We start from the raw sequence: 144,179 nt of genomic DNA on the forward strand, positions 1-144,179 counted from the left end.
ACAGAGAAACCCTGTCTCAAAAACAAACAAACAAAATATATCAGTAAGACATGTACTTAAAGCAATACAGAATGTGCTAGACAGCGACATAGACTGTTGAGATGACATGCTGGAGGTATCTCCATGGCGTGATGGACAGCACTGGACTCATGCTCAGAGAATCTTCTCGAAGGAGGCTTTTAGCTGAGACCTGAATGGGAAGGAAGCAGCCATGTACACAGCCATGCACATGCCGAGAGAAATGCGTGCTAGGCAGAGGAACAGTATGTGCACGAGTCCAGAGGCAGGAACAGAGATGGCAAACACTCCTGCAGCTGGCATGCAGGGCAGAAAAGCTTGATCCAAAATAGCAGGAGAGCCCTACAGCCTGTAGCAGAGTTCCTGTGAGACTCTGAGGACAGTCGTGGCTGCTGGAGTGTTGGCAAGGAGGTGGCCTGATCTCATTGGTGTATGCAAGAGATTGGCCAGCCTTGGGTGGCCGATGAGTTTTACTGGGAAGGAAGGCAACAGTGGAGTGCTCCCAGCATCCCAGGCCGATCAGAGCTGGTCAGGGCATGCCACTACCCGAGGCCGCATGGGCAATGCTGTCAGGTTCCAGCTGTGCTCTCCGTCCTCCGGTCACCTTTCCAGTTCTGCTCTGTGGCTGTGCCTGCCCTGCAGAGCTGGCAGGCCACCCTCAGGGGCAGTTCTCTTCTTGGTTCAGGTGAGGACCAGAGACGATGGTGCCCGGGCAGGGGGAATGTGCCCTTCCACTGCGTGCCAAGGGGCTCCAGTACACTTTTCAAGCCTGCGCATGCTTTTACCCTGGCTCCTCCATAAGAGACACACTTTTGGGTGTGCTTTGAAAAATATTCCATATGCTAATGGAATGTCACCATCTGCCAAAGAAGGCAGAGCTGTTTTTAAAGGAAAAACTATTACAGAAATGAGGTATTCACAGAGGGGCACTAAAGAGCCGACTGTCGCTGACCTGAGGCTGACCTGGGCCACCTGTGTTACCAACATGAAAAGGAGCAAGGAAGTCTGGGACCAATCCCCCCTTCCACCCTCTCTCTCCATTTTTCCTCCACCCCGCCTCCATCCCCCCCTTCTTAGAGACATGATGAAATTTCCTGAAACAAAACCTCACAGCCCATTCTACAAACTGCTTTTGCCTTTGGTGGAAAAGTCCCCACGGCCCCTTTTATCTCCTGTTCCTGAGGTGCAGACCTGGCCCTGGGCTGTTTGTGCAGATGGGCCTCAGGAACGTTCCCAAGGAGGGAGCCAGCAAGCAGGAGCCAGGGAGAGGCTGGAGGCTGCCACGGGATCCCAGAGTTCTGGAAGGAGTGTGAGGTGAGATTAGGTGTCCAGTGTGTGAGCAGCAGACAGCCACTGCTCCCAGGGAGACGCCTGCATTCTGGTTCTGTCTGTACTGAGGCTTACCTTCCTTTCTCCTAACCCCACGTTCCTCCAGACTCAGCAGCAAGCACAAACCCATTTTCTAGGCATCTCTCAGGTCAGCCCCTCTCTGAACACCTCCATTGTTCAAACTCAAAAGCATTACCTGTCCCCACACACCCTCCCCCAAATCTTCCTTTCTCCTTCCTAGGGGACTGGATGTCCGCTCCAGGGGTACCTACCTCAGGGCCTTTGCATCCCCACAGCCTCATCAGGAACATCCTTTCTTGACTTAGCTTGTATCTGACTCCTTACCATTGAGGTCTTGGTCAGGTGCTCCAAACCTCCTCCAACCCCAGCCCACGTGATGGGTTCACAGCTCTCGTTCATCCTAATCAGCCTGCCAGTCTATGTGTTTTGTTTGACACGCTGGAGCAGGCACAGGGGACTGACTACTTCTTCTGTAGTACAACCTTCACGAGAGTGGGACCGTGTCCCCTTTCTGTTACAGCGCCACTGAATGGTACATGAGAGACGTGAAGCCAATATGGGAGGGAGCCTTGACCCCCCCCTCCCCCCCGCTCTCCCTCCCGCCCCAGGCAAGCCCTCACGACCTTCTTACCTCACCCCTGCCACCTCCCGGGTCTTTCCTTATTCTCGACCTCAGCACTCTTCTCCTGAACTGGGGCAGGAGACACCCAGCTCACTAGCCCAGGACGGAGCCTGATGCCCGAGCACCCTGCCACTTGCTCTCAATCACACCCTGAGTGTTGGCCCAGGCACATCACACACATTATTGACCAAGAATGTATGCCAGAAGCCAGGTGCGGTGGTGCATGCCTTTAATTTCAGCACTCGGGGGGCAGAGGCACATGGATCTCTGTGGGTTCAAGGCCAGCCAGGGCTACACAGGGAGACCCTGTCTCAACACAAACAAAAACAACAACAAAACAAAACCAAACTGCATGCCAAGGATGTGGAAGGGAGGGAGAAGAGATGAGCGGACGGTCTGCCAGCATGAAGGGTCCACACAGCCTGAGGCCTGGTTCCTCTGCACGGGGTGGGGGTGGGGCTCTGCTGGCATCATGGCACCTGGAGAGCATGGAAAGAGAGAGAAGCAAGGGCCACTTACAGAGACATCAGCTGTGCCTACCAATATGACCAGAAGAAAATCTAGACAATGCACTCTCCCCTCTTTTCCAGAGGACATAATGGCCCTGCTTGCAAACTCAGGGCTCCATTGTGTGTGTGTGTGTGGGGGCAGTCCTCACCTGGGACCGTCAGCTCATGTTCTAGGCTGGCCTGAGTACCTGTGTCCTCTCCCATGCCATCCCAGACACCACTATGGCCTGACTGGGCACTCTTAGCTATTTAAATACCACTGATGGAGCAAGCTACCAGGCATCATTTTTAGGTTATACCACTTATCCCTACAGCACTCTTGAAATACTCTGCTTCCTAGTTATGAAAGCTCACGTTCCAGGCAATCAATGTCCTTGCTCACTGGCCTGCCTGTACAGATGACAGTTCCAGTCCAGGGGGAGGGGGGGGCAAAGCTGCCCTTTCCTCGCCAGCGGCTAGCTGAGTAGCCCTTGCGGGACACAGCCTGCGGGACGTCAACTGGCACCAAGGGTATTGAGGATGGGCAGGGTAGGGGGGCTCCCCAGAACACTAGGCTGGGCTGTTCCTAAAACCCTAATCTGGGTCTTCTGATTCTCCCTGGCCTGCACAGAAAGAAGTCTCAGAGCCAGTGACAGAAGCAAACTGCTCTTGGAAAGGACTGCAGGTGAGTGGAGAGTAGGAAGCCAGGGAGCGGGGATTCTGCTTACTCAACTCTCACAGCTGAGAATCCACCAGGGGGAAGTTCTGCCTGCCTGCCTGCCTGCCATGTTCACACAGCTATGCCTAAGCAGTCCTGCTCTTAGATCTGTGAACTAGATCATCAGAGGCCCAAGGCAGGCACTGTGGGGCATGCCTATGATCCTGGGATTTGGGAGCAGAGGAAGGACTGCTCTGAGTTCAAAGGGCAGGTTAGGCTACAGGGGCCATTTCAAAAACAAAAAAATTCAAGGACCACTGCCCTTTCCTCAGGCAGATGCTGGTACCCCAAGACAGGCAGCCATATGTTCCATGATAGCTGGGTACCCACTGAGTACTAGACATCTTAGTGCAAGAAGCCTACAGGAGTCTGGAGACTTTGGAGCAGAGTAAAGCTAGTCTCTTGATAGAGACCAAGCCAACCCACACCTAAACACTGAGGATCCCAAGTCCATCTGAAGCAGGCTCAGCAACTGGAAACTGTGGAATCCAGGCCTTGGCTCTTTCCTCCTCTTCACCAACATGCTGAGTGACTACTGTATACTACACATATCAGGAGGCCTATAATCTTTCTTGTCCCTTTCCTCCATGAGCCCCAAATCCTTCACTGATACAGTGTAGCCCCCAAGTCCTTCACTGATACAGTGTATCAGCAATCACTAAAAATGCTTCCCATCCACTAGTTCAGACGCAAGCTGGTGGAGAGGTTAGCTTAAAAAAAAGCTGCCAAAGGCTGGTGAGATGGCTTAGCAGAGGGCCCAGGTTCAGTTCTCAGCACCCACATGGTTCCCAACTGTCTGTAACTCTAGTTCAAGGGGTCCCTCTTACGGCCTCTGTAGGCACTGCACAGCTCGGTGCCCAGACGTACACAGAGGCAGAAAGTGCTGGCTAGTGTTATCAACTTGATACAAGCTGGAGTCATCTGAGAGGAGGGGACCTCATTTGGGAAAATGCCTCCACTCCGTACAATCTGGCTGTAGGCAAGCCTGTGGGGCATTTTCTTGATTAAAGATGGATGTGGGCGTGCCCAGCCCATTGTGAAAATGGCCCCACTGTGGGCAGATGGTCCTGGTGGAAGAAAAACTGAACGAGCCAGGAAGAGCAAGGCAGCAGTCCCCCATGGTTTCTGTCTCAGTTCCTGCCCCAGGCTCCTGCTCCTACAGACTCCCTTCAGGAATGGAGTGTGACCCGAGAGCAGCCCTTTCCTCCAGTTGCTTTCGATCATGGTGTTTTATTACAGTGATAGAAACCCCAAGACGGGGGCTGGGCGGTGGTGGTGCACCCCTTTAATCCCAGCACTTGGGAGGCAGAGCCAGGCGGATCTCTGTGAGTTCGAGGCCAGCCTAGTCTACAAAGTGAGATCCAGGACAGGCACCAAAACAACACAGAGAAACCCTGTCTCGAAAAACAAAAAAAAAACCAAAAAAAAAAAAAAAAACAAAAAAAACACACAAAAAAAAAAAAAAGAAAAAGAAAAGAAAAGAAAGAAACCCCCAGACAGACAAAACACTCATATACAAACTAAAAATACATCTTAAAGGAAAGGTGCTTCTACAAGTTGGGGGAGTACATAATCTAGACTTTTGGGATACCTTGAAATCAGCTCTGGCATCACTGGATCTGCATTTTTGCAGAGTCTTTTGAGCTTGCCATGTGCCTCCCTGAGTAGCAAGTCAGCCAGGAAGCAAAGACCCCCAACCAAGAATGCCAGGGAGCTACCAAGGAGGAGGATCATGAGGCAAATGTCCCATTGGACTCTTTATTATTTAGAAGACAAGCAGGCTGGAATGGCAGGGCAGCTCATCTCTGATGGTAGAGGAGTACAACAGAACCCTCAAGTCCCCAGCTCGAGCGGATGGATGCAGCTGTAGCATTCAGGAAAATGGCCGGAGGGGCCGGAGGAAGGGAGTCCTCACCAGCTATGGAAGAAAAGGTCAGGTTCTGTCTTTTGAGAGTTTCTACTGCTGTGATAAAACATTATGACCCAAAAGTAAGTTGGGAAAGAAAGGGTTTATTTGGCTTACTCTTCCACAGCACTGTTTATCATCGAAGTCAGTCAGTCAAGAATTCAAACAGCCGGGCGGTGGTGGTACACACCTTTAATCCCAACACTCGGGAGGCAGAGGCAGGCGGATCTCTGTGAGTTCCAGGCCAACCTGGGTTACAGAGTGAGTTCCAGGAAAGGGGCAAAGCTACACAGAGAAACCCTGTCTAGGAAAAGAAACAACAAACAAACAAAAAAAAAAACCAAACACAACAACAACAAAAACAAACAGAACCCAAACAGGGCAGGAGCCTGGAGGCAGGAGCTGACAGAGGCCATGGAGTGGTGCTGCTTATGGCTTGCTTCCCCTGACTTCCTCAGCCTTTCTTTTTTTTTTTGGTTTTTCGAGACAGGGTTTCTTTGTGTAGCTTTGAGCCTTTCCTGGATCTCACTCTGTAGCCCAGGCTGGCCTCCAACTCAGAGATCCGCCTGGCTCTGCCTCCCGAGTGCTGGGATTAAAGGCGTGCGCCACCAACGCCCGGCCTCCTCAGCCTTTCTTATAGAACCCAGGACCACCAACCAGGGATGGCACCACCCACAGTGGGCTGGGCCTTCTCCCATCAATCAATAATTAAGAAAATACCTTACAGGCCTGCCTACAACCTGATCTTATGGAGGCATTTTCTTAATTGAGGTTCCCTCCTCTCAGATGACTTTAACTTGTGTCAAGCTAACATAAAACTACCCAGCACACAATCCAAGCTACTATATACTCGCCCCCCCCAACACACACACACACACACACACACACACACACACACACACACACACACGCACGAGTTCATCCCTTGCTGTTCCTAAGGACTAGCCCAAACCATGGGGAACAGCTTATTACATTTAACAGTTGGGCAAAAAACCAAGCCGATCTCCACTCTCAATTGAACTGGCAAGAAGATACATCCTTATAACCAAATATCAAGGCACTGAACAAGAACGGCATGGAATGATCACCAGAGAGGGAGACAAGTAGCACCCTGTACTTTTTTAGGGGTTGTAAACTAGTTTTCTTATCCAAGCTCATGGGTAAGTCCATCAAAACACTGTTCTATTTCATTCAAAGAGCCTGCTGTCACGGCCAGCTCACTTCCTTCACCTGGACCTCCATCACTCACACCGCTTCAAGAGGAAGGATCCTCTCACCTGGAAGTACTGGGGCCATTGTCCTAGTTCGCAGAACTCATGCACACCCGCCATGCAGATTTGATGGTGAGGAGTCCTCAGCTCTTGGAGCTTTCTGGGAGAGCGGAAGGTGAGGAATTCCACAGCCAGAATCATCGAGTCAGCTTCATCTATAGAGCAGATGACTTTGAAAATCTACCCTCAGGTAAGTATCTTAATTCTTGAGAGTACAAAACTGTTTTTCTGAAAAATGTAACAGAACAGCGGAATACTGCAACACTTTATTGAGAGTATTGGCTTTGAATTAGTAGCTGAAGTAACAATCGCCATGAAGCCAGGTCAGGTGTACTGCATAATACTCATCTTGATTTACTGACATTACTTAGCAATTTATTGGACAAAGGTCAAACTTTTTTATTAAGCACATTCCACAGTACAAAGCCGTCATGATAATATCTGTACAATTTAACAGTTTCAATAGCTGTTCAGACACATATTTATTTCAAACAGATAATTGGCAAACATAATTAATTACCGTTAGAATTAGACTACCCCAGTGCTTTAACATTAATATAGCAGTAATTTACAGTTGCTCGATTACGGTTAGCAAAATAAAGTCCAGAGTACAACTAGGAATTACTGCTGTAATCCCAGAAACTGGAATTCCTTGGGTACCCAAGTCCCCTGCTGTAATTTAGTAGGCACAATTCAAAGGTCGTGTGCATATGTGAAGGCCCTGATCTCCCAAGGATGGACAGGAACTTCTATATTTAACATGCAAAAACAAGAGAAAGTCCGATTGTTCAGAATTCACTTCCCCCCTCCCTGCCTCCCCTGGGCGTTCCTGTCAAAGGGTGATGAGCTGTGAGGTGGTGTGTTCACACCCCTCTTATAGACAGGGCCTACTTTCTATACATTTGAGCCCCCACCTCTCAGAAACAAATGTAGAAGCATGTGAGAACAATGTATCCAAAAGAAGAGGGAAAGAGAGAGAGAGAACAAAGAAAGAAAAGAACCAACAAGGAAAAAGCAACGTCAACCCAGTAAAGCAATCACCGACACACACTGATCCCCACAGCATTCGCAATGCCAGGACGAGCGAGGAGCCCAGAGGAGCCCAGAGGAGCCCAGAGGAGCCCAGAGGCCTCTTCTCTCTCCTACAGTGTGCTTCCATGGGAAGAGGCTCCATTTCCAGGGAGGGGCTGGTTGGTCCTTTAACGGTTACTTACTGACATTCCTTGATCTTTGGAAACAATGGTGAGGGGCAAATCAAAACCTAATCTTGAAAGAGGGAAATGTTGACCAATGTCCTGTCTGTGCCTCTCACACCCGGGAGCTTTGAGAACTGAGGTGATGAGTCACAGCAGAGCTGACGGGGCCTGAGGCTGTGCTCCACACAGGAGGGCCTTGCCCTTCATGTGAGCTCAGAAGAGCTGACCTGCTCCGCAGGTTCTAACTTAGCAGCCTCCAACGCCCTGGCAGAGGGCAGGGGGCCCAGAGGCAGGAGCCCCGTCCACAGGGCTGCCTTCTCCCTGTCTCCCTGCCACAGCAAGACATTGGACAGAGAAGCCAATGATCCCCGTGATGAGGTGATCACTAGCTCTCAGGAGGGGTGCTCATGAGGAGCAGAACAGTGACATGGAGACTGCGAAGATGCCTGTCCACTGCAGAAGCCACAAACAAACAAACAAACAAACAAACATCCTGATAAACTTCTGAAGTTCCATCTGAACACAGCACACACACAGGACAGTGACAAATAAAACGCAAAGGAATACTGCAGGAAGGTTCTAGGAATCACAGCAACCCTGGAGTCAGGCTCTCGGGCCCACTGCGGCTGAGCGACACACTCCACAGCAGTGTCTCCCGTGCGGGGCCCGTCGGCAACCTTGAGCTTCAAGTGTTATGTACATTATATCTACATGCGGGTACAGTATTTTAAATTAGGAGGCAAGCACGTGGATAAAGGTGTTACTCTACCAAATATCAGGAAATGAAGAGGGAACAGAGAACAGTTAATAAAAGAAAATAGCTATATCACCTGTGGAGAGGTAATATAACTCACTTATTCTTTAAATTAAAAGAAACTGGTACAGAAAGGAAGTGTAATCCAAAAATACTAAAATAATCCAGAGCTGTCCATTGTCCGACACATTCCTATGCACATCAGAATGACAGTGACCTGAAGGTCTAAGGAGAAGCTGCTGCTGCTGCTGCTGCTGCTGCTGCTGCTGGAGAGGAGCCCTGAACCCCCAACACTTCACCAAGAATGCAATGCTGTTTTTAGTACCAAACCAAGGTTCAAAGCGATGTAAATGAGAGACAAGTCTTCTCCCAAGGTCGGTCGCTTTGCTTCTGAAGAACAGGCCACGTGTCCTTCCGTGAGCATGGGCATCGGAAGGAAGCGTTGGTTCTTCACTGAAGGGAGGGAGGCGGGAGCTGCTGCTCTGCTTGCAGTCGGGAAGCTAAGCTGTCCTTCTCCAAGTAGAGCCGGGGGTGGCGCTGGGAAATGGTGGGGCTTGAAGAGTGGGGCTGCTTTGTGTCTACCCAGCATCTAGAACCAATTCCAGCCCCAGAACTCAGCTGTGAACGAACTCCCTTAGGCATGTGGTAGCCATGTAGCCAGTAGTTCAAGACCAGGAAACCCTGGAGAAGAAGGGAGAACAGACATTAATTGGACAGGACATGGAGAGGCACAGAGGGCAGGCTCAAGAATGGAAGGGAAAGACTCTGCCAGGTGGATTTTTCAATGGTCTTAGAAAGAATCTTCCAAGAGAAAGCAGTGAGGGAGAATGTGACTGTGTGGGCAGACCCAGTGTTAGCACATAGGAGAGCAGGACCATCTGAGTGGCTCTCAGGTGCCTGTGGGTGGCTTTCCCTGACACACAGCAGGTGTCACCAGCCCACCATGCCTTGCAGTCTGGGGTCCCAGAGCTGTTCCCTCAACCAGCACTACTGGTGCAAGGGAGTTGTCCAAGGCAGCCCAGATCTGCCCCTCTTGATGCAGACCTTTGCTTCTTCAAGGCTGCACGGGAATTGGCTGACATGCCACAGACTGTGTGAGCTCTGTCCGGACCACTCACTCCCGTCACTGAAGCACAGAAGCAGCCCAGTGAATGTAAACAAACAAGTGCAGCAGCTACGCTCCCATTAAACTGATTTAGGGAGGGTGGAATTTTAATATCATCGAATTTCTACATGGTGTCCAATTTTCTTTTTGATATTTTTCAAGTGTTTAAAACTATTTTTGGCCTGCGGGGGGGCAGAAAAACCAAAGCATACAATGGGTCCAATGCGGCGCTTGGCAACAGTGTGTCAGCCTTGAGCAGGGCAAACTTCTTGAGAGTCGTTCATGGAACTCAACCTTGACTGAACAATACCTGAAATCACGGGACTCTGGGTGACTTGGTATTAGGGGTTCCCATTCTTTCCATGAGAAATTCCCCACAATTTCTCAATTTTACACATAGACATTTTGTACTTTTTAATAAAAAAGAAAATACTAGTAAAAAGCTACAAAGAATTAAGTAATACTTTTAAATTAGGAGGATTTAACCACAAGTCTTTATATACATATTCACAGAAGTATGGGTAAGTATTAAGTCTACAAAGTGTGATGCGCACAGAATCCAGTGGCCTCTGGTAAATCTTCAAGTTGGGAATGCTGTTCTCAGTAGTCATGGGTATTTGGGATGTGGGCCAGTCGGCCATCTCTCATCCTTCTAAACTGAGCATATTGGTGAGCAAAACATCCTGTCACCAACAGTGTGATGGCTCTGTAACAGAGCAAAGGACCTGCTTCCCAAAGCACCTGCTGCCCTCCCCACGAAGGATGGGTTTCAAGGCTCCACCGCACACTTCAGCGATCTCTCCTTTCTGAGATGGCAATGGTTGTGGTAGTGGTGGTGGGAAGAGGAGGAATTTGGATTGTCCTCCTGTGTGCATGTGTATATGTGCATCTGTCTGTCTGTAAGCCACAGAACCAAAGGACCAGGAAAAAAGGTTGATTCCTGCACTCCAAAAACAAACCTGAAGAACTATCCTGGTGTGTAATGGCCATGACCATTGAGGAAATCACTTAGGAAGCCAGTTTTTAAGACAGCAACCTCATCCATCACCTGTTAACAATGAGATGAAAGCCCACGGTGTGCAGGGTTCTGTGGTGAGACCATCAGGACCTCACCTGTTAGATCCAGAAGAGGCTTGTTCACATCACCAAGGAATTCAAAGGTAAAGCCCAGAAGCAAGGCCTTGAAGAGCCCACATAGGGCTGGGGTTTGAGCATACTCACCAGATTGGGCCAAAGTGCAGACCGCTATCTGGAGATATAGGTGTAGGTTCTGGAGGGAGAGCGTGTCTCATTCTGGGCACTGGGAGGCACGTTTAAGAAATCCCAAATCAAAATAGTGTCATCGTGGGAACTGCTGATGATCTGAAACTCATCAAACTGTAGCCGAAACACGCGTCCAGAGTGTTCCTGCAAAAGAGCAGCTTGACTAACAGTGCCATCTTTAGAGTCCCCACCTCCAGAGCCAGGATGTAACTCAGGCTGCAGAGTCAGCGTTTATCCGAGCTTCCGGCATGACTTCCCAGCCACTGAGCTGTGCCCTTTCTGAGAACAAATGCTCTGTTTTGCCTTGTAGGGTTTTCTTTTCTTTCCTTTTTTTAAGTTATAAGCATTATGTCCTACATTGTGGACTAGTCATATGTCACAGAAGGAAAGCTATGTGATCACCTCACAGAGGCCATCAGAGTTAATACCCACTTGGAATCTACTGTAAAACCAGAATCAGAAGTGCGAAGTTACTATAATGTTTCTTTTTTCTTTCTTTTTTTAAGACAGGGTTTCTCTGTGTAACAGCCCTGGCCAGCCTGGAACTCCCTTTGTAGGCCAGGCTGGCCTCAAACTCACAGAGATCTGCCTGTCTCTGCCTTTGCCTCCTGAGTGCTGGGATTAAAGGTGTGCACTACCACACCCTGCTCCTATAAAAAAAATTTTTTTAAAACATAAGCAAGAAAATCTACGTTAAACCACAGCAGAAGAGCTGGGCTGTGGTGGCACATGCCCTTGATTCCAGTATTCGGGAGGCAGAGCCAGGAGGATCTCTGTGAGTTCAAGACCAGCCCGGTCCACAGAGCGAGATCCAGGACAGGCACCAAAACTACATGGGAAACCCTGTCTCAAAAAACCAAACAAAAAAAAAAAAAAAAAAAAAAAAAAAAAAAAAAAAAAAAAAAAAAAAAAAAAAAAACCTGCTGAAATTTTTCAAGAAAAGTCCAGCACTGTTTTCAGATGTCTTCTTTTAAAAAATCCAACAGAATCAATATTAGATCTCAACAGCTTTGGTAGTATTACAAAAGATTGACATATCAAAATAAAGTATTTATTTGGTCTTAAAACAACCAAGATACTCTGCCATTTACGTTGACATGTGGATGATCAATCACCTGGGGGTCATTACCTAAGTGGAATAAGCCAGGCACAGAAAGACAATGATCCCACAGACTGAATCTCACAGCAATGAGACAAAAAGGAGGACACCGGAGTGGGAGAAGGGGGAAGGGCTGGATGGAAAGAGAAAGGTGGGTCAAATCCAACGTTCATCAAAGGGTCCAAAGCTTCAGTTAGACTGCAAGAACCCTGTCAATCATCCACTGTACTACAGAGTAACCACAATAAAAAGCAAAGTGCTGTATACTTCAGAATTTATGAAGAGTAGTTTTGCTTTTTTTGTTTTGTTTTTGTTTTTTGCAGGTAGGAGACAGGGTCTTATGTATCCCAGGCTGGCCTCAAACTCACTACGTAGGCAAGGAGGACCTCAGACTCCTGATCCTCCTGCGTCTACCTCCCAAGTGCTGGGATTACAGGTCTGAACCACTACACTTGGTTTAAAAACAGATTTTTAATATATTTCTATCAGAAAGAAATTAAAATTGATATTCTCATTAATTAGTTGGTAATTTTTCTCTAATGTATACTATAAACAAAAATATCACATCATACTCTCTAACAATACACAATTATTTATTAATTCAAAATAAATTTTAAAAATTAAAATGTTCCTATGTGGCAAAGCAATAATCCATAGAATAGTGACTGAGGGGAAATTCTACCTTAACAGCACACAAGTGTGCGGTTATAAAACATAACACAGCCGCACACTAGACTCCGCCACGGCTACAAGAGGTGTGTAGCACAAGCTATGAGGATGCCTGCCACCTACAGAGGTCCCTGCAGTAGTGTAAGGTTGCTATGTTCTGGCGGGCCAAAATTACCCATGGATCTCTAAAAGCATGGTACAAGACACAAGCTTTACTGGGTACCCCATCACCCAACAAATCACATACCACCAAGGTGCGCAGACACAATGTGCTTGCTGGGGCCCGAGGGTCAAGAGCAGCTTGCAAGTCCCAGACTTTAATCTTCCTGCAAAGGAAAAATGAGACTGGGGTTAATGCAAAAGTTACCACTGTCTACACTATGGGCATATCCATGACAAGGCAGAGTGCACCTCCAAGTCTCGGCCAAACCCAGTGGGCAACATGCTGGTGTTTCTGTTTCTGAACTTAGATTTTGAATATCTTATTTTGGAAAAAGAACCTAAGCCTTCCCAGAGTTCCTCAAACTTTGAAGGGATGTTACTGTTAAGGAGATAAACAGACAGAGGACTTTGGGTTACCAAATTCACTTCCTAACTAGATATCTATGTCACCAAATTCATTACTTGGGGGACTGAGTGCAAGATTCCCAGGATGCCTTTCTCCAAAAGAAGAAATGATTACAGCACTAATGCCCAGTGAACCGAGCCTATATAATGCAGGACTGGGGCTTACAGCTTCCATTTGTCATTGAAAAGAAGAGGAGAAAAGAGGAATTTATTACTGAGTTCAAGGGAGGGGGTAGTGGTGTTCCTGTTTATTTAGAATTAAGCAAAGACCAGAATTCCGTTGTGTGATCTGTGTGTGCACACATGTATATTCACATGCACACAGGTCTGGAGTGAGTTCTCTCCTTAGCAGGGCTCCAGGATTGAACCCAGACCGCCAGGCTTGTGCGGCAAGCACCTTCACTACTGAGCCATCTTGCAGGTCCTACTCTTTATGTTTCTGGTAACAGTCAGCATATAAGCTAGAACTCCAGTGCCTGGCTACGGCGTGGTTGAGGCAAGCTTTACTTCATCTTTCTGGGCCTGGGCATCCACATCTGACCCACCGGTATGACGGATTTTCTCACACAGAGTCCAGCATGCACAGAGCTCTTTAAGAGACAGTAGCTGTGTTCCTGACAAGGCTATACCCATGCATGTGCAGACCAAACACATACCCATCATAGGCGCCACTGACAATCCTCTTGTTATCAAAACGGATGCATCGGACCAATTCTTCGTGCCCCTCCAGGACTCTTAGACAGGCACCACACTCAATATCCCATAGCCTTAAACAAGAAGCAGTTGTCTATGAAACAGATTCTCACACGTGACTCATGCCCTCCTCAAGTTCTGTACACCTGTTCCATACAGGTAAGACTTTTCATTCTCTTCAATTCCATATTCCTATCTCACTCCTGGCTCATACCACACATACATACATACATACATACATACATACATACATACATACATACATACATCTCGATTTCTAACATTTGTGCTTTTAGCACTAATTTAGGCGGAAGCCTAACTTTGTTATTTTTTGTTTTATGTAATTTGAAATATTTAAAAGGCACTTTATTTTTTAATCAACAAAAATCAGCAAAAACACTTCAATTATGTTTAGTCCCTGGGAATTCTCTTGGTATCTCAGTGGATAAATCCACAGAGCCAGTGGCCTGTGGAGATATGGACGTGAGGCAGGAAAGGAAAAAAGCATGTAGAGCAAGATCACACACAGCCAGGGACTCTAGTCCCGGTGGTCTCCCAATCCTGATGAAACTCAGTGGTGCCTTGTGTGTACTAGATACCAGGATTGCTTGGTTTCTAAAGGCTGGGTCTTGGACTCACTGGGTGTGCAGTGTCTTAGAAAACCAAACCACCAACCATATTAAGCCTTCTCCTTTGTATGATCCACGGGGTATAAACTCATATGTGTTCTAATGCTGGAGTAAGAGACTCTTTCGGTTTTGTTTTCTACTGATTGATTTTTGTAAAAAATCAACCAATTCCAAGTTCTGCGTACCGGATGGTGTTATCTGATGATCCACTGACAACCAGCCGGTCCCGGTACTGTAGACAGGCGATGCCCCGCTTATGCCCATTCAGAGTGCGAACAAACTCACAAGTGCTCGTGCTCCACACCTGTGGACAGACAGCAGCGCTGTTAGGAAGACACCAAATCCCGCCACGACATACCTTCCAAGAGAGCTGGGCAGGGAGATGTACCCGACCATCCTAGCATTCAGGAGGCTGAGGCAGGTGGATGGCGAGCTTAAAGACCGTGTGGCTACATAGTGGGGAGGCAGGGGCACATTCCAGGAAAGATCCCAAACTGACTGACGACAAACTTTCTTCTTGGTTAACAACGGGCTAGGGTGGAAACTGGACAGCATGAGCTTTGCTGGCCGTGGGTAATAAAACTGGAGTGAAATACAGGGGAGTTTAGAAGTCTAAACTTCGAGGTTTTCACAAAGACAACATCTCCTGGAAGGCTAAGGTACCTCTTCCCATGGAGGAAGAAGTCGGTGCCGTTTTGTCTCCACGCCAGCTCACATGGCACACTTAATGTACGGACACGCAAACTCTCCACCTCCCACAGCCTCCTGTCCTCACCAGGCTCTTGAGTAGCGCCATATATTCTGGTAGATGACTCCTAAGATTCCACACATGATATGAACACTTCTCTCTTGTGAATCTGTCTGTAAGATGCAGATGCTCACAGGCACACTTACTATGTGATGAGCCAAATAAGGAGACACAGTGGCTGGAGTTCCTGGGCTGGTGAACCAGCTGCATGTGCAGCTCAATGGGAAAGCAGCTATTCTATGTCCACCCTCCACATGGAGTTAGATCCCAACCCCATGCCCTACATAAAAACTCCATTCAAAATAGATCAAAGATCTAAATGGAAGCGCCTAGTCGGGCAATCGTTTCTTAGGTATCACAACAAAAGCACACACAACACGCACACAAAATAAAGTGGATGTCATCAAAATTAAAAGTCATTTGTGATTCCAAGGGTGATAAAGAATGAAAGAAAAATCATTTATCTGATTAAGGGGCTCATCTCTATAATATATAAAAAAAAAATCTTTAAAAAAATTACAACTCAACCATAAAAATAAAACTAAGTTTTTAAATGGGCTTAAGACTTAAACACATTTATCCAGAGCGAGTACATAGTGGCCAATAAGCAAGAAAGCACTAGCCACTGAAGAGTGAAAGCCGACTCCAGATACTACTGCAGTGCAGCAAGGCTACGGGTCAAAACAAGACCTGAACAAGTGTGGGCAAGAGTGTGGAGCAACCTCCCCACGGAGGTGTTTTCTAATTAGGCCTGCGTGCTCCTAACTGTCATGGTTACGTTAATGCACACAAAATCTAATTGTCCCACTTCTAGAAACCTAAGTTTTGATGAAACATGGCCCATGGTTTGTGGGGCGAGTTCCCAAAGCACAGAGCACTGCCCAGCACAAAGCCTTACGCTGGCAGGACCATAGCATGGGACAGCCACACTGGAAAACCATTTGGCAGTTCCCTGGGATGTCACTCAATTAAGAGAACTAACTGAATGTGCAAAGATGAACGGACAAGTGTTTACAGCAACATCATTCATAATTGTCAGCCAAGGGAAACAAACAACAGTGCATCAGCACATGAGGGGGAAACAGTGTCATCTGTTCAGAGTAACGACGTGCTTGGCCACCAGAAGCAACAAAGCCCTGGTCTGTGTTAAACCCTGCATTACATGAGAAAGCTAGATACAAAAGCCACAGGATGTACAATTCCATTTACATGAAATGTCTAGAACAGGCAAATTCAGAGATGAGGGTAGACGCTGAATACTAGGAGCAGGTGGCTGACTCTCCTGCACAGTTAATGTTGTAGGTCAAAGTGTATACAAACCAGGCTGGGGGGATGTTATACAAAGCTGTAAATGCACTAGTAATACATTTGGAAAAGCCAAATTTCAGGCATGGAAATTATAGATGACTAGAGCTGTTACTAAGTACGTAAGAGAGCTAGAAGGACCTCACCAGGCCCAACCCCGTACTGATGAACTGTTGGCTAGGGGTAGATTCTGAGAGGGGGCTCACTGTCTGCAGTTGTGCGCCCACCTCTGAGTCCATTAGGTTCCAACAGTCAACTGGTCAAACTCAATGGATCACAGAACAAAATGAACAGAGATGAATGTGGGAAAGGGACTGTGGGGAAATGCAGAACGGGGAAGTGGGAGGCTGGGTGAAAATGGTCAGTGTGGACAATGTGTGGTGGAACTGTCAAAGAATCAATTTAATTATGAGTAAATGTATGTACACACACACAAAGTGAAAGCTAAACTTTAAAAATAAGTTAACACAGATAAAGGAGTCATATACCCTGTTGGTCACCTTAGTCTACAATTGCTGGTCCCATTTTGCCTTTCATCTGATCCAACCTGGCTTCTTGAAGGCAGGAACATGTCTTGTTCATCAGTCTTTCCCCAGCATTTACCCAGGGCCTATACAATAGCAAGCTCTCAGAAGAGAATAAACCAAGTCTGAGCTCCACATGACCAGTTTGAGCCATGTCATGGTAGTGGTGGTAATTGAGTTGACAAATGTAAAGCTCCTATACATACAGCATGCTCAGCTCAGTCTCTGCCCCTCAGAAGGTGACTTAACAACCGGGCAGTGGTGGTGCACGCCTTTACTCCCAGCACTTGGGAGCAGAAGCAGGCAGATCTCCGATCTCTAGGCCAGCCTGGTCTACAAAGTGAGTTCTGGTACTGCCAAAGGCTGTTACACAGAGAAACCAACAATGTCGTCTCTTGAAATTGGCAACTGTTCTCTATTGGGACCAATGACTTTTTCCTTCTTGTCTTGCCTGTAGCTCCACAAGCATGTGAAATGGGAGGGTCTCATGGGAATGCATAAAGAAGAGACCTTGCCACCCAGTGCCAGCCACCGCTGCCTATTCTCTGCCGTTTAGGGATGGGAGGAGCCAGGATAAAGACTGCAGACACACTCACTTTAATGGTCCTGTCTCCAGAGGCAGACACAATGTACTTATCATCAAAGTCTACTACATTGACAGCAGCACGATGGCCAACCAGGACACGGCGTAAGGTGATATCCGTGGCTGAAGCCATGTCCCACACGGCAATGGACCGGTCCTTGGAACAAGTCACCATCAGTCCGTTGCTGAAGCGTAAATGCAGTACAGCTTCATTGTGATGGATCAGCGTGTTGAGCACTTCACCCGTGTTCACGTCCCAGACTCTGGAAGAGAACAGAGTTGTGACAGGGACAGCCAGGGAAAGGGGAGGTCTGGGTTCGGTGTCACTTAGTGTACCAAGTGCATGCTACCAGCAGAACCCCCGTACCCCAAGTATATTCTGCCAGACTGCTGCCAGCAGAACCCTGTACCCAGGCGCATGGTATGCAACAGAACCTGGGCAGCAGCCTCCTTAAAGCTGACAACTGCTAAGATGCCTTTAAGAAGGAAGCTAACCCTGGCTGGGCTCAGGTTTATCTCACACTCAAAGTAATTAACTCAGGGATGTCTTCAGGTTTGTACAGGTGACAGAGACATCCCTCAAGTCAGGAGGCTTTCCGTGAGTCTGAGACAACAGGAGGAGTTGGACGGATGAGGAGCCCAGGGTGATCCCAAGCTTAAGGTTTTCTTTCATTGGCCTCTGGCATGTTGAAGAATCTACTGCTTATATTTGCAAACTTATAAGCTGGAGTGTTTCATCAAATTGCTTTTTATCTGACACTTGAACATGCTTTTTTTTTTTTGCCCCAACATCCTAAAGGATGCACTGACAGAGCAGAAGACGGCCTTGAAGGCTGAGCAGTGACCAGACAGCAGCCTGGAGGCCACACCAGGGCACGGCCAGTAGCTGTGCTGTGGGTGGAGCTAAGTAAGAGTCGGACAGTGGGATACGGGACGAGAAACCCAAAGGGAACATCACAGAACCCGGGGATGGACCGAGAACTACCCAGCTCCTCCAAAGTGCCTATGACTAAGCAATTCTCCCCAAGCATCTGAGATAGCTGAGGTTAGCCCCTCCTTTCCGCTTCTCATTCCCTCCAGTCCCCCCAGCCCCCCTCAGCCTTCGCTGTATGATGCTCTTTGGCTCTGCTGGACTCTGTCACCTCACTGCATGTCAGGTAGAGGGAGGTGTGCTTTCCCAGGACAGGGCAGATCTCGGTAACGTTGCCTTTCTAGTCTTGATACCCAACTATCAGTCACCGCTTCCCTCTGCAATGTCTCTTCCACGCTGCCCCGGGATGGCACCTGAGAACTCAGCTTCCACCATTGCAAAGGCTATAAAGACAGTCAGGAGTGACCCAAACTCAAGGTTCAAAAATGGACTGGTTCTTTGACTCCAAGGAAATCATGTGCCCTCCCAGTTTCCTAATATACCTGCAGAGATGAAGGCAATACCTAAAAGAAACTCAAGCAGACACCATAATCAAATGTGTCGTCTCTGGCTCTCAGAACTCACTTTCCCGAGGGTCTACAAACTGTCTGATTCGTTCAGTTCCTGCACCCCTCACGCTCAAGAACAACTGACTTTTTCCTCTCTGCTCTAGTTGGCAGGCTCCTAAGAACAGGAGGCAAGCTAATATAAAGCAGTGTGATTTTATAGGAGAATATACTGCCAACTCTACAGAACACAGCAAGAACAACAAGACACCTTTATAAAAATTCAGCCTTCTGGACTATTTGCTTAACATGTCTCCATCAAAAAGTCTTGAGATACAGCAAGTAAAAATATGTACAGAGCAGCAGGTGTGAATGTATGTGTACATACACACACATATGAACGTGCATGCATGCAAAAATTCCTGAAAACAGTATGCATCTCTGTCTCCTCAGGAATGGCCGTGAGATCAGAGAACGAAGCCAAACCACTCACCTCACTGTCGAATCTGAAGAACCAGTTACAATGACTCGCTCGTCATACTGGAGGCAGAGGACAGAGCCCGTGTGTCCTGTTAGCACTTTCAAACATTCCAGGCTGGTTTTATCCCAGATCTATTGAGACAAGGTGAACCAGAGCAACAATTTAGTGCCTGCACTTTACACAAAGGTTCTCGTGCACCCTGCACTCTGAATCACAGCAGAGTACATGCAGGGTGCAGGAAGCAAGGTGAGTATCCAACGGGTAGGGAATAACAAGAGGAACCAGAACTAGGACAACACCAATCGGCTCGCGGAGCAGACACACAGCTCTGCTAATGCGAACACTGAGCTACTGCACTCACTTAGCAGCAGCTCGATAAGGGGGGTTAATAAAAGCGGGGAAGAGTCAGCTCACCCTCTGGTAAATAATATGACAGCCTCTACTAGGTCCGTTTCAAAATGCATACCTGACAATTTCAAATTTTTTTTTTTTAAAATGGAGTGTTTGTTCCCTGAAAACCTCACACAAACTATCAAGCGTTCTTAATAAGAAAAGACAATGTTTTATTACAAGTTAAGCACTTAAGAAACAAAGCAAACATTGGTTATGTGGTGACATGATCCTTGTTTCTGAAAATGAAAAGTAAACACTAGTGATAGTTATTTCCACACCCTGAGCTGTCTCCTCCCTTCTTTCACTACCTCTACAGCTTCTCTTTTCCAAACTGCCACCCCGAACCCTGCTGTACCGTGAAAGAAGCCTTTCAACATTGCTTCTTTAACTTAGCAGCATGCGTTTACAGCTCTCCATGGCTTTCTACGGCTTGTATAGCAAATTCCTTTCGATGCTGAAAATACCCCACTCCCTGGATGAACTGCAGTTATCCATCACCACCGTAGACACCTGCTCATTTCCAAGGAGGGGAAGGGAGGAGAGGGGAGGAGGGGGAACTTTCTTATATATATGGATGAAGGTGGATGGGAAGACCACTGGATTCCTGGGCACAGGGGTATGAAAGGGTGATCTCCGGGGGCAGGACAAGGGAGTCTGAGGGGATATCGTAAACAGAGAGCATCAAATGTGAATGTGCTCAGAGCCAGGGAGAAGTAAGATGAGACCAGGAAATGCTGTTTCTGGTGCTTTCAGCAGCATGAGAGCTACTGATGCTGAGACCAGAAACAAACCTATCTATGCAGAGCAGCAGAGACTCCACACACCAGCACTTCAGCCCCGCACAGAACCAGCAGCTCACCTTGATGGAGTTGTCCCGGAGGCCACTGATAATCTTGTCGTCGTCGTACTGCAGACAGTAGACACCTTTACTATTTTCCGAGCGGCATTGGATCCTCTGCAAGTTGTGTCGTCCACACCGCCAATTCGATTCTATGGTCTGGGGGAGGAGGAGGCGAGAGGTGGCTTCTGTGAGGCAACTGCTCTGCTAGGTTTCACATTCTGGTGTTGCTTCCAGAAGCAGAACACCACGGACACCTAATTGTGTTCTTTTCCTAGTGAGACACTAGTCAACAATGCCTCTTTGGAAACCCTCCCTGCCTGCCTGACAGCTGTCACAGCATTTCCAGGGAGATCTGGGCTAGATCTGAAACGGACTAGACAGAATTCAGTATGTTTAAAGAACATCACTGGCCCCTAAGATACAAAGAAATAACTCACCGAGTTACTCCCTAATGCCAATAAAAACCCTTGGCAGGCAGAAGACTGTCCCGTTCCTCAGTCCTATGCTCACGACCCACGCGGCAAGCAAACTCAAGAGTTGTCTGACGCTGTGCAGGGCCCGCCGACGCCGCACAGAGAGACCTGACTGCACTGTCGCCCTCAAGCTCCAGCCAGACTGCAACCATGACATGAGAAGGGAGCTCTGCCGGGCGGTGGTGGTGTACGCCTTTAATCCCAGCACTTGGGAGGCAGAGGCAGGGGGATCTCGGAGTTGGAGGCGAGTTCCAGGATGCCAGGGCTATACAGATAAACCTTGTCTCAAAAAATCAAAGGAAAACAACAATAAAAACGGACAACTTCAGCTCTGGGTTCCAATCCTCTCATCGTCATGCACCATTTAATGAGCATATTCCAGAACTGAGGGTCAAAGGTCAACAGGACGCATGCTGCATTAGAGGCATTGAGCCAGCTGTGCCTGTGTTGAGGAAACACTTGGAATCTCAGAACTGGGGAAGATGAGGCACAAGTCAACAAGTTCAATGCCTGAGCTACACAGCAAGACCCTGCCTGTCTCAACACCAACACCAACACCACACACACACACACACACACACACACACACACGATCCTCACTTTTAATGGTTAAGCTTTTTTTTCCCCCTTGGCCTTGTAATGCAAAGGCAATACATTCAACAGAAACTGTACTTTGAATTTTGACCCTTTCTCTCCCTGACTAACCACTTGGATGCTGGATGTCAGCAGCAAGTCACAGTCTGCCACTAGCTCACAAGAGGAGAACAGCTGGAACCCACGGTGCAATGTGTCACCGAATCAGCTTAAATATGTTAAACTCATTTCAAGCTACACTACTTTCAACTTACCATGGGCTTATCAGCTGAAATCTCATGGTACATTGAGGAACATCTACACTCTGAACTAAATTTATTTGGCTAAAAAAATACCAATAATCTTGGTAGTATTTCTCATTGTTTTCCTTTTATAAATAAGGAAACGGTTTAACCTGCCTAAGGCCACAAAAACGGTAACTGGACTACTTAGACATCAAACCCCGTTCTGATCAGCCTAGGATTCTAAGAGGAACATATTCACTGGTCTAAAGGATAGTCCTTAGGCAGAGAACACAGAATACAAATACATCACTAACAATTCAGGGGAGTGTCCACAACCAACAAGTAATACAAACTCTGGCTGCAGGACCTGAGGGCCACCAAAGGCACCCTGGCCTGAGACCCTGGCCCACTTCAATGAAGAAGTAGAGGGTGTCCACCAGAAGGCCTAGGCTCAAGGAGCAGCTAGGAGGGACTCCCCAGGATGAAAAGACCTAAGCCTCTCCTCAGTCTAGCCAGTCTGGATTCTTAGCCTTTGAAGCCAGCAGACAACAGGAATAATACCCATCCACACTCAACTTCAAGTCCAGCTTGAAAAAAGATTTCTGAGTAGCTAAAGCATAACTGCTTGCTGTGCAGAAAAAGATAAAATCTCACCTTCATTCACAATAAAGGCCCAATTACTGGTTCTCCTGATACCCAATAAGCCCCATTTCCTCTTAATTTGAAGATTGCATTCTTCTGAACTCTTTAAAATGCTAACATTCACTGAATGTTTCAGGGCAGGCACTACCCTTCCTAACACTGTCCTACTTTTATACATCGCTGTCCCTGGGTATCCATCCATAGGGGAGGGGTTCTACAATCCAGCACAGATACCAAAATCTATTTTTGTAAAATAGCATAACTATGTAAAAGAGCATAATTTCTGTTTGTGTATGTTTGCTTTTTTTTTTTGAAAGGTACTCCTCACTATGTAGTCAAGGCCTTAAATTCTCAACCTTCTTGCCTTGCCGTATTTTCACATACCTAGGCACGTTTTCCTGTATACTTCAAATCATTTCTAGATGACCATTAACAATAAATGATATATAAATGTTGGGAGGTTTTGGGGGGTGATTTTTATTGTTTTCAAGACAGGGTTTCTCTGTAACAGCCCTGCTATCCTAGATCTCGCTCTGTAGACCTGGCTAGCCTTGAACTCACAGAGATCCACCTGCCTCTGCCTCCCAAGTGCTGGGATTAAAGGCGTGCGCCACCACCTCCTGGCCACTGGCCACGTTTTTATAGAGAAAGAAATGGAGAACTGGAGCTACTAATACATATATTAATACATGTGTACTTAAAAGGGCAAGTGTCCGTCACAAAGGTCACAGATGTGTGACCCTTGTACTTAGCAAGAAGAACCCTTGTCCTAAAAAGAAGGACAGCACACATTCAATAATCGGAGACAACAGCAGTGTAGAAAAGCTCTTGTGTCCACCTGCTACCATCAGGACTCCCTAGGCCAGGCATTATCTCTAGTGGCTGGCAAAATGTCAAAACCAGGAAAACTAACTCACTCCCCCCGCACCGCCCCCCAGACTGAACAACCACCTCTCAAGACCTCAACCACCTCTCAACTCATCTCTATGAGCAACTTTTTAAAGGAGTCCAAAGTATAAAAGCTTAAACAAACCCAAATGTTTAGAAACTTCTAGAGAAATAAGTGTATTTTTGGATAGTGACTGGCCACCTCAGCATGCTAACTATTGCAGGGAAATGTTGATCTAGGAAGCCAGATATACTAGTAAGGAGTCTACTCCTAGCCTAGCCAATAACTTTGGGTGGTAGTTACTCATGTTCAGGTGACGTCCTTATGGAAGCACAAGAGTGGACAGAAATGTGTGACTCCACTTGAACCCAAAGCACTGAATACATAGCATGTCCTATGTAGACCAGACACTGTTTTAAAACTGCATGGTCTCCACGGGACTAGACTAGGTCCTCTGCATAAGCGAGACAGTTGTGTAGCTTGATCTGCTTAAGGGGACCCCTGGCAGTAAGATCAGGATCCTACCCTAATGCATGAGTGGGCTTTTTGGAGCTCACTACCTATGGTGGGACACCTCGCAGAGTCTTGAGACAAGGGGGGGAGGGGGGAGACACGGGACGGACTTGAACATGCCTCTACTGAATGTACCAGGCTCTGCTGACTCCCCCATGGGAGGCCTTGCCTTCTTGTAGGAGGGAATGGGTGTGTGTGTGTGTGTGTGAAGTGAATAAAAAATTTCTTGATTTAAAAAAAAAACTGCACGGCTACCTTTGGGCTATAAAATAGTGTGACTCTAAAGCAGGCTTTACTTTGTAGTTCAGTGACTAATGAAGCACATTTACATCACATGAGAGTTTAAAGGAAAAAAGTGCCTTTCATGCAAACAGAGGAATGAGAGGACTTCTTACACACTTTCTCACTACTCTTTAAGGTATTTTCTAGAATGGGAAGAGGTGGCTGTGTTTAACTGTATCTGACACACTGAGGACACAGACAGGGATGAGGGAGAGGAGCCAAGATGACACCACATGGTCACCTAGGGCTGAATCCGTTCCTGAAACACCTGGGTGATTCCTTGAAGCTGAACTGTGCCATCTACTCCTGACCCTCACTGGGGAGGACAGGACTTCACACATGCACCACCAGACACCCTATTTTCTGTCTAAGTCAAAAGGAAACTGTGGTATGGAAAGCTTCTCCATGCTCACAATGTTCCTAACTTTCTAGGACACTTTTAAATTTTCAGGCAAAGCTCAGAAGACTCTTGGTGAGTCACTCTGGGAAGACCCCCATTAGGGCAAGTTTTTCAATTTTTAAGTTCCTGAATCCAAGGTAAGTATAGCTTACTGGAACCCGATAGGAAGTCTCTGACGGCCATGTAGCCACCAAGGGCACTCCTGAGACTGCCCCTCCTTAGTTCTCCAGGCCACCCACACATGAAAGCAGCACTTGCTTGTGATTACGCCTACCCAGAACACTGCCGCCATGTCTGACGACCTCAACTTTTTTTTTTTAATTCTTCTCAACCAGGTTTTCACAAAAACTAGACTTTCAAGCCTGGCAGCCCTTGCTGGTAGAAATGACCCAAGTCAAGAGACAGCCTTGACCCGTGGTACTGACTGAGCACTGGCTTCCACCTCTGTGCAGCAGATCAACAGAATCTGTTCCCCAACAACAAAGGGCCACGTAAGATTAAAACATGTGATGTGCTCATCACAGCCTATGGGGAACACCGCCAAAAACAGTCGATTGTAATTAAAAAGGGAGGGTTCTCCCGAAATTGGAGGAAGTATAGTGCTGGTCTAGGCTGCTGTTTGTTGCTGGTAGCCTACATTTCATAGTGGGCCCAGCAAGGTGCTCAGGCCTCAGATGGAACTCAGCTATTATCTGAGTTCAGCAGCAATAAAGCCGGTCACACAGGTGTCCTCTCCAATACCTGCCATGCCATGAGCCATCATGTGGTACAGCTACTGTAGAAGAGAGTTTCATGTGTTAGAGAACTTGTAAAATCCCCTTACCCTGCGCAAAATTTCAAAATACTGGGAAAGTAGCCATGATATACAGAGTATACAGCGGCATTTAAATTGGCAATAGAGTGAAAACAGATGTCTGAGTATGGAGGAATAACATTATTTTTAGAAGCCTAAACATAACTGGGTGGGTGGGCAAGTTTCAGCATTTTCTAGTCAGGACAATGTTAATATCAAGTTTGCAAACCACAAAAAAAAGTTTTCCGCTTTCTCTGAATGAAATGCGGTTTATTAAAAGGCGTGATACAACACACCGTCATTTCCCATGGCCAGCTCCAAGAAGAGTGCTCCAAAGCTACTCACTTACCTGGTAAATATAAAGAGTCACTACTCTGAAATGGTAGAAAAGACAAATCCAAGTTCAGGGCATTAACATGTTGGATTGTAAGAGTGACCGCCATCTGCCTGCAAAAGCGTTTGGAGTGCGGGGTGGAGGGGACTGGGGAGTCAGGATCCCAGTTCTGGGAGCTAAGCTCAACCAACCATTCTTCCCAAGTGCCTTGCAGTGTACCCTGAGCCACCCAGAAAACAGACTGGCATGGACTCTGGAGAAGGACGGAGGGTGTGTGACTGCCTCTTGGCAGGACAAGCCTCAGGTTGACCATGAGTTCCTTCTCAATTTAGAGGCCCCATAAACCCTCTGTGTGGCAAGAACACCCAGGAGAGGGGAACCTTTGCAGAAAGGGAAGAATGTGAACTATTCTCCACAGGCTCTGATTCTCACTTCCCCATTTTCTCAACAGCAGGAGCTAGCCACACAAAGCCAGGTTGTCTATTTTTCCTTAAAATATAGCCAATTTCTGGTGACTAGATGTGGAAGGCAAAGTTCAGAGAGGAACATTTTTCCTCTGTGCTCATCAAGCTGAGAATGGAAGTATTTCGGGGGTCGGCAAGCTGTTAAAATAGAGAAGAGGGGAAACCAGAGTGCTGTCCCAGAAGTGCCTGATCTGTGGAGTGGAAGGGGAAGGACAGACTGTGTGAGGGCGAGGGAGCTGGGACACTTGCCTGACATCTCCTACCTTTGGACAGTGTGCTTAACAACCTTTCAACACTACCTGTTCCCTAACAGAACTGAAGCAAGGCCAATGACTCTCACCTTAATTCCTAACCCAACAGTCAAGGAACTGAGAACTGAGTATCCACACACTCAGAGGAAGATGGAAGTCTGCAGGAATAAAACATGCCCTTCTCCTTCACTTCCTGAAACTTCCACTTTGGAAACAGCAAAAAACTAACTGTAAGCCTAGGGCTAGACAGACTTCAGCTAAAAGCTCACCTCTCCTATGTAACACGTTCTAAAGCTTCTTCCAGTCTGTTCTCCTTTATACAGATAGGGATATGGCTTGGGCATTGTAAAATTATTCCAGTTATCTATGTAAATCCCCTAGCACAGTCCATGGTCGACTACAGAGGTGACAATCATGGTGTCACCTTGCAGGTGATGCTTTCCCAGCAGTCATGTGGACAAGGCCAAGCTCCTCCGTGTGCCTCACACTATGATCTATGGATCCCAAGAGGGAAGACCTTCTATATATGAGTCTGTATGTCCGCCCTGACAGAAAATACATGAAGGGCCAGGGAATACGAGGTTGGCTGTGGACACCCTACTTACCGTGTGTATCAACGTATGTGGATGGCTGTGGACTGAACCACTCACTGTAAGCCAGGGAGAGTTTACCTTGTCAGTCCTTCTTTCTTACATTTTCAATATAGACTTGACCTACTTTTAAGGCTGTCTAGGCTATCTAATGAGAAAATATGCTATAAACTGCTAAACAAAGTAAGTGCCTTATTAGTGGTACACTGCCTCTGTCACTATTACTATTAGTGAGTACACCAAAGTATAAGCGTCATCCTTCATACTAAGAAATTTAGCCACAAAAATCTGGAGGAGACTCTTGTGGCTGGGCAGTGGGTTTTCCTAAACCACACTTTAAGAACCACTGGGAAGACCACCATGATGCAGAGGTTTTGTGTCAAACAGTGTTTCCTCAATGGCTCCATTTCCCATCACATCTGCCTTCTCTGTTAGCTCTAAAGTATGATTTCAGTCTGAGGAAATGGGGTGGTAACTGCTGTCATACTGTCAATTATAACGGTAGTCGTGGCAACTAAATAAAATAATCTCCATCACCAAACTTCAATCTGATAAAGGTTCTCTAGAGTCTTTTTGTTAATAACTGGATTTAAACAGCATCCCCTCACAAGGAATGCCTTCTTGGGACCACTCAAGAAAAGTTGGAGAGTTTCTATCAACAGCCTCCCCCTCCCCGCCACCAAAGAGCAGAAAGGCATTTCCGAGATGTCTGGTACACCTACCTTGAGCAGCCCTTCCCTCCCGAAATGCAAAAACCTATGATGGCAGTCCGCTGAGCACTGCAGGACATTAGTCCACGTTTGGAACAATAGGTCAATTAATTCCCAAACTTTATCTGGCAGTGGCTTTAAATTATTGAGCCCTCCCTAAAAGGTTAGTTTTTTGGTCATTTTAGAGAGCATGCACTTCAGACAAAAGTTTCTCTTTTAAATGATGATATCCCGTCACATGCAGATGCACCATTAATGGGATGGATCCACTGGTTCACATCTGCCTGAGAAGGGGCAGAGGATGAACTCTACAAAGGCACATGCTTCTCCATTAACTAATTTTGGCACAATAATTTTTATGTTCATCACCTGGGGGAGAGGATTACTTCACATTTTGGAGACCAGCCGTAACTTTATGGGAGATACGGCATTGCCCGATGAAAGCTCAAGTTTTCTACCAAAGAGGAAACGGTGAAGTAACCAAGAACAGGGAGAACACATGTGAAAGAGTAATGAGAACTGCCTGTGCATGTCCTTCCTGGTTCAAGGGAAAGGGCTAAGGAATAAAACAGACCTGGAGCACGCCAACAGTATCAGACCCCGCTAATGTCTCTCCTCAGCACGTGCACAGATCTCTGCTGGTCACTGACACACACTCAACTCCACAGCGGCCCCAAAGCAGAGCCTGCTTGACAAGGTCCACTCACACTGCTCAGAAGAGTCTGAGGCGTCTTTATGAAAACCTATGCACGACTCTGAGAGCGACTGCAAGCACGCCATCTACAACGACGGCTCAACGTAACAGTGAGTTCACGCCAGCAGTGGGCCTTGGAGGAGTGCGGACAATTTGTCAAATTAGATACAGTTTATCTCGGATTAAGGTTTTAATTAACTGGCGGCCTCAGAGAAGCATTTCATGTTTTTGAAAAGTTGTATTTCTATAAAAAGGCATGATCAGCTCTGAAGAAGAGCCACAGATTACACACTGTAACATTTATTTCCAAGGCTCAACTTTTAAAAAAAATATGAGTTCTATGAGTTTAGAACAAAAGGACAATATAAAAAGTTGAGAACAAGACCCCAAAGGGTGCAAAACAATTAAGTGAAACAGTTACCTCTATGTCCTGGATAATCTTTGGGTATAGTGATCTATAAAATGAATTGGGAGGGCCATCTGTAGGTCTGTTTTTAAACAGGTACTGATCCCTGGCAATGAAAACAAACAGATGTTACATTTGTGCACATAAAAGAGCAGATTTTATTTAAGCATGCTTACAAGGACAGCCCCATGTTTCATGTCTTCCCTTGCACTGAATGTTAACAGTTCAAAAGCAGGATTTCTGACAAACTACAGTTTCCATGATAGAGACAATTTAGTTCTGGCATGATGCTGATCTTTTGTTTTCTGAGTACCGTCACACAAATAATTAAGATTTCATTCTAGGCTGTCCCCCTCCCCCACTTATAAATTTTATTAGTAAAATCTTGCAAATAAAAAACAGGACACACTGAAATTAACTAGTTGCAAAGTCTATACATACATCTTAATGAGCTTTTAAAAAATTACAGTAGGCATTCTGAAGCTGTGGACCTTCACACTGGATTTTACACTTTCACTATCAAATATATTTTTGTGTTCTTATCCACTATAAAAAAAAACGAAAACTCCATGCCAAAGTTAGATCAAGGACACGGTCAGCCTGCTATCCTTTGGCACTGCTCATGCCCGTTAGCCACATTCAGTCTTTCCTCGGTCCTAAAACTTAGCTCTCTGTGCTCCCTCTTCCCCGTGTGCTACTGCACCCACGTGCACAGTAAGTGCTGATGAAGCTCAGGAGAAGTCCTAGTCCACATTAAACTTCCTTCCATTAAGAAAATGTAACTCCCCACCCCCACTCTTCTCAGTCCTGTGCCTGTCTGCAGCTCCTTCTCTGCGCTGACGGAGCCAAGGCACTGACAATACACAGAAGTATCAAGCTGTATTGAAGCTCACAGGCTTTCTTGGAAACACCTATGGCTATATTTCCATTCTTCCCCAGGAGCAGTGAAGTAATAAATAGTGAAATGACATGACTCAGGCTGGTGGTACAGCTCAGTGGTAGAGCAGCTGCCTACCATGAATGAGCCCCAGATTTAATCCCCAGCAATTACAGCAAATAACATTACTTAACTCTCATATTTTCCTTTAAAAACGGTTTCATGTATGGGGGTTTTGGTGCACATATGTGTGTGCCTGGTGCCCATGGAGGCCAGAAGAGGGCATCAGATCCTCTGGAAATGGAGCACCAGACAGTTGTGAACTGCCAAGTAGGTGCTGGGAGTTGAACCCAGGTCCTCTGCATGGGCAGTGAGTGTTCTCAACCACTGAGCCATCTCTCCGGCTCCAACTCTCACTTTTTTTTTCTTATCTTTTTGTGATGGGATCATTGCCTAAGTTTTGAAAAAGCGTAATTTCACAGCTTTAAAAAGATGAATGACTCACCCATCTGAGGTATTCAAAACTTTATAATAACAAATGCATACATGTCAGAAGGGGGAATTCTAACAGCTTTAACTAGTCTTGACTAATCATCTTTCTCCTTGTTTAAGTAGACTGACACATTCACAAACAGAATTGCCTTGAGTAATCGAGCTGACTGTCCACCAAGGGAATTTTTTCCAACCAAGCACCCATACTTACCACCCTCTTCTCTCTGAGAGGCCCTTCCAGAGAGGGTCAGTGCGCACCATCCTCTCAATCAGCTTCTTCCAAAGCATGCCTTCTGAGATCACTCGCTGCCATTCTTTACACACCAGCTCTGCTGCACACAGAGACCTGGCATCCAGGTAGGAAAGAATGTTTTCTGCTATGTGATCTAAGCCTTGCTCTACAAAACAGAAAAGCAATGAAAAGAATGGGTAGGGCAGAGGACACAGAGCAGCCCTTCCCTTCAAGTAAGAATGAGTAAACCCTGAGGCGGGCAGCAGGTCAAACAGCCAGGAGCAAGCCATGGACAAGCTCGTCAACAGGTGCAGCCCACAGCAGCTGCTGGTGGGGTAGCAGCTGCCCTGGGACAGCTCTGTCTTTCTCGACACGGTGAGACTCTTGCTTCCTTTCCTCATTTTCCTGCCAAAGCCTCACAAGCCAGTGCGTCTCCAAAGTTACAGCTGAGGCACAAGAAGGAAAACTCTCGGGCTGTGCTCTGAAGCCACGACAGGAAGTCAAGACGTCTTGCTTCAAAACCTGTGCTTGTTGCTTATAGTCACTGTCTATTACAATAAACCACACTCCACTGTGAATCCTTGATAGCCAAAGGGTGAGGCTGGCCCATTTGTTCAGGCAGTGGACGAAACAACTGCTCACATCATCTTCTCATCTCCCTCTGATGGACAACTACTTCCTGTTCTGAGCAGATGGGAAAGAACCCTCAAAACAACAGCCATGTGCTTACTCACTTTAGGACTTTGGACTGAGCTAAACAAGACACAGAAGGGTGAGCCACAAGAATCCACTGAGTCTGCTGACCTGAAGAACCCACAATAGGAGAAAACCAAGTCCCAAAAGTTGTCCCCTGACCACCACAGGAGTGCTGTGACAGACAGACAGACACACACACACACACACACACACACACACACACACACACACACACGTGCGCGCGCACACACATGCACGCACGTGCATACACGCGCGCACACACACCAAAAATATAAGTAAGATAAACTCGCACAATACAAGAGTCCTTGCAAAGAGATTCATGCAAGATCCAGGCTTTACCATGGAGATCACCATGCGGAGCACTGTTACCACCTGTTATATTCCTTCTTGTAGTTCAAGGTGTATCCTCTGGAGCTATAGAAAGTACAACTCATCCCTGAGCCTGGAACATTCGAATTCCATGTCCTAAGTTCACTGTGTACTATGTGTACACTGTGCCGACACAAACCAAACCCTGAAACATCCTTGTGCCTTGGTTTCCTATTGAATGCTGGCGGCGGCAGCGTTCGCCCTTTGGCACAATACCTGAAAGCCGGCTGATGAAAAGATTTCCAAGTAAGACAGCATCACTGGGGGTGATGTTCTCTTTTTCAAGCTCAGCAGCACTAAGCTTAGTGTTAACAGCCAGGGGCAGGTGAGCACTGGTCTTCCATTGCCTCAATCCCCAAAGTAACAAACACAAAGTGATACATAAGGAATTCTTTCCAAGCCAGATGTGGCGGTGGCCCATGCCTGATACTTTAGTTGGAGGAAGGAGGAGGGGGAAGCTTGCTTTACAAACTGAGGTTGCTGCATGTCTCAGAGTGACAAGGAATTTTGAAGCCCTTCATATAATAATTCTATTCTGGACTAGATCTAAGACCCACGCTCCACCCTGATAATCAAAGCTACATGGCACCACTGCTATCCTGTTTACTCGAATTCCCTTAGAGTAATGGTGTCAAAGACTGACCTCCTTCCCCAATGGCCATATCACAACAGACTCCTGAGATGGCTGCAGGCTAAAAATCTTTTTTTTTTCTTATATACCACTTCTATTTAGTGGTAGTTTGAGCTGTAACAGTATGCATACTTTGATGTAAATAAGTACACTTGGCAATTTAAATAATTCTTATTAAATTATTCTAGATTTAGTCACATGTAAAAATACATATGAAAATTTAAGGTATCAGAGATATCTGAAAATGTTCCTAGAATATATATGAGTTTAGTTTAGTGAGAGTCTTATAGGCAGGTGCAGAATAAAATTCATGTCCCAGATTTTCTGACATGTAGCACCTCAAAGTACTTAGCTTTGTAATAACCAATTTTCTCTATTGCTGTCACAGATGCTGAAGTAGTCTAGTATTATGATATCTATTAAAACAATAAATCCTATGAGAAAGAAGTAAAACAGCGAGTTAAAATCTTATGCCCTTCTCCCCAGTTGCCATTAAAACAATTCCCCTTAACTCTGCATTTGACCACTGGTGGGAGGGGGCGGCAACGCTTTATGTTGAGCTTCACTATAATTCGGCTCCCAAAGTTCCATAGGGCCCAGCCACTTCAGTCTCTAGAATTTGGGTTTCTAGCATCCAGAAATGGGTCAGAACCAAGGACAGCACCCAAGACAGTAGCTTTTCCCCTGCAGGCTATTACTGATGAATTCGGTACTACTCAAGGGTCCTGACACTCAGCCACCAGCTCTCTCAGTCATCTAAACATGTCTAGTCCAAATGTGTCAATTCAGTCCTCAGGCGACACTGCCATCTTCAGACCATTCTTCTGACCTTCACTCTGGTAAAAGCAGGCAGAAGAGGAACCAGCTGATTAGACTGCTTGCTCACTGTCTGGCTGGTACTTACTAGGTTTGCAGCCTTTCATTTGCAGGTTGGCACCAGTTGCTTTGGGTCCCTCCTTAACATATACAATCCATTCTCAGTGGAGAAAAATGACACACACACACACACACACACACACACACACACACACACACACACACACGAACTGTCAGCTCTAAACCCATATCCAAGAGATCTTTCCCATCCTATATTCACCCTTTGAAGCTTACACACCCTTCCTAATCTTTTCAGATGCCAATGGATTTTTTTGTTTTGTTTTGTTTTTTGTTTTTTGAGACAGGGCTTCTCTGTGTAGTTTTGGAGCCTGTCCTGGAACTCACTCTGTAGACCAGGCTGGCCTCGAACTCACAGAGATCCGCCTGCCTCTGCTTCCCGAGTGTAGGGATTAAAGGCGTGCGCCACCACCACCCAGCGCCAATGAACTTTTTAAAGTAAGATGTGCTAAAGAGTAGCAGCCAATATAACAGTTGACATCCTACAAACACTTGCCCAGCTCTTAAGCCCCAGAGACCTGTTCCACAGTATCTTCTGGGCCCCATCAGGCACGACTCTGGAGCCCAGCTGCACGGAAACACTCAGTCCCTTCTTCTCACCTCCGCAGTTCTGAACATCAGTCCTCAGCTCCATCACCGTCCCACAAACGTGTTTGCAGGATTTCTAAATATATTCATGTTTTGCTTGGTCACAATTGTTCTTTCCTTATTGCTTGAGGGCATTATTCTTAGGGACAGAAAAGAACTTAAGGGAAACAAAAGTGAAAACAGACCTTTTCTAGTTCCGTTATGCCATCGACTTCAAGTAAGCACAGCACCCCCTCATCCACTGTAACTTCCCTCCAGATGGTGGGATACTTTATCTTCAACTCTCTCTCTGGATAACCTGACATGATGTGGTCCTGCTTCCTCTCCTGCATCTTCTCTGTGTAGTCACAGACATACCCTTCTTTCCACACCACAGCTGAGACTATGGTTTTCAATTCCAGAACCTCTCAGCTTATCCCAACTATAATCACATTAAAGTCATGCTTAATCACATTTCTCTAGCCCTAAGGTAACACATGTAGGTCTTCTTTGGATTCCTCTAATTCTGGGGGCTCACTGGACTTCCTCTACTAGCTCCTACACAGGATATCAACAGTCCATTTTACATGCCTCCCATGACTTCCACATCACTAACTAGACACTCCTAAGTGGTTATAAGCATGACCTAACCCATCCCCTTTCAAGCCTCCTATTCTGGAAGAGATGAAATGGACAGCAAGGCGAGCATGCATTAGAAAGAAAGCTGTCTTTCCAGGTCTCAATGGCGCGGTTCCCATCACTTGTGAAGAACCAGGATAACAGCACCAACTTCCAAGTTTCCTAACAAGCCAGAGCATGCAACCACGAGATGCTAAAGCCATGTGTTGCGTTAGAATCAATTAGGGTCACTGACTTTCAAAAGCACAGTAACAAAAACAGATCCTTCAAACTTTCTACTCGATCAACCACTGGAGAAGGCAGCCTAGGGATCCATACTCCTGGAAGTGCCACCTAATTCTGACCATTTGGAGACTATTGGTTTATAGCAAGGGCACGTATGTAGTCTTGGACCTTTCCTCCTCATTGAGTCCTCACAATTAAACCACCAGTAAGTTTTTGCATATGCAAATCGCTTCCATATTTCCTCTTTCAAATGCCATCGGCTCATTTAAACAGCGTCCCGGTGACACCTATGGCTAGGTTCCTTTCCTTTGGTTACTACTTTAAATTCCCATCATTCTCACAGGAGGCGGCATGCTTTAGTCTTACAGAAAATGCAAGAGCTGGTAAACCACATAAGCCGGCTTACATTTTGTTTCAGCCAACTGCTATGTGAATGGCCATAAGCAGATCTATTATCCTTTTTGGATATCATTAGTTGATACCATAGGAACAATCTTAAGTGCTGAAGGGAGTTAGATCACATAATCTGCAAAGTCACTCTCCAAGATAAACGCTCTAAAACCCACAGTTTATAGGGAAGGAATCTCAAAGGTCCATTGGGAGGGCTAATAATGTAAGAGATATAAAGGGTCAGATATATAACAGATACTCAATAAATGTCCTTAGTTGCCTCCCCCCACCCCCACCCCCAAATACAAGATTCTTCACTAGTCATCCTGAAGAGCCGTACAAACCTTGCAACTTTCTGGTTTCAAGTCCACCAAGGAAAAGGAATCACGCAAGGCTTTCTTGTCTTTTAACCAGGCTGAATGAAGCGCCTCGGGGTGTTAAACTAAGTCCTTTCCTAAACCGTGTAACCGGCTCTCATTACTCTATCGTGCTGAGTGAGCCCTCCACCCCCACTTCCTAAGGCAGCATGAGGACAGAGACTGCCTGCCCCAGAACGCAGCCTGACACGCATGCGCGCAGTCCTGGGATGCCGACTACAGGCACCCCACAAGACCGGGAAAATGTCAGCATAAACTCAAACAATTAAAAGGTACTGATTTCAAAGTGCAGTGTGTAAAAACCACCATATCCAAAGGAACTTCAAATGTGTTCTGTCAGTTCAACGCCCTTGACGATGGGCCAGTTTAACAGAGCTGCTTCGATCCTACAGCAACCTCCAGTTCTCCAGAAACTTCTCAAAGAGCAACTGCACCTCCCCTCCCCACCCCTGCTGCTCCTGTTCCCTAGTCACACCTCCCCTCCCCACCCCTGCTGCTCCTGTTCCCTAGTCACACCTCCCCTCCCCTGCTGCTCCTGTTCCCTAGTCACACCTCCCCTCCCCACCCCTGCTGCTCCTGTTCCCTAGTCACACCTCCCCTCCCCACCCCCGCTGCTCCTGTTCCCTAGTCACACCTCACCTCCCCACCTCCCCACCCTGCTGCTCCTGTTCCCTAGTCACACCTCCCCTCCCCACCCCTGCTGCTCCTGTTCCCTAGTCACACCTCCCTCCCCACCCCTGCTGCTCCTGTTCCCTAGTCACACCTCACCTCCCCACCCCTGCTGCTCCTGTTCCCTAGTCACACCTCACCTCCCCACCCCTGCTGCTCCTGTTCCCTAGTCACAGCCCTGGCTATGAATCTGAAGTTAGAAACTCTGAAAACAAGACAGCCACCTACACACAGTGTGTCGAAGTCCAGGAGTGTGTGGCTCTAAGGGCTACAAAGGAAAGAAGCGCGGGTCACAAATCCAAGGGCTTCCCGTGACACTATCCAGAAAACCAAATGACAAACACCTACACAGAGCACCCACCAGGTACCAGACACATCACACACACACACACACACACACACACACACACACACACACACACACACAGTCTGGGTCTGAAGCCTAGAGGCCATCTAACGCCAACACTCACATTCTCCACTGTGATGTTGGGTACTCGGCCCTGCATCCACCCCCGAAGTCTTAGCTCATTCCTGCCCCTCTCCGTGACCTTTGATCTAGTCTGTCACATTTACACTCTATAATGGTTTTCTGTCCTTCCTTGGGGCTAGACAAATGAATAACCACAGTCACGAAGCTAAGTGCTTCAACATTTTTAATTGCACAGATACCTCACCAAACTGATCAGCGAGACTTATCATCCCTTTTGAAGTACAATCTGCCTCTATTTGAAATGGTATAAATTTCCCCTTTAACAACAGTTCTTACAAACCACAAACTTAGCCTGCAGAAATTGACATTGCAGACTAAACATTTACCATGATTTTTAGAAAACCGTATCATAATTATCACTTTTTCCACTGAACCAAAAGGAGCCAAAAACCACAAACATTTTCCATTTTTCCTATACTGACAGGTACAATGTTCACAGTAAGCTTTTTAAAAAGCCAAAACTATAGACAATTTTTTTAGAACTAATGTTTTTCACAATTAAAAGTTTAAAGTGATTGTCAATCTTAACAGTAAAAATTCAAACTCAAGGTAAATGAGTCAAAGTCGCTCTGCACCTCACTGAACCAGCACATGCGCCCACAGACCTGTCTCCCTGTAATGCTCTACAGCCCGGGTCTGGGCTAAGAACTAACGCCAGGTCTAATCCAAGTCTACTAGTCACACACACAAAAACAACTGGGCCAGCTTGTCCCCGGCTATTAGATTCTCATGTATGAAATGCACTGACATGTGTATATATGTTCAGATAAAATCCTGTTAAAACAAATAGCATTTTAACAGAAATATTTCCATGTCCCAGCCAATAGTCCATTCATTTCATATAACATTCAATACCACAAAATTCCACTTTAACAGAGATATGGACAATGCCTTAAAATTCACTGTAATGAAAACTGAATTGTATGCAATTATCCTAACCATATTTATATACATAACACATGTTCATCTGTTCTGCCTCTTCTCCAAGGCTGGGCACTCCCTAGAAGGAGCTGCTTCAAACTACCAGGGGAACTTCAACAGTGCCACCTTGTGGCTACTCTGTAAACATAAGAGGCAATCACCCACATCTAAACCAGCTGGAAAACCAAGGAGAGGGAAGAAAACAAAAACAAACAATGAACAGACTTGCTTGAGAGAACAGAGGCTTGGCCTCACTAGTCAGTAGTCACTGATGAGGAACAACACAATCATCAACTTGAAAGACATCCCTGACCCTTCCTGGAGCAGCTGAAAGGCCAAGGCTCTGGAGTGCTATGCCAGGTACAGGAGTTACACACAAGAATCCCTTCACCTATACCCTTCTCTCTCACACACAATGAAAGGCCAGGCCCCTCCTCTCGAGCTCCATAATTGAAAGTGAATTTTATGAAATGAGTTACTGTCCTGGTTAGTTTGGGTTTTTTTGCTTTGTTTTGTTTTTTTGTCAACCGGGCACAGGCTAGAGTTAGATAAGAAAGCAAACAGCATGCCATGAGAGAGAGCAAGCCAGAGAGCAGCATTCCTTTGTGGTCTCTCTGCTTCAGGTCCTGCCCTGACTTCCCTCAATGGAGGTCTGTAAGCTGCAACAACTGTAAGCTGAAATCAACCCTTTCCTTTCCAAGTTGCTTCTGATCATGGTGCTTGATCACAGCAATAGATAGTAAACTAAGACAGTTATGATCCATTTACTTCATACTCAGGCTAAATTAAGGATTTTCCCAGAGGAATCTTAACTCTGAGTGATTTTTATCCTTTGTGCTTACTTTGAACCAATGCCTGCCCGCCATCATTTTACATCAGCACATAACAAGCCACGTGACCCAAAGGCACTTTACTCCATTTTTCTGATCCTTATCATTCTAATCCGCCTAATGAGAAATTGAACTAAGCAATTGAATGTTGGAATTCTGGATGGAAAAGGTTGCGATTTGCTTTTCTAGAGACACAAACGGAAAACATCTGAGGGAAGACAGGACGATACTCTGGCATCAAGGGAAGAGCAGAGTCAAGCCTTTCTCTGCTAACTCTCAGATGGTCTTTACACTCTCACTGTAGAAAATCAACACACACACTCTGGAAGAGCACAAAGAAATCAGCAGCTTCTCAGTCACTCCAGCACCCACACAGCTGCTCACAACCACCTCTAACTCCAGTTCCGGGATACCCAACACTCTTCTGACCTCCATGGGCACAAGACGCACACATGGTTAACAGATATACATGTATACAAACACTCATACGCATAAAATAAAATAAGTAAATATAAACAAAAAAGAAAAAGAAGCTGGACAGTGGTGGCGCACACTTTCAATCTCAGCACTCAGGAGGCAGAGACAGGTGGATCTCTGTGAGTTCAAGGCCAGCCTGGTCTACAAATCAAGTTTCAGGACAGGATCCAAAGCGAGAGAGAAACCCTGTCTCGAAAAGGAAGGAAGGAAGGAAGGAAGGAAGGAAGGAAGGAAGGAAGGAAGGAAGGAAGGAAGGAAGGAAGGAAGGAAGGAGAGAAAGGGAAGGGAAAGGGGAGGGAAAGAGGAGGGAGGGAGGGAGGAGAGAAGGACACACTACCATTATTTTTTCAGTTTCTTGGCCCTTTCCTAAATTATCCCTTCAGATACAAGTGAATAACCTCGACTCCAGGCTTGCCAAAGTACAGACTTAAGGAAAAATATATGTGTATGTGTATATGTGCACCTGTATGTCTTCTGTATGCCTCTCCCTATCTGGCCATAAAATAATCCTCCTATCTTAGGCTGATGGGTGTCAGGAAAGCAGGCATGAGCTACCATGCCCAGCTCCATACATTTTTTTTAAAATTACATGTAAAAGTAAGTATAGACCATATATATATTAAAATAAAAACATGTATCTTTAAGAACAAAAGGCAACTAAAAGCAGTACCAGCACTGATCAACATACCACACGATCAACCACAGGAATAGCCTGCATTTCTTAAAAGCATTTCTACTGTATTTTACTATGGCACTTGAAGAAGGATTAAAATCTAACTACAAATACAATGGATGTCGCAAGAAATGAAGGCTCACAGTGCAGTCACAGACATCCACTCAGCTCTCCCCAGGCTCGAGGACTGGGCATGGTGCACTGCCCAGGAACTGTCAGGACGAGCCGGTTACCTGGTAAGGCGGTGATAAAGTCCCGCTGCAACATGGGCTTCAGGTAAGAGTTAATATGTCCATGCTGATAATGACACATTCGTGAGATAAGATGCTCCACAAATTCCACCTGATCTGATTCAGACCACTGGTCAAAGTACTTAATGCACAAGTCCTTTTCTTTCTGGTAGTTCCCCTCTGACGGCCTCTTTCTGGAGACAATCACAGATGACGTTCCGTTACTTATCTGTTTTGGAAAAACAAAGAAACAATAATTAGCTTGAAAGGCATTTAATCAGTTTCACTAGAAATACCTTTTGTCCTATGGATTTAACCTTAAAATGCCAGTTTTAACCTAAACCAAATTCATTTCTTTGTTCATTCATTCATTACATAATTAAAATGTATTCAGGGCCTATGCATATCCTCAAATTAATGAGCACAGTAATTGCTGAAGTTGTAGCTGTTTCCAAAGCCGACTGGAGACTGAGCTCATCATTCCCCACTGTTTACTGCAAACTCCTCCCCCCCCCCCCCATCATTATCAGGTAACTCATTTTGGAGACAATTATCTTAGAGCAACTAACTGCCCAACTTGACAAGCTGGCATCTGGTTGGCTAGTAGCAGTCTGTCTCACTTCCTCAAAATTAAAAGCTAATATCTCTCTTATATTCTCAAGATAGGCTCCAAGATCTCAGCTAGATGCCTAGACCCATGGATAATACTAAACGCTACATGATTCTACCTATACTTATATACATACTTATGATAAAGCTGAGCTTATAAGTTATACATAGTAAGAGACTATTGACAATAGAACATACTGTTCAAACATACATGTTCAAACAACATACTCTAATGTTATGTGAATATGCACATACACTCTCCCCCGCTACACTTCTGAGATGTTTCCTTTAATATTTTTAGACCGCAGCTGATCACAGGCACCATGTCCGATTACAGCTGGAGCAGTTTGGGCTACTACTGTACATCAACAGTAATGGTTCTCACACCTGAGCAAGCAGTAGAGTAGCTTCGAGCCTATTACCACAGACTCGGATTCTGTCTGTTTGGATGAGAGCCTGAATCTGTATTGCTAACAAGTTCCCGGGTGCTGCAGAGTCCATTAGACAAGCTGCACTTAAGGAACACACTGAGAGCCCAGTCTATCTCAACAGAAGAAGGGTCTGAGAGTAAGTCTTGAGAGCTGACCCCTCCCTCCATACTGGCTCCCATGGCTAATAAATGCCGGCCCAACAGTTTTAGACTTTCCATCCCTTTTGTCTGACTTCTCAGAAAATGGTCCAAAGTAACTCCTGTATCCCGGGGAAAGGTATTCACCCTGGACGGTTTCTATATGACCAGTGCACTCCTTACAGCAACACTTTTCTCATCAATTCCGTCTACCTTTCCCTGTAGAGCACCATCATCTAATCTGACGGCCAATGAGATAGCTCAGCCTGAGTTTGATCTCAGGAACCCACACAGCGGAAAGAGATCAGACTCCAGAAAGTTGTCCTGTGGCCTCCATACTTGTACTATAAAATGAGTCTGTTAATTAATTAAATTAATTAATTTAAAACTTTTAATTGAAACCATAGGAGTCTGGGTAAAGTCCTGGAGAGGGTTCAATTCTAGCACTACTCCCCTAGAAAGAGGAAAGAAAAAAGCCCTCCATAACACTTCTGGATGGCAGTACCCCACAATCTAGAGGCTGGGAAGATGGCTCAGCAAGTAAAAGCACTTGCTGTGCAAGCATGAGGCCCTGAGTTCAAATCTCCAGAACCCATTAAAAATCCAGGCATGGTTGCACATGCCAGTAACACTAGCATGAAGGCATGTAAACAAACAGACACCAAGAACGCATTGACTGGCCAGAAGAGCTGAAAATGCAAGCTTCCAGTTCAGCAGGAGACCCTAGCTCAAGGCAGGAAGGCTGAGAACAGCAGCAGAAGACACTCAATGTCTAGACACATCTGCAGACTCACATATATGCAACCATACACACCCTCTCACAGCACCGTAACAACACAGTCTACATCCCTAGACTCGAAGCAACCAACAATACTAATGCTAGGAAACACAGGACCTTCTAGTTAAAACAATCACATCAGTGTTTTGTTTTGGTTTGTTCTGGTCTTCGAGACAGGGTTTCTCTATGTATCCCTGGCTGTCCTGGAACTCACTCTGTAGACCAGGCTGGCCTCAAACTCAGAGATCCGCCTGCCTCTGCTTCCTGAGTGCTGGGATTAAAGGCGTGCGCCCTCACCAGCCAGCCACAGTAGTGTTCTGTTACACACTGCCAAGCCGCTTGTCCACTGCTCGTCTGATAGCCTACTCACAAAGTTAAGACAGTAAAGGATTTTCAGACCTGAAGAGATGAATTACAAATGGCCATTAAATCCATTATAAACTTGTTTCCAAAGCCTTACGTGGAATGAAGAATTTTCCTTAATGGTATGTTCTATAATTAAACTAAACTCACTGAAGAAAGAAGGGAACCTCTAAATATTCTACAGAAACTTCTGGCCTTCCTTGACAAAAAGCTTTTCAGTGTCATATCTCAAGTAAGTTTTTATGTCTACATTTAGAGGTAAGATCAGAAAGCATTCAGCTTCCACTTAATTTCCTTTAACCATCCATGTCCAACTCTCCAGGCCACCCCAATTCCTGGAGCAAGGGGTAAGTCAATTAGCACCTGTTACCACCAGAGGGCAGCATTGAACAAGCATTTCAAAGTTTTGGTTGTTGGAAGACATTCCCATCTAACCGACTCAATAGAAGAATGACACAAAGTAAAAACCCTTTGCTGTGATAAATATTAACAGGCATAAAAGGAGATGTATACGTCATTTTAAGCATAACAGTATCATAATGTTATAGCCGGAAAAAAAAGAAGTGACTGTCCAATTGCAAACAATTGGTAACGCACATTACAACATATCATCTACACAGAAGGGCTACAGTGTGGCCGGCCCTACAGGCCAGTTTTAAGTAAAGTAGACTGCACTAAGAGAGGGAGCTTTTGAAACGATGGGAGGAACAAAGGCAGATGTGGAGTCTTACGGTGTTATGAACACAATCATCTGTGGAGAGGGGAGCACACCACGACAAAATAAGGCTGTGTGTAGAATGTCAACTGTGAGACTTCATGTGTTCTTTCCTTACTCAACATCTGGATGACAATTATTGTCCAGGACATCTGCTTTCACAACAGGTTAAACAGAATTATGGCAATGGCCTGCATCTGTGTTGCTTCTTAACGTGCCCTTTCTCGTTTGATAGGCAAAGGATTGTTATTTCAATCCTTTCCCACCAGGTGACTGACTAGGAGGAGGTGGACAGATGAAGACCCGGATCTAAAGAGTTGGGAGCCACTGCAAACTGAAAGGTCAACAGTTAAGAGATGTGGCCATGGAGATGTGGAAGAAGGTCACGAGTGTTCTTTTACACATGATGTTCAAAAAAGACAAGCAGGGCACATGCAGATTTAGGAGCACATTTTCCAGCTTCTAGCTCCTGCTCTCTGGTGGGTCCAGACAAACCCTGCTGGAATTATTTTACCTTGTTTCACTTCACTTTAAATTTGTGCGTAGATTATTCTAGCTAACTAACCTACCTCAGTCATTTTTAATCCAATGAGCCCAGGTAACCGCCCCCCCACTTTGTTCTATATATGTTGTGCCTTTACTCACGTCCTCATGAAGGAGAAAATGTTCACCAGAATGCTTAATAAAAACACTAAACCATGAAGGTCTGCATATTCCCCAGACCCCGACCCCCCACTGCCTCAAATCCTGGGAGGTTGGAACGAACAAGTAGAGAGAGGCAAACAGGGACTGAAATGAAAGAAGAAAGTGCCCCACAGGAAGAGCGGGGTAGAGCGGAGGGTGTACAAACGGAAGAGCAACCGTTCTGAACGTGGGGCAGGACTGCCATAAAGGTTTGCCCTCGGCTCAAAGCTAAACGCTCCCACCATTCCCAGATGGAGGATTTCTATCTTGGGCCAGAGTCAGTATTTCAGGTTATTGCCCTTTTGGAATCTTTCAGGAAACTCCAAAGTTATTTACTATAGTAAGGACACTTCCCTGAGGAAATGATGGTCTGGCTAATAGGGTGGCTTCTGAATCCAGCAGCCCTGCGCAAAGTTGAGGCTGGGCTCTGGTCTCAATGAGGACACGAGCAAGGGCAGAACTTATCTAGGGTAATCTGCTAGCTTATGGTGCCTACCTGCCAAAGAGCACTTTTCTTTGGGGACTCATCTTCATTGTGATCTTCCATAACTGAAGTGTTCTAAGGGGGAAAAACAGGTTATTTGAATTATGCCGAGTTCTACAAAAACCTAAATGACTGCAAGGCATAAACTTAGATCTCAAACTAGAGAATGGATGCAAAGCCAAGAACTCTGGCTTGTGGCTAACATGCCATTCTGGGTCAGGAAGCTAGCTTCATCTTCCATAAATCAACAGTAAGCATACAGTCTTCATTCTGGAGGTTGGCCATGACTGGAAACCAGCTAACGTGTGAGGTGGGGTGGAAGTACACCTTCATCATCACTGTTGTTCTATGGCTTGTGGCAGAAAATTCAGAGATTCCCAAGTTCCCAATGGTTGAGCAAGATGTCTCCTAGAATGCCTGCTGCTTAGTATTGCATCCCATCCACCAGCAATCACAAGTGACAAGGCCCTCCAAGCACCTCCCTCCATAGCTGTTTCATCTCCCCAAACAGCTATGGAGGGGTGCCCCAACGTTCTTTCTCAAGAGGACACTGTTAGTCACTAACAATCTGGCTTGCCTTCAGAACATTTTTTTTTCTTCCATTTTTGTATTTATTACACAAAGAAACTCTGTGTAATTATCCCTTCTGGTGACCTAGTGGCTCAGCAGACGCCCATTAACTGGAGATTATCATGACTGGGTTTTCCCTTTTGAAGCTAAGTGGAGCCTTGGTGAGAAGGGGGAGTTGGGGGGGGGGTGTGCTCTAAAAGAACAGCTCACTAGCTCCCAGGGACTGTCTCTCTAAGGTTCCTTCCCAAACCTAGAACTCTCAAAGATTGGAGCACAAAACTTAACTCCAACATCGGTCCCACGGCATTTTCCGGAAGGTTCATTACAGATCTATCAAGTTACCAACATAATGGGATCTGGTTACATCTTCAGGGCTAAGCTTCCTTCTCAAACCCTCCTTACTTTTCCTTTACCTTTTAAGTCCTGAAATGTTTGGGCTCCACCCACAGAGAACTTCCCAACAGACCAATGGGAAATCCCCAATGGTGACCTTGAGTCACCACTGAGCAGGCGTCACTACTGTCTACCTTGGTGGCACACAGTAGGAGAGCCAGAGCAAGAAGCTAGACTATTGACTTGGTCACTCAGTGTGGGACCTTGGGGACGGGAAGTCACTCATCAAACAGAGAGCCACAGTGTGTGGTGAGACCACCAGTGCTGTGCCTGGTGCTGAATCTCTGGTCAGAGATGCCCTCCTTCCTTCCCTGCGTTGAGGACGCTATTTTCCCAAGGCTACTTTCACATGTTTATAATTTCAGTGACCTGGGCACAGCAGAATGGAAAATCTTCCTCAATAAAATCTAAAAGTCCCAGAATGTCAAGGCCAGTGACAGGGTGCAGGAAATGGGGACGGGGAGGGGAATCAGTGGACAGTCCTGAACCAGAAGAGGGAGAAGAAGTGAACAAATGCTACGCTTGTGAAGCAGCCCCATGTCGCTATCCTTACAGCTGCCTGGAACGGCCCTGGAGACTAACAAAGCCAACAGTTTTCCACAGATGAACAGACAAACTGAGAATGCGACTCAGGACCTCATCCCTGAGTAAGAAGTTACAAAGTGGCTGTCACAGCAGCAGCGGCCAAGAATGACAAGGAGATGCCAGGCAGTGGCGCACGCCTTTAATCCCAGCACTGGAGAGGCAGGGGATCTCTGTGAGTTCAAGGTCAGCCTGGTCTACAGCGAGAGATCCAGGAAAGCCAGGGCTGTTACACAGAGAAACCCTGTCTTGAAAAACAAAGAAATACACTGCCTGCTCTTCTGGAGGTCCTGAGTTCAACTCCCAGCAACCACATGGTGGCTCACAACCATCTCTAGTGGGATCTGATGCCCTCTTCTGGCATAAAGTTGTACATGCAGATAAAGCACTCATATACATAAATAAATAATAAAATCTTTAAAAAAAAAAAGAAAAAGAAATAAAAGGCAAGGAGACAGAAGCATGGCTGGAAGAAGCACAAGCAGAGCGTGGAATGATGGGAAGTTAAGTGGAGAGCCAGGCTCCTCATAATTCATAGGTCTGTAGTATACTCTAAGCTTAAACTTTCTGGAATTGAGTATCTTGGTTCCTTACTGCCTGAGTAATGTGTGGTAATTTGAATGAATTGGCTCCCACAGGCCCATAGAGAGGGGCACTATTAGGAGGAGTGGTCTTGTTGGAGGAAATGTGTCACTGGGGGGTGGGCTTTGAGGTTTCAAAAGCTCAAGCCAGGCCTAGTGGTTGACGGTCTCCTTCTGCAGCCTGCAGATCAAGATGTAGAACTCTCAGCTCCGGGGCTGGAGAGACGGCCCAGCGGTTAAGAGCACTGCTCTTCCAGAGGTCCTGAGTTCAATTCCCAGCACTCACATGGTGGCTCACAGCCATCTGAAATGAGATCTGGTGCCCTCCTCTGGCGAGCAGGCATACATGCAGACAGAACACTGTATACATAATAAATACATCTTAGGGGAGAAAAAAAAAGAACTCTCGGCTCCTTCTCCAGCATCATGCCTGCCTTCACAACACTATGCTTTCCACCATGATGATAATGGACTAAATCTCTGAACTGTAAGCCAGCCCCAATTAAATGTTTTCCTTTGTAAGAGTTGCTGGGTCATGGTGTCTCTTCACAGCAATAAAACCCTAACTAAGACACACATGTCGTCTTTCCTCACTCAAGGAAGAATCAAAAATGTCAGGAGTCCTGCAGACTACACCAGTAACAGCCATCATTACAGTAGAGGTTTAAATTCATCTGTTTAAAATAGCAAAAGCATTATTTGTACAGCTGAGAGGAAGCTAGATCTTCTGAAGAAATGCCAACTATTCTCTTCAGGCTGGACTACAGAAGCTAACTGATTACACTTCAGTGAACCCTCCGAGGGCATATTTTCAGCTTCTCTTATATACTTGAGAAAAACTACCAACAGAGGGCAGCACTAAAGCTACACGGATGAGGCTGGTTGTCGTGACGTCACCATCTCTACATACAGCTCCAGCTCGGGCCCTCGTTTTGCTAAAAGCACCTGACCACTGGACCACAGTCCCAGTGAATCACTTCCAAACAGTATTTAATTCTACACAGCATGAGAGATGTCAAGAGAAAAAATGACCTGGGGTCTAAGGAAGGCTGAGAAACACTGCCTATGCACATGAGCACACACGTCACCTGCTAGAGGTCTCCCACATCCCGGTAAGTGACCGACTGACTCCCACCCATTCTGGGAGGAGCTAGAACTCTGAGTCAGTGTAGTAGTGCTTCCCTCAAGCAGCCCCAGGAGTAACATCTGCTGTGATAGCTCAGCATGCACCTGCCAATGCTGGACCACTCTGACCATTGCCAGCAGAAGCCACTTCTCCATCACCTTTCTCAACCTGCTCTGCGGGGCTGTGGGGAACTGATGATGGCAACAGTGCAGACTTCTCCTAAGAGAGCTGTTTGTGCCATGCAGGCACCCCCCCCCCCACACACACACACACACACTTTCTATATCACTGAGCTGTCTGTGCCATGCACCCCCCCCCCACACACACACACTTTCTATATCACTGAGCTGTCTGTGCCATGCAGGCACCCCCCCCCACACACACACACACTTTCTATATCACTGAGCTGTTTGTGCCATGCAGGCACCCCCCCCACACACACACACACTTTCTATATCACTGAGCTGTCTGTGCCATGCACCCCCCCCCCCACACACACACACACTTTCTACATCACTGAGCTGTCTGTGCCATGCACCCCCCCCACACACACACACACTTTCTATATCACTGAGCTGTCTGTGCCATGCAGGCACCCCCCCCACACACACACACACTTTCTACATCACTGAGCTGTCTGTGCCATGCACCCCCCCCCACACACACACACTTTGTATATCACTGAGCTGTCTGTGCCATGCAGGCACCCCCCCCCACACACACACACACTTTCTATATCACTGAGCTGTTTGTGCCATGCAGGCACCCCCCCCACACACACACACACACACACACACTTTCTATACCACTGGGTTTGACTTCTTAAAGGCAACAGGTCCAGGGTTCAGGGGCAGTCAAGGTTAGTGATACACATCCAAATTCTCCGGTGAAACCATGGGGTCAGCCAATCAGGTTGAGAGAGGTTCAATACCCATTTGGCTCCCTCAACCCTGCCTGCTTGTCATCGCTTCTTGTCTTCCACATCTATCTGCCCGAGGCACAACATACAAATAAGTAAAAACTTAAACCTACCTACTCTGAACCACCACCAAACAATACCATTCAGAAAGCAGCAGATGAGATCTGAGGAGGCTGCCCTGGGTACTACTGGTATTTAGGGACAGAAAACATCTTGTTATGGCAGCTGCATTATGAGACATGAGAGGCACCCCAGGCCTCTACCTATGCCTGAAGGAAGCATGGCAATGTGACCATCAAAACTGTCTCTAGATTGCCACTTGTCCAGAGAAGAGGAAGGCAAAATCACCCTGCCCACTTGAAAGAAGTCCTCTAGGAGTGTGTGCTGTGCACTGGCCTTCAGAAAACACCACAGTCCCTCTGCTTGGCCCCAGGGACAGTATGTGAGGCTCTTCACATACGGTGTGACTGGTGCACGGTCATGTAGCTCTTTGTGGAGTGTGAGGAGATTATATACACACCTGCTTACCATCAAACTAGTTATTTGAGAATCTTTAATTACAAGAGTTCTTACTAGAGGTCCATGGGCTTTAGGAAAACTTTCATGAGTTATTTGAGTACTTTTGGTTTATGTCTCTGTTTAAATCTCACTGCTATGGCAAAATGGGGTGGCTATGTGGCAGCAGAAGACTAAGGAAAGACGCTCCACTGATGTACACAATGTACCCAACCCAAAACGCAAGACTCCAGAACTGCCAGATGCCACTAGAATCGAATGCACTGCTGGTATCTTCTGCAAGTGACATTCAATTACATTAAAAACAGCACCACACACCTTACCTGACAGTTCCTCCAAGGGCAGAACTAACAACGGTTCCATTTAAAAACCACGCTATGCAAGCGCCATGGCCATGTGGAGGAAGAAGGCAGAGAGTGCCGTTTGCAGTTAGTTGGTCCTCTCCTTCTGTCTACTGTGTGGGCCCAGGACCAAACTCAGCTCAACAAGCTAATTTGCCTTTACCCATCAAACACTGCTCTGCCAAACAACATTACCGTTTAATGATGGCCCACAACAGTCAGGCTTTGAGACTTTGAAAACTTTATGTGAATTACCTCTATTCCTCACCACAACCTATATGACAGTACATATATTACACCCTACTCTACCAATGGTGAGAGAACCCTGACTCAGACATCCTATGCAATTTGCCTGTGTCTCCCACCAGTAAGCGGCAGGCTTCAAAGTCAGCCTCTTCTTACACTCATTGAGTACCCCCTCAGCAACAGGGCACACACAGCAGCTGAAGCCTTGTGAAGTCCCAATCTTGTTCTGAAGACACTTTTTCTACTATGACAAGCAAACTACAGGCACTGAGAATATGGCCTTCAGAAACACCATTCTGTACAGGTCACCAGTGGAAGGGCTGCAATCTCAGGTTTGAGAGGCTGAGGCCGGAGGATCATTGGGTCTGAGGCAGCTTAGGCTAGAGAGTGAGTTCCAAGCCACCAGGGACAATTTCGCCAGACCATGTGTCTCTGGACTACAGGTAAAAAGAAGGCTGGTACACCTGGGGAACAGAGTGCTGGCCTGGCCCGCACAGGTCCTGGGATCCACTCTCAAAGCAGACCCACCCAGCATGCCGAGCATGAATCAAGCAGGATAAATTTTCACCCTGAGGAAGAAACATGGGCTTGATCAGTTGGATCAATTAGTAGGATCTCCATTAAATGTATCCAATCAAAGATAAAAGAATAAAAAAATTCCCGTTTTTTAAAAAAGCTACTTTTGAAAATGTACTAAGGCACATGCAGCAGTCTGTCTGTGACAAGGGCTCAGCAAAAGTGGCCACCTTCTCCTCGGTGACTCTCTTGACACGTCTCCCAGACTGGAACGGGAAAGCTCAGCAGATGTCAAGTGGTCTCAGTGCTTCCTGCCTTCTCCAGCAGTCCTGACAATGCAGTCTGGTTCCAAGCCCTCAGCTCCTTCCTCTCGGCTTGCCAATGAGCAGGAGTGTCTTTGCTGCTAAGTGCCACCAACCAACACAGAATATCTTTCACTTCAAAACCTCCCTACTCTGAGAATCATCTAAAAGGAACAATCATTATTCTAAAAAACTGCAAATTCTGCAGTTAGTAAAGACATTCCACCCTGACAACAATAAACTTTCCACACAAAAATAAGTCTCTTGTGTGCTTTTCCAACTGCTGATTATAACCCACGAATCAATTTAATGGGCTACAACCAGCATTTTTAAATTTGAAGAAGAGGAGGAGGAGGAGGGGCAGAACGGGCAGGAGGAGGAGACAACCACGTTAGGCATACACCTAACCCACAGAGTAAAGCACAAATTCCAGAAAAGGCTCTGGGCATGGTGGATGGGTGAGATGTGTAGAAAAATCCAAATTAAACAGAAAGCAAAGACGGTCACTGCAAGCAGCATAACACGCAATCAAACTCTGAATGACAACAACGTCTAAGTCTCTGGGAAGTAGAGGTCAAAAGAGTTCAGATGAAATGGGCTTTTACATACTTACAGAGTAAAATTTCACAAAGGACACCAAAAAGTTATTAATACTTATTAATGTGGTTTTCAAGACATTTCTCTGTCTTCTCCAAGGGGAAAGGGTTTAAGTTATTGTCCGAGTTCTCTGTGTTTCTGAGACAGGTCTCAGCTGTCTGCGGGCCAGGCACGGGTGCTGCACACCACCACACTCAGCTCTCACTGTGGCTTTCATCGGCCCTCCCAGGAGTCCACTATATTAACTTTCCTGAGTCTGGCTTCCTCTGTTTGACACTGTCTCACTAAAATTCTTAAATACAACAGGAATCTGTTCATTTTGCTTCTGTACATTATTCCAAGAATTATTACCACTGAGGATGGAGCTCAAAAGCAGAGTGGATACCTGCAACGAGGCCCTGGGCTCTGTCTCCCACACTCCCAAAAGAAGCCGTGAATGCACTCAGTCACTCCCACCCCAGCTTTCCTTTCGTCTCCCTTGGTGCTTGGGGTATGACCTAGGGCCTCGGGCCAGCGAGGCGAGCCAAGCACTTCTGAGCCACGCCCCAGCCCACTTTCAGCATGTAAAAATAACTGCCGTGTCTTCTGGTGTGCTCGTGTGCAGTGCCAGGGTCTATTTACAAGTGCAGCTGGGTCATTGCAGTATCTGTTGACATTCCCCCAAAGGGTATGCCTAGCTACAGTTGCAGAGGGGTCTTCAATCACAGCATTTCTTTTTTCCCTAGCCTATCCCTACAGTACTGTTGATTTTCCAGCCACGGGTGATATGTAGTTCCCTTTCTGTAATTGATAAACATGTGACATAAGTAAAAGAACAAATTACAGTACGCAGATGCACAGCTGTGTCTCGGTATCCATGTAGGTCTGATCTCAGAAACCTCCCCCAAACACCAAAATGGAAGGACAACTGCACGTGTGCACTTAAGTGACATACACGCTCTTTATGTCACCTCGAGACTCCTGCCTATCCTGCCCATGAGCTGCTGTGTGAACAAGCAGCCACCACACTGTACTGTGCAGGGCTGGTGACAGCGGGGAAGGGTGTACACAGCCATTACAGACATCAGCAGGTGTTTGCTTTTGTGTGTTTTTAGTATTTTTAATCTGAGGTTGGTTCAGTCTCCCAGGGCAGGTAAACAGCCATCTGTATACCACAAAATGTGAAGACAGTCCAACTATTACAGACTGGCGAGACTTCTCTGTAAAATTTATTTCTATTGTCTGCGTGCTTGCCTCCATGTATGTCTGGCCTCCGTGTGCATGCCTGACACCCACGGAGGCCAGAGAGGACACGGGAAGCCCTAGACTGCTGCTACAGATAGCTGTGAGCTGCCATGTGGGTACTGGGAACTGAACCCGGGTCCTCCCCAAGAGTAGCAAGTATACTTAACCACTGAGCCAACTTTCCAGTCCCTGGAGATACTAATTTAACAATGTGCCACGTTGAATTAAGATCTCATCATGCAAATAAAACAAACTTTAAGAATAAATAAATGAATAAATAAAATTCACTTAAACGTTTACTTAGAAATGTAATATAGACAGTGAAGAAAAGCAAGAGATCCACGCCAAGACCACAGACACATGCTCTAGTCTTGGGGAAACAGAAGCCAACTACCAAACTCTCCAGCAGGTTCAGCCCTGCTAAATGCCACTTGGCATCTCTGTGCCTGCACACTCCTTCACAAAACAGACAAGAACGTCGCAAAGGACCTCACCGCAAGAAAACTGTCAAAGATACCCCAGCACTCAGAAGGGCTCCTTTAACCTGTAACCGGCGGCACAGAATGGATATGGTGGGGTCTGTTCACTCTACCAGCTTAGCGCTTAGGATACCTCTTGGCATCTGTAAATGCAGAAGTAAAATATATGTCCACAGTAAATACTAGCTACTCTCCCATCTTCCAGAAACCACGCAGACAGAAGTGACGACTTCATAATGTAAGGATTATGTCCTTAATTACGTCACTAGCCTGCAACGGCATCCCAGCCTAAAAGGGGGGCATGCTCTCTGTGCCCTCTCTCTTTCCCGTATGGCCTCTCCTTCCGTATTCTCCCTCCTCTGCACGGTCTCTGTCTCTCTGTGTCTCTCTCTTAATAAAGCTCTAGAAAGGTAACCATGGCTCGTGATTCTTCCGCCACCACAACACCCGTCGGCATGCAGCCAGCCATTTAACCAACACATAATCTTTGTTCCTTTCCTCTATTTCCATGTCCTTTACAAGACACACAGGAAGAAAGAAAGCCATGCATGCCATTTCTGACCCTCCCACACTAGAAACAAAGTCACCTCAGAGACAGGCACCCTTTCTTCTCCTCAAGCGCTGGTTACCTAGGCAAAAGACCTCAATTGAATGTTAAGTGTTCCAAGGGGCCAGACAGTGGCTGCAGTGTAGTTCAGTGGTCGGGCTCTTTCTCGCCTGTACAAGGTCCTGAGTTTGCCTCCAGCATGGGGTGGGGAGAGAATTCTGGCATCTGCCTGAGACAGCAGACAAGTCTAGAAAGTACACTTATTCTTCAAGAACGCCCTTAAAAGTAAAACTTTTTAATTTACCCCAAGAAGCCAGGGAGGAGAGGCTTTCTGTAGAAACAGCAACAAAAATGGCTCAAAAGCACGAGGTCATGAGGAACGTACCACAAAGGGAGTCATCTACTGAAGTGCAAAGACTGACCCAGAGAGCCGGAACCCCAGTGCAAAGCCTGCGCCCCAACTCAAAGCTGTCAAGTTACAAACTTGACTCGGGAAAGTCACTGGACCCCTCTTTTGGGTAGTCTCTTCTTTTTATAAAATAGGGAGAAATCCTGCCTGTGCTGCCGGCATAGAAAACATGGAAACATCTACAGTAAAACACTGCTCATGAGTCAATTCAAAGCTTGCACAATGGTTCTTTATCTTCGTTTGCTTCTACTAAAAGAAAATAAGAAGCACCTACCAGTGACATCTGCCCAAGTTAGAGAAATACCATACCACATCACAATCACTACTTAATTATTGTGCAACTATAGCTTGTCAGGTCTATCTAAGATTAAAACATAACACCACAGAAATTACAGATTATAGCCTGATGGTTACATTTATAATGTGGTAGCTACCATTTGCTAAGGAATAAAAACTGGGGAAGAAAAAGGAAAACAAAAACAAACAAACAAGGTCCACCAAAAGCTGGCCTTAAAGAATAGAGATAGGCCAGGTGGTGGTGTCAGCACACACCTTTGATTCCAGCACCCAGGAGGCAGAGGCAGGTGGATCTCTGTGAGTTCAAGGTCAGCCTGGTCTACAGAGCAAGTTCTAGGCCAGCCAAGGCTACACAGAGAAACCCTGTCTCAAAAACAACAACAAAAAACCACAAAAGAGATAACAGATTCAACACAATGGGAGTCAAAGTATCATTAGGTTTCTGTGGGCGAGCCTTCTCCCCTGCCCTCCCTGCCCTCCCTGCCCTCCCCCACCATCCCCTGCCACAGACACATTGAGCTGATTTAAAAGTTCATAGAGAAATATAAAGGGCCCAGGAGAATCAAAGCAATCTAACAAACTAAGCTAGGGGATCCACACCCCGGAATACCAAATACTAGCATGTAACTATAATAAATGACAGCTCCACAGACAGACATGTAGACAAACGATCAATGGAAGGACACTGATCCAAACACAAATCCACAGATTAAATTTACCTGACTAAGCACTGGTGACCCTTTGGTGCAGTAGGAAGAGAATGGACTTTTTAGTTAAAACACCACAGCACCTGTTATTTTAAAGATATCTTAAGCCTTCTCTCACACAATCTATTCTACACCAGAGATCTAAATGTAAACAATAAATAATAAAGCTATTACTATTTACCTACAACATTCTTAGAATCTTGGGATGGGCAAATTTTCTTAAACAGAACACATTATTTATTGTCAAGATAAGTGCGATCATTTATACTATAGTTAAATAACTCCCTCCATAGAAAGCATTGCATGTATGGGTGTGCACATGTGTGTGGATGTGGGTGGAGACCAGAAGTCAATGTCAGCTGTCTTCCGTGATCGCTAATTTATTTTTGAGACAGACATTCTCTGAATCTGGAGCTCCTGGGTTCAGTGCGGCTGGCTGGCCAGCGTGCTCCAAAGAGCCTCCTACCTCTGACTCCCCAGAGCTGCAGTTACAGACATGCACCACTGCCCCTGGCTTTTTATGGGCTCTGGGGTCCCCTTGCTTGTGCAGAGACACTTTACTGGGTGAGCCATCTTTCCCAGCCTCTGACAGCATTAAGTGAGCAAGAAGTCTGCATACGGTGACAGTGAAACATGCGGCAAGGGACTACACTGCACACGACAATGACACAGAACACATCTTTAAAAAACTTAAACTCCACACATAAGTTAAATTCCAAACAGGTAAAGACTTACACAGGAATTACACACACATGCATAAATAAATATATTCTTTAAAAAAATCCAAATAACCACAGTACTGCCTCATAGAGATAGAACTACAAAATAAATGTGTATGCACACACATGAAAACTGTTTAAGACACACTCTAGAAATTGTTTGTGCCATGTAGTGCTGTGTACCTATATTTGTGTTTTAGTGGCTACAGTTTACTCCAACCCATAATTTGTGAGATGAACAGGAAGTAAAGACGCTGTTTTTAGCTCTATTAAATGTAACATGATAATGAACTTTTGTGCCTACAACTACCTCTGATTTGGGTTCCCAGAAACCCAGCAGATGCTTAGGAACCTGTATTTCATAAATGGATGACCAAACCCACTTTGATTCTCTAACTTCTCATGTTTTTTCCTGAGAACAGACTTCACATCTTTTATCTAACAGTCACTTTCACTCTTCACATTCCTGCTCTGTGACCAGAGAGGACACTTCTTCCAAACAGTCACTCGGAGTCTAGGAATAGTCATGAAGCCAGCTTTAAGCTTCTCCAAACAGATTAATGGCACCAGAAGAAAACTTGGGAATCTGAAGAAGAAATGAAGGAATAAATGCAAAAAAGAAAAATGGTAAAAATCAGACTATATACACATTAAGTTTAACTAACAAACACAAGATGTTGCTAAAAGAAATTAAAGACACAAACATTTAGATGGAAAGACAACACAGTCAGTATCACCAGAGTCAGAAACACAATGCAATCTCTGTCACAATCTCAAGTGCTTTTGGAATAAAGAAAAATCCATCCTAAAACTTTCATGAATCTCCCACAAGACCACAAACAGGGGGAAAAAAGTGTGAAACAGGAACAACGTTGGGTTTCAAAGAGTTTGAAATTCAAGCTTACAAAGCAGTGGTAATGGCTCCTCATAAAGACACAACAGAGCAGCCAGCTGCAACAGACATGCTCAGAATACCTAACTTCAAGACCCATCCACTATTAAAAACTGCCAGGCGACACTTTAAACATGATTGCCTCTGATTTAATTCCCAGCACCCCAGAAGATGCTTGGGAACCTGCACTTCATATTGGATGACCAGGAGGGATACTGAAGGTAAGACTTTAAAACATCTATGCAACCCCAGCCCCCTGAAGACAGAGGCAGGTGGATCTTTGTGATGTGACCTGCCTGGTTTACAGGGTGAGTTTCAGGCCAGCCAGGGGTATGTAATAAAACCCTATCTCAAAAAATATTTTAAAAAATAAAAAACAAAAAAGTACCTAACACATTAATTAATGTTACAAGATGAAATATTTCCCCCATACTCAAGAACAAAGCTAGAATGTCCATTCATGTACCAAAACAAATTTTACTAGTCGCAGCCAGTGTAGCAGAGCAAGAAAACACAAAACACTAAAAATATCACTGACAGCATACTTGTATAGGAGGAGCTGGAGGAAGAGGAGGAGGAAGAGGAAACCCATACAACAAAGTAACAGTAATACATGACACTAGCAAAGCCACGGGACACAAAGAATGCAATCATCAATAGTAACACACCACGCAGGCACTCAGCAAAGCCAGAGGGCACAGACAGCAGCAGCAGCAGCAAATGAAACGGAGCCTGGGCCCTGCTGGTGCCTCTACAAGCCACAGGCAGCACAGACAGGATTTCAGAGTTTGGTGTCTGAGTGTCACAACTGATGGGGTGAAGGATGCATGGTAAGGTGCCTTTCCAAGACAGTTCTTAAAGACAAAACCTAACTATGGACAGCACTCTGGGAGAAAGTCCTTACTTAATAAAGAACAGAGTCTACAAAACTCACACCAACCACACTTACTGGAAAAAGTCAACTTTCTGCTTAATGTCAGAAACATCAATACTTTCAATAGCACACTAGAAATCTCAGCCAGTGCAAACGCGGGATGGGAGGATGGTAAAACTTTTGTTCACATATGACTTGACTAAAAAAACAGACTGAAAAGGGGGGCTGGAGAGAGGGCTCAGTGGTTAAGAGCATTGTCTGCTCTTCCAGAGAACTGAGTTCAGTTCCCAGCACCCACACAGCGGTTCACAAATGTTTGTAACCATCATTAATTTTAACTGACAACCACAAGATGTTGTGAAAAGAAATTAAAGACACAAACATTTAGACACCCTGTTTCCACAGATCACAACACTTAAGCTGTAAGTATTACCACAGAGTCAGAAACACAATGCAGTCTCTGTCAGAATCCCAAGTGCTTTCGGAAGAAAAAAAAATCCATCCTAGAAAGTCTGTGACTCTCTAACAAGACCACAAATAGAGGGGAAAATTGTGAAAAATAGAAACAAAGTTGGGTTTCCCACGGCAATCAGATTCCAGAGCATCTGATGCCCTCTTCTGGCTTCTAAGGGCACCAGACACGCACAGACATACATGCTAACATCCATACACATATTTAAAAAAAATTAAATAAAGCCAGGTGGATCTCTTTGAGTTTAAGGCCAACATGGTGTACAGAGTGAGTTCCAGGACAGCCACGGGTACACAGAGAAACCCTGTCTCAAAAACGAACAAACAAAAAAGCACCCAACCCAACCCTAAAAACCTCAAAGAGGAACACAATAAATCATCGGTAGAAACTAAGAGAACAAAGTCCTAGAAGGAAAGTATCTGGGATCTAGCCCAGGGGCAGAAGGCTTGCCCAGCATGCACAAGGACTAGATTCAATCCCAACCACTGGGTGGAGAAAAAGAAGAAAAAGAATCCTGAAATGATTCTCCATACACTATTCTCAGGACAAGACATCTCAAGAGGACAAACTGATGAGGTGGGCAGGTCTTAGAATTAGGGACCAAACTTCACACTGCCTATTAGAGAGATTTTAAGTAATCTGCTTCTCAACTGTGCCGACAATTGACAAAAGCTAAATCATAAAGAAATAAGCCCCAAAGCAAGAAAGATTAGAAAAGATAGTTTGTGATTTAAAGAACATCTTAAAACTAGGATGTTTTTATGATAATTCCTATTAAAAAGTAATTCTTCAAAAACTAATGCTAGAGGGCCACACGGTGTTCAGGAATGGTCATGTCTGTGGACTGGTTGCTCTGTACTTCTCTGGTTTTTGCTTTATAACTTGCTGTTGGAAAAGATAGCTCAACATTATACAGATGTTTTCCCCCAATTTACAAGTCAACACACCTCCAAAAGAAAAAGAAAAACCTTCTCATGGGGCAAAACAAGTAAATACTCAAGCTCATATGGAAACATAAACCTGTATGAGTACTCAGCAAAGAGGGAGGGGGGGGGAAAGGGGAAAGGGAGGGACAGGAAGGGGAGCTTCTGGGGGGGGGGGTCACCCAGCCTCTCTAATGGAGGAGCTTCTGGAACACTGAAACAAGGAAACTTTCAACCTTTGCAAGCCTCAGTCTCTGTCCCGAGCACTCACAGTATTTTTCTGCACAGTGTGAAAGTTAAGGCATCAAGTAAACAGCAGCGGCTGTGTCTGTGTGACTGTGTTTACACAGCCAGGGCTAGATTTGGACTGTGGGTCAGTATGCCAGATTCTGGGCTCACAGTAGAGAAAGCCCAGAAATAGACCCCAGTACTCAGGAAAACTTAGCCCAGGATAAACAGTGGCATCTCAATGACTGGAGAAGCTCTGAACAAGTCGTGTGGGGACAACTGGCCAGCAACTTGGGAACATAAAATTAGATCTACACTTCACAGAACCTACATCAACACATGTAAATACTGGGGGAAAACATGGATTAAATTGTTATAGCCTAGGATAGCATGCACAACCCTTTGGGAGGAAAATCTGGTAACATATACCTCTTCATCTAACAATGCTGCCACTAAGAATTTTCCCTGAAGAAATACTAAATTCAACCATACTATGAAAATATCTGTGTACACTGTTTCTGGGCATCAGCGTTACAAGGCTGGCACCATTACAGTTTCAATTATCTCATCAGCTCAAGTTCGTTGTTTTTTAAACAGTAAAAAGTGTTCATTTAGTACATTTACCTTTCAGTAATGTATTTCCTAGGTCCTAAGACTAAACAAGTGAAAAACTGGAGAAAGTCCAAGTCATATTTCTCAGTGTTAGAAAGGGAATTACAAACTAGGCATGGTGGCCCACGCCTTTAATTCCAGCACCAGAGAGGCAGAGGCAGGGAGATCTCTGAGTTCAAGACCAGTCTGGTCTATAAAGCGAGTGAGTCCTAGGACAGTCAGAGCTACACAGAAAAACCCTGTCTTGAAATGCCATAAACAAACAAACAAGCAAACAAATAATGATCGAACAATCAAAAAGAAGTTACAGATAGAGAAAGGGTTGTCTAGTTGGGTGTGGTGTCTCAGTGAGGCTGAAGTGAGGAAGAATGCTACAAGTCTGAGGTTAACCTGGACTACACATGCGTTGCAAGAAAAATAAGGACAATTTGGAGGCAGTGGGTACAGATCAGCAGTGTAGCACATGCTTAGCATACAAGAAGCCCTGGGATCAATCCTCAGCACCAGCGCCACCCCCACCCGTCACAAGACAGGGTTGCTCACTATGTAGATCTGGCTGTCCTAGAACTTATTACATAGACCAGGCTGGCCTTGAACTCACTTGAGATCCTCCTGCCTCTTAATCCCAGCACCAGGGAGGCAAGGTGTGTGCCACCACTGCCTGGCTCAATTTTTTTTTTTTTTTTTTTTTTGAAGTGAGCACTCAGTTCCCTAAAAAATGTAAATTAAGACACCCATTTTTCTTACTGGGTTATTACCACCAATGTTCCAGAGGGGAGAAAAAACAAAAAGCTTGCCAAAACCCAGTCCTTACACGCATTTGGAAACTAATACTCAAGCAACTGCAAAGCTGATGTGGTGACCATACCAGTCAGTAACTCCCGACTAGGAGGCTGAGGCAGGAAGATCTTACTGAAGGCTAAATGGAGGAATGGGGCTGTATGTACTGGGACTGAGGGTTTGAACTCTCAGAGGTTTCCAGAGGAAAACAAACTCCATTTCCTAGCACCTTGGCTGGGCCCAAAAGCAATGGCGTCCCCACAACACTAAGCATGGACACTTGTATCTGAGTATGGGAGAACCCAAGAGTCTGGAACGTGTTGCAAATAAATGTACAAAGTACTTAAAACAATGATAAAGGCAGATCAAACAGATGCATGGATGCCCTTGAAGCACCATTGCCAAACGGAGCAATCTGACCATCAAAATAATGGCTAGCAGACAGACTCCAGCCTACAGAAGAAAACCACCTATCCTGACACAATACATGCAAATGAAATGCCACGGAGCCCATACACCTCCATAGTTTCAAAGGACCTCTCCATGAAACAGTGAGTTACAATGAAGTGAGTTTGCTGGGCTCTATTTAGAAGGCAAATCAAAACTACACATCCATATAGGACATTATGGAGAGCTCTGGTGAAACTTAGGTTTCACCTGAGGCCTGAATGCCAACAGTGTGTCATTGTTTACTCACGGCTCAGTTCCCCCAGACTGCAGGACACTCTCCCTGCACTAAGACAGAGAGAGGGGCAAGACAGCAACCAGCTCTGCTTTCAAGTCTTTGGAAACACTTCTGTAACACACCTGCAGCTTTTCAGCAAGCCTAGGACCGACTCAAACAGAGGAGGAGCAACCTTGCAAATGGCTTGTTCACATTCATAGCCAGCACTTCCAATTATGGGAGCATACCACTAAGAACGGATATGATCAAGCATGTGAAACACCCTCCCTCCTTTCAATGTAAAGAGAAGCAGGTTGATCTGTCTAGTTACTTGTTGATTTATGCAGTGCTAGGGTCTTGCACATGGTCAGCAAGCTATCACTACATCCTCAGTCTAAGAGTTTCTCTCTTTATTAGGGTGTAAAAAACCACTTTTTGTTTTGTTTTTAAACATTAAATCCTGGACTAGGGAAATAGCCAAGTCGATAAAGTGCCTTACTGGAACCCATGTAGAAAGCCAGGCAGGCAGGGCAGCCAATCCCAGCATTCGTTCCGGAAGTAGAGACAGAAATCCCTGGGGCTATGAGACAGCTAACTAGACTTGCCAGGATCAGGGAGCATCAGGCTCAGCACCAGACCCTGCCTCAAGAGTGGAAGGACAGCCAACATAAACTGTGGGCTTCCACAGTATATCCATACATAGGTGAACACTCAAACAGATGCTTGCATGCCTACACACATTTAAATCCTTTCTACAAATTTTTTTCACCCCCAGAGTCCTTCCTTGTCCCACCCTCCTCTTCCTCTTCTCAACTAGTTCCCCACCCCACCACATCTTTTCCTTCCATTTTGTTTTTGGGGTCCACTGAGATTAATTAGGGCACCTCACCAGCAGCTACCCCACTGAAGAAAATCTCTCCATTAATTATTAACTGCACTTGTATCTGCCGGAGGAACGGGGCCTGCCTCAGGACCCTCTTCTGACTCCCTCTGGCAGAATGCGGAAGGCCCAATGCTGTGCCGGTCTTATGCTGACAATCAGGCCTGCTGGAGTTCAAGGAAGCGATGGCCACCCCTTCTCCCATCTCTTCGTTTCTTTCAGCCTCCTCTTCTACAATGTCTCCTGAGCCCCGGAAGCATGATGAAGATGTCTCATTTAGAGTTCAACTTTCCAAGAGTCCGTTCTTTTCAGCATTCTGACCAATGAGCCTCTGCAATTACCACTCACAGTCCCTGAGAAAATATGCCTCTGTGACCAACGCTGATGCGGTGCTGGTCCCCGCGCAAAACCAAAACTATTTCAAAGGTGCATCAGGTGCACTTAGCAAAACCACAGCAGTGGCTTCCCCCACTGAGGCCCATGGATGGCCTCCCAGTCAAGTTCTGACCAGGTTTACAGTAGCAGGGGTGGATGTGGGGGTGGGCCATGGCCTCCTCAGTCACTGGCTTCTGACCAGGTTTAAAGGGGTTGGGGAGGATTCCCTCCTGAAGTGTCAGCCTCAAATCTAATCAGAGAGTAACAGGTTATCCCTGAACACCCCACCCGCTTAAACTATTACTGTCAGATGATCTTAAGGAGAATCTGAGGCCAGCAAGGTGGCTCTGCAGGCCTGATGAGCTGAATTCTATCCTCAAAAGTACTGTAAAGGTGCAGGGAGAGAACCAACTCCACAGTGTCCTCTGACCTCCAGGTGTGTACACACACACACACACACACACACACACACACACACACACACACACACACACAAAGAAGCACCTCAAGCCAGTGCTGACTGAGGACACTAGGTTCATGTGACTCCCCAGGCCATCCATGATAGTAAGGAGTGCATCCCTGATACATACTTCCTATGGTGACTACAAGATTCCCTGGAGCAATTTTTCTCTGAAGAAAGTATTTTTTCTTGAAACTCCATGATTCCTTCCTACCTGTCAGCACAGATACTATTACTATAACTCTGAATTTTTTTGTTCCTGTTGTTGTAAAGATGAGAGATTTTAATTTTTGTTTTGCTCTCTCTTTCAAATGACGCAGCTAACAATTATCTTAGGATAAAAGCAATTTTGCAGACTCCAGTAAAGGATGCCTGGCTTTCTCAAGGGGCAGGAAGCTTCCTTACATAGGGCAGTGCATGTTTACCCTGCACCCTGTCTAGGACTGTCAAGAGTGATATAGACTACAGGGGTCCCCAGGCTGGTACAAATTGTAGGAGAGAGTATAGCATCTTAAGTATTTGTGAATGGTGCCATTCTAGTTGAATTATCAACACAAAACTCTAGACACGGTGCCCAGGTAGCTCAATTAGAAGACCTGGGCTAATGCTGGCACAGCTGTGTGCCTGAAAATGTCTCTGGGGCTCTTTCTCATGGCCAAGTGTATCCAAAAGATCTTCTTTCATAGGCCATGACTTCAGCTGACTCAACATATACTCAAGTTGCTGTAGTGAAGAGCTGCCATGTGTCATGAAGTCCTGTCAACTCCGACGCCACAGGGTAATAGGCTTTCCAGACTTCTCCAAATAATCATGTGCCACCTTGGTGAGGGTTTGGTGAAATGTGCTCACAAGGAGAACCAGGTGGCAAGCTCTGCCCAGCTGGCCCTGAGCAGTCCCAGTAAAGGCAGGGAAGAGGTGACCTGCATTCTACAATAACAAAAACAAGACTCCAAGTGCCTCGGTTAAATACCAAATCAAGGGATGCTTTTAAATTAGGTCATGAAAAAGTATAGGAAAAGGCTAGAATAAACATCCTAAGTAGTCAGGAGTGATGGTACATGCCTGTAATCACAACACTCTGGAGGAGGGACAGGAGGATCTCTGTGAGTTCAAACCCACCTGGTCTACATAGTGAGTTCCAGGACAGCCAGTCTACATAGACTCTGTCTCAAAACAAACAACAACAAAACACCTATACCTAAGTGAGTGTACAAGGTATGAAGAAAAATGAAGCCTGTAAACTCATAAAACAGTCTCAACTATATGTAAAGCACTTATATAGATTCAAAACTAAAACAAAAAAGGCCAATATGAAGTATGTCACCTCCCTCACTTTCCATTTTTACCCCAATTCTCTACTATTAACTATATAGTCAGAAAAGATTACTTTTAAAAGCAAAACAAAATTACAACTGGCTTAAAAGTAGAATCAGTTTTCTTCCAAGGTTACTTTCCAACTCATGGAAATACTTAAATTTACAGAGCTCAGAAAACCAAGTCCAAAGTGGTCCTGCTTATGCAACCCAGTGAAAACCAGACCACAGAATCAGAACCCTTCCCTCTCATTCCAATTGACTGTGCCCACTCCTAAGTCATTGAGTAATTACGGAGTACCTAATACCTGCCAGGAACTAGTCCAGAAACAAGCCTGTTTACCAAGCAATAAGCAGGAAAATATGACCTGTTTATTCTCTGAACCTGGGTTGGGATGGGGCGGGTGTGGTAAGGGACAGAAAAAACAAACCAACAATCTAATTTCAGCCAGCACTAAGTGCTACAAAGAAAAACAAAAAAATCTAAGAGTGAAGGAGCAGCGGCCGCAGGATGTCAGTGTAAAGAGCTCAGCAGAAAGGACTCAGAGCAGACACTTGGTCCTCTGAGCTACCTGTCCACAGTGACATAGAAGCACTTCTCATGCATGACCAGCCCAAGACTGAAAGAAAAGCCTGTTCACAACCTCAAATACAGACAAGACTGCAGTGACTGGACTTTAACAAGCAGCAAGGTTCCTGCGAACAGAGATTAGCCTTCCTTCAGTCCTGGCACCTCCCTTCCGCCTCTTGGTTGCAATTTTCTCACATATAAAACAGACAGAACAGGGCTGGAGAGACGGCTCAGCGGTTAAGAGCACTGGCTGTTCTTCCAGAGAACCTGGATTCAATTCCCAAGCACCCAAGTGGCAGCTCACAACAGTTTGTAACTCCAGGGGATCTGGCACCCTCACACAGACATACATGCAGGCAAAACATTAATGCACATAAAATAAATCATTAAAAGGATTAGCTAGGTGGTAGTGGCATATGCCTTTAATCCTGGCACTCAGAAAGCAGACACAGGTGGATCTCTGCGAGTTCAAGGTCAGCCTGGTCTATAAAGTGAGTTCCAAGACAGCCAGGAATACACACAGAGAACCTAGCTCAACAAAACCAATAAATAAATAAATAGATGAGTGAGTGAGTGAGTGAGTGAGTGAGTGAGTGAGTGAGTGAGTGAATGAATGAATGAACGAATAAATAAAATAAATTAGACCTAACTGTGCCTAGTTTACAAAGTTGTACAGAGGGTGTAAGTGGACAGCTCAGGAACTTGTGTATGCAGGTATATTCATTGACTGTTGAGTTCTCCACACACTGAATGGATTTTCCACCAATAAACTAGACAGAATGATTCTTTATGAAGTACTTTTCCACTGCTGTGAGCAGATAGTTTCATCTTCGGAGCTAACCACAGTCCTAATCAGCTCTAAATTCTCATCAGGTACTGGCCTTATAAACAACACTAGTTTGACCAGATTGACAGCATGTCTACTAAAGTAACTCTCTCCTTTTCTCTTTTCCCTGTATCACAACTGTCTCTGTCCCCACTTAAGCTTAACTAGCTCCCACCTGGCACCTCTCCCCCAGGTGCGGCTTTGTGATCCCCAGTTCTGTGCATCCTCTTGCCTAGGCTATGGTGGTCATTTGTCTACTCAAACACTAAGCCAGCTGCTGCTGGGAAAACACTTTTTCAGATATGATTAGCACAGACAACCAGTGAACTCACAGTAAAGCTGATGAACTTTTATCCCACGATGTAAGATAGCTTCATCCAATCAATGCAAAGCCCTGGGTAGAGGCTAAGGTTTTCAGGGGAGACAGGAAAATCCTACCTGCCTTGCAAAGCTCAAACTTGTCAGCCCCACACTCAGGCGGGCTGGTTCTTCACGCCTCTTTCCTGTCTCCTTTGAGGCCATGGCTCTGGAGAAATGCTGACCGGCATGCTGGTCAGTCTAGAACTGGTCTCCCTGATTCCTTTTTCATCTCGGGGTGACACAGTAGCCAGAGGGCGCCTGCTGGGATGTTAGATGACTTTCTGGTAAAAAGTCTCTGCTGATTCCCTAGCTGATGACTGGTGCTTCCAGGACTGCCCTGCCTTCCATCCGCAGTTCACCTCTTACTGTCCCCTACTCCACACCCCAGCAGCCTCTGCTGCTCTCCCAGCACAGATGCTCCCACTCAGACCTCTACACTTGTGGGATCCTCTCACCACGCCCTTGCTGGCAGTCTGCTCACTATTTCCTCCAGTGCTCATCAAAGGCCTATCTCAGGGGCTTCTACTCATCCATGGGAAACTGAAGCCATCTCCCAACGCTGAGCCCTCAGTGCCTCGAACACTAGTGTTCCCTTCCTCCTATCTCTCTCTCGCTAACATGAAGAGAGGTTTCGGGCTGGGAACGTAGCTCAGTGGGAGAATGCTTGCTAGCAGGAAGGAAGCTTCAGCCCCTTCCCTAGCACTACAAACAAATACATACAATAACGTGCTTCTCCAACAGTAAGCCTTTTGTCTGTTTCACACATTCCTGTTTTCTTAGACCCTGTGATAGTAAGGTGCGTAAGTAGGAATATCATAAATATTTGCTGCTGGGGGAAACAAACAAAGTGGGTGTTTGTTTGTTAGTAACTAAGGGTTTGGGGTTTTCTATTTTTATTTATGTGTGCATATATACCACATGTGTGCCTGTGTGCACAGGAACCAGAACAGTGTGTCAGATCCCCTGAAGCTGGAGTTACAGGCAGTTGTGAGCCACCTACTCTGGGTGCCAGGAACTCAACTGGGTTCTCCGGAAGAAACAAGTGCTCTTAGCCACTGAGTCATCCAACTTTCTAGTCTCCAACAAAGGGTAGTTTTAAATTTATTCTTCATGAGTTCCTAGGTTTTCAAAAGTTCCCACTAGGCAGTATTTCTGTACAATCATATCAGACAACCTTTCCACTGAACTTTAAACCTGCTGGTAAGAACTTTTGGAAAATTCAAAATTTTCCAGTGAGTATCTTTAGGAATTAATCATGAATACACATTAAAGTTTAATGACCTCAATGATCACTGATAAGAGACTGATTCATGTATTATAACCTAGATAATCAAGCCAAACAGTTATTTAAAATGTGGGCCTGGTGGGTCATGCCTGTAATCCCAGCACCCAGGCAAAAGGATGCTGAGGCAAAAGAATCAGGAGTTCAAAGACAGCCTGGACTACACACTCGGTAAGACCCTGTCTCATCGAACAAGTACACAGAGGCGCTCAAGTTCACTAACATGTGCCCGTATTTTTCAGTTAACTATATCTAAAAGTAGTTTATTACTGAGAATGCAATATGAAACACGAACATTCATAAAACAAAATATATGTAACATAAATAAAAGGTCAAGGCAAAAATACCACAGAATGAACAATAAAATAAAGTGATATAGCTAAATTATTTTTTCTGTATTATCTATTATTTTATTACCTATTTTCATTATTATCTATATCTATTTATTATTACCTACTATTTAAATGTCAACAGAGAAAAGATGTCACTTCATAAAATAAACAATTATACACCAAGAGAAATAAGATCAGCAATTTTACAAACACAACAAATGGTTATATAGTGTGAGGTTTATATCACAATTTTTTTTTTTCAAAAGAGGAAAAAAAACCCACTTTCATATAGTCGTAAGGCCCATTTATCTATTTCCTTGCCCTAAATTACACTGTAAAGCTTTATCCACCATGAATACTGCTCTGGAATCCATCAGTTGTCACTAAAGCAAAGCAAGATGCACTGTTCCTGCCTCCCTACTGACATGGCGCGGCAGCACTGAGCCAGCCGAAGAGTGTACTAGAGTGTGGCCATCTGCATGTAAACTCAAAGTATAATGGGAACCAGCATGTGACAAGTGACAACTCCTCAATAAAACTTGGAATATTTTTAGCACGTATTTTTTGAGTGGAGAGACACATAAAGGTTAAAGGACAGCTTGTGGGAGTCAGTCCTCTCTTTCTAAAAGGAAGCAGATAGAAACCAGCATCTTTACACCCGACCCTCACCCCACCCCACCCTGCCCTGCCCTGCCCCGCCCTAGCCGTCTTGCCATCACTATGTATGCCAGCTTTCTGAGTTAGAGTCTAGGTAGTCCAGGCTAGCCCCAAACTCCCTAACAACCCTAACTTCCCTGTGCGTGTGGAGAGGAGGGGGGTGCCACTCATGCTTAGCACTGGCAGGCCTGTCTTAACATCCTTGCAACAATGGGGTGAAAGAGAGGAAAACGAGATTTCCCACACCTTCCTACACTTGCCGGCCTCCCGAGTACTGAGATTTTAAAAACACACCAAAATAATATGGGCCTTTTTATAGCCTTCAGTACCAACTGTTCCTGTTCATTCTTAACTATATTTTTAGATGTTTAAATGCTGACAGAAATCAGTTGTTTGTCAAACTTTTCCTCCCAGTTACAACATCTTAGTTTTGCTTTAAAGAGTCCCAGAAAACGGCAAAGTTGGAGGTCTGAAGACTGTTCAAGATTAAGATTAGTGTCTGTATATACTTAGGAAGTTTCACAGCAAGAAGTTTTCAAATAAAATCCTCTGGAGAAAAGATCAATCCAGAGGTATACTGGGTAAGGAAGAGATGAAAGAACACAATGCCCAGCCTCTTCTAAGCCTCTGCTGACTCGAATATCAAGCTGGGCTCCTTGGGACGTTGGAACACAGCCATCATCATAACTGCGCAGCTGCAGGTGAACTAAAGGTGGTGACTGGTAGTGGGGTTACAGATGGACTTGGAAGGGAGGTATCTGTTTTGTTTGACCTCCTTGGAATTAGCCCAAGGCTTTGTGAGAGCTACATTCAGGTACACTTGTATTTTGCAGTTTCCTAAAGGAAGGAAAAGTGGTTTGTTGTTCTTGTCTGTTTTGTTTTATTTGGGTTTTGCTTGTCTGTCTGTTTTCATTTTTCAAGACGAGTCTTGCTGTGTAACCCTGGCTGTCCTGGAACTCGTTCTGTAGACCAGGGCTGGCCTCAAACTCAGAGATTCACCTGCCTCTGCCTCCAGAGGGCTGGGATTAAAGGAATACGCCACCAACGCTGAAAAGTGTGCTTTTTAATGCTCATAAAACATTAAAGACTCTAACACTGAGAAATTCCAAAGGTCATCCCAAGCCTCCATATTTTTAGACCTGAAGTGCAATGAATAATCATAAGAAATAACAAATCTTCAATGTTTAGCAGAAAAAAAGACAGGAAAAAAATCAGGGGAGTCCACTGTCAGGCCAGAGGCATAAGATTTGAACAAGAGAAAAAAAAAGGGGGGGGCCGCATATCATCTGCCTGTCTTCTAGCTTCCTTTTAACTTGCCCTGAACTACAAACAAAATGGTTTCTTCTTCAATAGAGAACTCCCTACAAGCAAGGAAATGGATTTCTGCCCCTCAGAAGCAGGCCTTCAGCTTGAGGCATTTGGTATTGTTCTCTAGTTGGTAAAAACCGTGCAGAGTAAAGAACTACCTTCCTTCCTTCATTCAAAAGGGGGGACAGGCTCCAGCTCAAGCAAGCCCAAGATCAATCTGGGTTTACCAACTTGGAGACCACCTGCAGCTATCAAGGCACCTCACTCCCTACAGTCCCAGAAGCTGCATCCGGTGGAAATGTAGCATTCCCAGCCCTCAGGCTCACGGTTGAGTCCTTGTTACACAAAGGCAGCTGGGAAGGAGGCCCAAAATCTGAGTGGCATGATCCTCACTGAGGTTTCCAACAAACATTCCTACCCTGAGGAACACGTCACTTATCAGTCTACCGCAGATACGCAGGCTCTATACTCAGTTTTTAGCTTTGCAGTTTTGACGTTAAAAATAAGGGGAATTTGTTTCAATTCTAAAATGATTGCTGCCAAGTTAAAGAAGGCATTACAGTCTGGGGCAGCCGTGCAGTTCTAGATTCATAAACCAGTTCTGTTAAATAAATACATAGCTTAGGCAAGCCAATCCAATTCTTTAACTTCATACACAAAGCAGCAGCCCAGGCCACTTCTCCACAGAAGATGCAGTGAAGGGGAGGGGTATGACTCAGTGGGAGAATGCCTGCCCAGCACACGTAAGGCCAGGGGTTCAATCAATCCTCAGCACCAAAAATCAAACAAGAATCCTAGGTCACAACACATAGGAGGGAGAAAATAAAAGGTATGGTCATCAATGTTAATCATGCCATTGTCCTGGCAAATCAGTGCTCTTGGCTTATCTGATCTAAGAACCAACTCGTCAAACCTGGACTACTGACACTACTGACTCAGCTCAGCTAGATTCTGAGACATTCAGGCATTCCAAGCCAACTGATGTAGAACATGGAGAGTGGGTCAAACTTCCACTGCTTAATATGATTCTATGAGCGTATGTGGTCAACTACCTTCAGAGCGCTCGCTCATTCTCTCTCTCTCTCTCTCTCTCTCTCTCTCTCTCTCTCTCTCTCTCTCTCTCTCTCTGTCCATCTGCAGTTCAGTCTGGATTTTCACTTGTGGTTCTGCTTACTGCAGTAAGTTCCTTGACAGCAGGAGACAAATCTGTGCCTCTCATCTACACACTGGGGAACAGCCCATGCATAGCCTACCAGAAACATAGTCATGGCATTAAATTCTCAGAAATCCACTCAGGCTTCCTAGCTCTAAGATTCAGGAGTGTTCATTTTGGCAAAGGGAATGTCTGAATTTAGCAAGCTTTTCTTCTTTTATGTTAAAATAAATCACTAAACAAACCATACATTATATATCATTAGTACAATTTCCACAAATGAAGCTATGCTAAAAAACCAGAAAGAGGGAAATGAAAAAACAAAAACAAAAACAAAAACAAAAACAAAAACAAAAACAAAAACAAAAACCCACCAGTACAGAAGGAAGAGTCTGCACCAGGGCAGCCTGGCTCTCAAACACTTGCTGCAGCACCTCACTGCCCTCTAAACCCAAGTCAGTCAGCGCACAGCATCTCAGTCTAGTGGCTGCATCATCTGCCTCGGTTGCTGCATGAGGGAAGGGGACAGTTACACCTGCACCTCACAAGGCTGTCACAAAGCTGACAGATGTGAAGTACACAGCGTGGGTAAAAGACTCTGCTAACCCTCTCCACAGCAAAAAACATCTGCACTCGCTAAAGTACACCTAGCTACAATGACTATATTCACTCCTGCTTTTTCAGAAAGTACAGCCAGCCACACGGGACAACAGGCTGAAAGCTGCGGTTACTACTAGTCCAGTGTGTCAACTTCAGACCTCTACAGCCCAAGCAAAGTCAACAAGGCTCTCCCCTTTTTAAATGACACCCAGCGCCAAGGAAAGCCATCTCTGTAACAGAACAAAGCCGGCCGGCCCATCAACAGGTGCTGCTGCCTGGAGACAGCAGCGAAGACCAAAGGCCAAGGCTGCAGGCAGTGGCACAGCTCTTACCTAGTACACAGGCCCTGGGTTCAATCCCCACCAAAGACCAAGACAAGAGCTACATTTTAAAAGGAAAGTAAAAAGTACAGCTCTACGAGCACACTTTCTGTTTAAAACAGTAACCAACAACAGTACATAAAACAATAAGTGAAAAGGAAAGAAATCTCCTAGGTTCATTTTCCCACGGAACAAAATGATGACTTGCTAACTCCAATTGGCGAGGCCCTTGGTTCATTTCACTAAGCTGCACGCCCTCTAGTAGAGGCTAGTCAAAGTAAAAGCTTAATAATCAAAACTCCCTACGTGCATCTAACAGCAATATTGCTCCCAATCATTGAAACAAGGTCCAATGAAGGCAACATTTCATCTTTTTTTCCTCAGAGGAAGGTGACTTTGAAGAACTTTGAGGCATTTCCCTATTTTCAGGAACCCGTACTTCCTCCCACTCCCAAGCACTTCCCGAGAACCCGAAGCACCAGGACCCACACACGGACTGGTGCCTATGCTGCCTGATTACTTTAACTGAATACAGCAAAGAAAACCTCCGATAAGTACAATTCTTCCCTACGTGTACTGCCAGCTCTGGCTAAAACTGGGTCAGCCCGCCACAAATCAAGGGCAGCCCTCAAACACCCATTGAAGAGACAGACTTTTATAATGCAAATGCCCATTCCGTGGTGCTAAGGAGAGCGAGCACTGCAACCCTGCCTGCCCTTTCAAGGCAAAGAGCCTGCGTGAAAGAAACCCCGAACCCTTCCTTGACTTCGGACTCATCTTCCCCAGCTCTTGGTTAACGGAAGTGCCAGCACAATTTTCTGAAGATAGCAATTTCAATCAATTACCACACCAGTGCTACTCAGAGGCTGGCAAGAAGCAAATTAGAGCCCAACATCAATATAAAAGAAACTTCTTCCTTCCAAACCCCCAGCACCCTTTAAAGACTGTAAACACGAATAGAAAGCCTTAAGAAGAAACAGTGAAACCATCCATGGCATCAATACCCCTCTAACTCGTTTCCTAAAGTCTGGGCAGTATCAGCAGAACACCAGGAATTTAACACTGCTTTTAAAAGAACACTATACCAAACTGTATGAACTATGCAGTGGCAAAAGCTGATGTTGCTACTGGCACATTTAATTAAACACACTCTCTAAACAGATTCTCCCAGGTAAAGCCATGATGGTTTTGGCCTTGGTTTTATCAGAAGTCATCAAGAGAGGTCACCAACTACACTCCTGCTACAGTGTTATCCTAAGCAACCCCTCCCCCACCCCTCCAACAGCCCCACCCAATATTACTTTATCTGTGGAATTCTCTGCTGGCCTTGGCCTGGAAAACTGGGTGGACCCTGTGGACAGGTATTACTCTGACCATTTTTTTGAAATTGGCTCAAACAGATGGTTCCCAGCAGCATAAAGCTGTGGTCTTCATAAACCTCAATTTGAGGTTTATAGAATAATATTAACTAGTGATTCCCACCCCCTTTGGAATGGAGAAGAAAAGACAAATCAAAAGATATTTCAAAATAGAAAAATCATCATTTTAAATATGAAACCCTCCCAACTTAAAACTGTTAAAGGTGCCAAATGGGAGATAGCAGAATAGTCTGTTTTGTTGTTCAAAGGTTTAACTATTAAACATGAGAATCACAACTTTGAAGTGGGGCAGGGGAGAATTAAAAGGCAGGAGCAGAAGAAGGGAGCAAGAAAGGGCCCTTGGAGACCTGTTTGCTCGGAAGGGCCCTCTTAGTACTCCTCGGGGTGCCCAGGCTGGAGGAAAGCAGAGGGTTACACAGGACACTTAGCAGACTTAACATTGGATTAAACACACTACTGCAAGTTTCAACAAATGTTCATGGCATACGTAAAACACATTTACAACAAGAAAGAAGAGAGGCACCTGGAGACATCTGACACTGGGCATGCTCTGCAGGCAACTCAGTGCGCACATGCTCTCTACCAGGTTGGCGCAGCCTAGCCACAAAGACCTTGGCACAGAACACTGCAGGATGACAAAAAGGAAGGAAGAGAAGAAGCAGTTAGAGGTCGCAACAAGTCACTCCTTCACACAGGCAGTGTTAGTCGGGGCAGGGGCGCACCCATGCAGTTTAGAGGGCAGGGATGGTCCTGAGTTTCCTGAACCCTGGGGAGCAGGGCCCTTTCTGTCTTCCAGACAGGGATTTTGTACTGCCAACCATTCATTTCACAGGATACAGTAAACAGAATCAAGAGGGAGAGAATGGTTCCATGAAACCCACTAGAGGGAACTATGAGTCTGAGAGTAAAGCAAGACCACTCAAGAGAGTGCGACAATTCCCTAAGAGTAAGGGATTCTGGTCCCTCACACAGTCCCAACTGCTTAAGAAACTACTATAGCAGGCCTTCTGAATGTACCCCCTACCCCAACACTACACTGTAAGAAAACGGAGACTCAGGTGTTGAATACTTTGCACAAGGACACACAGCCTAGGAGGAAGAGCCAGGACTTTAAGGTTCGGTTTGTTAGCTATCAAATCCCACATTCTTTCCATAAGACCAGGATGCCTCTATGGAAACCCTTTGGTGACCCCAACATTCATTATGCCAATTCAGTTTTACACTTCTCCACAGTATAACTGCAGGAGACTTAAGAGAATGAGGCAAAGGAACAAGACAGATAAGTGATAGATACAGGCAATTAAAACTGCTTGAAATACATGTCATTTTCAGTGTCATCAACATCTCTGCATTCTTCCGAGTTTTGTGACCTGGAACTTTTCATTCTGGACTTTACAAACTTGGTGACAAGACTAAGAATTAAAAGCTTAACTCACTGACTCCATTCCACCCTTAAAACAAAACAAGAAAACTTGTTGCTTTCAAAGGAACTAAGAAAATGGAAGTGAACATATATTATAGCTAATATACAGTAACTATCAGACTATAGCTTTATACATACACTGGGGGTACGGGGGAGACAGGGTTTCTCTGTGTAGCCCTGGTTGTCCTGGAACTCACTCTGTAGACCAGGCTGGCCTCAAACTCAAGCGATCGGCCTGTGCCTGCCTCCCAAGTGCTGGGATTAAAGGCGTGCGCCACTGCCACTCCTAGGCTTACGCTGTGAACGCTCTACCATCAGTACAAGTGGATTCTTTAGAATCACCTAGAGAGCTTTGCTTGAAACAGACAGACCTGGGCTCCAGCATTTCCTGCTCACTAGTTATAGCTCACTCACAAGGTAGATATACTGGGGTTATTTAGAAAGGGCCTGTGAATTCAGGACACAAAATCAGAGAGAACAAAGGGAGGAAGCTGCGGGGCATTTCTCTAAGCAATGCAAACAGCACACATTTCCAACCTGAGTGTTGACTAAAGGCTTAGCATGGTCAATAGGGTGGCGAAGCATGTGCTGCTCCAGGACAGGCTTTGTTGCTCAACACTTCCACAGTGTCGAAAAGAAACCACAGGAAGACCTGAGCACATTTTATAAAAGACAGTGGAAGTGGCTGCCATTTACTGAGCTCCTCTGACCGGTTCCTATTAGGACAACTGTCACGGTAAACTCTCAGGTCACTCCTGAAGGGCAAATCCTATCTCGGTCAACAGGTGATCTACAAAACACCATCTTGTCTAAGGTTCTGAGGAATGCGGGCTGGTTCTACCACAGCAAGCTCTCGACCTGCAGGAACTATTTATTATGCACACTAGTTCTATCAGAATGTTTTACTGTGTGGTCAGAGAAAGCCCCACACCACATGTTCATTACCTGGATTAGTTAAGGTAAATAAACTCCCAATAGCCTCAACAGTTCAATTCAGGATTCTCATTTTGGTTGTTGTTTTTCCTTATTGGAAAAACAGTCCTGGGGATAGAACCCAAGACCTCTGCACATGCTAGGCAAGTGTTCTACAACTGAGTAGAATCTCCAGCCACAAATTTAGCTTTCTTTCTGGAATATTTAGCTTGCTGAAGCACAGAATCACTCAGCTCCTAGGCAAGAGAGTAAAGACCATATCAGCATTCTCTAACACCAAATTAACAAAGCTCGCTTGCAATCAAGTTTCATTTATTCAGTAAATAGTCACGTTCCTCTCTAAAGCTTCCTTTCTGCACCTGCAGCGAGGACTGAACTCAGTCTCACGAGTTCCAGGAAAGCTTCCTGAGCTATACCCACAAATCTGCTTCACAACTTTTTTTTGTTTTTTTTGGTTTTTTCGAGACAGGGTTTCTCTGTGTAGCTTTGCGCCTTTCCTGGGACTCACTTGGTAGCCCAGGCTGGCCTCGAACTCACAGAGATCCGCCTGGCTCTGCCTCCCGAGTGCTGGGATTAAAGGCATGTGCCACCACCGCCCGGCTTGCTTCACAACTTTTTAAAAAGTATTCCAGAAGACTTGTTTGCTTGCTTTGTTGTCTTTTATTATAATTTTTAATGGGGGGGGGGGCGCTAAATGCCATGACACAGGGGTAGAGGTCAGGGGATGGCTTAGAAGAGTCAACTCTCTCCTTTTACCCTCCACACGGTTGAAAGGGTTCCCAGGATAGAATTCGGGTCATCAGACCTAATAGCAAGCACCTTTACCTACTAAACCATCTTACTCGCCCCGTTTCTGTTTTGTTGAGACAGAGTCTCACTATGCAGCCTAGGCTGACCTCAACCCTGTGATCCTCCAACCTGAGCCTCCCCGCCGCTAGAACTACAGGTTGTTTGCCGGCTCGTCCAACTCTAGTCAGGAGGAAAAAAATCCTCTAAAGGACTCGCTAATGATCTGTTTCAAGAGTTTACCTTCCTATCATCCACAGCAGACACTACAGAAAAATGGTAGGAGTGATCCCTAAGAGCTGACCGACCGTGTCTCATGGTGCTAACCACAACTCAACACCAGTTCAATCTTTATACACAGTACTTTCCCCAATATTCAGAATAGGAAAATGGGTTTAAAGAGATGCAACTTTCTTGTCTAAAAACCACAAAGTGCGAGGTCTGAGCTGGGGCTGATCCTAGCAATCCTAAATTAGAGTGCCAGCTCCCCAGCTGCTTGAGAACAGGAGCTGCAGAGACAGCAGGCTCCCAGGCACCGCCCACCTGGGGCTGTAAAGCAAGAGCCAAAACCTAGCTAGCAGTCAGAAATCTCAACTTTCAGCTCACCCAGCTCTGCCATCTACCAGGTCAAGATGAGGGCTAAGACAGCAGCGGTACTTAAAAGGCCTTAGAATCTGTGTTCCATGCCCACACCCAGCTGTCCTGGAGATAGCTGACCGAAGTTTCACACTGCTGGAAACAGTCTTTACTCAACAGAAAAGACCACTGTAGGAAACCCCTGCACCTTGTAATAAGGACGTTCACATATGCTGCCCTAAGCACCAGGAAGTTAGGGGTCCAACCTGACAACGGGCAAAAACAAAACATTCACTAGCCTGAGAACACCAAATAAAATGAAACTAGGACCTTAACAATAAATTGATTCTTGACACTTCTAATTTACATTTTAGGACTTGGTTGGAAATTCATGTTGTCATTTTTTTTATAATTAAAAATGTCTTCTCGTCAGCTATGTTCACAATGTAACTATTCCCTCCTTCTTGTGTGTGTGTGTGTGTGTGTGTGTGTGTGTGTGTGTGTGTGTGTGTAAAAAGATTTACTTATTTATTAAGTATACAGAAGAGGGCGCCAAATCTCATTACAGATGGTTGTGAGTCACCATGTGGTTGCTGGGAATTGAACTCAGGACCCCTGGAAGAACAGTCAGTGCTCTTAACCTCTGAGCTATCTCTCCAGCCCTGTATATATATTTTTTAAGATAACAGTCAAATATCTTATCTACTGTCACAGCGGGTCTGAATGGCATATTTGCCAGTCTTAACAAATATGCACTGACCTGGTCACTAACCCACCAATACCAGGCGAGCCTTTCTTCCTGCAACTTTAGCATCAAGCTCCAGAGACTTTCACAAGGACCATCCCAGGGGCCATAAACTCGCCACTATACAGTTGTTACCATTTCATATTTAGCTGCTTATAATGCCCAGGATTCTAATTTATGATTACTCATATTCATAGAAAACAAGAAATTATTCCTACTAGGTTCTGGCATTACCGGCAAATATACAATCAGGAGGAATACATTTTCCAACTCTAAACTCAAATAAAACACTGGCCAAGGAAGCCAACAATGCTTATTGACTGCCACATTCATCACCATCTGGGAAACACTTAAGTCAATAAAAAACCGGAATAATAGCTCTTTGGCATTTTTCAAAAGCAGAAAGTTTATTAAAGGGGGTAAGAGAGACATGTCCTAGGCTCTCTCTATTACCATAGGAACCACAAATCAAATGACAAGTAGCTGCCGCAACCTTGTCTTCTCACTGGCCAGCTTGCACAAATGCTCAAGGCTACCGCTGGTCTAGTTCTAGATGGCACTGTTCCCAATCTCCTGCCCTGACTCCTTCTCAAAGAGGCAATTCTTCTAAAGCTGTGTACAGAGGTATGTTCCATATCTCTCGAATGTTTCTTGATTTAGAAATCTGCATTATTATTGGTTTCCTAGAATCCCCTCAAGTATTTTTCTTTAAACCACTTCCCACCAAGTCAAATCATTAACTTCATCTAATTCCTATCAAGATGCCGGAGATGACCAAGTTGAATGTCTTCAACCCCATCACATTCAATAAAAATGTATCTGCACTTACATCTACCTACACAGAAAAAAAAAAAAAAAAAGTTCCTCTAGACACAGGAAGAGACCTAGACGATGTATAAACACACATACACACCACAAAAAGGCAACTTATCCAAAGGAGGAGTCGACCAAGCTGAAAATGATGAGTAGGGCAGCCGGGGAAAGCAGGAAAAGCTGAGTTTCCAGCAGAATGAAGAGCCTAAGCTTAACTAAGCAAAGGTATAGACAGCTTCTGCAAGGGCAAAGCCAGAGGAGCATTGACACTTAACGAGGGGCCACAGAGACGGCTCGGCAGGTAAGAGCACTTAGCTCTCCGGGATCCGAGTTCAAGTCCCAGCACCCACACTGGGTGTCTTACAACCACCAGTTACTCAAGCTCCAGAGGATCTGACACTTATGGCTTCCATGGGCACAAGCACTCATGTGCATATACCTACCCCTTACATACATCTCACACACACACACACACACACACACACACACACACACACACACACACAAATAAAACAAATCTTTTTTAAAATGGGTCATGGTTCTTAGCCCAACAAGTAGGTAATGGAGGACACTATCAATCCAAAGTGGCTTCAAAAAAAAAAAAACTGTTTCTAGAATGTGTAGTAAACACACAAGTATGAAAAGTCTATTAAAAAAAAAAAAATCTGGGGCTGGAGAAATGGCTGAGTAGTTAAGAGCACTGTCTGTTCTTCCAGAGGACAGGGGTTCAATTCCCAGCATCCACATGGCAGCTCACTACTGTCTGTAACTCCAATTCCAGGGGATCTGGCATCCTCACACAGACACACATGCAGGCAAAACACCAGTGTACATAAAATAAAAATAAATTATTAAAAAAAAATAATCCAATGGTAACAGGCAGAAGCAAATAGTACAAAACCACACCTGTCTTTAGAAGATTACTGTAAATTTTGTTCAAACTAAGTATGAGTGCTTGGATCATTTACTTCTGTTAAGCAAGGTATTTAAAAACTTAATAATCAGGGACAGGAGAGAGGGGCTCAGGAGGTGGCGTGCCCGCTGCACAAGCATAAAGACCAGTAAGTGTTCAGATGCCCAGCACACAGAAAAGCTGTGTGGAGTGGACACACTTGGAAACCCTCACACTGGGGAGGCAGCAGGAGGAACCCTGGATGGAGTTCTCCTTGGTCAGTCGACTAGCTCACCACTGAGCTCCGGGTTCAGGGACCAGCTGTCTCAAAAGATAAGGTAGAGGGCACGGCACTGCCTCCACACGGCCGCACGGACACCCGTGGACAGACACACGCACATAAACACACACACACACACACACACACACACACACACACACACACACAAATGAAAAAGCACAATTTGAGGAAAAGTGAAAAGGCTATCTCGGGGCACTACAAGCCATTCATTTATTTTCACTTTACACACTGCAAACTGTGCTCAGCTACAAGACGTGCAGGAGGAGCCAGTACTTGCCAACACTCAGTACATGTCCTTTCCCCAAGACTTCCATTATACCCTCCTTATAGAGGGAAAACAAGGGTGTCATGGTAGTGAAATGGGGATACTAGAGAGGGAGGACAATAGAACACCCATTTCAGGGGAGGGAGGCAGTGGGCAGTAATATGATCTCCTGAAGTTTAGAGCTTCAGGACTCACTCAAATTTCTCTTCAAGACTTCATTCATCTCAAGACAAACAGGACAAGCATTAAAATTAATCAAAATTAGGAACTATGCTATTGTGTCTAACTGCCTGACTTGTCACTTGTCAAGAAACAACGGTGTCTGCTACAGCAAAAGACCACAAAGCTTTTCCAAGTCTCAAAAGACTCAGCACCTAGGCTTCTAATGTTAAACAGTGACCTGTAAGATACAGCAAACAGCTGGGCGATAGTGGTGCACACCTTTAATCACAACACTCAGGAAGCAAAGGCAGGTGAATCTCTGAGTTCAAGGCCAGCCTGGTCTACAGAATGAGTTCCAGGATAGCCAAAGCTACATAGAGAAACCCTGTCTCCAAAAACAAAAAACAGATGATACAGCAAACATTCAACAAAATAACTATTATTTTTAAAATAAGGCCTGGTAACCTGAGTTCAGCCCCCAGATTGTACAATGGAAAAAGAGAACCTATTCCCCAGAGCTGTCCTGACTATCAGCCACATCATGACCCATTCACACAAACATGCACGCACGCACGCACGCACGCCCGCACGCAGTAGTAGTAGTAGTAATACTATTAATTCACAATTTAATTGCATTTTTCATACCTTTAAAAAATACAATACTGATCCATACCTTCATGTGTTAACAGTCTTTCAAATAGAATGACACTTTGTTAAAACAAAATTGGACAATAATGTGTCATGTGACCATGACAGGTCACATTTAATTCTTAGCACGTGTACTTTAGAATTGCATACGTACTTGCCACTGACATTACACCAGATTATTTTCAAGCTGATACTGACTATTGAGATATACAATAAGGGAACAAAATAACAAGGGGTAAAGAAAGATACGGGGAAGAAAAGGGAGAGCACAATAAAGAAAATGGAAATTTACTATCTGCTGAGTAAAGGCCAAACAGTGATAGAATTAGAACTCAAAGCCAGAGCCCAACTTATTCTTACCCACTATTCTCTCAGTTTTGAGTGATGATCCAGGAAAAAGACACTCAAACCCCAAAGCTCACAAAACCATCATGATCTGCATGAGCATTTCTGGAAGAGGGAGAGATGAAGGCTAACGAATTTGTTTGTCTGTTCATTTTACATTGCTAGAGAATGAACCCAAGCCATTAGGGAAGGAAGTACTGTCAACGACCTATGCCCCAACCCTTCTTTTGCTTTATGAGCAGCACAGAGTTTAATTAAGGTTGCTACAAGGGCTTGGGTGATGAGTTATGTACAGGAGCACATGCGACTAAACTGTCAGTACCTACACCCCTTAGGAAAAGGTCTCTCAGCCGGGCGTGGTGGCACATGCCTTTAATCCCAGCATTCAGGAGGCAGAGGCAGGAGGATCTCTGTGAGTTCAAGGCCAGCTTGGTCTACAGAGCTAGTTGCAGGACAGGCAGTGCTACAAAAAGAAACCCTGTCTCAAAAAGAGTCTCTCCTCTTGCCCTGCTTATAACCATGAACTGAATTAGCAAGGTGGAACCAGGAGAGTAAGGGCCATCCTCTCCTACATAGTGAGTTCCAGGCCAGTCTGGGGTATATGAAACCCTGCCTTTAAAAAAAAAAGTAGATCTAGAATTCTGACTCCAAACCCCCTGCTCCCTTTCCTAATTTACACTGCTTATCATTCTCTGTTAATATTAGACTCTCCAAAGTGGCACCTCCCTTGGTTAATTCACATTTTCTCACTCTGCTGCTCATCTCTCAGTCTTTAATGGACTGTAACTGAGGAGCTGACATGATATAGCCTCTGAGGTGGGGCCGCACAACATGGATTCACAGTGGGAAAAGCACGTGTATCATTGACTCATCAATTTACAAGTAAGATATTATTACATGAAGGGGAAAAGACAAAGATGTCCCTTAGATCAGATCACTATTCATAATAATAAAGAAAACTCCAGCCGGGCGGTGGTGGCGCACGCCTTTAATCCCAGCACTCGGGAGGCAGAGCCAGGCGGATCTTTGTGAGTTCGAGGCCAGCCTGGGCTACCAAGTGAGTTCCAGGAAAGGCGCAAAGCTACACAGAGAAACCCTGTCTCGAAAAACCAAAAAAGAAAGAAAGAAAAGAAAAGAAAACTCCAGCAACACGGACCAATCAATAAATTACGGATTACCCATAGGAAAGGCATGTTTCTGCCACACAGGACCATCCAGCAGAAGATTATTCATGATCCAGACAGGTGTTCATAGAAAAATTCCAAGACACAGAAGTAATTTGAAAAGCTTTACATGAATAAAGGCAGTAACTCAGGACTTACAATTATGATCCCATTTTAATACATATAAAATACTCAGAATAAGATGCAGTTATTTTTATTTCATTCTTTCAGTCAGCCACATACAATTGGAAATATAGCATCCATGCTTCTGGATCCTATCTCCTGAGCGCACTTCATCTGCAACACTGGCCTTTCCATCCTCACTGGGGATCTGGTCACAGCAACCTATCCCTTGACTGCAGGCCCCTGACCTTCAACAAAAGGGACAAGCAGATGGGGATAAACAGCTGTCAGTTTGGCTACACTCTTATTGGCAAAAGCAGTACCGTAGCTACCAGATAACTGAGTTCCAGTCAGAAACCCAGTCTTCCATCTAAGAGGAACAGTACTTTATTGTGGCAGCCCACGCTCTACCATGTTCTACACCACGAGGACTTTCAGCTGACAGGACAGAAGTGGTGTCTTGGTTGTCATATTTGACCTAGAAACCGAGGCAAGCCGCCATTGGCTACTTCTTTCCTTCCCATTGGCTGTGGCTCCGTGGGTTTGTGCCCTCAGGGTCCCTGTGTGCTGCAGACTTGCAAACCAGCTTGACACTACTACAAGGTGGTAGCCGCAGAAGGTGGTTAGGTCACAGGGAGGAGCATCGATCGTCACACTGAGAAGAAGCATGTAGGTCAGGGGTTCTCGGGTGGTCTCTTTGAATGATCTTCTGCCATTCTAAAGACACCTCTCACGTCACAAGATCCTCACAGAGACCAAACAGATGGAACGGCAGATCCTGGACTGTCCGCTTCCCAACTGTCATCTACACAACCTCTCTTCTTTGTAAGGACCCAGCTTCAGGCATTTCGTCATGACAACAGAAGACAGATCAATATACCCCCCCAGGGACAGGGGCAAGCTCGTCTATTCCAGGTCCTTCTACCTCACAAACCAAAAACCTTCGAGTGTCTTTGGAAACCTCTACATAAGATTCTAACTCCCTTCTAGCATACCAAGTTTTCATGTGAGAGAGTGCACAATTTATCATGTTTTATATAGAACAACAGAACATATGGGAAGTCAAAAACTTTTCTCCATATGATAAACACTCTCATTTTCTCCTAGGAAGAAAAAGCTATTTCAGGAAGATAGCTGGAGAACAATTAACCTTTTCATTTTAAGTTGTTTATTTATTCAAAAATATTTGTTGTACAGGCCAGTATACTAAATGCTTCAGCAAACATTGTAAGAAACCATTAAACCAAATATTCTGGTGTCAAAACTATTTATGCAAATAAAGCTCTATTTTCCAGTTTACTAAAGGGAGAAATGTAGCTAATTCCTTACAGTACAAAGTGCTGTAAACAACCCTCATCTCGCTGGCTTAGCACTAAAATTAGCTGGTATTTGAAAAATCTTTTGTAGATCAACTGCAAAAGTGATTCCTGCCCCTGCAAACTATGAATCAATGACTAAAATGGGAAGCAAGGGTCTGGAGAGATGGCTCAGTGGTTAAGAGCACTGACTGCTCTTCCACAGGACCCGGGTTCAATTCTCAGCACCCACATGGCAGCTCACAACTGTCTATAACTCCAGTTCCAGGGGACCTGACACCCATGGCAAAATACCAATGCATACAAAATAAAATAAGTTAACTTAAAAATAATTCAAAAGAAAGGAGAGCAAGCTGGGCATGGGACTCAGGCCTGTAACCCCAGCACTCAGGAGGCAGGGTCACCTTGCCGAGCTATACAGCCTAGGTTACACAGTGGTAAGTTCCAGGACAACCTACACTTTACAGTAAGTTCCCAGACAGCCTAGGTGAGAGCAAGACTGTCAAAAACAGAGGACAAGAAAAACCCAAATCAAAGCGCTGTTGGTGCACTCCTTTAATCCCAGCACTCGGGAGGCAGAGCCAGGCGGATCTCTGTGAGTTCGAGGCCAGCCTGGGCTACCAAGTGAGTTCCAGGAAAGGCACAAGGCTACAAAGAGAAACCTTGTCTCAGAAAAAGAAAAAGAAAATCAAAACAAAACTAAACTATGAATTCTGCTAGCAGCCTTGGGAATTCAAACCTTACACCATCTAAACAAGCCTCTGCAATCTCTAAACATTAATAACTTTCAGGAGTTAACCAGTCTCCTCTCCCCCAAATAAACACCACCATCCCCCAATGGTAGGGCCTCAATGCCCACATTTTTACAAACAACAGACTTAGCAGTGCTGATCAAAATTTTGCTTCTTCAACAATTCAGAAGTGAGGAAGCACAAGCTTGGCTACCATGGGGCATGTTTTATTAGCCCTTAATTTTAAAAACTTTATTACATTTCTATTGGTTTATTTTGTGTACATGACAAGTGTGTGGAAGTCAGAGAATAACTTAAGGGAGTGGGTTCCCTCTTTCTACCCTGTGGACTCAGAATGGAACTCCATCCTCAGGGCTCCACCTTGGCAAGAGGTGGCTACTGGTCACACACCCTAAACTGACCATAATTTGAAGAAGAACGCTGCATGCTCTACAGCCCACTCGGTACCCAGAACAACTGAGCTATCTTTCAGGCCAGCCTCAGGAAGATATTCCTGGGCTAGTTGTGAGTCTCCCCGCCACCCCCTACGAGACACACACACACACACACACACACACACACACACACACACACACACACACACAGAGTCTGCTTCCTGCAGGTAACCAGGTAAAGGAGACTGCTGCTCACTTCTTGAAGCCAGGGATTTCACTGGATGCTGAAGCTGAAAAGGCCTTTAGAACCATTGTGTTCATCCCATCCTTACACTGCTTTTCCAGCCAGGTCCTCTACAACTCTAGCTTTAGGCTGTTAGTATGTAGCCATTCAAAGCACACAATCTTAACAGCAGATGATGGTAATGATGGTAAAAGCTAAAAGCTACTGGGTGGTTTTGCAGATGTGGATGCACTTCAACACTGTTCTCACACAGACAAAGCAGTGAAGCCATGCAAAGCCCTATACAAATTTCAGAGATGCTGGATGCTTATCATCTCGCCACAAACCCTTTTTAGCACCGTTTCAAAAATTCTATGACTGATTTAGTTATCAGCAAATAATCAAAATACTCCACAAACCAATAATAACACAGATGTCACCAACATAAGGAACTGTCCAATAACTAAGCAAACACAGAATGAAAAGGTGTGATGGTACACACTTATAACCTCAGCAACCAGGAAGCAGAAGCAGGAGGAGGCCTTCAAGTTCCAGCTCAGCCTGTGCCATGCAGAACAACTTCTGAGCCGCACAACATTTAAGTGGTGGATTAGCCATCTGTAGGAAGGGGCTGGGACATGGCTCAGTCAGGGATGTGCTTGCTTTGCAAGCAGAAGGTCCTGAATTCAGTCCTCAGAACCCATGTAGAAATGCCAGGCGTGGTGGCACAGCATGTAATCTCAGTGCTGGGAGGCAGAGACTAAAGGACACCTGGGCTTGCCGGCCAGCCAGTCTAGTCTACTTGGTGAGCCCCATGCCAATGAGAGAAGAGACCCTGTCTCAAAAGAGATAGACAAGCTTCCTGAGGCTGCCACCCAAGATTGACTGTCCTCTGGCCCTGATTCACACATACACACACAACCACGCACATACCAACTCTCATTCAAAGGGGGTGGAAGGGAGCTGGGGAGTTACCTTAGTCAGTAAACTGCTTGACTTCGATCATTGGGACTTGAGTTTGATCCTTATAACCCGTGCAGGGGAGAGATGGGTGATAATGTACAGCTGTAACCCCAGAGCTGAGGAGGCAGAGACAGGCCGATCCTTGGGGCTCCCTGACCAGTCAGCCTAGCCTAATCAAGTTCCATGAGATAGAGATACTGTCTCAAAAACCTAGGTAGAGAGCATCTGAGAAAGGACAACCAGGACTGACCTCTGGCCTCCATACACATGTCTACATGGAATCTGTAGAAATAGAAACAGCTACCACAACTGGGAGGTGAAGACGAGAGGCAAAGATGAAATTACTGCCTCTTCGAAAATAATCAGCCGGGCAATGGTGGTGCATGCCTTTATTCCAGCACTACGGAGGCAGAGGCAGGTGGATCTCTGTGAGTTCAGGGCCAGCCTGGGCTACAGAGTGAATTCCAGAACAGGCAGGGCTACAAAGAGAAACCCGGTCTCAATTTTTACAGAGATAAAATTGCCGGGCGGTGGTGGCACATGCCTTTAATCCCAGCACTAGAGAGGCAGAGTCAGGCAGATCTCTGTGAGTTCGAGGCCAGCCTGCTCTACAAAGCAAGATCCAGGACAGGCAGCAAACTACACAAAGAATCCCTATATCGAAAATACAAGAGAGAGAGAGAGAGAGAGAGAGAGAGAGAGAGAGAGAGAGAGAGAGAGAGAGAAAATAATCAAATTAAAAAGCAAAAAAATGCTTTAAATATAACAGGAAAACTACTGAAAGTTATTAATTCTCTCCTCAAAAACTCTACTTGTTATAGCCAGGTGTTCTATAACAAGAACCAAAACAGATTATAAGCAATTGGCAAAACAATAAATCAAGGTATAACTTGGTGTTCTCAGGTCCTTACAGTACTTGTATACAACAGAAGCTCAAATATCTGCTGAATGAGCAGCAAGCCAACTCTAGAAAAGTCTACAGGGCAGGCTGGAGAGACTGCTCAGCAGTTAAGAGCACTCATTTGCTGCTCTCCCAGAGGACCCAGGTTCAATCCCCAGCACACATGCGGCAGCCACAACTGCTCGTAACTCCAGTTCCAGGGGATCCAACAGACAGACACGCATGCAGGCAAAATACCAACGAACATTAAAAAGAAAAGTCTACAGGTGAAGTAAAAATCTGACCACCAGGTTTGGTAAACAGCTGCAGTTTTTTTTTTTTTTTTTTTTTTTTTTTTTTTTTTTTTTTTTTTTTTTGCTACATCACCCAATCACAGTGACTGCTCACACACTCCAAAGTTGAAGCAGAAGATTGTGTGGGAGACAGAAGAGAAATTTCTCCCCCGGTGAGCTGGGCAACAGATGAGAAGAGGATTGCTGAAGCTGCCTCGCCTAACCTGGGTCCACATACACCTTTCTTCTCGGGTTATAAATTCCCTTGGGGGCTTTAAACAGTTGTGAGTTTTCTATGGCTTTCAACTGGAAAGTCCTAACAAACCTACTATTTAGTCCAAACAAGGGAACCTGCTGTAGTGTGCACACCTGCAATCCGAGCACACAGGAGGCGAAGGCAGGAAAATCACGGCTACCTCATTTACATGAGACCCTATTTCCAAAAAAGTAATTAGAAATAAATTTTAAAAAGCCTAGGCTGTAAAAATCTGGCATTCTACAGTTGAACAGTCTTAACCCTCTATCATTTCCCTTCCTATAGAGTCATGAAATTTGCTGACACTGTAAAACTAAAGGGTCTGAAACCCCATCCCTGCTGGAACTGCAGATACAGAGCAGGGAAAAGCAGTAAGAGACTGAAGAATGCAAACTCTAAGATTATGAAAGGAAGCACGACAGAAGAGAGGAGCCTACACTTTCCAAAGACCTGTGGAACCCACACTGAGCAACCAGACCTACATCTTCACGGCAACGGGGCTACTAACCACTGATGCAAACAGCCAGTGTCCTAAGAGAAAGCCAGTTTACCATGAAGACACAAACTCCTACCGACACCGCCCAGCTGGCCCTTCTCATGCCCGGCCAACAGTGGGTTCTAGCCTCACCTCACCACCAGGTTTTCTCCTACTCTCTCGGACTTTATCTCCTTACATGGCATGGCACTGTAATCACACAGTACAGTTTAAGTCAGTCGGTACATTTGTGAACTGAGACCAAGAAAAACACTTAAAAGCAAACTACGTGTGACTGGGGCTGGAGAGAAACTCGGCAGGAAGTGAGCTTGTTGCTCTTGCAAAGGAACCAGGTTCCATTCCCAGCATCACATCAGGTGGCTCAAAACCACGTTGTAACCCTAGATCCAGGAGTTCATGCCCCCTCTGGCCTCCTCAGGCACTGCATGCTCACAGGGCACATCCACATACTCAGGCACATACACATTAAATAATTTAAAATTTTTTAAAAATTATAGACTAATTACTACTTATTGTCATTAATACTAGTGTGTAATGACTACCTACCGTGGGTGAACTGTACAGATTTTCACTAAGAAGTTCTATGTTGTTTCAATGACCACTTCCTTAGAAAGAATACACCTGCATATACATTCACCCAAAACAACACACACACACACACACACACACACACACACACACACACACACACACACACTTTTTAAGAAAGAATGAATGAGTCTTAAAACCCTGCTGAACAAAGCGAAGCAAACATAGCCGAGTACACAGTATATACAATGTTCTATGACTCTGTCCGTGACATTCCAGAACAGATTGGATTAACCAACAGTTACAGAAAGCAGGACACTGGGGGTGGGGGTGGCAGAAGGATAGTGACTGTAAAGGGAAGTAAGGGAAGTTTTTGAAAGCATGGAAACGAACCATGTTGATTATGGTGGTGGTTATAGGAGCATATGTATTTCTGAAAACTCAAACACTACACTTAAAATAAGTAGTACATTTAACTGAACACCAACTCTAATAAGTTGATTGAATAAAAAGCAAATCAAGGGGCTGGAGAGATGGCTCAGAGGTTAAGAGCACTGCTTGCTCTTCCAAAGGCCCTGAGTTCAATTCCCAGCAACCACATGGTGGCTCACAACCATCTGTAATGAGATCTGGTGCCTTCTGGCCTGCAGCCACCTATGCAGGCAGAACACTGTATACATAATAAATAAATAAATCTTAAAAAAAAAAAAAAAAAAAAGCAAATCAAGGCTACAATAACGATACCAGCACACAACCTTTAGGCTGACTGACAAGAGCTGGCAAACTATCAGTGTCAGATGAAAATGGAAAGCTACCTCAGGGAGAGAAGCTTCAACTGGACCACTTCATCCCCCTGTGCTCACCCACAGCCTAGCTCTCCAATCAACTGTCTTATCGAAGTTCCCTATCATGCCCAATAGAAACACAGATTCTGCCTAGTTAGAAGTGTTATCAGCCAGGCAGTGGTGGCACACACCTTTGATCCCAATGCTCGGGAGGCAGAGGCAGGCGGATCTCTGAGTTCAAGGCCAGCCTGGTCTACAGAGCAAGTTCCAAAATGACCAGAGCTACACAGAGAAACCTTGTCTCAAAAACCAAAACAAATTTTAAAAAAGTGTTATCCACAGGAGCAGCCAAAAATTGGAAGCAACTCCATTATTTATCAACATTAGCCAAGTACTCAGCAACCCAGCTAGTCTAGCCACCCAGTAAAAAGAGCAATGTACTAGAAATGGAAAATGTAGAGGGGCAAATTACATATGCACAAAACAGGAGAATTTCACCAACATAATAATGGGGAGAGAACATGACCATGTAACTGAAAAAGAGAGCAGTTAACCTGTACATATCTTTGGGAGAGTTGGCTGGCAGTGGGAACCTTCAAGGGCTTGGGAAATGGTCTATATCACATTCTGAGTGGCAGTCATAGTATGTGTTATGAAATTCACTGAGCTATATAGTTAAGGTGTGTTATTTCCTGTATATAAGCTACATACAATCAACATTAGTAATCACACACATGTGCACACACGCACCACCGTTTTTAATCTATCATTATTCACTTCCTTTGTTTCCCAAGAGAGTCTGTCCCTCCGAGTGTCTGGGATGAAACTGCTCAAATCTGATACCAAGCAACCAAGGAGAACTTCTGACAATACAAATGGTCTTGAGGTGGGCGGTGGTGGCACACGCCTTTAATCCCAGCACTTGGGAGGCAGAGTCAGGTGAATCTCTGTGAGTTCGAGACCAGCCTGGGCTACCAAGTGAGTTCCAGGAAAAGCACAAAGCTACATAGAGAAACCCTGTCGGAGGGGAAAAAAAAATAGTGAACAAATGGTCTTGAGATTTTTTTTTTTTTTTTTTTTTTTTTTTTTTTTTTTTTTTTGGTTTTTCGAGACAGGTTTCTCTGTGTAGCTTTGCGCCTTTCCTGGAGCTCACTTGGTAGCCCAGGCTGGCCTCGAACTCACAGAGATCCGCCTGGCTCTGCCTCCCAAGTGCTGGGATTAAAGGCGTGCGCCACCAACGCCCGGCTTGAGATGGTATTTTTTAAATATATGTAACAGAGGTTGTAGGAAATTTAAATAATATATTATTTTTAAAGGTTTATTTATTTATTATGTATACAGCACGCATGACTACAGGCCAGAAGAGGGTACCAGATCTCATTACAGATGGTTGTGAGCCACCATGTGGTTGCTGGGAATTGAACTCAGGACCTCTGGAAGAGCAGTCAGTGCTCTTAACCTCTGAGCCCAATACATTATTTTCTCTCCAGCCCAATACATTATTTTTTAAAAAGAACTACACAGAACTACTAGAATTTAAAATTTAAACACAGTTAAAGAGATGTCACATAAAAGAATAACAAGATAAATATTTATGTACAACTTTCAAAAGTACAATCCATGTAGAAATTACATTTTTCTTATGCAGTGTTGGGACTCAAATGCAGGGCCAGGAGCACACTACACATGAGACCTACCACTGAGCTACAGGCCTTAACGAGGCTATGTATTTTGCCACCTACTAACAGAATTAAAGTTACAGTGACAACAACATACTGATATCTACCAAATTGATCAACAGATTATAAAAATCAAATGGCCAATTTCAAGAATGTGATCAGTGAATATATGTATCTTAGCTGTAAAAAGCATTTTAAAGCTGTTTTTGTTTTGTTTGCAGAGCTAAGAACTGAACTCAGAGCCTTGCCCATTTAGGCAAGAGCTGGCACTACTACTGAGCTAAATCTTCAACCCTAGGACTTTGTCCTTTAAAGTTTTAAGACCTCACAGGTCTGGCAAGATGGCTCATGGGTAAAACGCGCTTGCATCTTGCCATGTGGCCCTGAGGACCTAAGTTCAATTCTTGAACTCATGTCAAAGAGCTACCTGTGATGACTCACAAACTACACCAGTAATTCCATGACTCCTATGGTGAGATGGGAGACAGAGACAGGAGAATCAGCCTGACCCTGCCTCAACGCAAGGGAGGAGAGGACCAACCCCCAGAAGCTGTTCTAACCCCCAAGCACACCAGTGGCCTGTGCACGTCCACACTCTCACACACAAACAGTATGTCTTTTCTTTTTCTCTAAGAAGTACATTCTTTTGTCAATCCATAGGCCTATCATGCTCACATCTATCCGTACACTCTATCCAGTCTATATCTAAAATGACTCATCTCCTCCTCTTCCACCATCTGTTACTAGCTTGTCGTTTACTCCCTCAAATAATGCAACAGTCTATTAACTGCTCCAATTTTTCTTGTTCCAATGCAGCCTCCAAACTGACTGCCAGAATAATCCTGTAAAGCACGGATGCTGCTCCGACTTCCATAATCCACATCCACCGCACTCATCTTCTGGTCCATGTAGGAATCACAAACTCACATGTATCTGCAGATGTCATGAAGAGAGCATGACGGGGCCACAGTGGACAGGAAAGCACAAGTTCTGGTTTAAAAGGCTTCAGTTTTCACACAAAACCAGAAAGGGATGTTTTGACATGCAAAGTCCCAATCCTTAAGATCTGTGCAGAATAGCCAGGCGGTGGTGGCGCACGCCTTTAATCCCAGCACTCGGGAGGCAGAGGCAGGCGGATCTCTGTGAGTTCGAGGCCAGCCTGGGCTACCAAGTGAGTTCCAGGAAAGGCGCAAAGCTACACAGAGAAACCCTGTCTCGAAAAACCAAAAAAAAAAAAGACCTGTGCAGAAAAAAATTCTCTGCGGACTCCTACCTGTACGTACAGTAGTCTGTAACTTATGACCTAAAAGAAGTCCGAGATTTAGTTATAACCTTGGAAAGATATTATATCATCTACCTCAGATGCTTCACTCAGCTGTACTAAGCAATCCATGGGACTACTTACTCATCCTTCCTCATAGAAATCACACACCTTTGCCAGGCATGGCTGACACATACCTGTAGCCCTAGTCCTTAAGAGGTCCAGGCAGAAGATTGTCATAAGTTCAAGGCCAGCCCAGGCTATATAGTTATACTCTGTCTCATAAAAATGTGAGGGACAGGCCAGGCGGTGGTGGTACACACCTTTAATCCCAGCAGAGGCAGGCAGATCTCTGTGAGTTCAAGGCCAGCCTGGTCTACAGAACAGGTTCCAGAACAGGCTCCAAAGCTACACTGAGAAACCCTGTTTGGAAAAACAAAAACAAAACAAAACCATGAGGGACAGCAGGTACCTGCACTCACATTCACATAATTAAAAACTAAAAGGGGTGGGGTGGAGTAGAAAAACAGATCAGTGGTTAAGAACACTTGCTTTTGCAGAGGACCAGGGTTCAGTTCCCAGGACCCACAGGGTGATTAACAACCATCTGTAACTCCAGTTCCAGGGAATCTGAGGCCCTTTTCTGACCTTCATGGACACCAGGCACACATGTGGTGCACATATATACATGCAGACAAAACACTCAGACACATAAAACAAAACATACAAAATCTAAAAAAGTAGAATTCATGTTAAAAAGAAAACAAGAAAGACAGCCTTCCAGCCATTGTCGTTTCATTACCTTTGCTATGGCAGCCCCCTGTCCCAGTACATCTATGCCCATGTCAAATTTCTGCCAAGCCTCCAGCCTACGGAGCTGGAGAGATGATGGCTCAGTCTTGTTGTGTAAGCATAAGGCTAGGAGTTCAGATTCCAGCAGCCATGTAAAAGCTGGGTGCCCCTGTGTGTGCTTTAACCATAGCATAACCTAGCCCAAAAGGTACAAGCTCCACGTTCACGAGAGACGCTGACTTAAAGAGCAAGGCCTCAGAGTGAAGGGAAAGACACCCAACACCTCCCTTGGGCCTCCTGCGCACACATACACCACACATAAAAACAACACTCACACACAAAATAAGCAACTAAACGTCCCTTAGGAAACTGCCTTCCTACTAACTCCCACAACACCAAATAAATTCATGTCTCCACACAAGACTGCAAACTACTGGAGCAATATACATGCTTGACTCTACTCTGTATTTCCGCATTACCAAAGAAGACATGCTCAATAATGAATGAATGAAACTACTTACCTACTTAGGGAACAATGTGCACCTCAATTTGATGGTCATTGTGTTAAAAAGATCCCTTAGGTTTTTCAGTAGAGACTATCAAGGTCAGAGGGAGGAAACTGAAATATTAAATTTGAATGAGAAATAACATGAACTCAATAGTTCTTTTTCAACATATTTCTTAGCCTGTCTACCACAAGGGTCTACAACCAGTGACAACAAAGAGTTTCTAGAAATAAGCCCCATAAAAAGCCACAGTGTCACACAACATAGACCTAAGACAATTTGATCCAAAAAGCCAGAAAATACACGGGCTGGTTGGGGGAGGGGGGGTGCACATCAAAAGAAAGTGGGAGCTAGCTAGAAGGGGTTCTCATTAGCCAAATCTGGGACACGGAGAATCAGTAAAGCTGGTAATTGACTGTTAACACACCAAATAAACAAAAGCCCACGAGAGTACTGTGGCACAGATAGAGAGGTGGAGAATCAGGCTAGTTCTGTGAACACTAGCTGATAAACAGAAAAAGAATGACAACTAGACCACCATTTTTGTAATTATAAGGAGAGACTTCTTGTTTGGGATACTGCAGTCTCTAGGTGAGGAGCAAGACTGTGAGAAGGTACCAAACAGTGCCCTGCAGACAAAAGCACCAAGAGCAGAGGAGAAAATTGCAATGACTACAGAGACCTGGCTGCTGCCACCTTAACCAAGGGACAATGCACAGCTCCTAATGCCTCGTGATGTGATCCGATGTGAGACACATTCCTCCAGTGATGAAGCGTTCCTACCAAAAGCTCCAGCTTACAGGAAGTACAGACGCTAAAGAAGCGACACCGCAAGGAAATACTCGAATGCAGAACGGTGCACATCACTGCCCATGTACAAGGCAACTCACTAAACTGGGCTCTTCCGAGAAGTCAGTGGGGAAAAGAAGGAAAAACCAATAAACAGCCTGTTCTAAACTAAGAGACTAAGTACAAACTTAGGGGCAACAATACCATAATGCTTGCAACCTACTTTCTTTTTTTGTTTTTGTTTTTTTCAGCAAAGGAAAGATTTGCACCAGGGTAAGAAAGAAGGAGGTAGGGGAGGAAAACGAAGAGAGAGGAAGCAACACAGAAGATGCCAAGGTGGTGCTGAGCCCGGGGAAAAGAATGCTTGCTCCTGTCTGACTCCAACTATGTGCATCTGCTACTTCTCATGCCAAGTCAGGAGGCCAAGTCAGTCAGTGCCAGAGCAACTACCAGGCAAGCAGAAAGCCCTGGGGTTGGGGTGGACAGGGAGGAGGACCACAGTTTTTAAAACTTCCACTTTAGAAGGCCACTTAACCACCATTAGAGACTCAGGAGACAAGTGAAGCCATGGCAAAGCCTGAACGAGGTGCAATGAGGAAGACCACATTCAAGTCTTCGCATACGCTGGGCAAGCCACTGAGCTAAACCCTTGCCTAGGGCCAGCCCTTCTTTCAAAGGACCTACCCAGCCCACCTTCTCCTCAGAATCTGCCCTAAAGTTACACTCTTCAAATGTGAACTGGCATATGCACAAAATTATTTTTGTAGCATTATATGTTATAGCAAACAAAAGACTGGAAATGACCCACACACCATCCATCATTCCAGACTAGCTACACAAATTACAGCCTATTTAGACAATAAATCAGCTTGCATTTTTAAAAGTATCCCTCAAAAAACGAGAGCCCTTTGGGAACTGATATGCAAGATGATCACATTATATTTTACCTTAAAATAGGTAAGATTCAGGGACTACACAGATGGCTCAGCAGTTAAGAACACAGAGACCTGGATTTAATTCCCAGCACCCACTCAGTAGTTCACAACTGTCTGTAACTACAGTTCCAGGGCTTCCAATGCCCTTTTCTGGCTTCCTCGGTTACCACGCACGTGTATGGTACACAGGCATGCATGCAGAAAAAAAAATTACACATACAATAATATTAAATAAAATAATTTTATAAAAAAAAGGTTCAGGCTATGCATGCATGACAGAGCATTCCTTTAATCCTGGCACTCAGGAAGCAGAGGCCGGCAGTTCTCTGAGTGTTCAAGGGCAAGCTGGTCTACATAACAAGTTCCAAGCTACCCAGGACTCTAGTGAGACCCTCATCTCAAAATAACAACAATAATAAAAACATTAGTAATAATAAAAAACTATATACGAATATAGAAAGATGATGCATGAATGTAGAACAAGAGCCTTGCATTTTCTTTTGCACTATGTACCCTATGGTTCATACCACACATACATATAATTTACTTTAAAATGTGTCAAGTACTGATGGCCATCTCCATCGGTCTTAATGTAGAAATAACATGTAGTTAAAAAGAATTGAGTTCAAAATCCCTCAAGAAGGGCATGAAGTAATAGCTAAGCAGTAAGGAGCATTTGATAGTCTTGCAGAGGACCCATCTTCAGTTCCCAGAACCCATGTGGCAGCTCATAACCATCTCGGACTCCTCTTCTGACCTCCATGGGCACTGCACACATACGGTACACATATATACAGGCAAAACACCCATACACATAAAATAAATGAATAAATCTTTTTCTAAATCCCCTGAGGAATGGTGAATTTGAGGCCAGCACGAACTACACAAGGAAACTCAAAATGAACTCTCTAAAGAAGTGCTGCACTAGAGACCAACCCAGCACCTCAATTAGTCCAACAGAGCTCATTTTGACTCCAGCTCTGCACAGCTGTTTCTTTAACTGACACGTAGGTAAAATAGCTGACTTGTATTTAGGCTCCATGTTGTGATGTTTGAAAAGTCTTTCAAAACACCGTGTTGTACTCTCCAGAGCGGGGGAGAGGCATTCAGAACTGAAGCTGGCTAGGAGGGTGGACAGCATTTTCCTACCCTGCTCAAGTTCTTTTTCTCTCATTTTAGTAAGCAGATGTAGAACTGAAATTGTGTGAATTAATGAAGGATGTATGGTGGCTTTTTGAAAACACACTTTAAAAACTGTGCCTCTATTGATCAGCCAGTTAAAGTAAGGGAGAAGACGGCACGGAATGTATGTGATGACGTCATCTGGGAACAGGAACAGCAAGCAGGAGTAAGGAAATCAGGGTGGCCACATCACAGCCCATCCCTGTGTTGGCATTCCCAGACACAGTCTGGGTTTGAGTAATCTCATAGCTCTATTAATAAAGGCAGATACATGAAGGCAAAGGCTACCAAATTTCTCTATTTGGTGAGCTCAGAGCAATGTTACACATAGATACCTCTATCCTTAGATCTTCTCATCTCTAGGCAAATCAAATTCGTTATTCCTCTCAGCCAACATAAACTCATTCTTTCTTCTCCCCTAATCTCGTGCTCTATTACAGTATAACTCATCCTGAGAAAGAAAGCAAACATCTACCCAAGGGCCCAAGGCAGAGAGAAAAATCTAAAACTCATGATATTTACTCAATTCCGCTGCTACTAAAACCAGCCCTTAAACTCTGTAGATCCGCCACCTGTAACTTCCACAAAGCCACAGACAGCCCCCTAGCCAGCCCACTGCCCCCAAGCACTTTGGCTCACTTTTATCACTGGCCACTAAGCCCAACAGATCTCTGCCTTCAGTCTCTTCATCCTGCATCTACTTGCCAAGCTAACTTCCCAAAATACCATTCACTTGTGTTACCTTTTCTACTTCAAGAACAGAAAGAAAACAAAATGAAAGTAATGACGCAGGAGACTAAAACAAGCTCCACGGAAAAACATGTTGTAATGCAAGGAGGATGTACTATTTATTGGGTATGTGGTCCTCGGAGTATGCTCCTATTTACAGCATACTATGTGGTCAAGTTACATAAGCTTAGTAAGTCAACTATGTCCTTAAGAGTGGAAAATGGACAGAAAGTGGGTCACAGCAGTGACAAAGGAACTCATGCAAAACCAGGGGCCAGGGCTGGGGAAATGGCTCAGAGGAAAAAACTCTTGTCCTGCAAGCTGGAGGAGGGGCATCAGAATCCCAGCACAAGTGGGTGCGGCCTCCCAAGGCTTGGGAGATGGAAATCGGATCCTTGGAGCAAGCTGGTTACAGAGACTAGCCAATTCATGAGTGCTAGATTCAGTGAAGTGCACTGTAATGAGAACTGAAGCAAATAAAGTGGAGAGCAAGGGAGAAAGACATCTGACATCAACTTTGCATGCACACGAACACATACACACAAGCATGCATATACACATAAATGCATGACACATACACATGGAAGAAGAAAAAGAAGAAGAAGAAGAAGAAGAAGAAGAAGAAGAAGAAGAAGAAGAAAGGGGAAGATGAAGAAACAAGAACCTCTCAGACTTCTAAGTCAAAAGTCCATTCAAGCTGAATATGCTAAGTGACCTAAAGCAAGTGCTCTGAAGCAGGCGTGGTAGCATGCAACTATAATCCCTGCACTGAGGGAGGGTAAAGGAGGCCCACATGTTCCTGCCAAGCCTGGACTACATACAAAACCCTAGCTCAAAAACAAAGAAAAGGCGGGTGGAGAAGAGGAAAATCCAAAACCCCAAATGCCTTAATTAGAAAAGGGTTTGGGAAACCAAATCCATCCAGCAGATATCTTACTTAACAGACTGAGTCCATGACATGACCTGCTAGGCAAAGTTCACCTACCGCAAGAGAATGTTGTAGTCATTGACTAGAATCTGCAGGCCCTTCCAAATTAAACATATAAATTAGCATCTAGCAAATCTTTCTGTAAGCGTATACTTAGGTGTCCGGTGGTGGTGGTGGTGGTGGTGGTGGTGGTGGTGGTGGTGGTGGTGGTGGTGGTGGTGCACACCTTTAATTCCAGCACTGGGGAGGCAGAGGCAGGTGGATTCCCATGAGTTCAAGGCCAGCCTGATCTACAGAGAGTTCCAGGACAGCTAGGGTTATACAGAGAAACATGGTCTCCAAAAGAGTATACTTAGGCTGGGGATGTAGCTCAGTTGGTAGAGTACTTGCCTAGTATGCACAAAAGCCCTGGGTTTGATCACCACCGTCAAATAAAACAGTATAGTTATGTATGCCTGTAATTCTCAGCACTCTCAAGGTACATGCAGAAACATCACTAGTTCAAGGCCATTCTCTGCTATAGAGTGGGTTCAAGGCCAGCCTGAGCTACATGAGACTCTGCCTCAAAAAAGGAAAAATAAATAAATAATATACTAAACATGCCAACTACATATTATCATTGTAAACTTACAAAATTAGTTTCTGGTCTTACACAACAGTATTGTAAAGCTACTGATGTCAACCCATCCCTAGGATAACAACGCACTTTTTGAGCACACTGAATGGATCTGATTTCTGAGGGTGCTAAAGGCATCATCTTGGATGATGACAAATTCTAAAATTACATGTGCCTATTTAAATATAAACTGAGTTAGTGACATTACAAAATTGTCACATATGCCGGTACACTGACACACACCTGTAATCCCAGCCCTCCAGAGAACTACACAGGAGGATCAGAAGCTCAATGTAACCAGGGCTACGGGGCAAGACCCAGTCTCAGAAACAGAAAGCAGGAGGCAAACACTTTGACAACTACTGACTGTTATTCTGAAGAGAAGAGGTTTCAAACATCTTGACCATGCAGTTTACCACACAGCACTGTTCTGAAAGACCATCTCAAATTCACTATTGGGGTTTGCTTGGGAAAGAGAGCGCCTGGATAGCTAACAGGACCTGAAGGCTAGACTTTTTTAAGAGAAGGGCAAAAACAGACATTCAACAACTGCCTCCTTTTGTTTTTTTTATTGAGACAGTATCACGCTCTATAGCCAAAGCTGCCTGGAACTCACGGCCAGACTCCCAATACTAGGAATGCAGGCTCATGAGCTGCCACACCCAGCGTCAACATTTCTAAACATAAGAAAATTGTACACCCTGTTCGAGGAGACTTTTGCCTGTATACTTGTGAAGAGCACAGAGGACAGAGACACATTCTCTAAAACCATACTGCCTGGATGCCTCTCTTACCTCTGCTCTTGAGCACATTATTAGCAACTGTATACACTGGTTTCCACGCAATGAAGCATGAGGAGCTCTTGCCTCCCCAGGTTATTGTAAAGATACAATGATTTCATATCTAAACTGTAACTAGAGAGTAAGTGCCCAGTAACTATTACCTGCTCTTCTTTCTATACTACAGCCACCACCCACCGCTCATAAGATGGTATGGGAAATGTTTACCTAGAATATTAGCAAATGCAAAGAAATCTAACTCAAACAGGTCAGAATGTCAGTCTATAACAGAAAATTTTCAAACGGTATAGGGTGTAGGCAATCTAGAGGAAATGTTAAGTAATGAAAAGGTTGTGTTTTCAAGAGTTACCTGACAATATCTGACAGATAACATGTCAAAGGAAGTGTACGCATTTGAGCTATAAGCTATTTGAGTAAAGCAACAGTAAGTACTAAGAAGGGATGGGAAAGATGGAGGGTTGAATTCACTGGCGCTCCTTGTATACAGCACACTGCATTTCAATGTACTGTGCCTCTCTTGTGCTCCTCAATTACTTTCACAGTCACTAAAGAGCTGCTGAATTTTCAGAAAGCAAGCAGAGCACCAAAAATGACCAAAATACTGTTCTGCTAGTTTACGTCAACTTGTCACAAGTCAGAGCCACTGGACAAGAAGGAGCTTCCACTGAGAAAATAGTTCCATAACACAGGGCTATCAGCAAGCCTGTTGGGTTTTTTCTTAATTAATGATTGATGAGGGCCTAGTCCATTGAGAGTGGGGCCACCTTAGGCTAGTGGTCCTGGGTTCTGTAAGAAAGCAGGCTGAGCAGGCCATGAGGATCAAGCCAGTTAGCAGCACCCTCCATGGCCTCTGCATCAGCTCCTGCCTCCAGGTTCCTGCCCTGTTTGAGATCCTGTCCTGGCTTCCGTTAGTGAAGTGTCAGCCGACTCAACTCTTTCATCCCTAACTTCTGGTCTTGGTGTTTCATCACAGAAATAGTAACCCTGACTAGGACATGCCAACAATGAGCTAGCATGTCCGCTTCAGTGAAAATCCACTATGAGGGAATGAAGAGATGCTCAATGAAGGGCTGCTGCACTTCACGAGGACCCAAGCTGTCCATTAAATTAAAAAAAACATCAAAAATAAATACAAGTCATCTCAGAGCTCAAGGTAGCACACCTATCATCTGAGCACCTGCCTCCTGCCAGTGAAGCAGAACCAGAGAGTTGGGGTTAGTCAGGAGACCCTGAATGAAAATAAGGTAGAAGAGCTATTGAGAAGGACACTCGCCATCAACCTGGCTTCCACATGTACCCTCATCCCTGAAACAGACACAACGAGCACACTTACTTCACTTTAAAAAAAAAAGTGAGAATCCAGAGGCTTAAGTTCAGTTTCACTGGACAGAAAGGTCCGGCCAGGCCTGACTCCAGCTCTGCCATTTCCTAGCTGCATGGCCTGGGTTACCTGCACTTCCTCAGCACTTTCCAGCTTCACTCCACTACCTAAAATCCAAGTGAAGCCCGCACCAATGAAGAAACATGCCAAGGACCTACTGACAGACAGGGCCTAGAAGTTAGCAATGCGCCCAACAGCTGCTGTGAAGGGAGGGAGGGACTCGGCCTGAGAAGACCCTCTAGGAATCCCCAACAGACTGCCACCTTCCATGGTCTCTACAAAAGTAAGCTGGCCAGGCGGCAGCAGCACACGCCTTTAATCCCAGCAGAGCCAGGTGGATCTCTGTGAGTTCGAGGCCAGCCTGGTCTGGTCTACAGAACGAGATTCAGGACAGGCACCAAAAATTCATGGAGAAACCCTGTCTCGAAAAACCAAAAAGAAAAAAAAGAAAAAGTAATCATTCAAGAAAATGTCTCAAAATGGTCACTCATTTTATAAACTATCTCCCCAGAACCCCCAAATCCCTGCTTATTCCCTATTGAGATTTTGCCTAGAAGACATTTAAGCCTACAGCTGTACTGCTCACATTTATGCAGTTCTTCCTGGTAATTCTGCCACGGCCCCTTCATTGACCCACATACACACACAACACTAAGCACAAATATCCACTATGTCCTCCACCCCAGCAATGGAAAAGGATGGACTGGGATTACAGGTGTAAGCCACAATACCCAACTCTAAAAAGATTGTTTTACTTTTGAAATTTCTCTCGGTGAGGTGAGTCCCACAAAACAACACACACAGGGTGACGGCTTACCTGGAAGTACTCTGCACTTCAGATCCACCACTGACTGAATGGGGCATCCCCTTTCAGACTAGTCTGAGAAAAGACAGCGGTGAAGCATCTTCCAAGACTCTCCGTTTACTGTATCCAGCTTTCTTCAACAAAATCCCAAACATGCACTTCGGTAACTGTTGAAAGACAGAGAGCAATCCATACACCCACCATGGCACCAGCGGCAAACGACAGCCACCAAGAATGGAAAGAAAGGCCGATGGAATGGTGGATCTGAGGACAGACCTTGGACATGAAGGGCCTGGGGCAGTACCCCTCAGCTCAGCACTGAGAGAAATAGTGAAATACAGCTAATATTAACATTTACTCGTGATAAATAGCATACAGTCTACAAATGAGAGCAACTAAGACTCACTTAACCATCCACATAAGCTGTCCCTGGTCATTCAATACAATGACAGTAATGTCAGTTTTCTGACAGCTCTTCCATCACTACAAAAGCAGTTTGCCAGTCAAAACGAAAATAAGCAAGGGTTCAAATAGCTCCCAATATTTACTAACATTCCCATCAAAGAAACATTTGGTTTGCCGCTGAAGAGACATCAAACCTACATACATTACTCAAATCCTTGATGTTCAATAGGAATCCAGAACATTCTTAAGCATGACAATCAAGGTAAGAGTGAACTTACAGTTCACTAGAGGCCAATCAATACCCTACAACAGCTAATCATCAGGTAAACCAAAGAGACAATAAAGAACACTAATCAATAATTTACAAGATGACACTCATAAACATTACAGCCAATCCAAATTCTGTCCATTCTTTTCCTACCATATGAGCTCCCCATTAGACCACAAATCCTAACCAACCATAACAAAAAGAGAAAAGACATTAAAGAGGATGGACAACCAGAGAGAATATGCAGATTCAACTTACTTGCCACACTACTGCCGAAATGCCCCGCAGTAGTGAACACCTCTGGGCAGCTGAAGGGCCTATTTAATACAAGACTGTCTCCCGAGTCCCCTCCTACAGGAGCTGAAGCCATGGCATTTTCACAAAGCACAACTGCCCCCTGAGTACAAGGGTCAGGCAACTCATTACTTTTGGGACAGAAGACATAAATACTCTCACAGGCCCTAGGGTAATGAGAATTTCATCCTGGTTGACACAAAGAGCAAACTCCAGATTATTCCACATAGAAAGGCATCCCATTACCAAGGAGCCATGTAACTGCAAGGTCCCAGGCACTAATGTCATAGCAAAATACATCCTAAAGGTGCCTTAGTCCCCTACTAGCAGCAAACAAGTTCCTGATAAGAACTTTCTAATCCTTCTGAACTCTGACTTCCAAGATGCGGTGACAGTCCACAGGCAGCGGCGGCGACAGTGCTGACGTCAGCACTCTGGGCGCTGAAGGAACTGAACGCCCATCTGAGGGACTGCATCACAGTGACCAGATACACACCCTGCAGTCCTCACAACTTAAAGAAAGCATGCAAAACAAAGCACGCCTAAAAAAAAAGAAGTTCAAGTTGTTCCTCACTAGTTGATGTTCCTGAGTCAAAATGAATTGAAGCCGGGCAGTGGTGGCACAAACCTTTAGTCCCAGCACTCGGGAGGCAGAGGCAGGCGGATCTCTGAGTTCGAGGCCAGCCTGGGCTACAGAGTGAGTTCCAGGAAAGGAGCAAAGCTATACAGAGAAACCCTGTCTTGAAAAACCAAAAATAAAAAAATGTAAAAAAAGAATGAATTGAAGACTGAGGATGCGGCTCCGTTGGCCAAGGGTTTATTTGCCCAGCATTCGAAGTCTTAGGGCAGTGGTTCTCAACCTTCCTAAAGCTGTGAGCTTTTAATACCTTTTAATGTTGTGGTGACCCCCAGCCATAAATTTATTATTTTTGTTGCTACTTTCATTGTAATTTTGCTACTGCTATGAAGTGTAATGTAAATATCTGTGTTTCCTGATGGTCTTGGATGACCCCTGTGAAAGGGTCGTTCCACCCCCAAAGGGGTCACAACCCACATGTTGGAGAGCTGCTGTCCTAGAGTCCGTCCCTGTCACTTCGTTAACCGGATGCACATCCAGGTAAGCCCAGGACTCCAGATGTAGAAGCAGGGAGAGCAGAAGTCAAGGGCATCTGTGGCTACACAGCAAATTCAAGGCCAGTCTAGGATACGTGAAACTCGGTCTTAATTAATTAATTAAACTGGAAATCCAGGTGTGACAAAAGTATCCAGTGAACTATGCTGGTAGCTAGTTGCTAAAACAATATAGTCTGTTTTTTCAAAGAGCAACTTACATCCACACTGCAGGGCAGGCAGGACACAGCAAACAAGCACTTCTCCAGACAACTCGGTTCTCACCCTACTGAATCCTCTGGCCTTTCCTTGTACTGGTGAGTTAATTTTTCACCCTTCCCTTCAAAGAAGTATCTCTGCAATGCCTAACCGGCCTCAAGCTTTGCGAAGATTAACAGATGAAGGTAAGAGATCGAGGACTAAATTCTCCCTGTCTCTTCTCAGACAACTGAAGTATACATTATCATCAGTTCTTAAAAGCCGCCAAAGGGTCTCAGCTTAGCTCCTTCAAAGTCCAAAGGCGAGTGTAGAGCCCACTCTTGGCTCTCCCTTCAGGAGAGCAGAAGCTTTCTGCTAGGGCCCAGCTCTCCCACATTCATGGGATTTGCACACTTCTCCACTCACAAGCTGGTGCTTTTCTTTCTTCCCACCATTTTTCTCATTAACGTCCCAATTTCTACCTCACTGCACTCTGGCCTGTGAAGGCCTTTATGTGGACTAACCGTGAGAGGGAATCTCATCAGCAATCTTCCTGCTGACATCACAAAACTCTACACCAAAGTTAACATTTGTTAAAACAGTAAGGCCAAGGTGAGAGACACCAACTGGACTGTCAGGTCCTCCCAGTCTGTCTCTCATTTGCCTACAAAGACAAACTTCCTGTTAAGCAATTGTGATCAAGCAGAAACTTAACAGAAGGTAACAAGCTCGTTCTTGACCAACAGGTTTTCCCCCATTGTCAACTAATTCAATTAAGAACAATTCAACCCGGAAGGAAAGCTTGCTTATTCAATTAATGGCCAAAATCACCTGGTGCTTTGCCAAGAATGAAATAGCTTCATTTCCCAGAACCCCATAAACCAGTGAATGAAACATTATTCAGAATATTCAATGATCACATACACTAACCACCAGTCTCTTTCTGCTGGGATACCCAACACAGGGCTGGGGTGAAGGTAGGGATTTCTCTCTGGAGCTACAGCAGAGGTCTAATCAGACAGGCCAACTGATAGTTCCCACTAAACATCATAGTACCTCCCATATTTCCCAAACCATTGTGGATACTGAAAATGTTATTATTTCCCTCAAAGAATGACTCATGGTATCTATGGGCTCAAAGCAAATGAACGGTAAGCCTCTAAAAATAAAAGCATAGACATGTAAATAGCTTTACAAATAAACACATGCACAACTTATGAGGAAAAAAAGCTAACTTTTCCCACACCATCTGTTCTGAGTTTGCTTTATAAAATGTAGGTCCCTGAAGGCTTGCCATGGAGGCACACACTTATAACCCTAGCACTTGGGAGGATGAGGCAGGAGGACATCAAATTTGAGGCAAGCCTGAGCTAAATAGTAAATTCAAGGCTAACCTGGGTTATGAAGTGAGAAGCTGTCTCAAAAATTTTAAAGCAATTTAGAAGAATTTATAGATAAAAACTCGGGGTTTGCCAGACGGCTCCTCGGCAAGCCCATCGACTCCAGGTCAACCCCTGGGACCCACCAAGTGTGCGCAGAAATGACTCCACATTAACACCCATGGCTTCACAACACATGCATGGGTGCGCACACAGTCACACACTCACACACAGTAACACAGTCGCATACACACACACACACACACACAAATACACACCTCAGACCTGTGCGTACACATAATGAAACATTTTTAAAAAGGAGCATCATCCAGGTGCTGTGGTATACACCTTTAGTAATCCTAGCACTCGGGACAGACACGGCAAGACTGTGAGTTTGAATCTGAGTTTGAATCCCTGCACTTGCAGGTACAGTTAGAAAGGGCTGTCCCCCTGCAAAGTCCTTTCACATACATGTCTCTCGAAGCCTTCCCAATAACTCAGAAGGATAGCCAGGTTTCTGTATGTGTGCAGTTACACTGCAGTTAAGGCTTCCTTTAAGGTCCCATGGCAAGTGCAGAGCTCTGGTAGAAAATCAGGTGTTTCACCCTGCAGCCTGTGCCCTTTCTGCGAGTTAAATCACAAATTTTAAGGTCAGGAAACCCTTGCAGCTTATCAACTATTCTCACCAACAGATATAAAAAGAACGTGGCTTCATTTCTTGGCTAATCACCAGTCTAGGGTGCATATAAATCAATGTGTATATGTATAGGTCCGTACATGATGGGTAAATGTCTATGTGAGCTACACATCAACTTCCACTTTCCCTCACCCGTCTTTTTCTTGTATATACATCTTTGTGTTAAAGTTATCAAAAGAAAATCTAAAAGGTATCATGGTACTCAAAAAAAAAAAAAACCTAACATTAATTGAAATTAATAAATAGCCACCAAGTACCATGCACTTAGCACATGGTGAGGGAAAAGGCTATCAGCTGCAGCTTCTGGCTCGGGTGTTTACACACAACTGCAATTCTGTGTAACAGTCAGTAAATGATGTGAAGGCCATAAAAGTGAGAACTGATAGAAGAATTGGTAACAGAGACGTTTCCCAGACATGAAGATGGCTAAGATACAGAGAGAGTTCACCCCCGAATGAACAGCTGTTACAAAAGCATTCTGTGTACGGGAAGGAGCTGTGGTCAGAGGAAGGGAGGAAGGTCTCATCTCCCAGATAAAGACCTTATCATTTAATGGGGGACACAAACAAGTAACTACAGTATAGGCATAGACTAGTCTAAGTACCACTAGGTAATTCATTCATTTAAGGATTAGTTCACAAAGATTGGGCTATGCAACCAAACAAGATGCTATCTGCCACCCACCTTACAAACTGACATCAAAGAGGTGGCCTCCATTATGTCTCCTGGGCTGATAGAGGTTTATCAGCATGAGCAGAAGGGAAGATTGCTGAGATGTGACCTAAGCCAATTTGGCCAGAGGCTACTCAAGGATGGAGTTCTTTCAGTAAACAGCAGCTGCCTTCAAAAATGTACTCAAGGCAGTTTATCCCAGTGCTGACGACGGAAAGAGTGTGAGCAGAGTACACAGGACCAGGATTCCCCAAACTCTAGCTGAAGCACAGCAGAGAAGCCAGCAGGAAGAAAGGCTGAAGGGAGACAGATTCAAAGAGGGAAAGGAAGTGGCAGGAGGGGAAATGGATGGGAAGAGGGACAGGAAGTAGAGTCAGCAGGCCTGGAAAAGCTTCTTCCCCAGGATCCCAGCATGCTTCCAAAGGGCTCCAGAACTCACAGCCCCAAAAGCACTGCCCAAGGGCCACATGTGTGCGGGCCTAGGAATCTGTGTCAATGGCCTAGTTAGTGAGTATCCTGGGCTAGCTCTCTACTTAGTAAAGGACAGGCTATAGCAGTCAGGGCCACCCCTGTCAAATCTGAAGAACATGTAGCCTACTGCAAATCCTCAGACAGATTGTATATTAAAGCCACGGCCCCTTTAGACTGGTCAAAGATCCTATAAACTCATGTGGGTGATATTACTTGGGCCCTGCTGAAACCCGCATCTATTTATGCACATTTGGTGAGTTAGCAGCCAGAGAGCTTTGAGGGACAGCTGCAGACATCCAATTTCTTGATAGATTCACTAAACAATTGAATTTGCCTCACTAAGTCAAGGACAGGAAGGGAGGAAAAACAAAACAACTGAATCAAAAAGAAAACAGAGAAAAACAAATAATTTACCTTATCAGTTTCTTTCATCTCCAGTTTTGCAGACTGCCTATACTTTAATAACTCTAAAGATAGCACTATACTGCACCTTCTTAAGAAGGACCACTATGTTCTAGTCTGCATTACTTCGTCCACTTAAGAGATTAAAAACAAAAGGAAATGACTCACTTAAGGTCTCTTAGCAGAGGGGAATCTTTCAACAGCTAATAACTCAGTAGAAGTGTAACTAGGCAAGTTTTGTTTTGTTCACACCCATGAGACAGAACTATCATCCTAGCCAAGTGATGGTGGCACATGCCTTTAGTCCCAGCATTCGGAGGCAGAGGCAGAGGCAGAGGCAGAGGCAGGTGGATCTCTGAGTTCAAGACCAGCCTGGGCTACAAAGAGAGTTCTAGGACAGCCAGGGCTACACTGAGAAACCCTGTCTCAAAAACAAAAAAAGCAACAACAACATAACAAAACTATCCACAAAGAAATCCTGTCTCAAAAACAAACAAAAGCCAGGCGGTGGTGGCACACGCCTTTAATCCGCCTTTAATCCCAGAAATCACGAGGCAGAGCCAGGTGGATCTCTGTGAGTTCAAGGCCAGTCTGGTCTACAGAAAACAAAGCAACAACAACAAAACAAACCTATCATCCTTAAACTTGTTTTTGTGTTTTGTTTCTCTAAGTGAGGCAAGGTTTCTCTATGTAGCCCTATCTGTCCTGGAACTCACTCTGGCCTTGAACTCCCCAGAGATCTACTTCCCTATGCTGGGATTAAAGGTGTAGGCCACCACCACCCAGCAATCCTTAAACTTCTTTAAAATTACATTTATTTATGTAAGCTGGTGTGGGAGGGTGTTTTCCGGAGGTTTGTTCTCTCCTTCTTCTATAAGTCCTAGGGAATGACATTTAGGTAGTCAGGCTTGGCGGCTGGCACCTTTACCCACTGGTTTGTGTCCTACAACCGTTAGCCGCATTTTGCTATCTTTTCATGGGAGAAAAACTAGCCATCTCTCTGTCAAGCTCTTATGAGTGCTTCCTAAGGAGTGCCTGTACATCAACTCATGCTCCCAACTGAATGTGATGCATAATGAAGTTTGCATTCTCTCCAGTGAAATCTGTAAACCAGACACACAGCCTGGTGAGTTCTATTTCCAAAATGGATCACTGCTGTTCTAACTCACTTATAATAAAGATGACTGTTACAAAGAAGTTTAGAAAACAGGTCCATAAAGCTGACCCAACACTAGGCCAGTATAAAGCCATGAAAGCCACATGGCAATTAAATTATTCACCATCAGCAACTATAAATTCATTGTCTCTATCAAGAGTTTATTTATCACCTTGCCGAGGATGGTGGCACAGACCCATAATCACAGCACATGGAAAGCAAAAGCAACAGAATTGGGAGTTCAAGGGCAGCCACAAAGTCCCAGGCCAGCCTGAGCTACAAGAGACCCTTGGAGAGGGCAAGGAGTCAATAAAGGGAGTGTGTGTTAAGAAAGAGAGGGGGCAGGCAGATAAGAGAGAAAAGAGAAAGGAGAAAAGGAAAAAGTGGAGGGGAAGGGGGGTGGGGGTGGGGGCAAAAGCACTCTTTACACTTTTTATTAAAGTCAAGAGGCCTACGCAGAATGCCAGAGACATGCAAGCACCTTTGGCAGACCCAGGCCTCAAATAAGCATAAAAGTCACCAAGTGGGGAATTGGATTTTGAAACTTTAACTATTCCGATATTCCCATCTTTGTCCTCCAACCACCTCCTTGCTAGAGGTAGAACTCAAGCAAAGTGTGTACTATAGTAAATTATAGATAGTCTCCACTACAACTAGCTTTAATTTCTCCTAAATACTTAAAATAAGTTAGCCGGGCGGTGGGAGGGTGCACGCCTTTAATCCCAGCACTCGGGAGGCAGAGCCAGGCGGATCTCTGCGAGTTCAAGGCCAGCCTGGGCTACAGAGTGAGTTCCAGGAAAGGCGCAAAGCTACACAGAGAAACCCTGTCTCGAAAATAATAATAATTACAAAAAATGGACTAGGGGGAGGTAGCTTAATGCAGTTGCCTAGCATGAGCCAAGCTTGGCTTTGAGCTCAAGCACTGTAAAAAGAAACAGAAAAAGGTATATAGTGGCTCACACCTGTAACCCCAGCACCCAAGAGGCTGCCAACAAGACTGCTATGAGTCTTACCAAGTGCAAGAGAAAAAGATGCATCAAAATCAAAGTAGAAGGTTGACAATTAAGAACTGAAGATGACACAAAGCCAGTTTCCTCTTTTTAATGCAGTGCAATCTAAAACAGCACATGCCGTATCTTGTCAACCATTAGGTACCAAACTCACAGAGGCACCAAAATCACAAATATCTGAGTCCAGAAGAGGACTCACAAAATTTGAAACATTTTATGCTCTAGGCTTCCAAAATACGGATCAATTTAACCAGTTCTCCTCTTTCAATCATGTTATTTTGAAGTCATTATTACACGTACTTTCAACCAATTTCTGGAAACTATAATTGAAATGTAGTAATACAGAAAGCCAGATGAGGCTGGATTTGCAAGGCCTTCTGATCTGTCCACCGACGCTGGGCCTCTTCAGTAGAAAGCACTTGAGCCATCTACTGCACTGAAACACACACCTACCACTCATGGAAAAGACTGCCCAAGGCTCCTAAGAGACCCCACCTAGGAGGGAAACAATCCTTAAAACCATTTTAAAATTGATCATGACTACTACACCTTTTATTAAATGGTGGGTTGACATCTCTTCAGTGTAACAACACATATTATCACACAAAGTCTAAGCCACTCATCATGGCTTCGTGGTTCTAACTAAGCCTGTGCTCTACCACTGAGGTGCACCCCAGCATCCAAAACAAAATTTTTTAGTTATATGCATAGAAAGCAAGTAAATGTGGGACAGTCTTTCTTTAGTCACATACTAACAGACCATGCCTTGGGTTACACTGTATTTCTTATAATCTTTTGAAGAAGAGGTGTTTTGGTTGTTTTAAGTGAATGTGTTTCAGTATGAAGCACTGGTCACTCTGAAAGCAGATGTACTGTTTATCTTTAAGAAGATGGAACATGTCTGAAGATACTTTGCCAAAATAGAGGTCAGCAAGATGGCTCAGCCAAAGGCATTTGAACATACAAGCCTGCCAACACGAGTTCAATTCCCAGTACTCACATAAAGGCAGGACAGAAGTGATTCTACAAGTTGTCCTCTAACCACCAAATGCCATTGTGGTGGTGCATGTATCCATTCACAATAATACATAAACAACCATTTTTAAATGATATTTTGTTAAAATAACCCACTTCAAAAGTTTGCCGAAACTGCTGTAACCAACCATTTGATGCTGAAAAGGAAAAATTCCTCAATACCTAAAAATCAAAATCCCACAAGTGACAGAATCCCTCTGAACACACGAACACGAACACACACACACACACACACACACACACACACACACGCGCACACACACACACACACACACACACACACACCCCAGGAACTACCAGAGGTCCCCACACACACACCTGCTAATTTTCAACAAGTCCAGCAGACATGAGACTACCTCGGTATTTATTTTATGCTACTATACTTCCATTTTAAAACGTATACCTTAACTCCCTGGATAACATCATCCACAGAAACCATGAGGCTATCCAACAGAATTTCAGTATCACCATTTATTATTTATAGCATTAAATGGGGGAAGTGGCTCTGATGTCACCAACCCTACCCAGTGGAATCAGTGACTCAATAAGCATTTTCACACTGGAAAGAATCTGACTAGGAAAACGTTTTGCAAAGTTCAGTAGATCTTGTAGCTTTCCTCGATACCATGGGGCAGATACTAGTTGTTACTGTATTAGCGGAGATACAAAGAAACTATCAAAGGTTTCCTTTGTATGGCCATTTGCAGAGGCTGACTGCCTCCCAACTCTCCCAAGCCTGGTCTGATTTCCCTCACATTCAAATTGGCAGGTAATACCAGCCATATTTTATTTCTTCCACCAATGAGCAAATTCTTCACTCCTCCCAGCCACTCACTCATAGTCCTGTTTCCAAAAACCCTTCTGGCACCAAGTCTGAGGTCAGAAAGGGGTTAGGGTGGTCCGGGGAGACCTCATCAGTCTGGCTACCAATGGTTTCTAACAGTAAAAGGGATCGTTGCTTCTCTGTGGGCCAAGAATGCCCCCTTTTTTTTTTCTTTTTAAGAGCGGGGGTGGGGGGCGGTGATGAGGAAGGCCCCTTCCCCCTCCCCTCTCATTTCCCAAATGATAAAGTTACGGTTTCCCTTTCCTGGAGGATGGAATCTAGAGTACCTGGGGCCTTGCTATACAAACATCCTTCACGGCAGGGTAGGAAACCCTTTGTCCAAGAAGCCTGACACCACAGGGGCCCAGGAAAGAGGCTTCATATCCCGCAAGCCTCAGACTCGAGGGCACCCCCAACATCCCAGCCCTACGGGGCCTATCCCGGCATCCACACAGCCGTAGCTTGGGGAGAAGGTGCTGAGAGCCCCCCTAACACCCCCCCCCCGTACGCCTAGGTTACGGAGGCCGAAGCGGCCCCAACTGGTCTCGGACTCCCTCCCACCACCATCACCCTTGGCTTAAGCGCGGGTGGGAAGCGCGATGCGGGCCTGCCTGGAGGAATGGGAAGGGAAAAGAAATCTTCTAAAACGAGTGCTATGGCAAGGCGAGAGTGAGCGGAGGCTCCCGGAGGAGCGAGGCAGGGGCGCCCGAGACCGGTCGGAGCCCGGCAGGCGGTGGAGGGGGGTGGGGGGAGCGGAGGCCCGGACAGCCTGGGAGCGCGAGGCGTCAGCAACGAGCCACGGCAGGAGGCCGGCCGGGCCCGGGCGGCAGGGAACGAGGGCTGGCCTGGCGCGGACGCCGAGGTGGGCAGGCCCCCGGATCGCCAGTCGGCCGGAAGAACGGAGGGCCAGCGGGCCGCACTCACCATGAGCTCGATGGTCTTGTCCTCAATCACCGAGTCGGGCTCCATGGCGGCCCCGGCGGCCCCGCCTCGCTCTCCCCGCTCAGCAGCGAACGGCCCGGGCGGAGGAGGCGGTGGCAGCGGCGGCGGTGGAGGCGGCTCTCGCACCCACTCTAGCTGCCAGCCCGCCCGGGCCGCCGGCAGCTCCGCCCTCCCACTCGGCGGACGCAGGACGCGCAGCTGACTACAACTCCCGACAACCACTGCGGCTCGCGCGGCCTTGTGGGAGCAAGAAGCCGTCCGGCCCACTCTGCCGGGGCTCGCCACTGTAGAGGCTGCGCTTCGAGGAGCACAGGGCTGGGAGTGCGGGACGTGCAGACCTGGAGAATCTAGGGCTTGCTCAGGGTAGGGCCTCTTGAGTGCCGCGACTACTTGTCCCAGAAATCCCCGCGCGCAAGGTCTCCTTCCGGCTGGCCGTTCCTGACTTCCTGGCAGCTTGGGGCTGCCCGAACCCGGACGGAAACTCGAAAGCAACTCCTTACTTAAGTCTGAGATCTTTGCGGTGCGACCGATTTCCGCACATGCGCCCTGGGTGTCTGCAGTGGCACTCGCGTAGGTGGCTGCGCCGCCGCTCCGTGTGTGTTGCATTTGGTAGGGACAGGTGGGCCCAAGGTGCACTAGGAAGTGTGGGAGAGGGCGAGAGGGCCCGAAAGCCCGAGGACGCAGCCAAGGGAAGATGGACATCTCTAGAGGAAGTGTTTGGAGACTGAGTGGGGAAATAGGTGTATGAAGAGCTGCTACACTGACTGAGAGGAGCTGAGCCAGGAGAAGGAAGCTGTTCGTTCTGAAAACATTTATTTGTAAACATTGAGTTTCTACTGCCCTAAGCACTGGGAATCAACTTGGAACGTAACAGGAGAGACCCCTGTTCTCAGGAAGCTTAATTCTAATGGAAAGACAGCAGACATTAACCGAGAGTTAGAGGGGCTATGAAAGAACACAACTGGAGACTTCCAGGGAACTCTGCCTCTAACTCTGTGATCTTCTCCAAGTCTGTCAGTACCCTGGAACCAAAATCCTCCAGGAACACGCTGATAGTTGAGCAAGGTGGGTTTATTTCTACCTGAAGCACAAGAGAACATATGTCATGATGAATCGTGGACGTCTCAATAGGAGACCTTAGGTAATGTAGAAGAGGATTTGAAGAGGCCCTGGAGCGAAGTGCGAGTAATTCTAAGACTGGACATCGCAGTCTTATCTGGGGGAAGTTAGACTGAAGCTAAGTAGTAATTGGTGACAGTCCCTCATGTTAGCCAGATTCAAGTGTTTAGTCTTTGTAGCTGTATGTGTGGCTTGGATAATGGTCATGTTTTATCTGTGTTCACAAATAATTATGGAGTGAGTGGTCTTGTTTTTGTCTTGATCCATAAGATAAGGCCACAGAATATCCTTGTGTAATGTTGGTGGTCTGTGAAGTTGTTTATGTTTTACAGGAGACCTAGCTGTAAGGGCCAGGCTCTGACTATCATCAAGGGCCTGGATGATTGTACCCAGCCCATTTCTCAATGGCAGAGACTGCTTTCCCGTGTCTCAAATGTTTTTCAATTCTCTGCCCCAGTGCAGTGGATGACTTTCAAACTCTTTACATTTCCAGAGATCAGTATACATCCAAAGCACGGTATAAATTCCCTACCGTTAGAGTTTGAAATTTTATGATCTTTATCTGGTGGCTTTCACCAAGAGATTGAAAGAAAACCAACCGAGAAAAGCCCAGAATTAGAGTTCCTGCCATTACCTTGCTGTCTGGATTTCACCAGACAGGAGGACAGGTTAAATGACCTCTGTTTCAGTTACCTATTGTAACATAACAAACCATGCCAAGACTTGGTAGCCTAGAATAACAATGGTTTATTTTTTACGATTGCATAGTTTAGCCAAGCTCATCTGGATCAATGTGATATAAGCTGAGGTTACACATGGGCCTGTAATCAGTTGAGAACACATTCAAAATGATTTCTCATCCTCTGGAGCCTCTCTTTTCCACTGGCTTCTTATCATTCAAGCCTCTGGAGGGTGGCTCGAAAAAGGGCAAGATCGCCGGGTGGTGGTGGCGCACACCTTTAATCCCAGCACTCAGGAGGCAGAGGCAGGCAGATCTCTGTGAGTTCAAGGCCAGCCTGGTCTACAAAGTGAGTTCCAGGAAAGGAGCAAAGCTACACAGAGAAACCCTGTCTCATAAAATCCAAAAAAAAAAAGAAAAAAAAAAGGACAAGACCAATCAACAAATGTTTATCAAACTCTGATTGCTCAATTAACTAAATCAAGTCATATGTCCATAGTGAGTGTGGGAAGTTCTGTGGATCCTGAAAGATTAGTTCTTTGGAATTCACCAATATAACAGCCAGCCAAAGACCTTGAAGGACCTAGCACTTACCATACAGTATAGCATGTAGAGGTCACGTGAGTATGATCCTCCCATGCATATGTTTAGCCTACACCGCCATCTTCATTGTTTTAAAAATTGGTATGCCAGATCTGGGCCTGGTGGGGGACAACTTTAATCTTAGCTCTCTGGAGGTAGAGGTAGGAGGATCTCTATGAGTTCTTGGCCAACCTGGTCTACAAAGCCAGTTCCAGGACAGCCAGGGATGTTACACAGTGAAGCCCTGTCTCAAAAAAAAAAAAAAAAAAAGAAAAGGGGGAGCAGCATGTCCCTAACCTGAAGGCCCCAAGTTCAACCCATAGCATGGCCAAAATCAATCAGTTAAAAGTTTCACATTTTAGCCGGGCAGTGGTGGCGCACACCTTTAATCCCAGCAGAGCCAGGCGGATTGCTGTGAGTTCGAGGCCAGCCTGGGCTACCAAGTGAGCTCCAGGAAAGGCGCAAAACTACACAGAGAAACCCTGTCTTGAAAAACCAAAAAAAAAAAAGTTTCACATTTTAGGAGGACTAGAGAGATGGACTCAGTGACTTAAGAGTGCTTTCTGAAGACCTGAGTTCAGTTCCCAGCACCCACATTGGGTGCTCACAACTGCCTAGAACTCCAGTTCTGGGAGAACTGGTGACCTTTTATTTTTTAATTTTTTTTTTAATTATTAAGAAATTTTCTATTCATTTTACATACCAATGACAGATCCCCTTCTCCTCCCCCACAACCCACCTCCCATTCCCATCTCCTCCAAGGCAAAGTCCCCCATGGAGAGTCAGCAGAGCCTGGTACATTCAACTGAGGCAGGTCCAGTCCCCTCCCCCTGCACCAAGGCTGTGCAAGGTGTCCTACCATAGGTAGTGGGCTCCAAAAAGCCTGCTCATGCACCAGGGACGGATCCCGATCCCACTGCATGGGGGCCCCCTAAACAGTTCAAGCTAAACAACTTATCGGGGACTATGGGGGTCCAGCCCCTCTATAGTCCCCTCCCAGGGTCCGGGAAGAATCTACAACCAGCTGATAATTAATCTTTGATGAAAAGAAATGAATCTATGTACACGAAACTCCTTAGTCCATATACTTTATTATTCTGTGACAGTTATAAGCTTATATTCTGCTCTCATACTTAGGTCATCTTTAGCCTGATTTCTCTCTACACTTGTCTGTGATCCCCTCTAGGTTCTATCTTAATTCCTTCATCTAGTTCTGTCCCTTCTAGGTTCTCATCTATCTAGTTCTTTCCCCTATCAGCTCCTCTCCCGTCTCCTTCTCTCTCATCTGGCTCTTCCTCATCTTGTTCTTCCCCATCTGGCTCTTCCTCATCTTCCATCTCGTTCCTCTTGTTCTCTCTTTTAGTCCTTCAATCTAGTTCTTCCCCATCTCAGTTCGTTCCTCTCAAGTTCTTACCCATCTAGTTCTTCCATTCTCTTTTCTCTTCTCTCCCCATGCCCTGGAAGTCTCGGTATATAAAGGGAGGGTTCGAGCTAAATTGTGTAAAGCTATTACTTAACGTCCACCTCTCTCCTAGGCAGTGTCTCCTTGTGGAATTTACCGTAAGTCAGGAGACTTGCACGTGGGCTGTTACCATTGTTAGTCCACCTGGGACTAACAATGGGCGCCCACCTGGGTGGTGTTTCCTGTAGTCCTTGAAAGTGGCCAAGGGAGATAGATAATCTGATTCCAGAGAAAGCCTTTCCTGAGGCTGTTCTCCAAATACCTGGAATGTGTATGTCCAGAGAGTGATCAGTCTACACTGTTAGTCCTTCTTAGGGGAAAGTCGATTGGAAAAACTATGAAGGCACACATGATTTTCATAACAGAAGACAGCTGATATATAACAAGCCAAGTAACACCAAAAACTCCTTGGGATTTGGCTTCCTCTGGAGGAATTCCCTGATCCCTCCAGGTAGTGACTTTGCCATAACCAGCTGAGTTCTTATGATATATTTCTGCAGCCCGCAGCAACAATTGTCTCACCTATCCAGAGGGCCCAGTCCAGTCCCATGGGGGCTCCACAGCTCTTGGTCCACAGTTCATGCGTTTCCACTAGTTTGGCTAGATGTCTCTGTATGTTTCCCCATCATGATCTCAATGTCCCTTGCTCATAGAATCTCTCCTCTCATCACTTGGACTCCTGGAGCTCAGCCTGGACTGGCACCCTCTTCTAGCCCCTGTAGCTAGAGTTTGTCTCTCCGGGTCCCGCCAAGCCTCCATTTTAGAATCTTTTTTTCTCAGGTTTTAGGTGAAAACTCTTGTCGCCCCACGTTGGGCACCATTTGTAGCTAGAGTTTTTCTCTCCAGGTCCCGCCAAGCCCTGGCAGTCCCGTAGCCCACTTATAAAATAAACATACAGACACTTATATTATTTAAACTGCTCAGCCATTAGCTCAGGCCTACTATTGTCTAGCTCTTACTCTTATACTCAACCCATTTCTGTTAATCTATATGTCGCCACGTGTTCCATGACTTTACCTTCTTCCTTTACATGATGCTCCCTGGACGGCAGGCTGGCGTCTCCTCCTCTCCGCCTTCCTGTTATCAATTCTCCTCTCTTTTAGTCTCGCCTATACTTGCTGCCTGGCTACTGGCCAATCAGTGTTTATTTATAAATCAATCATCCACAGCAAGCCCCTGTAGGTACCTGCACTCACGTGAATATACCTCATCTTAAACGACTTCACGTTTAAAATCTGTGTTTTAATTTCTCTTGAAAAATTAGAGTATCTGGCTTTGAGATCTGTGATAAGAGTATACAGTTGTTGTTCTTAAACTAAACTCAGTCTTACAATTTTACCAATAAAGACTTGGAAATCAGGTGCTGGGGTCAAAACCTGCCAGCTCAGAGAGGCTGAGGAGCAACCAGCTGACCTTCCTCCTTAGCCAGTGTCTCAGATAGAAAGAAAACTTCTCTTCTGCCGACACAAACCAAAAAAAAAAAAAAAAAAACCCACCAAACTCAAAGTATCCGTCTTCTGAAATCCATCTTAATCTTTATGGCTGCTGCCTGTCAACTAGTTGCTAGCTCCACCTCTTGACCCAAGGTTGATTTTATTTAATTAACAAAATCTCAGGGTTCACAGTCTGATCAAATATCCTGCAACATACGGTGGTTCAGTAGCGGCTACCTTTCTTTTGGAAAGTGTGCCTTTGTATAAATAATGTCCTTGTAGTCCGTTATCTGTGTCACAGTCCATTGTTTGCTGCTGCGTTAGAACATGTGAGAACAGATGACTTACAAAGAGAAGAAACTGAAGTTGGGCAGTGGTGGCACACACCTTTAGTCCCAGCACTCCGGAGGCAGAGGCAGGGGGATCTCTGAGTTCAAAGCCAGCCTGGTCTACATAGTGAGTTCCAGGATAGCCAGGACTACACAAAGAAACCCTGTCTTGAAAAAAACCAAAAAGAAAATAAAAAAGGAAGAAAAGAAACTGCTTTGGTTCATAGCAAGAACATGATGCCAGGCTCTGCTAGGCATAGGTGAGAGCCTTCTATTGAGCCATGGCAGACAGTGGTCATCACATGGCAAGATAGAGCAAGCTAACCAGAGAAAGCTCACTTCCATAGCCAAGCAACTTCCTTATTAGCCCATTAGTCAACGAAAGAGTTAAATATGAGAGTAAAAGTCCTCATGACACAAAGACCTCTTCACCCTGTGCAATGGGGGTTCCATTTCACCTGGAACATGCTCCTCATCTGAATGCTCCTCATCTGAACACTAAATCCCTATAGATACCTGAGTTTGCAGCCCTGGCATCAGAAAACCTCAAAGTTTTGGTTTGTTAATTAAAATCTTATGCCTTCTGAAAAGAAAAAGAAAACTGGCATTGTGGGTTCGAATTCCAAAAGCTCAAAGGGATTAAAAATGCATGTTTATGACAGAAGTCTTACGTAAGCCAAGCCAAGGCTTACCTCCTAGCTCTGACCTCTTAGACAAGAACCTGAGTATGCAGGTATTCTTGCTGCTTCAGGCTTGATGCCTCTTGGAGATCAGATCTGATCATAGACAAAGGCAGAAAGTCCTAAGGCAGTTTGTCTCCAGAGCTTCAGACAGCTCTGGACCAAGATTTGCAAGGCATGTTGACAGTGAAGAGGTTAGTGCAGATCTATGACCCTCTGTGTGACACCGAGATCCTAGTGATGTCACATTACCATGGCAGAAGGTGCATGTGTCACAGTGTAAGGTAATAGCCAGGGGGCCGGGCGTCACATTTCGTAGTCAGATATGTTCATATTTCTGCAGTGGCCTCTCTGTGTGCCTCTTGGCAGTCAGCTTCAAAACCACCCTTCCTAGCTGGACTCTGAGAGGCTGGACTGTGTGAGACTGTGCTTCACATCATCAGCAGAGACCATGCGCACAGCGGAGTGAAGGGCTCCTGGTCCTGCCTCCAGTGTACCTTCTCTCCTTATTGCTCTGGAGGCCCAAGCAGCAAATGGCCTCCAGACTGTCTCACATGTTTCCCCTACCCCTTATGTGTGTCTGTGTGTCCTGTGTCTCACGTGTGTTCATTCTGTGTGTCTCTGTCTCACGTGTATTCCTCTCTTTCTGTGTGTGTATGTGTGTGTGTGTTCTGTCTCACGTGTGTTCATTCCCTTTGTGTTTTTCTTTTGTCTGTCTCACATGTGTTTTCTCTGTGTGTGTGTGTGACTGTGTCACATTGTTCGAATCTTACATGGTCTTTTAATAAAAAAACCCAGAGCCGGGCAGTGGTGGCACACGCCTTTAATCCCAGCACTCAGGAGGCAAAGACAGGCGAATCTCTGTGAGTTCAAGGCCATCCTGGTCTAGGTTCCAGGACAGGCACCAAAACTACACAGAGAAACCCTGTCTCAAAAAATAGACAGACAGACAGACAGATAGATAGATAAAAAAATAAAAATCCCAGAGCCAGATTTCAGGGTGAAAGCTGAAAGATCAGAGAAGCAGAGCCGCCAGCCACTAGTTCTTACCTCTACGAAATCCTCAGCCTAAAGAGAGTGAGTTCCTGTTTCCTCATGTGTTATATACCTTTCTCTGCCCAGACATCACTTCCTGGGATTAAAAGCATGTGTGCTTCCCAGTACTGGGATTAAAGGTGTGTGCCACCACTGCCTGGCACTGTTTTCAATGTAGCCTTGAACTCACAGAGATCCAAATGGATCTCTGCCTCCCGAGTGATAGGATTAAGGGTGTGTGCCACCACTGCCGGACCTCTATGTCTAATCTAGTGGCTGGCTCTGTCCTCTGATCCTCAGGCAAGTTTATAATGGGTCCACAATATATCACCACACTCACATATGTTCGTTCTCTCTCCCTCTCCCCCTTCCTCTCCCTCCTTCTCCCCCAACCCCTTTCTCAGTATGAACACCACCACCCTAGCTAAGATGATCTGCCCAGTGGCACCTCAGTAGGGTACCAGCTTCCCAGCCCCAACTTGTATTCCTTCAACAGACTTGAACAAAACTTGCTACTCCTGGGTTCCTGACCCTCAGAGACTAGAGAGGTTATATTTGTTATCTTCAAGCTGTTCTGAAGCAGATGTTACATGGCTACAGATAGCTAGGGGAGCTAGTTCATCTAAAACAGTGGACTCCGTGAGAGCACTTTGGATCAAAATAACACAAACTCCTTATAGAATTTATGTCTTTTTATTTCTGTCTTTATTTCTGTCTTTATTTCTGTCTTTATTTATTTATTTATTTATTTATTTATTTATTTATTTAGTGTGTTATGTCCACATGTATATAGGTTCTCTCTCACACACACACAAAGATATCAGATGTCTTCCTTTCTCCCCTTTTGGTATTTTGATTTGGATTTTGGTTTTTCAATACAGCGTTTCTCTGGGTAGCCCTGGCTGTTACTGGAATTCACTTTGTAGACCAGGCTGCCCTCAAATTTACAGAGATCCACCTGCCTCTGCCTCCCAAGTGCTAGGATTAAAGGCATGTGCCACCACCGCCCCTCCTCTTCTCCTTCTTCCTTCTCCTTCCTTCTCCTTCTTCCTTCTCCTTCTTCTCCTTCTCCTCCTTCTCCTCCTTCTCCTTCTCCTCCTTCTTCTTCTCCTCCTTCTTCTTCTCCTCCTCCTTCTTCTTCTCCTTCTTCTTCTCCTTCTTCTCCTCCTTCTTCTTCTCCTCCTCCTCTTTCTCCTCCTTCTCCTCCTCCTCCTCCTCCTTTTTCTTCTTCTCAGGTTCTCTCACTAACCCTGACCTCAGCTGACTGGCCAATGAGCTCCTGGAATCTGCCTATCTCTACCCTGGAGTTATAGGCATGTGCCGCAATCTCTGGCTTCTACAGAGGGGCTAGGGACTCAAACTCAGGTCCTTTTGCTTAAATAGCAGGCCATCTCTCTCCAGTCCTTTCCCTTTCTTTTGACTCCTATTGAAGGTATTCATGGGTGGCATTTTAAAATACTCTCCATCCATGATGAGTTTTCTAAACTCAAGTATATTATACAAAGTGATGTGTAACATGAATCTTAAAAGGTCTTATTAATAAAATCAAACCTGAAGCCAGGTATTGGGGTGAATGCTGGAAGATCAGAGAAACAGAACAAGCCACAGCCACGTCACCTCACCATTTCCTCAGCTGATCCTGTTCCCTCAGACTGGAAGCCTCTGTGTCCTTATCGGAATGAATCTCAGCTGAACTGCTGCTCTAAAGCCTAAAAGCTTAACCAGCTGTAGTTCCTGGTCCTCACACCTTATATACCTTTTTGCTTCCTGCCATCACTACCTGGGATTAAAGGCGTGAGTCACCATGCTGGCTGTTTCCAGTGTGGCTTTGAACTCACAGAGATCCAGATGGATCTCTACCTCCAGAATGCTAGGATTAAAGGTGTGTGCGCCACCATTTTCTGGCCTCTATAGCTAGTGGCTGTTCTGTTCTCTGACCCCAGATAAGTTTATTAGGGTGAACAATATTTTGGGGAACACAATATCACCGCAGTGATGATTATATGGAGTAAGATTTTGATTCATTTCTTTTCCAACTAACATCTTTTAAGGCCATTAGCAAAGAGACTATTAGTGAGACATATTAAAAGCAATACACTCTTATTTTACCCATATGATAAGATTATGTATCCTTTTCCATCCATCTATAGAATCCAGAAAAAAGAAAGATAACTATGAGAAAGACTGTCTAATCTGGCTGCCTAGTGAATTATGTGTATGAGTATGTGTCTGTGTGCACATAAGTGCAGGTACCTGTGGAAGCCAGAGGCATTGCCGGACATGGGTGCTGGGAACAGAACTCAGGTCCTCTGCAAGAGCAGTACCCACTCTTAACTACAGAGCCATCTCTCCTGCGACAGGAGGATGCATGTTAAACTACATAAGTAAAAGCGTTATTTCTGTCAGTGTACTGGCAAATATGTACTGAAATTAATATTTGTATTTTTCAAACTCTTTTTGGGCTTATCACATTTAATAAGACACCTACAAATGAAAGCCTAGGATCAGATGTAGAATTGACTGTGCCACCATCACAGACTAACTCTGTGCATTAGTCAGAACTCAATCAGAAGCTGGGTAGAGTAGTACATGCCTATAACCCCAGAACCAGGGAGACAGCAGGAGGGTTAGGAATTCAGAGCCATCCTCAACATCCTCACCTACACTGTGACTTCCAGGTCAGCCAGAGCTACATAAGACAATGCCTTAAAAAAAAAAAAAAAAAAAAAAAGTAGAGGCCATTAAGATGGCCTCATGGGTTAAAGCCACTTGCCACCAACCCTGACAACCTGATTTCAGTCCCCAGGATCCATATGGTAAAGGAGAAAACTGACTCCTGAAAATTATCCTCCAACCTTCCTATGTGCATCCTGGCACACGTACCCACACACATACAAACACAAATTAGTTTTTATGTATGAGTATCTGCATGTGTGTATGCACACTCCATTTATGCCCAGTTCCCAGGAGGCCAGAAGAGGCATCAGATGCCCTAGAACTGGAGTTACAGATGGTTGAGAGCCACCACACAGGTGCTGAGAACTAAACCCAGATTCTGCAAGAGCAGCAAGTGTTCTTAACTGCTAAGACCCCTCTTCTGCCCCAATAACTTTTGTTGTTGTTGTTTCTTTCCTTGTTGTTGTTGGTTGGTTGGTTTAGTTTTTTGAGACAGGGTTTCTCTGTGTAGCCCTGGATGTCCTGAAACTCAATCTGTAGACCAGGCTCTCTTCAAACTCAGAAATCTGGCTGCCTCTTCTTCCTGAGTGCTGAGGTTAAAGGCTTGTGTCACCACTGCCTGGCCCCAGTAACATTTTCAATGGGAAAAGAAAAAAGAAAGGGAAAAAAAGGAGAGGATCAGAACCAGCCAGAGTATAGTAAGGGGCTGACTTTGTATCATTGTCTGGCCTGACAAGCACTCTTAGGAAAGCTGTTGCCCTCACGATATGTGCTGGTCTCAGGGTGGGGCCCTCAGGAAGGGGGATGGATGCACAGTGGCACACTGCCATTGTGTCTTGCGTCTCCCTTTGTGGGCATGTGTTCTGTTCAGAGGATGAGCCTTTGTCAGAGTCAGATATACACCAGGAATCAGAGAAACAGAAGAGGGCGGCAAGGAAGGCTGTGGGGTTGCAGAGCCAGCCTCAGCAGACCGTGACACTGTGCTACATGGGCGACATGAGACCGGCGCTTCCCTCCTGCGGTGGTTTGACTAGGAATGCCCCCGCCCCATAGACTCCAGTGTTTGAGTGTATGGCCCTATCAGGGAGTGTGACCTTGTTGGAGGAAGTGTGTCACTGTGGAGGTGGGCTTTGAGGTCTCATGCTCAAGCTATGCCCAGTGTGGCACCCCTACCACCTGAAGATCAAGATGTGTAACTCTCAGCTCCTGGTCCAGCATCATGTCTGCTTGCACACTGCTATGCTTCTCGTCATGACAGTAATGGACTACATCTCTGAAACTGTAAGCCAGCCCCAATTAAATATTTTCCTTCCTAAGAGTTGCCATGGTCATGGTGTCCCTTCACAGTAATAGAAACCCTAACTAAGACACCTCCCATGCCCCATATCCTGCACACAAATCTCTTTTGTGTCCCATCCTAAGCAGAAACATAGAGGAGTGGAATTCAGAGAAATGTCTTAACAGCCTAGGCAAGCTGACATGATACCAAGTTTCCATAGCTGAAGTATCCTCACTAATAAAAAAACCTTGTTCATGTGCTCTCTGTGTAGGTAAGCTAACCTTTATCTGAGTAGTACACAATCTGGAAAACACATCTCTACTATTACAGGGAGGAGACATGTGCAGAGGTGCTCACTAGCCAATAACTACCATATCTCAGAAACACCGTTCTTGCGCATCCTTCATTGGCCAGTATTCAGTCACATGACCCCAAGTTGGCAGGTAGCCTGCACATAGACAAGGTTTCTCTGTGTAGCCCTGGCTGTCCTGGAATTTACTCTGTAGACCAGACTGGCCTCAGACTCACAGAGATCCTCCTGCCTCTGTCTCCCATGTGCTGGGATTAAAGGCGTGCGCCACTACTGCCTGGCTCTGCATGCTTGCTCTTTGAGTACAATAGAAAACAGAACATATAAAGCCCTGGGTTTCATGTCTAGCTGCAGAAAAGAGGGTAGGAAAGGGATTGATAAACCATACATGATGGTCCCTACTCTACAATGTATAGTCATAGTTCACGACAAGGTGCAGGATAGACTGCTGTGGGATGGTCTGTATGTCAAATCTGTTGCTCTGATTGGTCAATAAATAAAACACTGATTGGCCAGTGGCCAGGCAGGAAGTAGGTGGGACAAGGAGAGAGGAGAATTCTGGGAAGCGGAAGGCTGAGGCAGGGAGATACTGCCAGCCGCTGCCGCCATGACCAGCAGCATGTGAAGTCGCCGGTAAGCCACCAGCCACGTGGCAAGGTATAGATTTATGGAAATGGATTAATTTAAGCTATAAGAACAGTTAGCAAGAAGCCTGCCACGGCCATACAGTTTATAAGTGATATAAGCGTCTGAGTGATTATTTTATAAGTGGATTGTGGGACTGCAGGGCTTGGGGAACCTGGAGAGAAGCCCTCTAGCAACAATAGACCTGGCAAAGAGAAAATCAGCCAAGGCTGGAAATCCACCTCATTCTGTGGGCTGATCTGTATTCTCAAGGGAATGGCTAGGCTGAAGCTGCCCACACAAGGCTGAGGCAGAAGAAGGGAGAGTTGAAGGGGAAGATACCAAGAGAGATAGCAGCTGGATTGCAGCACTGATAGCCGCATGTACAGGAGACGGGGTCCAGTCATTCAGCCCCCTCGGAGGGGGAGCTCAGACGCGAGCTCAGACGCTCCTCTGACCACCAGATGACCAACACCAGCACAAGAAATGCAGGGTAGTTCCCGCTGTATAATTTTTGACGTAACTTAGAATTCCAAGAGGCCGCGTTGAGACAAGTTACACTCGTGTGAACAGGTTACCTCAGTACTAACAGAAAAATAAAAATAATGCAAATTCTATCCGCAGCAGCAAGTGATAATTATGCAGAGAAATGTTATGTGAATGATTTTAATGAATCATGTATTTAAAAGATATAATTCTAGCAGAATCTGCACTTATTTGACCAATTGTGTTGAATAATTGTAATCACATTTTAATCCAGAAAGTTCTCATAGAGCCTGTGATCATACAAGGTAAAGAACTGAATGGCCACTAGCAAGGCAGGAGAAAGGAAAGGCAGGGTTACAGGCAGAGAGAATATATAGAAGGAGAAATCTGGGAGGAGAGAAGAAGGAGCGAGAGAGGAAGGAGGAGGACATCAGGGACCAGCCACACAGCCACACAGCAAGCCACAGACTAAGAGTAAGAATTACAGAAGTAAGAGAACGGGAAAAGCCCAGAGGCAAACTGTGGATGGGAAAATTTAAGTAAAGCTGTCTAGAAACAAGCCAAGCTAAGGCCAGGCATTCTTAAGTAAGAATAAGCCTCCGTGTATGATTTATTTGGGAGCTGAGTGGTGAGCCCCCAAAAGAGCTAAAGACCCAAAACATCCAATAACAGACTTTCAAAAAAAAGAAATATGTACCATGATTGGAAAAAAAAAATTCTACAATTTAAATCTTTACAAATGATCTCCCATGGGGAGCTGGATTTTTTCTTTAGAAAAAAAAATTAAAAAATTAAAAAAAAATATGTAATAGCATTGTCTCAATGTACTTGATGTAAGAAAAAAATGGGATGAAATTCTTCCCATAAAAATATGGAGTTAGGGGTGTGTGTGGAATGATTTAGCCAGGTGTGGTGATGCACACCTTTAATCTTACCACTTAGGAGGCAGAGGCAGATAGATCTCTGAGTACTAGGCCAGCCTAGTCTACATAACAAGTTCCAGGACAGCCAGGACTACATAAAGAGTCTCTCTCTCTCTTTCTTTCTCTCTCTCTCTCTCTCTCTCTCTCTCTCTCTCTCTCTCTCTCTCTCTCTCTCCCTCCCTCCCTCCCTCTCTCTCTCTCTGTCTCTCTCTGTCTCTCTCTCTCCCTCCCCCCCCCTCTCTCTCTCTCTCTCACACACACACACACACACACACACACAAGAGAAGATTTGGAAGGGATGAGGTGGCAGGTAAGCACACTGCTATGGCCAGCTTCTGCCCTTCCAGAGGGGGTGTCGATGTGGAGGTACTGAAGTTTAGTTGTAAAAACAGACCTGAGAAAAACTCAAGAGCTTTTGACGAAGGGAACAAAGGGTAAGAGAGTGACCCAGGGCCAAGCACAGCCATGGCACAGCACGGTTGAGGGGTGAGGCAAAAGAAGGGGAAGAAACAGAAAACAGCAGCGCAGGTCTCAGCACCATGCTGAAGTGCAACCTGAAGAGACAAGAGCCGGGAATCAGCACAGTCCATGCCACTTCGGAAGTTTGTTCTTCCTGGCATATGACCCAAGTGCAGTGTCCAGGAGCCATCTTTAAAAGGTTTTGCAGCCGGGCGGTGGTGGCGCACACCTTTAATACCAGCACTCGGGAGGCAGAGGCAGGTGGATCTCTGTGAGTTCGAGGCCAGCCTGGGCTACCAAGTGAGTTCCAGGAAAGGCGCAAAGCTACACAGAGAAACCCTGTCTCAAAAAAAAAAAAAAAAAAAAAAAAAAAAAAAAAGGTTGGGCACCTTTAATCCCAGCACTCAGGAGGCAGCAGCAGGCAGATCTCTGAGTTAGAGGCTAGCCTGGTCTACACAGCCAGGACTACTCAGAGAAGTCCTGTCTGGAATAAAAGAAAAGAAAAAAAAAAAAGTCTTGCCTCTTCTTACTGCTTTGGGAGTCAAATGTCACCACATTTTCCTATCACTTGGAACTGTTACCAGAGTCATAGCTGACCCACCAAATGTTGGTCTTAGAGGAGGGTGTAGACGGAGTCAAAAATGCCAAGTTCCATGTGGTAGGAAGCTGTTTTGAGATACAAAGGTGACTATAGAGCTAGGATATAGGAGGAGACTGCAGGCAGGATCTTATATGGGAGTTTCAGAAGAGGAAGCAGTACCCAGGTCCCCGTACTTCTCCTTGAGCCTAGCCCCACAGGGGTGCCCTGGCCCCTGAGTGGGCATTCAGAAGGCACTAGAGACCTAGATCTAAGGCAGAACATCCAATACCAGCACTGCCATAGGAGTGTGCAGACGAAATAAGCCCCCAGGAAACTGGTGCTGTGGAAGCTCTGTTCCACCCCAGCACATTCTGGAGCAAGGCAGCCAAGAGTGAAACTGGTTGTGCCCACAAACCCCTCCCTCTGGTGGCTAGCCTAGTGACACAATGAAGAGGGAAAGGTAAACAGTGCATGACCTGTGACCTCTCCAAAGGGAACTGCAGTCACTGGAACGAACGATAAGTACCCAGTCGGCTGGTAACCTTCACCTCTGCCGACACGACTGACCTCTGATGGGAAGGAAACTGGGATGTTTTTTGTTCATTTCAGTAAATTTTTAAAATGTCATACCTGTTTGGTTGAGTAACTACATTTTTTCTTTTACACCTCACCTCATTTCCTCACCTTTTAATGTTTAATTTTAAGATTTATTTATTTTTATTTTATGAGCATGAGTGTTTCCCTGCATGTGTGTGTGGTGTGTAGAGTGCCCACAGAGGCCAGAAGGGGACGCCAGATCCTCTGGAGCTGGGGCTGCAGATGTTGTGAGCAGCTGTGTGAGTCCTCAGCAAGAGCAGCAGGGCTCCCCACAGCTGAGCGGACCCCCGGGCCTATTCCGCCCCTACTCTTCTTTCTCATCTGCTTTTATAAGCTTTAATTGGATTATTTTCACTCCCCTTTCATTTTTTTCTTTCCTTTTTTGTACGTTTTTCTATATTCTTTGTTAACTAGTAGTGTGTGTGTGTGTGTGTGTGTGTGTGTGTGTGTGTGTGTGTGTAACACACCCTCCACTCTTTCTGACATTTTCTGATCTATGACCATTTGTTGGCTTTAATTGACTACAATTGTATGCATTTCTATATCTGGTTGGTTTGGGTGTTATTACTGCTAGAGCAATTTGTTTTCCCTTCTCTGAGTGCTACTGGAGACTGAGCCCCTCAAAAGAAGGCTGTTCACTGAGGTTACCAGATAAAGCTGAGGAAGAGTCCCAAAACAAAAGAGTTCAAAATACAACCCAGAAACACCAGGAATGGGCAACACAGTGCCTCCGAGAGATGGTAATTGCTCGATCACCAACTCCAAGAATACTGAAATGATCAAAGTCCCAACAAAGAGTCATAAACCTACCTCTAAAAATCACCAATGGCTTAAAACCAAATTATCCATCCGGGGCTGGTGAGATGCCTCAGCATGTAAAGGCACTTGCCGCCAAGATTGACGACCTGAGTTCAATACCTGCAATCCACATAGTGGAAGGAGAGAACCAGCTCCTGCAAGTTGTCCTCTACATTTGCGCCGGAGCATGCACGCGCCCAGTGACAGTTTTGTCAATTTAGCACACATTAGTGTCCCTGGGGGAAAGGGAACCTCAATGGGAGAATTGCCTCCATCAGATTGGCCTGTAGGCAAGTCTTTGGGGGCATTTTCTTGGTTAATAATTGATGTGGAAGGGTGCAGCCCACTGTGGGCTTCGCCCTCTCTGGGCTGGTGGTCCTGGACTGTTTAAGAAAGTGGATAAGAGCACTGGCTGCTCTTCCAGAGGACCTGAGTTCAAATCCCAGCAACCACATGGTGGCTCACAACCATCTGTAGTGGGATCTGGTGCCCTCTTCTGGCATGCAAGTGTACATACAGGCAGAACACTGTATATAATAAATAAACCTGAGAGAGAGAGAGAGAGAGAGAGAGAGAGAGAGAGAGAGAGAGAGAGAGAGAAAGAAGGAGGAGGAGGAGGAGGAGGAGGAGGAGGAGGAGGAGGAGGGAGGGAGGGAGGGAAGACTAAACAAACCATGGAGAGCAAGCCAGTAAGCAGTGTTCTTCCATGCTTCTTCAGTTCCTGCCTCCAGGTTCCTGCTTTGAGTTCCTGCCTCGGCTTTCTTGGATGGTGTACTATAATCTATAAGTGAAACAAACACTTTCCTCTGCAAGTTGCTTTGGGTCCAAATGCTTTATCACAACAGAGACACACTATAACACACACACATAAATGTAATTTTGAGCCGGGCGGTGGTGGCACACGCCTTTAATCCTAGCACTCGGGAGGCAGAGGCAGGCGGATCTTTGTGAGTTCGAGGTCAGCCTGGGCTACCAAGTGAGTCCCAGGAAAGGCGCAAAGCTACACAGAGAAACCCTGTCTCGGAAAAACCAAAAAAAAAAAAAAAAAAAAAAAAAAATGTAATTTTGAAATTCATATACATATGGAAGACAAAAGCAAGTAGGGCTAGCTATGGTTGTCTCTGATAATGTAGTCTCCAAGCCAAAATTAGTCCGCAGAGATACATGAAGGAATATCTCACAGAAGTTAAGAAGATGACAGACTCCATGTGCCAGACTCTGCAGCAGGTAACCCAGAGAGAAACAGTTTTCAGAAAAGGTAAGTACCAGTGAGAATCTGCACGTAAACAGCAAAATACAAAACAACTGGAAAGACTCCAGTCTGTCCTAAAGGGACTGGGATGTTCTGGGGAGCTCTCCTTTCCCAGTGATTGCGTCATAGCTTAAGAGACCCTCGGAAAATTGGCACTCTGTTCTTGGTGATATATTTCAAAGAGAGCGGTAAAGGTGGGGGGGGGAGAACTCACACATCAGTGATGGAGGGGGAGGAGATGCTGGGAAACCCCTATCTGTTCAACTCCCAGAGCAATGGTGAGATGCCATTTTTTAAAAATACCCCTCAAGAGCCAGGGAGATGCTTCAGTTGGCAAAGTGCGGAAAAAGCAACAAGACATGAGTTTGCATCCCTAACGCTCAAGTAAGAAGCCAGGTGTGTCCGCCCACTCCTGAATCCCCGTGTTAGGTGGAGACAGGAGGATCCCTGGGAACAGCTGCCTCGCTGGCTTTGCCAGTGAGCTCCCCATTCAGGAAGTGACCCTGTCTCTAGGACATGGCTAATTTGGTAAAGATGCCGCTGCCATGCCTGCTTCTCCAAATTTGATCCCCACAACCCACATGATTGTGGGAGAGAACCAGCTCCCAAAAGCTGTCTTCTGACCTCCACATGTGCCATGGCACACAGACAGACAGACAGACATGCATGCATATATCACAAATACAAAACAAAAGAAGACCAGACCTCGAAAGATGTCAGCTAACTCGCAGTCACAGTCTGCTAGGATGTCCAGGGACGAACTTGGGGAAGGTGGGCAGCAGCTATCAGAAGAGCTGAGTGACCCCCAAGCATGTCTAGCTTCACTGGCAAAGCCACTACAAAGCAGGAAACAATGTCAGGTTCCATTTTGGAAGGTCTGACTTGGTGAGAAGAACTCCCACCTCCACAGGCAGACATGGGAGCCATGGTAAATATTAATGCAAAAGTTCTCAATAAAATACTTGCAAGTTTAGGGGCTGGAGAGGTGGCTCCAAGGACCTGGGTTTAATTCTCAATACCCATGTGGGCTCTCACCATCTGTAACTCCAGCTCCAGGGGATGCAATGCCATTTTCTGGCCTCTATGGGCACCAGGCATCTACATGGTGCACAGACATACATGCAGGCAAAATACCCACGCACAAAAGAGAAAATAATTTCTGTTTTGTTTCTTCCAAATAGGGTTTCTCTGTGTAGCCCTAGCTGTTCTGGAACTCACTCTGTAGACCAGGCTGGCCTTAAACTCTGAGATCCACCTGCCTCAGCCTCTCAAATGCTGGGATTAAAGGTGTGTACCACAACACCCAGATTTATGGCCCTATTTTCAAAGGACATGACCCTATACTTAAAAGACGATAAAGACTCCAAGGGCCAGCAAGGTGGCTCAGCAGGTAAAGGCAGAATTCTTTCTTATAAAAATAAACCCTAGCTGGGCATGGTGGTGCATGCCTTTAATCCCAGCACTCAGGAGGCAGAGGCAGGCATGAGTTCGAGGCCAGTCTGATCTACATAGTGAGATCCAGGCCAGCCAAGGCTACATAGTAAGACCCTGTCTCAAAAAAAAAAAAAAAAATTGCCAGGCGGTGATGGCGCATGCCTTTAATCCCAGCACTCGGGAGGCAGAGGCAGGTGGATCTCTGTGAGTTCGAGGCTAGCCTGGGCTACAGAGTGAGTTCCAGGAAAGGTACAAAGCTACACAGAGAAACCCTGGCTCAAAAAACCAAAAAAATTAAAAATAAAAAAAAAAACACCACAATCAGCAAAGTAGCAGGATAAAAAACAAACATATAAAAATAACATACATCAGTAATGAACTTGTTGAGAAATAAGTCGGGGGAGGGGTTCCCTGTTCACAACAGCATCAACAAAATAAAATACACTTGGCACAACCTCACCCCCCTTCCCTTTCCCCCTTGTCCCCCAGCCAAGCACTGAACTCAGGCTTTCCCTGTGCTCACTCACTATGCAGATGTTCTTACTAAGCTAAACCTCCACCCCTAGCCCTCCCCCCCATTTCAAAGGGAATAAGAAACAAGTTCTTCTGAAACCAAATATGAGTGACCATGATCCAGGAACACAGATTCAGGGTACCCTAAACAGCTGCTGGTTGTCACATGCTCCAGCCCTGGCTGGTCCTCTAGCTGTGACCCTGCTCAGCAGGCTTCCAAAAGGACTGGAGAGAAGAAGTAATGTTTCCTCCAAAAGGACTGGAGAGAAGAAGTAATGTTTCCTCCTCCTGAGGACTTTGTACTCGTCAACCATCACCTCTCTTCCCCCACCTCTGTAACCCCAGGTCTGCTGCAGATTCCATACATGAGAGACTATATAGCATTCCCCTTTGGGTGCCTGTCTCAGCAATCCCGCCATGTTGAAGGAATCCCTCCTCTTTCAAGGCTGAATAGTATTCCATCGTATATCTAGACCACTTTTTCTTCCCCACTCTTCTGTTGATGGACACTTATGTTGGCTCCATTTCTTCACTATTGTGAAAAGTGTTGTGATGAGCATGAGTGTGAACATCTCAGCCGGGCAAATCCCAGCACTACTAGGGAGGCAGAGAGGCAGGTGGATCTCTGTGAGTTCTAAGTCAGCCTGGTCTACAGAGTGAGATCCAGGGCAGCCAGGACTGCTACACAGAGAAACCCTGTCTCCAAAAACAAAAAACAAAACAAAAGTGTGGACATCTCTTTGACAAACTGAGGTCAACTCTTCTGGGAAAATATTCAAGTGGGATTACTAGACTGATGATAGTCTTTTTGAAGCTCCTGAGAAGACTTTCTGGCTTCCACATCTTGCCTTAAATTGGTGAATGTCTGACCTGTTTTTTTTCCCTCTTCCACATAATAAAATCAATAATATCCATCAACAACGAATTAACTCTGTGGTTCTTTAAATCACCGCTTCCTGTCACAAGCCAGAGTGACTCCTTTCAGCCACAGCCAACTCTAATTTCCCATAAGGCATTAGTATCCTTGCTACAGCACTTAAGTGTGATTTCACCACTTACCCCCAGTGACAGAGTCCTGCTGCCTCCTGGCCAGGGTGCTCCAGTTGCAAAATCTCACTCACCCGGAGTCCATTTCTTAGACATACCAGCTCCATGTGTCTCCATTAGTCCTTCGAAAGCAAGCTATGAAAGGAGAAGCTGTGTACAGGTGGTCTGTTAAGGAAACACTCCCAGGAAGACTAGAAACTGAACAGGAGAAGCCAGAGAGGGAGGGGAGGCTGAGCGAGGGGATCGGCAGCTCAATCCCACAGGGAGCTTTGGAGTGTCAACCACACCTTGGGGTTTGTCCTGACTTGTTGCAAAGGAGCTGGCCTTTCATACTCCCACTCCACTGGGTCCCTGGCTAAGACCCATGGCAGGGTGGGCGGATGTTAGTTCCCAGGCATTTTTACCTCTTGGTGCCTGTGGGCAAAGGGGCCTTGGTAGCCCCAACGCAGACCTTTGAAGGGAGTCTCTGGTGTGGACTGCTAAGACAAAAGCCACAAAAATGGGTAGGGCCAACCACAAAAAGGGATCCAAGCTACAGTGGAGGGGGTTGGGACTCGGTGATGGGCTAGTGCACGAGGCTCTGGATTCAGTCTCCCACACCACGAGCCGGAGAGCCTGGAGGAGCACCCATTTCCTCACCACATGCTCCTTTCTTCCCTCCCCTTCCCTCCTCAGCTGCCTCTCTCATCTCCAGCTGCAGGGGAGCCAGATGCAACCTAGTGAGTGGGGAGAAGTACGAACAATGACGTGGACTGTTAGCCCGATGGGCCGGCCGGGCACCTGTCCTTTGACCAGACCCTGTGTTCTGTGCTCTCAGGGGGCTATGCTCTGAGAGGGCAGGAGGAGCTGAACTTGGAAGAGCTACTGTCTCATCCTTCACTGGCTTGGAACACAGCCTCTTCCGAGGCTGCTCACTGGAAACGCGGGGGGAGGGGGGGGTATATGTTTGCTGTGCTGTGTGCTTCCACAAGGTGGGACAGTCACATGCCATCGGGCAGACTGACGATTTGCTCTGTCCAGTGACTAGAGGGGGATTCAAGTGGTATGTTTAGTTGAATGTTGACCAGCCATGCTTTCCTTAAAAAAAAAAAGTCAACACAGCGATAGAACTCAGGGTGCCACACACACTAGGACAGCATTTCTCACACTGAGCTTTCCCACACATAATAGGACAGCATCCTATTGTTGAGCTATGTTCCCAGTCTGCTTTCCTCTCACACTACAGGCTTCTGAGTATAGTACAAGCTTGAACTGAGTGAGAAAAGTTTCAAATACACAGGTAAAATCTGGCAACTGGATTTGACTATCATCACTATCACAGCTTTATGACACTTGGTTCTTTTAATATCTTTTGGGTTCAGCTATTCACTGAAAATTTCAAATCATCTTGTGTTTCCTCGAGCCCAGTGAGTTTGTGGGAATCAGGCCACTCCAGTATCGAGGCCCCTATTGGTCTGTTTCTTTTCCCTCCCCTTCCCCCTTCTATCCCTTCCCCTTATTCTCCCCATCTCCTCTCCCCTCCTCCTATTCTTTCTTCCCCCCGCCTGACCAGTTCTGATTCCTCTGCGGGCTGAGTCCAAGGGAAATGGCTTCACCTGGACCCCTTCACTGTGCACTTGGGAGGTTCTGGGCTCATTGCCTCACGCTTGTAGCCCTGGAGACCGGTCAAAAGTCCAGCTCTGCATTTCTGTTGCTCCTTCTAGGCCTGGGAACCCATGAAGGGTGAACCACCCAACCCCTTCCTGAGGCCCCCATCCCTGCTTGAATCCTGGCCAGGCAGCCCTTCATTATTGTGTGGTCTCACATGCCTTCAAGCAGAATTGCTTATTTTACCCAGCTTTACTTTCTCCTTTTTCAAGGTTAATTTTATCATTTATGTATGTATATGTATGTATAGGCATGTGCACATGTGTGAGAGTGCCCACAGAGGCCAGCAGAGGGCACTGGATCCCTTGGAGCTGGAGCTACAAGCAGTTATAAGCTGCTTGATGTGGGTGCTGGGAATCAAACCCAGGTCCTCTGCAAGAGCAGCAAGTGCTTTTAGCCCCTGAGCCCCTTGCCCAGACTCTCTAATTGTCCTCAGGGCTAGTACTGGTCTGGATGACCTTATCTACCATCACTGGGCACAGACATTCTGTCTCAATGGTTACTAGATGGACGTTTTGTTAACCAGATCTAATGGAGTCCTTGGGTACCACAGAGCTGAGGTGTGGTGTCTCTGCAGCCAGCATTTGAGGCTCTGCTGACAAGTCTAATTGCCTAGAGACCCTGCAATCTTTCTTTCCTTGTAAAATCTCAAAGCTCTGTGGGCTGGTGCACTCAATAGTGCCTCAGTGCACTCAATAGTGCCCCAGTGCACTCACTCAATAGTGTCCCAGTGCACTCAATAGTGCCCCAGTGCACTCAATAGTGCCTCAGTGCACTCAATAGTGCCCCAGTGCACTCAATAGTGCCTCAGTGCACTCACTCAATAGTGCCTCAGTGCACTCAATAGTGCCCCAGTGCACTCACTCAATAGTGTCCCAGTGCACTCAATAGTGTCCCAGTGCACTCACTCAATAGTGCCTCAGTGCACTCAATAGTGCCTCAGTGCACTCACTCAATAGTGCCTCAGTGCACTCACTCAATAGTGCCCCAGTGCACTCACTCAATAGTGCCTCAGTGCACTCACTCAATAGTGCCCCAGTGCACTCACTCAATAGTGCCCCAGTGCACTCAATAGTGCCCCAGTGCACTCACTCAATAGTGCCCAGTGCACTCAATAGTGCCCAGTGCACTCACTCAATAGTGCCCCAGTGCACTCAATAGTGCCCCAGTGCACTCACTCAATAGTGCCTCAGTGCACTCACTCAATAGTGCCCCAGTGCACTCACTCAATAGTGCCCCAGTGCACTCAATAGTGCCCCAGTGCACTCACTCAATAGTGCCTCAGTGCACTCACTCAATAGTGCCCCTGTGCACTCACTCAATAGTGCCCCAGTGCACTCAATAGTGCCCCAGTGCACTCAATAGTGCCCCAGTGCACTCACTCAATAGTGCCCCAGTGCACTCACTCAATAGTGCCCCAGTGCACTCAATAGTGCCCCAGTGCACTCACTCAATAGTGCCCCAGTGCACTCACTCAATAGTGCCTCAGTGCACTCAATAGTGCCCCAGTGCACTCACTCAATAGTGCCCCAGTGCACTCACTCAATAGTGCCCCAGTGCACTCAATAGTGCCCAGTGCACTCACTCAATAGTGCCCAGTGCACTCAATAGTGTCCCAGTGCACTCACTCAATAGTGCCTCAGTGCACTCAATAGTGCCTCAGTGCACTCAATAGTGCCCCAGTGCACTCACTCAATAGTGTCCCAGTGCACTCAATAGTGTCCCAGTGCACTCACTCAATAGTGCCTCAGTGCACTCAATAGTGCCTCAGTGCACTCAATAGTGCCCCAGTGCACTCACTCAATAGTGTCCCAGTGCACTCAATAGTGTCCCAGTGCACTCACTCAATAGTGCCCCAGTGCACTCACTCAATAGTGCCCCAGTGCACTCACTCAATAGTGCCCCAGTGCACTCACTCAATAGTGCCCCAGTGCACTCACTCAATAGTGCCCCAGTGCACTCACTCAATAGTGTCTCAGTGCACTCAATAGTGCCCCAGTGCACTCAATAGTGCCCCAGTGCACTCACTCACTAGTGCCCCAGTCCTCCTTGGCCTATTCTTTGCCGCTCTTCTTGCAACTCTTGGGGTAAGGCTGTCTTGGCCTGGCATTCTTGTTTGGCCCAAACTCTCTTTCTCGCTTAGCCTCATGCTTTTAAGCCATTTACTCCAGCCAGCCTTAGTGGAATATACTGGAATATCCTCCAAGACAGCGTGCCTCCTCTAGGGGATGTCCCCTGGTTCTCCAGGGCAGCATCAGTCTGAACCAATGCTCTGTTTTCCAGTCCCAACTCCCTGAGGGTGAGCATGCTGAAGACAGTATCCAGACATTGCTCATGCCTGTATCTCCGGCACTGGGTGCGTTAAGAGGGGTCAATTAACATAGGATGATCTCATTTCCCTTAATGCATGGGGGGGGGTGTCTCAGTCACCTGAATTCTTGGAACCTCACTTCTCTAGCCTTTAATGGCTAGCATGCCAGGTGCCTACTCATTTGCACGCCCCAGACAGAAGCAATTGATGATGTGTCCACATCAACAGCAGTCAAGAGGCCTGTGCAGCACCATGGCCAAGGCCTGCCCTCTGCTGGTCACAAGATTTCCAGGGCAGCAGCAGCTCAGTACTAAGCGGAAGTGGACTCTTCATTCTTTTGTACCTTGTGAAGTCCTTTGGTATTCTACAACAAATACGAAGTCCTTTTTAAAGTAATATTTTAAAATATGCAACAATGAGGTATATCGATTATAAATAAAATCGATCATAATGGGGCTGGAGAGATGGCTCAGAGGTTAAGAGCACTGACTGCTCTTCCAGAGGTCCTGAGTTCAATTCCCAGCAACTACATGGTGGCTCACAACCATCTGTAATGAGATCTGGTGCCCTCTTCTGGCCTGCAGTCATACATGCTGTATACATAATAAATAAATAAATCTTTAAAAAGAAAAAAAGAAAGAAAGAAAGAAAGAAAGAAAGAAAGAAAGAGAGAGAGAAAGAAAGAAAACACACACACACAAAAAAGATCGATCATAATGAAGAACAGGTATCGAGGCTTTGGAAAAACTGTAGCTACAGTTTGTAAATGATGGGAGTAACATGACAGATGCATGTACACTGTTAATCGGATCTAGCAGTACAGGCCTTGTCACTACAATTTAAAAATGAGGACAAGGGTGCATGGTGGAATGTTCATGACTCCTGCTTTTAATCCCAGCACTAGGGAGGCAGAGGCAGGCAGATTTCTGAGGCCAGCCTGGTCTACAGAGCGAGTTCCAGGACAGCCAGGGCTACACAGAGAAACCCTGTCTCAAAAAACAAAACAACAATGTTGTGGGAAGATCTTTCTGTAGCCTGTGAATATGTATTGCTCTTATTGGTTGGTAATAAAGCTGTTTTGGCCTATGGTAAAGCAGGATAAGGTTAGGCAGAAGAATCAAACTAAGGACTCAGAGGAAGAGGGGCGGAGTCAGGAAGGACACAAGGAGAGGCTGGAGAGGCAAGATGCCAGAGAACTGGTAGGCCATGGACCACATGGCAATAAGCTGATTAATAGAAATGGGTTAGTTTAAATGTAAGAGCTAGTTAATAATAAGCCTGAGCCATCAGACAAACATTTGTAATTAATATAAGCCTCTGTGTGGTAATTTGGGAAGCGGCTACTGGGTATTTGGAAACAGGTAGAACAGAAACTCCACTCCCTTTACATAACAACAACAACAGAATATTGAATGGTCAGAGAGAATGCTTCTTTCCTCTCTCAACTTAAAGAAGAGACTGCAGAATGTGACCTTCTGCCTGATGGAGGGGGCTCTTAACACTTAAGAGGATAAACCCTTCCTTGCTAGGCACACATGGGCAGCACGCCTGCTTCCCCACACCAACCAGAAAGAAGGACAGTGCATGCAAATTACCTTGTTATTTTATTAGAAGCATATTTACATTTTTTTGTTTGCAAAGAACAGCTTACAAAATTTTACATGATGATTGGAAATGACATACACATTACATCTATCCTTCATGAAGGGAAACATAAGTTAGTTATATTTACTCAGCTAAAAACATTTCTGCCTGTCCCTATACAGAAAAGATTAGCACAGGACAAGAGGAATACTGTGTAGGACATGTCTGCAGCAGGCATTGCACATAAGCTAAATGATGAGGCTGGAAGACTAGGCTAGACCCCACTCAAAAAGGCACAGTAGAGCTACCAGGGCTCAGGTGGCACTGATTGTGGATGCAACAATCGCACAAAGGACAAGGACAGTGTGAATGATAAGTCGGGGAATGATCAAAGACTTTACCTGAACCACAAAACTGGCATTTTGCCTGATAGCCACCATCCCCTAGATGCAAAACAAGCAGGTTGTAAACAATGACAAGTGGCTCTGCCCACTTGCCATCTCTGGGTCCTGCAGGTGCACTCTGCCAGTTCATGTTTCTCAGCCACTGTGCACCAGAGAGAACAAAGTCAACTGTTCCTCACCACCCCTCGGTTTGAGACCTAAAGGCAAGCTGACGCTCACTCCCCTGAGAACTATCACCCTTCTGGACTCTGAGCTTCTTCACGGCCCACGAGATCTGGGAGCCCTGAGACCTGTCTTCCTATTTTTCTAGCCCAATCCCTCCATAGCACCCGGTTATTATCTGGGAAAACTTTCCGGGGAATTGCCTCAGCACTGGGCAGCTGATGGAGGAGACATCCTGCGGAGGTCTCAGCTGCCGACCAGACTCAGATGTCTGAGTCTGCAGCAGCAGCAGCAGCAGCAGCAGCAGCAGCAGCAGCAGCAGCAGCAGCAGCATTGGGAACTGGCATCTTCCTGAGGCAGCCCGCAGCCTGCAGCCCGCCATTGACCTGTACTGTCACGGAGCACTGAGGCATCAGAGTCAAGAAAGGTTTGCGTTATCAGTGAACGCAGGCTGCGTGGAAGAGCTGCTTTTCTGGGTTATGACACATGGTAACCTGTGGGGCTTAGCATCTCAGGAGGCCACCTGAGCAACCCAAAGGCCCAGAGGCTCAGCATCTTCGCTTCTGCATGTTCCCGAGGGCAGGAAGCATTTCCGGGGGGGGGGGGGGAGTGAAACCCAAGGGACCACCAGGCTTAGTTGAAATGTACAGTAGGACTGCAGAACAAGACTAGGGCAAAGGACAAGAGCCTTCCCAGGGTACCCGCAGACAGGTGGGCAAGGGCGAGACTGGCATGTGCTAGGCAGCAGAAGTTGGCTGTGGAGGGGAGTTTACCCCTGAACACAGGATCCTGTGTGCAGCCAAACGAGTAGCAGGCTGGCGGCACAGCGTGTGCCTTCTCTGGGTCCTGGTGCCAGCACTCAGCGTGTCCCCACCAGCTGCTCCACCTGACGTGCTCAGTGGCCCAGGCTCAGGCTCAGGAGGCAGCAAGCAGGTTCCATAGAAGGCCAGGTCAGAGGCAGCCAGGGCGGTGTCAGGAGGGGAAGTCGTGCGTGTGCGTGTGCGTGTGCGTGTGCGTGTGCGAGAGAGAGAGAGAGAGAGAGAGAGAGAGAGAGAGAGAGAGAGAGAGAGAGAGAGAGAGAGAATGTATGTGCACAGGGAGACAGAAATGAGATGGGATAAAATGATGCCAGGAACCAGCAGGATGAACATTTCTGGCCTCCCTCCCCCGATTCCCTCCCCCCACGTGCACAGTCATCAAGCACAGAGTAAGCTGGGGGGAAGCAGGGCATGAGGAGACCCCTGAGAGCTGACTGCTGAGAACTGAGTGGCTGTTAGGGATGTTTTCCGACACTGTGGGGAACTGCTGAAAAAAAAAAAAAAAACCCACAAGGATTTCAATAAGGACGAGTTCACGGTGATGTCATTGGTAGAGCTTGTGCCCACACACAGTAGAGCTGGTGTTTTGGCAAACAGGAGGGGATACACCCATAATGCCCCCTGACCCCAACAGCCCAAATCACTTCCAGGTGATGGGAAACTGAGTCCTGTCGAAGTCATCCATCAGAAGCACCAGGGTGGCTCCGGGGACAACCAGGGCACTGCAGGCTGAGGGGCTGGTTCGAGCCGGCACAGAAGCAAGAGGAAGAGGTCCTGAGTCACTTGTTCATAGAGCCTGGGAAGCCCCAGAGGCCACACTACCACGATGCCCACCACAGCCCAGGGATGGGCTGTTAGGAAGCATCCCCCGTGCTGTAGGGGAAGAATTTGCTGGCTCTGTTGGGTGTGGTGGGTCCGGGCTCCGCCTCCTCGCTTAATTTAAAGAACATTTCCTGCTCCCGCTTCTTCTGGTTCAAATCCTCTTCCAGGGCCTGGGGAAGAGAGAGCAGATGGTACTCAGTGGGATGCCAAGGATGCCAATCATAGAACAGCATGGCCTTCTCTGGACAGCTCCCATCCAAGCTCCAGGGAATGGGGGAATGGGTGCAAGGTTCATCCTTCCTCTCCCTGAGGTAATCACCCTCACCTCTTGCCAGGTGCCTTGTGAACTGCTCAGTGTGAACAGACCCAGTGTAAATCCTGAGGAAACACTTGTTTAGAAGTGGTCAGGGAGCCAGGCAGTGGTGGCGCACTCCTTTAATCCCAGCACTTGGGAGGCAGAGGCAGGCATATCTCTGTGAGTTTGAGGCCAGCCTGGTCTACAGAGTGAGTTTCAGGACAGCCAGGACAAAAAAAAAAAAGGGGGGGGGAGTTTCAGGGGCACAGACTGGGCTCTCCTGGGTGGAAAAGAGCCAAATGAATAAAGAAAAACCAGGGGAGAGGATCTAACAGCAAGAGAGTCAGAGACGGCAGACTGACGCCACACTTCTTATCAGGACCCTGCCCGCTGGGAAGACTAGCCTCTCTGAGAGTCTGACCCTAGAGATATGTGGGGGGTAAGCTCCTCAGGCCATAGGAGGCAGGACAGGGGCTTCCTTTGGGCAAATGCTCATTTTTCCAGATAAACCAGATCCTACCAGAAAAGACTTCCCAAAGGTGCTCAATGGGAGCACTGGCTCAGAAAGAAGAGAGAGGCGGTGGGGAGCACGGACCAGACAACCTGTCGGAGGGGAAACTGGATTTACAAAAATCTTCACTTAAAGGCTGGCAATTTAAAAAAAAAAAAAAAAAAAAAAAAAACTGAAAAATGACATTGGCTCAAAGTTATGTAATGCATTTGAAAACCACACAGCCCAGAGGGCCAGTGTGTGACCCCTGGTGGAGGGATCATGAACAGTTCTACTTCTGTGTAGGCACAGGACGCTTTAGCACATCACCTAAAGCTAGGAATAGATGAGCATCCCCATTCCAAAAGTCCAATGTGTTCTAAAAATCTGAAAACTTTGAAGTTCTAGTTTGAGGCCACAGTGAAAAAAAAAAACCCACTTCTGACCTCCCAGGATGGGTGGTGATCAAAAGGAAGGTATGCCAAAAATACCTTCGGGCAGTGCACAAGGAGGACTTGGGAGACACAACTGAGTTGATCGAGACTCGGGTCTTGCTATGGGGTGAGTGTGAAATGTCAGCAGAGGCTGTGTGCTTGAATACTCAGCCCCCAAGCTGGGGTGGGACAAATGGCTGTCGAAGCGAGGGATTGGGGGGGGGGGGGAGACGACGGGACTGGGACGGGGGACGGGGACTGGAGGGGTATAGTTCAGTCCTGCTTCCCGCCGTCTGCCTCCAATGTAACCCGTGCCTCAAAGTCCAGTGTAGCCAAAATAAACCTGTCTGGTGTTCTACCACAAGACAAGGGAAGTAACCAACGTGGTCTCGTCCCCAGACATCTCATTATACATATGCAAATACTCCAAACTTGGAGAAGGATCTGAAACCCCAAACCACACATCTGCTGAAGCGCTGAGGGGCCGAAGCCTGCAACTCAAGCCCTGCCTGCCTTCCACCCACCACAAGCGTTCTTCGGCAGAGCCTTCGAAGGCCACAGGCAGCAGCCTGTCTCCTGCTGTGTGCCAGATGGTAAACATTTAAGCTGGATTTTTTTTTTTTTTGAGAATGTCATACATGAGTACTGTATTTACCTCATTTCTTCCATCTCCCCCATGTGTTCCCCTGTACTTGCTCTCAAATCTATGACCTCTTCTTCTTTGGTTACTATTGCTAAATATTTTGTCTTTTTTTTTTTTCTGTTGCTAAATATATACAGATGTATAGACGAATATAGCCAGCTGAGTGCATTTACCGTGGCTCATATGTGAACACGTCAGAGGTGACTGCTTGGGGTTGTTAACTTCTCAGGGGGCTCAGCCCTGGAGAAGACTGGTTCTTCTCTCGGCAGCCACTTAATTACCTCTAACTAACTCTTCACCAGACTGGGGCCACGAGAGATTTCCGCACCCACGTTGGACTGTCAACCAGTGTTGTCCCTGTGCAGGGCCTCATTTAGGTGATATGGGTGAGATGTCATGGGAGCAGTGTCCCTGTCCTATATGGGAGACCCTGCTTCGCAGACCCGAGTTTCTGCGGCAACGCAAACGCACCCCTGCAGAAGGCAGTGAGTGAGCGGCTTTCTAACCGCCCTCGTTTACCCACGGGGAGTCGGGCAGCCTCAGGCCACAGGCAGCAGCGGCCGACACTAGCTTCCATAGTGTCTACGGATAACAGGCCTGCGTTTTAGGGTCTAAAAGGGCAAGTCGAAGAGGGGGAGCTTGAGGCCCCCCTCTGTCCTCACAGTGACCCCACCAAATCAGGAAGTCTGTGCTCACCTAAAAGGAAGTCATCTGAATTCTTCTAAAAATACTCCACAGGACATGACGGGAGGACAGTGCTCAAGGATGCTGAGTGTAAGGCAAGGGTGCAGAGGACCATCACCTCTGGGCCACCGTATCAGCAGCCACTCAGGCAGCTGTGACAGAATTCTGCCCCGAGGCGGTCCCACAGGCAGAGCGCAGGGCCAGCCCACCAAGCACACGTGTCTGGTGCTTCCAGGAGCCCACGAGACCGTCTAAGATCACGGGCAGCTGCTGGGAGAGCTGACTGCTCATGTTCACAGCGTGCCCCGGGAAACAGATGCCCGGAGCTGGACGGGCAGATTCAAGTTTACTCCCTGAGGCAGAGCCAGCAGGAACACTGGGTACCTGTGGGTTTAGTGTCACAAGTCCCAACAGGTCACAGCCTGCCTCCAGTCCAGGTACTCAGTGGCTAAAAACTCCTCAGGACATCAGGCCACGTGGGGCACAAGGTCAAGGGTAACAGGGGCAGCTCTCTCCTCAAAGTCTAAGAATGACTATGCCTTTGACATGTGCTGTGGGCTAATGACTCTTAAATGGCCCTACAATCTTATCTCCTCCACCCTGACCTCACTGAGGCCCGCGGTGCCTAACTGCAACAAAATGCCTGTCAAAGGCAATTAAAGGAAGCGTCTGTTTTGATCCACAGTTTTAGGGTACAGCCCATCCTGGGAAGGCCGGACGACAGGAGCATGAGGCACCTGACCACACTGCGTCAAAACTTCAATGACCTAGGAAGGGTTTCTTCGCCTGACTCCAGCCTTGTGACGCCCTGGAGATGCCCTGGAGAGACCCCCCAACTTTCCAACCCTATTACTGTAGAGTTTGATGAAGAAGAATGCAGCTTAAGCTGCTAAGTATACGGCTGTCTGCTTGCTTTGGCGCTGGGGACGGAATCCAGAGCATCGCACATGCTAGGCAGGTGCTCTGTCCCCGAGCTCCACACTAGCCCGAGCACACTGATTGACACATTAGGAAACCAATTCAGAAGTCAACTAGCGGGTCCTGGCCTTTGACCTCAGAGTGACCTCCTGGGAGAAACACTAACAGGGCTCCCAGCCTGGCAGCATGACTGACTGCCTGCTGCGCATGGTAGGTCCTCTGCTTCCACAGGGCAGGGGTCCTCTGCCTCAGGTACATAGGGACCAGTGCAGGAGGAGGCTGCTCTCCCAGGATGCACTGGGTTCAGCACAAGTAGATGGGTCCTGTCTCTCAGGGACAGACCAATTTTAGGGATGCCACGAGGCAAGGGTCCAGAAGTAGGGTGGCTTCGGCTGTCCTGGGCAGGTCCCTGTGGTACGGCACCCACCAGCCTAATGCGGTACCTTCTTGCGTGGCCGCAACTTGTCCCGCCATTCCTTCAGGCTCTGGTTATGGCTCTCATCCAGGGCCTTCAGCTTCTGGGTTTCGTGCTCTACCAGCAGGTGACACTTTTCATTCTGGAATAGGCAGAAAAGCAGGGAAAGTGAGGAGGCAGAAGCCTGGGGAACCAGACCCCCTGCACCCTCGAGGGCACTGCAGCCACCATGGGCTGATTATGCCTTTGCCATCATCCACAATTCTGCGTGTAGTAATATACTTGCACCCAGCAATGACTAGAGGGCTATTCCACAACACTAGTGGTAATAGCTCTGAGTGGGTAAATTTACAGTCATTTTGCAACTTTCTTCTGTGTGTGTTTTTTAAGTGTGTGTGTGTGTGTGTGTGTGTGTGTGTGTGTGTGTGTGTGTCAAGTGTGCATGAGTGGGCATGCATGCCATGGTGTACCTGTGGAGCCAAAGAACAACCGTGGAGTCAGTTCTCATTTTCCATCCTTGCATGGGTTCTGGGGACTTAGACTGCTGGGCCTGTGCAGCAAGACTTTTCGTCACTGAGACATCCTGCCTCCCCTTCTGCGGACCACTGACATTGTCTAAGTTGTCTGGGTTTTTGTTGTTCTGTTTTGTTTTTAAGTTTTGGGCTAGTGATATGGCTCAGCGGGCAAAGCACCGTAAACCCGACAATCTGAGTTCGATCCCCAGAACCCACTCCGGAAGGACGACAGAACTCCCAGAAGTGGTCCTCCAAACCACACAGGTGCGCCAAGGCATACATATATACAAACATATAACAAGT

At 45.8% G+C, this 144,179-nt stretch overlaps 2 protein-coding genes across 7 annotated transcripts in view; both read right to left on the bottom strand.

Annotated features, from left to right (window-relative positions):
- Positions 1-6,624: 6,624 nt before the first annotated feature.
- Positions 6,625-111,919, bottom strand: Fbxw11 (F-box and WD repeat domain containing 11). Of its 6 annotated transcripts, none has more exons than XM_028857797.2 (14): positions 111,420-111,919; positions 72,655-72,756; positions 43,812-43,874; positions 39,602-39,827; positions 30,479-30,665; positions 28,914-29,004; positions 20,658-20,795; positions 19,418-19,536; positions 17,522-17,771; positions 14,534-14,652; positions 13,683-13,793; positions 12,707-12,785; positions 10,650-10,835; positions 6,625-9,004 (listed from the first exon to the last, which is right to left on the bottom strand). In XM_028857797.2, exons 1-13 carry the CDS (start codon positions 111,462-111,464, stop codon positions 10,674-10,676), a joined length of 1,692 nt encoding a protein of 563 aa, XP_028713630.1. In that variant the 5' UTR covers positions 111,465-111,919; the 3' UTR covers positions 6,625-9,004; positions 10,650-10,673. The 6 variants fall into 6 exon arrangements, with proteins under 6 accessions (XP_028713630.1, XP_028713633.1, XP_028713632.1 ...); XM_028857800.2 differs by lacking the exon at positions 72,655-72,756 and adding an exon at positions 100,588-100,742 and having other exon boundaries at positions 111,420-111,508; XM_028857799.2 differs by lacking the exon at positions 72,655-72,756 and having other exon boundaries at positions 111,420-111,917.
- Positions 111,920-137,277: 25,358 nt separating this feature from the next.
- Positions 137,278-144,179, bottom strand: part of Stk10 (serine/threonine kinase 10) — a 96,583-nt gene continuing 89,681 nt past the window's right edge. Inside the window, exons 18-19 of the mRNA XM_028857792.1 lie at positions 143,390-143,503; positions 137,278-139,652 (exon numbers count right to left, since the gene is read on the bottom strand). Of these exons, the coding sequence (XP_028713625.1) occupies positions 139,515-139,652; positions 143,390-143,503 (252 nt within the window). The 3' untranslated portion in view covers positions 137,278-139,514. The remainder of the gene's footprint in view (positions 139,653-143,389; positions 143,504-144,179) is intronic.

Source organism: Peromyscus leucopus, chromosome 8b (genome assembly GCF_004664715.2).
Source record: "Peromyscus leucopus breed LL Stock chromosome 8b, UCI_PerLeu_2.1, whole genome shotgun sequence".
NCBI lineage: Eukaryota > Metazoa > Chordata > Mammalia > Rodentia > Cricetidae > Peromyscus > Peromyscus leucopus.

Bases quoted from the DNA above. Each gene is read 5' to 3' on its own strand.
- Fbxw11 (XM_028857797.2), bottom strand. From the start codon at position 111,464: ATGGAGCCCGACTCGGTGATTGAGGACAAGACCATCGAGCTCATG. The intron at 30,666-39,601 runs GTAACCGGCTCG...TCTGTTTTGTAG, and splicing joins CTTTATCACCGCCTTACCAG to AGCAAGGCTTAGATCACATA. The intron at 14,653-17,521 runs GTGAGTGTGTCT...GTCTGTCCACAG, and splicing joins CTGGAGACAGGACCATTAAA to GTGTGGAGCACGAGCACTTG.